Genomic DNA, 121,896 nt, shown 5'->3' with positions numbered 1-121,896 from the left:
CTAAATGCCTATCTTTCTCATAGTGATAATTCATTAAGCCATGAATAGTTTAATTCCCCTTAATGTACAATGCGGTGTGACAGATTCATTTTTAAAAGATGGCCATACCTATACATTTATCCCACCCCACATTCCCTTACAATGTAATGTGATTAACACTCTTCCCACTAGGAGGATGGATCTGTGTTTCCCACTCTTAAATGTGGGGAAGGGGGCTTATAACCAGGCTGGTCAGTGGTGTAGGGCGGCAGCAATGCTGTGTGATGTCCAAGGCAAGCTTCTAAAAGGAAATATGGCTTCCATCTGGATCTCTTTCTCTCTCTTTTTCCTCTCTGTCTCAATGCTCTCTTTTGGAACCCAGCCACTATGTTGTGAGGAAGCCAGGCCACATGAAGAGGCTCCATGTTAGTGTTCTGGCTGACAGTCCCAGTTAGGCTTCCAGCTGACACCAGTCACCAGCCTGACATCAGTTTTGAGATATGTGAGTGAAAGAGCCATCGGATGATTCTGGCTCTCAGCTTTTGGATCTTCCAGCTTAGGACACAGACATCATGAAGCAGAAACAACTTTTCCTTGCTGATCCTAAGTCGGAATTCTTGATCCACAGAAGCCATATACATAATAAACGATTACTGTTGTTTTAAACCACTAAGTTTGGGGGCAACTTATTTTGTAGTCAACTAATACATTTTTCTTGGCTCTGAAGTTATGAATCCCCTTTAAAATCAGCTCCTCTGGCTTCCCTACTCAGGTTAATGCTTCTCCAGGGTTCTTTCAGTGACTGAGCTTTTTTTAAACTCACCCTTATCTCTGCAGTTACATAGAATTAGTTGTCGGGTCCTATAGTTTTTCCTTTCTACAGTGTCTCTGCCATTTATCCTTGTCCTTGATACTTGCCTTTCTCCAGATTAAACTAAGGCCCAGCCCTAATTGTTCTTATACTCCTGCTCTAAAACTGTCAACTTTCACAAAAACACAACTTCCAATGGAATTTCAGATATCTATTCCAAATGTATATATTCTAAACATATATATATATATATATCTACAGAAGTAATGCTTCACTTGTTCATTGTAACAAGTTCAGATTTGTGATAACACAGATGTGTACCCAAAAAAGTAAATGTCTCACTCATCAGAGGTAATTACTGTTAACTTTTGAAATGTTAATTCCAGACATTTTTCTAAGTGCTAGAATGTGTGTATCCTAGGTATGTATGTCTATGTCTATATACATACATGTCACAAACATTTTTGCAAAAATAGGACCATAGCTCACATATTGTTCTGCAATTTAGTTTAGAGTTTTCTTTTAACCTAATGTTACTTCCTGGATATCTTTTTATGACAGCACATGCAGATCCACTTCATTCATTCAAAAAGTTGTATGGTATTGGACCATCATTTAAGGCTTTCAAAAGGATACTGATTATATAAGTTATAATATACAATTGGCTATCCATTTCCATGAGTTCCACATCAGCTGATTCAACCAACCACAAATGGAGAATATTTTAAAAATAAGAATCAATAATAAAAATAATGCAAGTTTTAAAACAATATAGTATAGCAATTATTAACATAGCATTTACATTGTGTTCATTATTGTAAGTAATCTACAGATGATTTAAAGTATATGGGAGGATGTGTGTGGATGATATGCAAATACTGCCATTTTATATAAGGTACTTGAACATCCCCCAACTTAGGTATCTGACGGGGTCCTTGAACCAGTCCCCTGTGAGAGGGATACCAAGGGACACCTGTATACATGCAATATGATACCATGCAATCATTAAAATAGACGAGGTAGATATTTAAAGTGTTGATACAAAAAGATGTTCAACATATTAACTAAAGAAGACAGAAGGTATAGTGTGATTCCATTTTTGTATATACGCAAAAAATATCTGGAAGTATATACACCACAGAAGTTATTTCTAGGAAGTACAAGAGTGTGTGAATAACTTTAATTTTTTTTTTCTTTGTTGTTTGAATTTTTTAAAAAGCTGTCAGAAGGGAGATTTTCCATTTTGAAAAGCATTGCATAAATGTTGTAAATGTTAGAAATGTGCTACATATAGATAAAAGGAAGAAGGAACAAGATGGGAGAAATGATGAGAAAGCAGTTAGAAATCTGCAGTTGGCACGAATTCACATCTGTTAACTGTGGGAACTAACTGCACATACATAATTAGACTTAAAATCGAATGGACTTTACAAATACACAAACCTTTTCCCAATGTTTAACACAGCAGAAATACACTTAAGTGCTCCTTGACAAACATGTGTAATAAACTAAAATTCTGGTTAAATTAACTCTAGTCTAATAAACTACCAAAACAATGAGATATTTGAAAAAATAACAATATTCAATTAAAAGATAAAAAGATTTCCTCGGCTTCTCATCATTTAAGGCTATTTCCCAAATTTGCTTGAACATCAAAATCACTCCAGGAAATAAAATGGAGATTTCGCAAAGAACTGAAAGTAGACCTACCATGCATTCAATCCAACAATCCCACTACTGGGTATCTATTCAAAGGAAAAGAAGTCATTCTATGAAAAAGACATCTGCACACATACATTTATTGTAGCAGAATTCACAATTGCAAACACATAAAACCGACCTAAGTGCCCATAAACCATGAGTGGATAAATAAAATATGGGATGTACTGAGTATATACGGAATACTACTCAGCCGTAAAAATAGTAAAATAATGTCTTTTGCAGTAACTTGGATGGAATTGGAGACCATTATTCTAAGTGAAGTAACTCAGAAATGAAAAACCAAAATACTGTATGTTGCCACTTACAAGTGGGAGCTAAGCTATGGGTACACAAAGATGTACAGAATGGTATAATGGACATTGGCGACTCAGAAGAGAGGACGGTGAAAGGTGGAAGAGGGATAAAAAACTACATATTGGGTACAAATGTACACTACTTAGGTCTGTGCACTAAAATTTCAGACCTCACCACTATGCAAGTCACTCATGTAACCAAAACCCACATGTAGCTCTAAAGTTATTGAAATTAATAAAAAACGAACCACCAACAAAATCACTCTAGATATTGTTTAATTTAAAAAAACAGATTAGAACTCTGTATTTTTAACAAGTTCTCAGGTGATTCTTCTGCTCAGAAAAGTTTAGAAAACATTGGCTTACAGAAATAAATACAAATCTTAGCATGGACTTAAAAAATCTCAATCGTTCCGGCCAGCATTTCCAACTTCTTGTGAGGTATAATGCTGCGTTGTTTCAGTTACTGGAGTATGCTGGATATCACCTGGGAGGGATTTTTTTTATTGCAATAAAATTCACATACCATAAAATTCATCTTGCTGAAGAATACAATTCAATGGTGTCTAGTATATTCACAAGGTCATATGGCCAGCACACTCTCTAAGTCCAGGACACTTCTTCATCTCCAAAAGGAAACCACTCTATAGCCACTAGGAGTCACTTTCTGTTTCCCCCCTCTTAGTCCGTTTTCTGTTGCTTATAACAGAATACCTGAAACTAGGTAATTTATTTAAAAAAAAAAAAAAAACAATTCATTTCTTGCAGCTATGGAGACTGAGAAGCCCAACGTTGAGGGGCTGCATCTGGTGAGAGCCTTCTTGCTGGTGGGCACTTTTTAGAGTCCTAACATGACAAGGTGGCTGAGCATGCTTGCTCAAATCTCTCTTCCTCTTCTCATAAAGCCACTATTCTTGGCTGGGCCCAGTGGCTCACATCTGTAATCCAAGCACTTTGGGAGACCGAGGTTGGATGATCACTGAAACCAGGAGTTCAAGATCTGCCTGGGCAACATAGGGAGACCCCATCTCTACAAAAAATAAAAAGCTGAGCCGGACATGGCGACATGCACTGGTAGTCCTGGCTACTTGGAAGGCTAAGAAAGAAGGATTACTTGAGCCCAGGAATTGGAGGCTGCAGTGAGCTCTGATCCCATCGCTGCCCTCCAGCCAGGATGACAGAGACCCTGTTTCTATAAATAAATAAATAGATAAATAAATAAAGCAAGCCACTAGTCTCACTCCCATGATAACCCATTAATCCACTAACTATTTAATCCATTATTGTATTAATCCATTCATGATGGGAGGGCCCTCATGATCCAATTGCCTCTGAAAGGCCCCATTTCTCAATACTGCCACTTTGACGTTAAGTTTCAACATGAGTTTTAGAGAAGACATTCAAACCACAGAAACCCCTGCCACAACACTACCAGCTCTGAAAACCACTAGTTTGGGATCTATGGATTTGCCTATTCTAGACATTTCATGTACGCGGAATCATATAATATGTTACCTTTCATGAGTGACTCCTTTTACTTCACATAATGCTGTCAAGGTTCATTCATGTTGTAGCGTGCATAGTATTTCATTTCTTTTTATGGTTAAGTATTATTCCATTGTATAAATATAACACATTTTTATTATCTATTCATTAGTTGATGGGTATTTAGGTTATTTCCACTTTTTAGCTATTATAAATAACTCTGCTGTGAGCATTCATGTCTGGGAAACTTTTAAAACTAAAGAATTCCCAGGTCTCACTCCACACCAACAGAATCAAAATATCTGGAGGGCAAGAATAGGTGGTGTTTGGACATTCTTTAAAATAATAATAATAAGCTTACCAAATGATTCTAACAAGCAGCCAAAGTTGAGAATCATTGAGCTAGATATCTTAAGGCAGTAGTCTAAAAATGTGATCCTTAAACCAGCAGTATTGGATAGGATTTGTTAGAAATACAAACTCCCAACCCCCACCCACGTTTGCTCAATCAGAATATCTGGGATATGAGCCCAGAAATCTGTTTAAACAAGTCCTCCAGGAAATTCTAATGCACACTCATTTGAGAGCCATTGGGCATCATATTAATATCTTAAAATTCCCCAATTTCTGAATATCAAAATAAATTTGGAGACTTCCATTTATAGAAAGATAGAGTAGATATTTCCCCCACCACACACACACACACACACACACACACACACACACACTATTCTTCCCACTAAGTACAGCTAAAAACTTTGAACTTTAAAAAATAGAACAAGCTGGGCATGGCAGCTCACCCCTGTAATCCCAGCACTTTGGAAGGCCAAGGTGAGAGGATCACTTGAGTCCGGGAGTTTGAGACCAGCCTGGGCAACACAGTGAGATCTCCTCTCTCCAAAAAAATCAGCTGGTTGTGATGGCACATGCCTGTAGTCCTAGCTATGTGGGAGGCTGAGGTAGGAGGATCGCTTGAGTCTCAGAGGTTGAGACTGCAGTGAGATGTGATCATGCCAATGCACGTCAGCCTAAAGAGGCAGAGTGAGAGCCTGTCTCAAAAAATAATAATAAAAACATAAGACATTGAAAAGTGAAAAAAAGGTGGCAAATGGGGTAGGAACCTTGGACCTATGGCACTGCATGGTAGTGATTTCTTTCAGTTTCCTTTTTGCCTCACATATCCCAGACTGAGTACTAGGGAAACTGGTAACTCCAAGTTCCAAAAGGTGTAGACAAAAAAGCCCCAAAGACACCCTGGTCTCTTTAGCTGGAGGCCAAGGAAAGGGGCAATCTAGCAAGAGTGGAAACTTTTAGGTAATAACCGCTCTACTCCAGCCAAACCCCACAGAAAATACTGTGACATAATGCATCCGTGCAAGTAAATTCCTACTGGGGTACCTAGACTTTCATCCCTAACAGGCTTAACAAGGTGCTCCAGGGCACCTTCTAGGGTGGTGGCAGAGGAGGCCTAGTGGAGAGTCAGGACTTCATCACACCCCGTAGAAAATAATCCACTGCATACTCCCATACCTGCCTTGTGTCAGTGACTCCAGATGAAAAGCTGTATTAAGGCATTGTAACCCCTCCCAGACAGTTAGGTATAAAGGAGACGTATGAGAAGCCAGAACTACCAATGCTTCCCAGCAGTAATGACCCCTTCAGCTTCCACAGGTATCAGTGGAGCCCAACTGGTGAGCCTGGACTTCTTCCATCTGTCAGTAAGAAGGCAGTGTCTCCCTTTTCCCTGCTAAAACGGTGCTATAGGAAACCAGCTAAAACCAAAGGTTTAAGAGCCAAAGTCTCTGACATAATATAAAAATGTCCAAGATTCAATAAAAACTTACTTGCTATGCAAAGAACCAGGAAGATCTCTAACAATGGAGAAAGATAATTAGTAGATGCCAACTATTGTCAATGACAGAGATGTTAGGATTAGTCAAAAAATATTTTAACGGGGTCATTATAAAAATGATTCTAGAAGGGCCAGGCATAGTGGCTCACGTCTGTAATACTAGCACTTTGAGAGGCTAAGGTGGGAGAATTGCTTGAGCCCAGGAGTTCAAAACCAGCCTGGGCAATATAGCGAGACTCTGTCTCTACAAAATGTTTTATTGAAAAATTAGCTGTTTTTTTATTGAAAACCAGGTGTAAGCCTGTTGTCCAAGATACTTGGGAGGCGGAAGTGGGAGGATTGCCTGAGCCCAGGAGTTCAAGGCTGCAGTGAGCCATGATCACATCAATGCACTCCAGCCTGGGTAACAGAGCAAGACCCTGTCTCTAAAATAAATAAATACATACATACAACATGGAATACCATGCAGTCATACAAAAGAGGAAGACCATGTCCTTCACAGCAACAAAGGTGGAGATGGAGGCTATTATCCTAAGTGAACTACTGCAGGAACAGAAAACCAAATAATGTGTGTTCTCACTTATAAGTGGGTACTAAACATTGAGAACACACGGACACAAATAAGGAAACAACAGACACTTTGGCCTACATGAGAGTGGAGGATGTAAGGAGGGAGGGGATTAAAAAAACTACCTATTGGGTACTATGCTCATTACCTGGGTGACAAAATAATCTGTACACCAAACTCCTGTGATACGCAATTTACCTATATAACAGACCTGCACATGTACCCCGAACCTAAATTAAAAGTTAAAATAATAGAAAAGATCAGAAAAGAAATGAAAGATGTAAAGAGAAAATGAAATTGAAATTTTAGAGTTGAGAAACACGAAAGAAATACAATCCACTAAGAATCCTAAATGTGTATGCACCGAACTGCAGAGTTGAAAAATTAGTGAGCCAAAAACTGATAGAATTGAAGGGAAATTAGGTCCGCAGCTGTAGCTGAGATCTGAACACCCCTTTCTCAGCAAGTGGCAGAATGATCATGCAGAGCATCAGCAAAGACGTAGAAGAGCCCGACAACACCACCAACCAAAAGAATCTTATCAACATTTATAGAATACTCTATCCAAAAACAGGGAAATGCACGTTCTTTTCAAGCACCCATGGAACATAATACCAAGATAGACTCTACTCTAGGCCATGAAACAAACCTCAACAAATTTAAAAGAATTAAAAGTGTTCAGAGTTTATTCTCTGCCACAATAAGATCTAACCAGAAATTAGTAGGAGAAAGATAACAGGAAAATTTCCAAACATTTGGAAACTACAGAACACATTTCTAAGTAATCCATGTATCAAAGAAGAAGTCTCAGGGAAATAAAAAATATATTGAACTAAATTAAAATGAAAATACCATATGGTATAATTTATAGGACCCCACTGAAGTAGAGTTAACGAGAAAATGTATTGTACTAAATGCTTACATTAGAACAAAGGATCAAATCGATAGTCTAAGCTTCCACCTTAAGGGTCTAGAGGAGGAAGGGCAAAACAAAGCCAGTAAGGAGAAGGAAAGAAATAACAAAGAGCAGAAATCAGGGAAATTGAAAATAGAAAAAAAGGTACAGAAAATCAATGGAACAAAAACTTGCTTCTTTGAAAAAGTATATAAAATTAACAAATCTCTAACAATACTGAAAAAGAAAAAAAAAAAGGGGGCTGGGTGCGGTGGCTCATGCCTATAATCCCAGCACTTTGGGAGGCCTAGGCAGGTGGATCAAGAGGTCAGGAGTTCAAGAACAGCCTGGCCAAGATGGTGAAACCTCATCTCTACGAAAAATACAAATATTTGCCAGTTGTGGTGGCGGGCGCCTGTAATCCCAGCTATTCAGGAGGTTGAAGCAGGAGAATTGCTTGAACCTGGGAGACAGAGGTTTCACTGAGCCAAGATTGCACCACTGCACTCTAGCCCGGGCAACAGAGCAAGAGTCCATCAAAGAGAGAGAGAGAAGAGAGAGAGAGAGAGAGAGAGAGAGAGAGAGAGAGAGAGAGAGAGAGAGAGAGAGAGAAGTAAAGAAAGAAAAAAAAAGAAAGCAGGAAAGAAAGAAAGAAAGAAAAAGAAAGAAAGAAAGGAAGGAAGGAAGGAAGGAAGGAAGGAAGGAAGGAAGGAAGGAAGGAAGGAAGGAAGGAAGGAAGGAAGGAAGGAAGGAGGTGGCACAAATTACTAACACCAGAAATGAAACAAGGTATTACTATTGACTCTGTAGCCATTAAAAGAACATAAAAGAATACTATAAACAACCGTACATGCATATATTTGGGAACTTAAAGTGGATCTATTATTTGAAAAGCACAAACTGCCAAAACTCAATCAATATAAAATAGAGATTTTGAATAGGACTGCAATTATGAATGAGATTGGATTTGTACTTTAAAATCTCCCTAAAAATACATCTCCTGGCCCAGTGGTCTCACTGGAGATGTTTACCAAGTGTTTAATGTACTTTAAAATCTCCCTAAAAATACATCTCCTGGCCCAGTGGTCTCACTGGAGATGTTTACCAAGTGTTTAATGAACTTTAAAATCTCCCTAAAAATACATCTCCTGGCCCAGTGGTCTCACTGGAGATGTTTACCAAGTGTTTAATGAACAATTCACACAAATTATCCACATATCTTCCAGAAAAGGGGAGGGGAATGCTTTTTCAACTCTGTTTATGAGGCCAACTTTTCCCTGATAGCAAAACCAGACAAAGTGCAAAAACAAATAATATCACTATAGACCAATATCCGTCATAACTTAGACACAAAAATATTAAAAAATATTGGCAAATAGAATTCAGCACTATGTGACAATTCTACACCATAACCAATGGAGTGTATTCCAGAGATGCAAAGCTGGTTCAGTATTTAAAAATCAATCAGTGTAATCAACCATAATTACTGTCTAAAGGAGAAAAACCATATGATTCTATTAAGCAATGAAAAAAAATATTTGACTAAATCCAACATCTATTCATGATTTTTTAAACCCTCAAAAATAGGAAGAGAGGATAATTTCCTCAACTTGATAAAGAGCATCAACAACAACAACAACAACAACAAAAACCAACCTTCCATGTTAGCTGTATGTTGTTCAGCTAACGTCTTTCCCCATCTTACTTAATGAGGAAAGAACAAATGATTTGTTTTACAAAGATGCAAAAGCAATTCAATGGAGGAATGATAATTTTTTCAACAAATGATAATAGTGTAATTAGATATCCATAGTCAAAAAAATTAATCTTGATCTAAACCTTATACCATATACATAAATTAACTCATGACCCCCAAAAACATGATTCATTTTTGAAAATTGAGAAATTGGACATCATCAAATTGAAAAACTTCTGCTTTGTGGAAGAACCCGTGAAAACATGACAGACTGGAAGAAAATATTCTCAAACTGCATATCTAACACAGTACTAAGTGTCTAGAATATGTAATGAATTTTTAAAACTCAACAGTAACAAAGTGAAAAATTCAATTAGAAAATGAGAAAACCAAATGAACAGACATTTCACTGGAGACAATATACAAATGGAAAATGAGCCAATAAAAAGATGTTTGTCTTGGCCTTTTCTTGTGCTGTTATAGCAGATTAGCTGAGATTGGGTGGTTTATAAAGAACAGAGATTTCTTTCTTTTTATTTTGCCTATTTTTCAATTGATAAATAATGATTATACAAATTTCTAGGGTACAGTTCTGGAGTTTGGGAAGTCAAAGTTTGAGGACGCTGTGTCTTGTGAGGCCTTTGTTGCTGCATCATCCCATGGTGGAAGGTGAAAGGGCAAGAAAACGTGTGAGAGAGAGAGGAGGGAAGGGGATCCAAACTCATCCTTTTATCAGGAATCCACTCCTATGACAGCTAACCTACTTTCATGGTAACTGCATTGATCCATTCATGAGGGCAGAGCTCTCATGGGCCTCATCACTTCTTAAAGGTCCCACCTCTCAGTACTGTTGCATTTAGGATGAACTTTTCCACACAAAAACTATAGGGGACACATGCAAGCCATAGAATTATTCAACATCATTAGGCAGTAGGAAAATGAAATTAAAACAGTAATGAAGTATCATTATAGTACAGTTATCGGAATAGCTAAAATCAAAAGAAAATAGTAACACCACCAAATGCTGGAGAAGATGTAGAGAAACTAGATCACTCATACATTGCTGATGGGAATGTAAAATGGTATAGCCCCTGAAAAACAGTTTGGAAATTTCTTTAAAACCAAACATATACTAATTATATGACCCATGATAAGTGCCATCCCTGGGCATTCATGCCAGAGAAATAAAAACTGACCTCCACACTAAAACCTGGCACTATCAGCCAGGCATGGTGGCTCATGCCTGTAATCTCAGCACTTTGGGAGGCCAAGGTGGGCAGATCACTTGAGGTCAGGAGTTCAAGACCAGCCTGGACAACATGGCAAGACCTTGTCTCTACTAAATTAGAAAAAATACAAAAATTAGCTGGGCATGGTGGCACATGTCTGTAATCCCAATTAGTCAGGAGGCTGAGGCAGCAAAATTGCTTGAACCTGGGAGGCAGAGGTTGCAGTGAGCCAAGATGGTGCCACTGCACTCCAGCCTGGGCAACAGATGAGACCCAGTCTCATAAACAAAACAAACAAGCAAATGAACAAACAAACAAAAACAACAATACAACCTGGCAATATTAAGTTGCAGTGCTCCAGACCAGGAAATGAGAATGGTGGTATGGGCCTGACCCTTTCTAGCGCTATTTCCACCTATTAAACTTTTACCAATCCCTAAAAGTATTTAAATATAAGCAATTTCATGTATTTTACCTAAATGCCTCTGTCGTGGTACCTTTTTAGTTTTACCGTGACTTTCAGTTATTCATGCACAGCTTTTGTCTCCCCTACTAGGCTGTGAGGTCCTCTATTTACTCTTTCTCTGTGTACTCCATCACATCATCTAGAACAGGGCTTTGCAGCCCCAGTTGGTGGGAGTGGCCAATTTCTAGTATCCAAGGTTCTGAGTCTGCAGTGTGCCTCAGAGCCATGGAGGATGCTTGTTTCAATGCAGAAACATGGGCCTCATTTCAGATCTAAAGTATCAAAACTTCTGTCTGTAGAATCCAAAAGTCTGCATTTAACAAACTCCTCAGCAGATTCAGGAAGAGGATCACACAGTGAGAGCCTCTGGCTAAGGCTGAAGCTTTCAGCTGAGAGCAAGGTCTTGTTAAAAATTACAGATGTCCAAGTTTTCTTATATCTTGTAGTATTCTTTTTGATACAGCATCAACATTGGCTATACATAAGAATCGCCTTGGGAACTTTAAAACACTTGCGTGCCCAGACCACGCGCCAGAACAACTAAATCGGAATCTCTGGGGGAGGGCAGCCCAGCGTATCAGTATTTTTTAAACTGCCTTAAACAATTCTATTGTACAGTTATAGTTGGGAAACCACAGTGAAAATAGAAAGAGTAGCAACATGATCAGAATTCACTCTAAAATAGCAAGAAAGCAGAGAGAAGCAAAGTGATCAGGCCAGGATGATACTTGTTGGTACTTGCTAGGCCTTTAAGTGTGGAGGTGGAGATGGAGTAGGCAGAGCTACTGCTACAGATGGAGCCCTGGATTATCACTACACTGTGGACGTTATGTGGCACTTTGCCTATTTTGTTTATTTTCTCTTGCCCTCCACACTAGAATGTGAACTCCACGAAGGCAGGAACTATCTTGTTCCCTGCCGTCTCCCCAACACACAGAGCTAATCAAGTATGTGTGGAATGAATCAAAAAGAATGAGTTACATTTGAGGACCACTGGCCTCAAAATTGCCTGGGTCACTCATTAAAACAACAGATGCCCTTCACTGTTGCACTGTTGCTCTTCTTTCTGCTCTGTCCAGTAGAACATACATTCTCCACTAATATTCCCTTTTCTTACTCATTAGGCCAGCCTTTATAATCATCCCAAATAAAACCCTTTCAAGCTAGTTACTAGGATGAGTGCATTCATTCGTTCAGCCATTCACCAAATATCTATTTGTAAATAAGTGCTAGACTCTGGAGAAACAGCATTCTAGTAGGGAACACATACAATAAACAAATGAACACACTAAGAAATATATAACTATAAACGATTATATGTTCTGTGAAAGAGAAGAATAGAGTGTACTGAAAGAATGAATAAAAGGAGACCTGAACAGACTGGAGAATCCGGGATGGCCTCTCTGAAGAAATAATAACATTTCAGCAGATTTGCAGAATGTGGGAGAGTTAATTCGTTGAAGAGGATGGGGGAAGAGCTTTCTGGGCAGAAGAAACAGGCTGTGTGAGTGTCTAGAGTCAGGAAAGAGTTTGGTGCTTTTGAACTGAAAGATGGGCGGAGTAGCTAGAACACAGTAATAAGCGGCAGAGTAGCTGGTGAGAAGGGCAGGACCAGTTCTGTAGGGCTTTGTAGGATAGAGAAAAGAGCTTGGATCTCTTCCTAAATGTGAAGGGAAGGTGTAAGTATGGGAATGATATGCTCTGACTGGTATAGCTGCTGTTTGGAGAGAAGACTGTAGCAGGGCAGGACTGGAAGCAAGGAGTCCAAAAGGGAGGCTCCTAGTGTACCTGACTGGAGGAGTGGAGATGGGGAGTAGTGGGTGGATTCAGAATGGTTTTTGCTGGAGAAATAAATCTTTTTCACTGCAGGTGGTGACAGTCTTACTTCAACCATTTCAGTTGGAAAGAAACAAGTATCTTGGGTTAAACCAGTGACACATAGATTCTTTCAAAGCATGATCTATACATTGGTGTGTTAACTTACTTTTTTGAGGTACAATTTAATTCATTTAAAGGCACAGTTCTTAAGTGTACAGTTTTGTGATCTTTGAAAAACATATACGTCCATATTACTATTATCCAAATAACTTGGAAAGTTCCCTTATACCCACCTTCTTCCTAACAATCCCTTCATAGACATCCCTGTTCTGAATAACCATTGGTTATTTTTGCCTGTTCTTGAACTTTATATAAATGGAATCATATTGTATACTTTCTTTTGTGTTTGGCTTTTTAAACTCACCATAATGATAAGATAAGATTCATCCAAAATTGTATATAATAGGAGTGTATTTCTTTCTATTGCTAAATAGGATTCCATTGTATGAATAATCACAATTTGTTTATCCATCTTTCTGTTAATGGACATTTAAATAGTTTCCCATTGGTTAACTTCCAGTCTGAACTATTTCATTAGTAGACTAGAATACAGTTTCAATGCACTTTTTTTGTGTGTGAGATGGATTCTCGCTCTGTCACCCAAGCTGAAGTGCAGTGGCGCAATCTCATGCGATTCTCCTGCATCAGCCTCCTGAGTAGTTGGGATTACAGGCACGTGCCACCACGCCCAGCTAATTTTTTGTATTTTTAGTAGAGACGGGGTTTTTGCCATGTTGACCAGGCTGGTCTTGAAGTCCTGATCTCAGGTGATTGACCCGCCTCAGTCTCCCAAAGTGCTGATATTACAGGTGTGAGCCACCATGCCTGGCCTCAATTCACTTTTTAGCCAGATCCTATCATTTTCTTCTTCAAATTTCCACCCATTATTACATGTTTCCCCTTTTATTCATCAATTCCCTTTCTTAAAAATTTTTAACGTTTTCTGTAGGAAATGTTCTCTTCTCTTTTTATCCAAAACCTGTTCTAGTTAACAACACATTTTCTGGGAGTCCTCATAGTCTTGCTCTAGGTATATCTATCTCTAGAAAACAGATGACAAAAGTTAGCTAGATTGTTACTAGAAAATGCATAACATGTTTTCTTTTGGAATGATGATTCTTAGATATGGTAGTAATACAGGTAAGTGATGACGGCTGTGTCCCGTTTGTAATTTTTTTTTTTTAATTTTTTATTGGATTATAGGTTTTGGGGTACATGAGCAGAGCATGCAAGACAGTTGCGTAGGTACACACATGGCAGTGTGCTTTGCTTTTCTTCTCCCCTTCACCCACATTTGGCATTTCTCCCCAGGCTATCCCTCCCCACCTCCCCCTCCCACTGGCCCTCCCCTTTTCCCCCCAATAGACCCCAGTGTTTAGTACTCCCCTTTCTGTGTCCATGTGTTCTCATTTTTCATCACCCACCTATGAGTGAGAATATGCGGTGTTTCATTTTCTGTTCTTGTGTCAGTTTGCTGAGGATGATGTTTTCCAGATTCATCCATGTCCCTACAAACGACACGAACTCATCATTTCTGATTGCTGCATAATATTCCATGGTGTATATGTGCCACATTTTTCCAATCCAGTCTATTATCAATGGGCATTTGGGTTGATTCCAGGTCTTTGCTATTGTAAACAGTGCTGCAATGAACATTCGTGTACATGTGTCCTTATAGTAGAACGATTTATAGTCTTTTGGATATATACCCAGTAATGGGATTGCTGGGTCAAATGGAATTTCTATTTCTAAGGCCTTGAGGAATCGCCACACTGTCTTCCACAATGGTTGAACTAATTTACACTCCCACCAACAGTGTAAAAGTGTTCCTTTTTCTCCACATCCTCTCCAGCATCTGTTGTCTCCAGATTTTTTAATGATCGCCATTCTAACTGGCGTGAGATGGTATCTCAATGTGGTTTTGATTTGCATCTCTCTGATGACCAGTGATGATGAGCATTTTTTCATATGATTGTTGGCCTCATATATGTCTTCTTTCGTAAAGTATCTGTTCATATCCTTTGCCCACTTTTGAATGGGCTTGTTTGTTTTTTTCCTGTAAATCTGCTTGAGTTGTTTGTAAATTCTGGATATCAGCCCTTTGTCAGATGGGTAGACTGCGAAAATATTTTCCCATTCTGTTGGTTGCCGATCCACTCTAGTGACTGTTTCTTTTGCCGTGCAGAAGCTGTGGAGTTTCATTAGGTCCCATTTGTCTATTTTGGCTTTTGTTGCCAATGCTCTTGGTGTTTTGTTCATGAAGTCCTTGCCTACTCCTATGTCCTGGATAGTTTTGCCTAGATTTCCTTTTAGGGTTTTTATGGTGCCAGGTCTTATGTTTAAGTCTTTAATCCATCTGGAGTTAATTTTAGTGTAAGGTGTCAGGAAGGGGTCCAGTTTCTGCTTTCTGCACATGGCTAGCCAGTTTTCCCAACACCATTTGTTAAACATGGAATCCTTGCCCCATTGCTTGTTTTTGTCAGGTTTATCAAAGATTGTATAGTTGTATGTATGTTGTGTTGCCTCCGGTGCCTCTGTTTTGTTCCACTGGTCTATATCTCTGTTTTGGTACCAGTACCATGCTGTTTTGATTACTGTAGCCTTGTAGTATAGTTTGAAATCCGGTAGTGTGATGCCCCCCGTTGTGTTCTTTTTGCTTAGAATTGACTTGGCTATGCGGGCTCTCTTTTGGTTCCATATGAAGTTCATGGTGGTTTTTTCCAGTTCTGTGAAGAAAGTCAATGGTAGCTTGATGGGGATAGCGTTGATTCTGTAAATTACTTTGGGCAGTATAGCCATTTTCACGATATTAATTCTTCCTAACCATGAACATGGAATGTTTCTCCATCTGTTTGTGTCCTCTCTGATTTCGTTGAGCAGTGGTTTGTAGTTCTCCTTGAAGAGGTCCCTTACGTTCCTTGTGAGTTGTATTCCAAGGTATTTTATTCTTTTTGTAGCAATTGCGAATGGCAGTTCACTCTTGATTTGGCTTTATTTAAGTCTGCTATTGGTGTAGACGAATGCTTGTGATTTTTGCACATTGATTTTATATCCTGAGACTTTGCTGAAGTTGTTTATCAGTTTCAGGAGTTTTTGGGCTGAGGCGATGGGGTCTTCTAGGTATACTATCATGTCGTCTGCAAATAGAGACAATTTGGCTTCCACCTTTCCTATTTGAATACCCTTTATTTCTTTTTCTTGCCTGATTGCTCTGGCTAGAACTTCCAGTACTATATTGAATAGGAGTGGTGAGAGAGGGCATCCTTGTCTAGTACCAGATTTCAAAGGGAATGCTTCCAGTTTTTGCCCATTCAGTATGATATTGGCTGTTGGTTTGTCATAAATAGCTTTTATTACTTTGAGATACGTTCCATCGATACCGAGTTTATTGAGGGTTTTTAGCATAAAGGGCTGTTGAATTTTGTCAAATGCCTTCTCTGCGTCAATTGAGATAATCATGTGGTTTTTGTTTTTGGTTCTGTTTATGTGGTGAATTACGTTGATAGACTTGCGTATGTTGAACCAGCCTTGCATCCCTGGGATGAATCCTACTTGATCATGATGAATAAGTTTTTTGATTTGCTGTTGCAATTGGCTTGCCAATATTTTATTGAAGATTTTTGCATCTATGTTCATCATGGATATTGGCCTGAAGTTTTCTTTTCTCGTTGGGTCTCTGCCGGGTTTTGGTATCAGGATGATGTTGGTCTCATAAAATGATTTGGGAAGGATTCCCTCTTTTTGGATTGTTTGAAATAGTTTTAGAAGGAATGGTACCAGCTCCTCCTTGTGTGTCTGGTAGAATTCGGCTGTGAACCCATCTGGACCTGGGCTTTTTTTGTGAGGTAGGCTCTTAATTGCTGCCTCAACTTCAGACCTTGTTATTGGTCTATTCACAGTTTCAGCTTCCTCCTGGTTTAGGCTTGGGAGGACACAGGAGTCCAGGAATTTATCCATTTCTTCCAGGTTTACTAGTTTATGTGCATATAGTTGTTTGTAATATTCTCTGATGATGGTTTGAATTTCTGTGGAATCTGTGGTGATTTCCCCTTTATCATTTTTTATTGCATCTATTTGGTTGTTCTCTCTTTTATTTTTAATCAATCTGGCTAGTGGTCTGTCTATTTTGTTGATCTTTTCAAAAAACCAGCTCTTGGATTTTTTGATTTTTTGAAGGGTTTTTCGTGTCTCAATCTCCTTCAGCTCAGCTCTGATCTTAGTAATTTCTTGTCTTCTGCTGGGTTTTGAGTTTTTTTGATCTTGCTCCTCTAGCTCTTTCAATTTTGACGATAGGGTGTCAATTTTGGATCTCTCCATTCTCCTCATATGGGCACTTATTGCTATATACTTTCCTCTAGAGACTGCTTTAAATGTGTCCCAGGGGTTCTGGCACGTTGTGTCTTCATTCTCATTGGTTTCGAAGAACTTCTTTATTTCTGCCTTCATTTCGTTGTTTACCCAGTCAACATTCAAGAGCCAGTTGTTCAGTTTCCATGAAGCTGTGCAGTTCTGGGTCGGTTTCTGAATTCTGAGTTCTAACTTGATTGCACTATGGTCTGAGAGGCTGTTTGTTATGATTTCAGTTGTTTTGCATTTGTTGAGCAGTGCTTTACTTCCAATTATGTGGTCAATTTTAGAGTAGGTGTGATGTGGTGCTGAGAAGAATGTGTATTCTATGGATTTGGGGTGGAGAGTTCTGTAAATGTCCACCAGGTTTGCTTGCTCCAGGTCTGAGTTCAAGCCCTGGGTATCCTTGTTGATTTTCTGTCTGGTTGATCTGTCTAGTATTGACAGTGGAGTGTTAAAGTCTCCCACTATTATTGTGTGGGAGTCTAAGTCCTTCTGTAAGTCATTAAGAACTTGCCTTATGTATCTGGGTGCTCCTGTGTTGGGTCCATATATGTTTAGGATCGTTAGCTCTTCTTGTTGTATCGATCCTTTTACCATTATGTATTGGCCTTCTTTGTCTCTTTTGATCTTTGTTGCTTTAAAGTCTATTTTATCAGAGATGAGAATTGCAACTCCTGCTTTTTTTTGCTTTCCATTAGCTTGGTAAATCTTCCTCCATCCCTTTATTTTGAGCCTTTGTGTATCCTTGCATGTGAGATGGGTTTCCTGGATACAGCACACTGATGGGTTTTGGATTTTTATCCAATTTGCCAGTCTGTGTCTTTTGATTGGTGCATTTAGTCCATTTACATTTAGGGTTAATATTGTTATGTGTGAATTTGATACTGCCATTTTGATTCTAAGTGGCTGTTTTGCCTGTTAGTTGTTGTAGATTCTTCATTATGTTGAAGCTCTTTAGCATTCAGTGTGATTTTGGAATGGCTGGTACTGATTGATCCTTTCTATGTGTAGTGCGTCTTTTAGGAGCTCTTGTAAAGCAGGCCTGGTGGTGACAAAATCTCTGAGTACTTGCTTGTTCGCAAAGGATTTTATTCTTCCTTCACTTCTGAAGCTCAGTTTGGCTGGATATGAAATTCTGGGTTGAAAGTTCTTTTCTTTAAGAATGTTGAATATTGGCCCCCACTCTCTTCTGGCTTGTAGTGTTTCTGCCGAGAGATCTGCTGTGAGTCTGATGGGCTTCCCTTTGTGGGTGACCCGACCTTTCTCTCTGGCTGCCCTTAGTATTCTCTCCTTTATTTCAACCCTGTTGAATCTGACGATTATGTGCCTTGGGGTTGCTCTTCTTGCGGAATATCTTTGTGGTGTTCTCTGTATTTCCTGCAATTGAGTGTTGGCTTGCCTTGCTAGGTGGGGGAAATTTTCCTGGATGATGTCCTGAAGAGTATTTTCCAGCTGGGATTCATTCTCTTCGTCCCCTTCTGGTACACCTATCAAACGTAGGTTAGGTCTTTTCACATAGTCCCACATTTCTTGGAGACTTTGTTCATTCCTTTTTGCGCTTTTTTCTCTGATCTTGGTTTCTCGTTTTATTTCATTGAGTTGGTCTTCGACTTCAGATATTCTTTCTTCTGCTTGGTCAATTCGGCTATTGAAACTTGCGTTTGCTTCGCGAAGTTCTCGTATTGTGTTTTTCAGCTCCTTTAATTCATTCATATTCCTCTCTAAGGTATCCATTCTTGTTATCATTTCCTCGAATCTTTTTTCAAATCTTTTTTCAAGGTTCTTAGTTTCTTTGCATTGATTTAATACATGATCTTTTAGCTCACAAAAGTTTCTCATTATCCATCTTCTGAAGTCTAATTCCGTCATTTCGTCACAGTCATTCTCCGTCCAGCTTTGTTCCCTTGCTGGTGAGGAGTCTTGGTCCTTTCTAGGAGGCGATGTGTTCTGGTTTCGGGTGTTTTCCTCCTTTTTGCGCTGGTTTCTTCCCATCTTTGTGGATTTGTCCGCTGGTCGTCTGCGTAGTTGCTGACTTTTCATTTGGGTCTCTGAGTGGACACCCAGAATGTTGATGATGAAGTATTTCTGTTGCTTGGTTTTCCTTCTACCAGTCTAGCCCCTTCGCTGTATGACTGTTGAGGTCCGCTCCAGACCCTGCTTGTCTGGGGTGCACCTCTAGTAGCCGTGGCACAGCGAGGGATGCTACCAGTTTCTTTTTCTGCTCTCTTTGTCCCAGGATGATGCCTGCCTAATGACAGTCTTTTGGATATAGAGGGGTCAGGGAGCTGCTTGAGGAGACAGTTTGTACTTTATAGGGGTTTAATTGCTGAGCTGTGCACTCTGTTGTTCATTCAGGGCTGTTAGGCTGCTATGTTTGATTCTGCTGCAACACAGCTCATTAAACAACCCTTTTTTTTTTCTCAAATGCTCTGTGTTGAGGGGTTTGGGCTTTATTTTTGGATGTCCGATCAGGTGTCCTGCCCAGCTCAAAGGCAGACTAGCCACTGTTTGGCTGCCGAGGCTCCGCCCTGCTGTTGTGTGATTCGCGCTGTTCCTGCCGGCTCTGCTGTGGTCTCCGCCATGCCCTGCGGTGGAGTCTCTTCGTTGTAGCGTGTTGCCTCAGCAACGGCAGGCTGCGTCAGCAGTGGGCGTGTATCTCAGTAGGGACGGGTTGCCTCGGCAACGGCTGGCTGCGTCAGCAGTGGGCGTGTATCTCAGTTGGGGCGGGTTGCCTCGGCAACGGCTGGCTGCCTCAGCAGTGGGCGTGTATATCAGTTGGGGCAGGTTGCCTCCGTAGTGGTGGACGCCCCTCCCCCACAGAGCGTCTCGGACCGTCTGCCCGGGATAGTTTGAAATCGCGGTTTTGTTCATCCCACTGGGTATCCCAAACGATCTGTCCCTGCAATCCCCTGGGCTGGGCTACTGTGCAAGTCTCATTCAGTCTCAAGTCCAGCCCTCTCAAGTCTCAGGTTGCCGGTTCAACAAGGCACCCGGACAAGCGCGCCCTGTGGGGATTGCTGGGTAGGGCCGGCCGCCGCCGCCCCGGCTGCCAGCTTCGCCAGGCAGACCTACTGCCTGGCGTCCCGTGTCTTTTTATACTTGGGAGTTTCCCCGTTCTGTGGGCAACAAAGATCAGTCTGGAAATGCAGCACTGACTCACCGTTTGCGAATTCAACGCGGGCTCCAATCCTGGGTTGTTCTCACAGCGCCATCTTGAGTCCCCTCTCTCCCGTTTGTAATTTTAATATCATATTGAATTGAGGTATTTCTCAAAACTGGTAAAATACATGTTAAAGCCCTACATTATCTAAAACAAAAAAAATTAATGAGAAAAGTGGCATTGTTTTGCATTTTTTGCAAATCTCTTCAATATCTAGAATAATAAAAAACAATCTGCTTCTGTGTTTAGTCAGTTGCCAATGTTGTTTGGTTGCAGTATGTGAAAGAGAATCAGGACTCACACAGATACAGAGTTGGAACAAAGAGGAGTATTTTATATCTTTTGAAGATAATTGTGGATATTCTTTGTTGATAAGCACCAAAACTCAATAAATGGTAGTTTCTTTTCCTTGTTAGTTTTACTGAAGTATAATTAACGTATTTTAAAAAACTACTAATACATATAAAGAGAATAATTTGATGTTTTGATATATATATACATATATATGCAATACATGAATGTAGATATATATAGTGGCTATGTAAAAAAGTACTCCAAAGTTACTGGCTTAAAACAATAAACATTTACTATTTCAGAGTTTCTGTGGGCCAGTAATCCAGCAGTGTCTTAATTGGGTGAGTGGTTTGGGCTCATGGTCTTACGAAGTTGCAGTCAGAACCACAGCTGGGGCTGCATCCAAAGGCATGACTGAGGATGGAGGATTTGCTTTAAAGATGGCTCTCTTGCATGGCTATGAGAAGAAATGGGAGTAGGTCTCAGTTTTTTGTCACATGGGCTTCTTCATTGCGCTGTTTGAGTGTTCTTATGCATGGCAGCTGTATTTCCCCAGAGTGAGTGATCCAACGTAGAATGCACTCACTATGCTGCAACGCCCTTTAGGATTTAATCTTGGATATGACATACTGTAAATTCTGTCATATTTTATTCATTAAAAATGAGTCACTAATACCAGCCTGTACTCAACAGGAGAAGAAGTAAACTATGGCTCTTGAAAGAAGGTATATCAAAGAATTTGTGGAGATATTTTTAAAACCACTTTATCCATGAAATCATTGCCACAATCTAGATAATGAATATATCCAGCATCCACCAAAGTTTTCTTATGACCATTTATAATCACTCCCTTCTGACCTCTCAGCTCCCCAACTGTTCCAGAAACCACTGATATACTTTGTGTAACTACAGATTCATTTGCACTTTCTTGAATTTTGTACAAATTGAATCAATAGATAAACTATTTCTTGTTTGTCTAATTTCACTCAGCATAATTATTTTGAGATTCATCTATATTGTTACATGTATTAAAAATTAATTCCTTTTTATTGACAAGTAATATTCAATTTTAAGGACATATAACAATTTAATTATCCAATCGCCTGTTGACGAACATTTGGGTAGTTTCCAGTTTGGAAATATTACAAAGAAATTTGCAAATAAATAAAGACTTCATGTCCAAGTTTTTAAGCATATGCTTTCAATATGAACATATGCTTTCATTTGTCTTGGGTAAATACTTAAGAGTGAATGATTAGGTCATATGGTAGGTGTATGTTTAAAAGAAACTGTAAAACTGTTTTCCAAACTAGTTATACTATTTGAAATTCCCACCAACAATGTATAAGAGTTTCAGCTGCCCTAAATCCTCACCAACATTTAGAATAATACATTTTTATAATTTTAGCCATTCTGATGAATGTGTTGTAGTATTCACTATTTTAATTTAAAGTTAATGATTATTTCAGTTAGTGAATAATGATATTGAGAAATTTTCATGTATTTATTTGTTATGCATATACATTCTTTGGTAAAGTGTCTGTTAAAATATTTTGCTCTTTAAGAAATTGGATTGGGGGCTTCAAGATGGCTGACTAGAGGTGCCTGGCAACTGCCTCCTCCACAAAGAAAGACGAAAACAGCAGTGGATAACCACATGTTAAATAGAGCTTCTAAGACAGAACACTGGAATTCAGCAGGCAAGGTACAAGGCCCCTCTGAGAAAGAGCCGGAGGCAACCAAGATAGGCTCAGAGCCAGGAGAAATTCCCTATTGTGGGAAAAAGGTAAGCAAGTTATCCTCAGGGGTACACATTCCCACCATAAATTCCTGCAATCCTAGCCATAGGAGTGTCTCTTGGCATTTGTGGGCCCTGATCCTAGTATAGGGAGCTGTCTAGAGTGGCAGGTGGTGCAGGTCTGCCCACAAAAATCTCAATCATGCATGCAAGTGCCAGCTGTGGCGAGTGGGGCCAGGTGATCCTCAGGCCCCCAGATGACATAAACAAGCACTGGTGGTGGCGGAAGCGGGGCATGCCTGTCCTCAGCCTCCAGGATGATGTGGGGACAGGCTGGTCTGTAGTGTAAGCCCTTCAGCTTTGTTTTTCTTTTCAAAATTGTTTTGGTTACTTTGAGTCCTTTGCATTTCCATATAAATTTTAAAACCAGCTTGTTAACTTCTATAAAAATGCATGGTAAGATTGTGTCTAGAGTTGCATTGAATATGCAGATCGATTTGGGGAAGAGTGACATCTTAACAGTATTGATTCTTCCAAGTGATGAACACTCTTCCTCTCTTTATTTAAGTCTTTTAAAATTTATCTCGGCAATGTTTTGTAGTTTTTGGTGTACAGCTCTTACATTTTTTTGGTCAAATTTATCGCTAAGTGTTTCATACTATTGATGCTACTATAAACAGTACTTTAAGTTTCAATTTCTGATTGTTCATTTCTAGTATAGAAAAACGTTGTATAGTGATCTTATACCCTGCAACTAAGCTAAAGTTAATTCTTAGTTTTACTAACTTCTTTGTAGATTACACTGGATTTTCTATCTCGTTTCTTCTGAAAATAAAGATAGCTTAATTTCTTCCTTTCTGATCTGGATGCTTTTTCTTTTCTTGCCTTAGTGCACTGGTCTGAATGTCCAGTACATTGTTAGAAGTGGTGAGAGCACATATTCTTGCTTTGTTCCTGATCTTAAGAGGAAAAATGGTCATTTTTCATCATTAAATATGATGGTATATGTAGGTTATTTCTAAGTGCCATTTATGTTTGGAAAGTTCTTTTTTATTCCTAGTTTGCTGAGAGCTTTTTTTTTTTTTTAATTGGGAATGGGTATAGTCTTTCCTTAAGTCTACTGAGGAAATTCTGTGTTTTTAGTTTTTTAATCAATTAATATGGTGAATTGAATTAATTTCTGAATGTTAAACCAACTTTGCCTCCCTGGCATAAACCACACTTGATATCAATGTATTCACTTTTTTAATATATCTTGTTGGATTTGATTTTCTGAGATTTTGTTAAGAAGTTTTGTGTCGAGGTTTATAAGGGATATTAGTTTGTAACCACAGACCCTTTTTTTCTTTGTAATTTCTTTTTATAGCTTTGGTGTCAGATAAATGTAGTCCTTAAATAATGACTTGAGAGGTATTCTATTGTCTCCAATTTTCTGGAAGAGTTTACATAGCATTACTATTATTTATATTTAAATGAGTAGTAGAATTCACCAGTGAAGTCATTTGGCTTGGTAGTTCTTAAAGTTTAGTTGCAATGTGGAATATGAAGTCATATCAATGAATGTTTTGCATTTATCTTTCCACTCAAACAACTGGACAAATGCTTTTCACTGAAACAACCACTATACTTCATTATTATATGGAAGGACTTTATGCATACTTCCCATTTCATAACCATGTAATATAAAAGGATTTAATAAAATTAATAATTTTTGCTCTTTCACCAAAGGCATTCTTAAATGAAACTGCTTTTTTTTCCCCTGAGTATGTGGTATTGAAGACTACAGTACAATGTGGTATTGAAGACTACAAACACCACCACAAATTCGTGGTTTAGTTACACTGTCTTGATTCATTCTAAGAACTGTCAGTTTCACTCACCATTGCTTTTGCACTACCTGTGCAAACTTCAACATTGTGAAAAAAGCGAATAATATTTTGATATTATATTAGTTTTGACCTTGTGGACCCCTTGAGAATGTCTCAAGAAATTGTATGGGTCCACAGACCACACTTTGGGAACAACTGCATTATAATATGAGGATAAGTATTCAAATGTTTAGCTTGGATTTAATATCCCAATTACATTCCATGGTGCCTGCACTGATGGTTCCTCAGTGAACAATATGAAAAATAAAAAAATGAGAAATTCAGTAAGAAGAATTTCTCTCTACTCAAAATAAGATCTTAAAGCAAGTAAATCACAACTGGAGAAATATAGGCCTTTAAAATTATATTAAGCCAGTTGAATCTGTTTCTCCCAATTGACTTACACCAGACTGCAATCATTTATCTTTGGTTAACAAAAATAAACTCTTAAGTTTCAAGAAACTAGCCTCAATTATTTGCATATCACCTCACCTCTTCCACCTCCAGTTTCCTTATCTGTAAAACTGTGTGTGGGAGGTGGTGGTGATCATAATAGAATCTACCTCATAATGCTACAGAAATAAAATGAGCTCCTGAATGTAAAACACATGAATGTTGAGTTAATATTAGCTATAATGCTAATGTTCCATCTCATTCCTTTTGTGATTGCCTTGAATGGATCAAAATTTACCCTGGTCATGCCATATATTCTGAGAGCTCTGGGAACTTTGGAAGATAGGAGTCACAGGGTTGGAGTAATATAATTTTGAAGGTGTTAAATTTTGCACCAGTTTCATTTCAGGTAATCACTCAGTAATTTAAAGTAGGTTAAAATGTTAATTAATAGAGATTTCTACAGGATTTCTATTGTATGGATGAATAAAATTAATTTATTTACTGAATTCATTAATTTACTTTTAATAAATTATTAATTTATTTATTAAAAGTAATTTATTCCTGGAGTACTTAAAATTGCTTAATTCTTTCAAGGAAGTACTTCTCACCATCACTCCTCACCACTGTATTCATACACACACATAGACACAGACACACACATACATCTTGTTTATATTAATTATTTGCCTAAAAATTTCATGATGACAAATTTAGGCTAGGTCTGACTGAACTGTCACAAAATCTGAAATATAATTGTTCAAAATCAGAAAAAAAGTTTTTGGAGGTATTGAAGGAGCTATGTACTTTCTAATAAATGCTGGTCCAGGCTTCAGCCAAGGCAGGGTGTCTCAACTTTGGCTCTTTTACATTGTGGACTGTGTAATTCTTTGTTGTGTGTGTATCTGGGGTAAGGGTGCTGTGCACTGTAGGAAGTTTAACAGCATCCCTGGCCTCTATCCATGTCACGACAACCAAAACATCCCTAGACATTGTCAAATATCACCCAGTGGGCAAAGTTGCCTCCAGTTGAGAATCACTGATCCAGGCTCTCAGGAAAGACCCTTCTGGCTGGACTGAACAGTACAGAAACAGAATTGTATAAGGAAGACGGTTTTTGTAGAAAATTTTACTTAAATATCTCTGTTGGAAAAGACAACAGCAATAATAACAGCAATCATTTACTAAGTGCTATTAGGCACTTTGCAAGCATTAATCCTCACAGCAACACTATAGATATAAATACTACCATTTTACAGATGAGTAAAACAATACTCAGAAAGGTTAAGTAACATGCCTAATAGAGGGACAGAGCTAGGATTAGTATCTGATCTAATTGACTTCTAAGCTCATCCTCTGAACTGTGTATTAATTTTGTTAGAAATGCAGTTTCCTCTGTGGGATGTTAATACTTAGTGTGCCTTGTATAATCCTGTCTGGTGACCCTATTGGGATAACTGAATAGAGCATACTTTTAGATGTTAGATGAGAAGTTGAATAGGAAGTGAATTCCTGACCCAGTACCTAGGATAGCCTTGGGATAAACTTAATTGACGTATTGCTTTGATGGGTTACAGAGACTACTGAGGTAAGATCAAAGAGACATTTGTATAAGGCCTTGAGGGACCAAATTAGCCATCTCATTGGTTCTAGAAGTCATGACAATAATTAGTCAAGGAGCCTTTTGAAGGTGCTGGTAGGACTTTCCTGGTACCTCTGATTATCTCCCTCAAGGGGGAATGACATCACCTTTGACTGAGCCCAGACCTGGCTGCTAAGTGCTCTGGTTGAGTTGAAGAGAAAATGTTTAGGGAAATGTTAACCGTGAACTCTAACCTCTAGGGCAGGGTTCTGCCAACTGCCTGTCACAACCCATTAGGGGTCATGAAATCAATTTAGGGGATCATGAACCACATTTTTTAACCCAATTTACACAACTCCTTTTATTTGACACATTCGTGGACCAGACCATTCTAAAGTTATGTGGATTACTAAAGATAGCATTTTTATGGCATCATTAATTATTATTTCTTGTGTTCTTTGTGTGTTTATATGGGTTATACTTTTTTCTTTCCTTTCCTTTTCTTTTCTTTTTTTTTTTTTTGAGACAAGGTCTTGCTCTGCCGCCTAGTCTAGAGTTCAGTGGCATGATTACAGCTCATTGCAGCCTCGACCACGTTCAAGCAATCCTCTCACCTCAGTCTTCCAAGTAGCTGGGACCACAGGTGTGCTCCTAGCCAATTTTTGTGTAGAGATGGGATTTCACCATGTTGCCCAGGCTGATCTGTAACTCCTGGGCTCAAGCGATCCACCTGCCTCGGCCTCCCAAAGTGCTGGGATTACAGGAATGAGCCACCACACTTAGCCTTTTTCTTTTCCTGATACATAATGCGTTACATATTTATAGGGTACATGTGAGTATTTGCTGCAGGCATAGAATGTGTAATGATCAAGTCAGGGTATTTGCGGTATGCATCACCTTAAGTACTTACCATTTTTATGTGTTGGTATCCATGGGTAGCATTTAAAAACAGAGAATACCAGAGTAGAAAGCATCACGGACCTCATACATTATAGGCAGGACCAGCTAAATAATTTGTGGGGCCCACTGCAAAATGGAAATATGGGACTCCTCAATTAAAAGGCAGAAAATACTGTTGCTTGAGGGACTCAAATATAAGGCTCTTTTCTTTCTTCTGCAGTCTCTCTCTTGACTTGACAGCCATATTGGACTTTTTTTTTTTTTTTTTTTTTTTGAGACAGGGTCTCACTCTGTCATCCAAGCTGGAAGACAGTGGCACAGTCAAGGCTCACTGCAGCCTCAAACTCCTGGGCTTCAGGAATCCTCCCAACTCAGCTTCCAGAGTAGCTGGGACTACAGGTGCACACCATGCCCAGCTAATTTTTTAATTTTTGGAGAGACAAGTTTCACCATGTTGCCCAGGCTGTTCTTGAACTCCAGAGCTCAAGTAATCTGCCCACCTTGGTTTCCCAAAGTGCTGGGATTACAAGCAAGACCCACTGCACCTGGCTGCCACACTGTTTTTTATTTGCTATTTATTACCACCCTAAGTTTAAAAATATAACTTAGATTATTAATATAGATTTTACCATTTATCTTTGTTTGACAGGGCCAGTTTAAAAACAAAAATAGAAAAGAACTTAATTTACATGCAGAATCACCAAAACTACACACTTTGTATTTTGTAGCTCTTACCAGAACAATGGAAATGCTGCACAAAATGAATTGAAGTGTTTTTATTTCACTTCCTGATACAACCACATACTAAAAATAGTCTCTGCCTTTGGTTTACTGATGAGTAAGGCAGGATGAAAGAGAAAGGGTTGCTGCATCTTTTCCCTTTTTTTCTGTGTCATCATTTTCAGCATAACTGGTTGGATAATATAGGAAAGTAACACAATAGGATATAATAGGGTTCCTTGGTTTTCATATTTCTTTTAATTCCATTGCATTGCATTCTTTCTGCCTGTGAAACAAGGTCTCATTCAAAAGGTAAGTGCCACCTGTTTGGTCTATCACTACCCTACTCCGCCTTAGATGTAGAGGGAACACATCTTCTTCTTCCTTAAGAGACTTGCTGAACTCCCAAGCATTTCCAGTTCACTGTGGTTGTGTTCTCCAGGGGCATCACAAACACTATATGTAAATGAGGCAACAAGAAACACACATTGTCCGCGTCTCCTCTGCCCACGTGCATGCTCCACTCTTGCATTTGACTTTATTTATGAAACACAAATTCAAAAATAAAATTATTAAAGATTCCTAGACAGTGGTAGCAGGACATTAAACCAACTATGGGGCTCTTCTGAGCACGGGACCCTGTGCTACTATAACAGGGCACACATCTAGGAAGCCAGCCCTGAGGATAATGTATTGTTTGTGAAAGTTTTACTTCAAGTGTGTGTGTGTGTGTGGGGTGGGGGGGTGTGTGGTATACGTGTACCGGGGTCGTTGTCAAAGTTTGGGAATCCTGCTTTAGAGGAAGGCCAGGCTTCTCCCTTTTCCTCTCCTACTAGGGGTTAGAGCTTTCTCTGGTAAGAGTAAAGCGATTTTAGTTAGAGCAGGACTGGGGCTGATCTATTCAGTGTGGTGCAAGTTCCCTCTGTTCTGTGTTCTCCCCTGCCCCTGCATCTTATGTAGCTGGTATGACCAGACAGCCCAGAGTGGTCTCCTGTTTACAAGTTTATTTGCCTTGACCTTGCCCAAAAAGGAAATCAGGGTGGGCCAAGGAGAAAAAAGCAGACCTGTCTTGTACCTGCTTAGGCTTTACTTCTAGTCTAAGCTCATTTAAGCTCAAGGGGCAAAAAGGGTCCTTTCACCTCATACGCAGAAAGCCAGTTTACCAGGGTAAGTAACCATTACTTTTAATGGCAAAAACCATGCTCACTTTTGCACCAACGTAATACTTAAGTGATTCAGCAATAAGTAGACTGTTTCCTGAGGCATCTTTGTGATTATATCCTACCCTTGGGAATCTGTTGGAATATGGGTAGCAAGATGGGCCTCAAGGATCCAGAGAACCTTAGCCGTACCTACCTTTTTCACTATTAACATAGTAGGCCTTGACACTAATTTTACTTTTTACATTGTAAATGTTCTCTAAGTTCCACAGAGAATTCAAGATAAAGAAAATTATACAGAAGAAAAGTAGAATTGTCTATTATGTAAAACTCCATCACAAACACTGTGAACATATTTTGTATGTTTTCTTCCACTCATTTTTCTAAGTGTATATGTTACAATTAAACACAATGGATCACATTGTCTATAGAAGTTTAATCTGGTTTATTTCACTTAGTATTATATTAAGAGATTGTTTCTTTCTCCTAGAGAGTGCTGCTGCACACGCACAGAAAAATTTGTCTCTTTCTCATGCACACTTGAGATGCATTGATATCATTAGTTAAGGTAAAGTTAAATCAGTTGTTTCTTGTAACTAAACAACATTTATTCTTTCCTTATTAGTTTCCCTTTCAGAGGAGATCCTTATTCCAAATTTACTCCTTGTTCCAGTAATTTGCACTCTCTGCCACAAGATAGTAAGAGTGAAAATGTTTTCTTGTAGCTAGAATCAGACTTCTACACCAAGTTCAACTCTTTATCAAAATAACACTTTCCTTTATTACATCTTTCTAAGTAACAAAACTTTAAATGTGATATTCATTATGTCTGTTAACCAAATATAAAACCTCAATTATTTGCATCTTTTTTTTCTAAGTAATGCAGCAGCCCTTTGTCCCTTTTTGCCTTTAAAACCTGACATACACAGAAAGACTTTCTCTCTCCCGACACTTACCTGAAGTTACCCTGGCCTCTAAAATATGTGCCATTTTGCTCCAGTTTCTGGCTTACTGCTTCCTATCTTTGACGCAGAGCCTTCTCTCCTCAGCTGTCCACTCTCCAATAGTGTTTTAGGGACAGTATTTTATTGATGAAGATAGGACTGTGGTTTAAAAACATTAAATAGTTGAATTACCATAGTAATTATAAAAAGTAACTACTCCTTTTCCACAGAATATAATTTTTAAAACACATTCATGCAGAATCTTCGAAACAGATACAGTAGACATCCTTCTGGGAATCCAATCAGCTGATTCCTAGCCTTCCCATGTTGGCTGATCCTGTGGTTCTTGAGCTGACCCTCCTCCCCTCATTGTCCTCTTCCTTCACTTCTAAGAATCAGTACCCGTTTTCTTCATGAGAGTGAACAGTAGTCAGAGAGGGATGGTCAGGTCCTGGTGATCTTCCATTACATCCAAACAAGGAAAGAGCATTTAGAGAAAATTTCTGAGGAAATACCTCTGTCGATGCACTGATCATAAATACCTCCTACAAGAGATAAAAAAAAATGACAGTGGCAACGAGCCAACAATCTTACAGCTCTCGTTGTCTTGAGTTTGCAGGGTATGAAAATCACAGAATGTCAAACTCTGGAAATCATTCCAGCCTTCATTTTGCAGACACAGAAAAAGACCCAGAAAGTAAAGAACTGATTTGAAAGTCACATATCTAATCAGAGGCAGATCTGGGGCTAAAAGCTCAAACTACCAGGTTCTGGTTTCAGCACTTTCAGCTCTGCCAAACTATCTAAAACGGGGAATTGCTTTACTTGTAAAATGATTTTAGGCTCTAATGAGCAGCAGTGTGCTGAATGGTAGACGAGCCAAAGGAGACTACTGCCACTTGCTGGTAGCATATGTAAATTGGTGACACTGTTGCTAAGGGAAAACTCATTTATTCATTTAATTCCACAAATATTTACTATCAGCCTGGCATGTGCAAACAATATGCTGGGTGCTATGGGGAAGGTGGGGGAGTCTCACCCTCATGGCGCTGATATTTTAGTAGGGAAGTCGTAAAAAAACGAACAACGAACTACTAAGAAAGTGCAAGTGCCTTGAGAGCAGTATAGACACAACTATGTGGGAGTTCAGGGAAAGGACAGTTTCATGCTTCTCACAGGGATCTGGGAAGAAGGGGATATGCAGAAAAATACTGGTGTATTTGGCTTCAAAGAACAAATAGTCTAAGATTTGTTGAACTGATGATAAGGCAGAGCACTCAATCCTAGATCTGGCTAAGCATTTAAAGCCTGAACTCTTTAATTTTAAGAAATAGGTGTATATCCACGGAACATGTTGACCTATGTAACAAGCCTGCACATCCTGCATATGTATCCTGGGACATAAAATAAAGTAAAATAAAATAAAATAAAAATAATTTAAAGATAAGGCCAGGTGCAGTGGTTCATGCCTGTAATCCCAGAAATTTGGAAGGCCAAAGCAGGCAGATCGCCTGAGGTCAGAAGTTCAAGACCAGCCTGGCCAACACAGCAAAACCCCATCTCTACCAAAAATACAAAAATTAGCTGGGTGTGGTGGTGGGTGCCTGTAATCTCAGCTACTCGAGAGGTTGAGGCAGGAGAATTGCTTGAACCCAGGAGGTGGAAGTTGCAGTGAGCCAAGATTGTGCCATTGCACTCCAGCCTGGGCAACAAGAGTGAAACTCTGTATCAAAAGAAAAAAAAGATAAAAAACAAATAAAATCTTCTAATAAGAAAAAAAGTTGTATGTATTTATGGGGTACATGTAATGTTTTGATACAGGCATACAATGTGTACTAATCACATGAGAGTAATTGGGACATCTAGCACCTCAGGGATTTATCATTTCTTTGTGTTAGGAATATTCCAATTCCGCTCTTAGTTATTTGAAAATATGTAATAAATTATTGTTGACTGTAGTCGCTCTGCTGTGCTATCAAATGCTATATCTTATCCATTATATCTATATTTTTTGACCCATTAACAATTCCCAGTCTAAAAACTAAACTCTTTTTTTTTTCTTTTTTGAGACGGAGTTTCACTCTTGTTACCCAGGCTGGAGTGCAATGGCGCGATCTCGGCTCACCGCAACCTCCGCCTCCTGGGTTCAGACAATTCTCCTGCCTCAGCCTCCTGAGTAGCTGGGATTACAGGCACGTGCCACCGTGCCCAGCTAATTTTTTGTATTTTTAGTATAGACGGGGTTTCACCATGTTGACCAGGATGGTCTCGATCTCTTGACCTCGTGATCCACCCGCCTCGCCTCCCAAAGTGCTGGGATTACAGGCGTAAGCCACCAGTCTAAAACCTAAACTCTTAAACATTATGCTGCACAGGCCCTTTGACTGGGTTGAGATTTATATTAGGAATATAAAACAGCATAGTCAATTGATATGTAGATGTAATTTCTTCATTTCATATATAGAACTCGTTAGAGTGAGGTGTTTAAGAGAGCTGGCTCTGCAGTCAGTCCGATCTGGCTCAAGTTCTAGCCGCCACTTGCTAGCTCTGTGATCTTGCATACTTTGGCCTGTCTACAACTTGGTTTCCTCAGATGTCAAATGGAGGCATATATTATACCAATTCTATAAGTTTTTGATGAAGATTATCTTCATAAAGACCCTATTTTCAAATAAGGTCATATTCTGAGAATGTGCCTTAGAATCAGGACTTCAATGTATCTTTTTATAGGGGAGGTGGAGGAGAACACGACTCAACCCATAATAACTGCTTGTTGTTGTTTTGGTTTGTTTTTTTAACTTCACCAGATTTCAGTCCCCTGGCCCTTCCATGTTGTTCTAGTCAATTAACCCTTTTCTGTCTTTAATTCTTTCCTGACCTAGACTAGACCTGTGATATATTATTCAATGACTCTCTATCCCCCTTATACTTCCATCCCACTTTCCAGAAAAACTCTAACCCTTGGTCAATTCAACTGCACCTGCCTTCTTTGTGCCTTCTTACTCTAGAGTTGCTGAGTGCTGCAAGAGGAAATCCTGCCACCCTGTGGATGGGTGCCAGCCACTACACATTCATGATGTCCAATTCCAACTCAGTCCTTGGACGCTGTCCAGGATCCTCCAGTGAAACAGAATCGATAGGAGGAGTGTGTGTGTGTGTGTGTGTGTGTGTGTGTGTGTGTGTGTGATAGAGAGAGAGAGAGAGAGAGAGAGAGATTTTAAATAATTGACTAAATACTGTAAATACTGTAGGGGCTGGAAAATCTAAATTCTGTAGGACAGGCCAATAGCCTGGAGATCCAGAGAACAGTTGAGACAAGTTTATACATAAAATTAATCACCATATCCCCTCATGCTCCACAAGAACTATTTAAAACCTTCTCTACTCTTCTTAACCTTCAGTCATAGTAAAAGGCCTTTGCTTCCTACTCTCTAGGGAAAATGGCCATTTTCAGTCAGGAAGTCGCTCAGCTTTCTGCCTTTATGCCACTAAAAACCTATCCACCTCAGCAGTGATCCTTACCTCCTTTCTTCCTTGCACAGAGGAAGGCGAGTCCCTCCTTCTAAGCCCAGTCTCCCTATCTGTACGCTGGGTTTAAATTACCACTGCGTTTTCAGAACCTATATGGTGTAAAAAAATATGGTGGTCCTTCCTTACACATATGTTGAATGACTGAATGAATCCCTTCCTAAGCCCTTTCTTTCATTCTCCACTCTTTTCCTCTATTCTCAACCTCTCCTTTTGCTCTGTAATATTTCTCTGTAGTATTTAAACAAACTCAAGTCTTCACTACAACAGAATTGGCAACCTTAACTATGTCTCTCTTTTGAAAAATAAAAATTGTATAAAGTTGTATATATTTAAGATGGTCAATGGGATTATTTGATATAGGTATACATTGTGAAGTGATTACCATAATCAAGCATATTAACATGCTCATTACCTCACATATTTACCCCTTCTTTTATATGTGGTGAGAACATTTAAGACTTATTCTCTTAGCAAATTTTAATGACAATACCTTTGTCGTTGTAGAGGCTGAGTCTTACTATGCTGCTCAGGGTGGACTTGAATTCCTAGACTCAAGGGATCCTTCCATGTCAGCTTCCCAGGTAGCTGGGATTATAGGCATGTGTCACCACATCCAGATTACAACTTATTATTATTAACTGTAGTCACCATGCTGTACATTAGATCCCCAGAACCTATTCATCTTATAACTTGGTAGTCTTTCAGCAACACCTCCCCATTTCTCCCACCCCCAGTCCCTGATAATTACTGTTCTATTCTGTTTTTATGAGTTTGACTTTTTAAAATTTCGCACATAAGTGAGATCATGCAGTATTTGCATTTCTGTGTTTGGCTTATTTAGGTTACTATAATGTCCTCTAGATCTACCTATGTTGTTTCAAATGCAGGATTTCTCCCCTTTTTGAGGTTGAATGCTTTTCCATTGTATATGTGCACCACATTTTTTTTATCCATTCATCCCTCAATGAGAACTTAAGTTGATTCCATATCTTGGGTATTGTGAATAGCGCTACAATGAACATTAATGTGCAGATACCTCTTTGAGATAATGACTTGATTTTCTTTGGCTATACACCCAGAAGTAAGATTGCTGGATCAAGGTACAAAGCGGTTTAGCTAACTACCAATCTCAAGAGAGGATTCCCATTACGTGGAGAATAGTAAAGATCACCACTATGCCAACCACCAGAAGCAGAAATCCATATACTTATGCCTACCATAAGATTCTGCATTCGGAAATGAACAAGAGGAAGGCCAGTCACTCAGAGGTATTGCACTTGAGGCTTGATTAAAAACAAGGATGAGACTTTGGGTTGTATCCTTCAGAAAGGGAATGAATGCCTTTAGGGTAATGCATGGAAGATAGTAATATTAGATTAGGGAACATTTTTGCAAGTAAGTAAATGGAAAGAAGGATGCACGTGGATGCTAGGAATTCCATGATGATGAAGGAAGAGGGAAGGGGTTAGACAATAGTGAACATCAGTGGTTTTGCATACCTTGTGTTTCATTTTCCCATATTCTGGTATAATAAATGCCACTGTGATGACAATTTGTGCACAACAAATTTTCAGTCATTTGGATTTCATTAGGATAGAGTCCTCAAAATTAGAATTGCTAGGTTAGGGCACACAAACTATTTCATCTATTTTATGGCTCTAAATACATATCTGAAAAGTGCTTCTCAAAAGAGTTAGACCAATTGACATCCCTACCAGTCACATAGGCAACTATTCCTATGTGTTTCGTCAACACTTCAGAAGTTCAATGCTCCACAAATATATTTTTCGACTTAAGAGTGTGTGGGCCAGCCTCTATGATGATCCTCTGCACAGATTAAAAATCTTTCCCCAAAGGTTTTCTCAATCCATGTGATACAATTGCACCCCCAAACAGGATCCTCCCCAAGTTTCCCTCTGATCAATTCTGCCACCTCCATTAGAGAGATTAACGCATTAATTTCTCTTCTTATGACAGTGATTTTCTAGCTGCCGTCCTGAGTATAATTTCACTTCTAGACCTTTCCTCTCTGGCATTTCATTCAATTCTGAACACCCTGAGATAGCAATTAAGACATCAAAATCTACTGCACTACAAGTGTGAGGCATCTCCGGATCCCAGTTAATAACATTGTGTTGTATACCTGAAAATTTCTAAGGAGTAGTTTTAAAAAATCTTCACCACAAAAAAATAAGTATGTGAGTTAATACATATATTAATTAGCTCGATTTAGCCATTCCACAATGTATACATATTTAAAAACATCATGATATATATCATAAATATATGCAATTTTTATTTGTCAGTTTAAATAAATGAATAAATAAATAACATCTTACTTGGCTAAATTAACTCCTAAATTGGAGTGTTTTGGGTTTTAGAAACATAAACAAAGGTTTTGCACCTGAAACACTCAATGATATATGTTTGTGCATGTCATTAGTGTAAAGCTCACAGTCTGCAGAGAAGGAAATGGTATCCCAAAAGGTTAAGGGTCTTGCCCAAGTGCACACAACGAGCTAGCCTAAGAGCTGAGACTGAAACTGAGATTTCCAGACTTGTGATGCCACTCGGTTCTCCCTATATATTATGTTACTGTCTCGCTTTGGCCTGCTTTACTCTAGACTGGGCAGATTAACTCACTCAGACCTGACTATTGGTCTTATTTTGGCTGGGCTTCAGGGACAATTTCCTTGAATCCAACTAAAAACTCGATCTTTGGTGGCTCCTAACTTGGTAGTTGCTGATTATCTGGTCCTCATATCCAGAAACATCCAGCTTTCTGCTTCTTTCTTTAGGCATCACAGCCTGGTTAAAACTAGTTACTCTCAAAGCAGACAGATCTTTCTCCCTGAAGACCCTTTCAGGTCAGGATCTTGAAAGCGCCCTTCTGTTTTGTCCTGTTTTCCTACCTCCAGCTTGCCCTTCAGGGCTTCCATCCTCTGCCGGGGTATAGTGTCAAAAAACTGCAGGTCTGGGGATGAATCCAGACTTAGAGCTGCCATTGAATAGTCTGGGTGGGGAGGGAAAGGAGAGGGACATTTTTACCAGCCTATTACTTTCTAGTCTAATACTGGAAACCCTAAGATCAGTGACTTTTAGATTTCTTTTGGCCACAGGCCTCTGTGGGAAACTGATGAAAATGATGGTCTCTCCCAAATTCACAGATGCACGAAACTACACTTACAATTTCAGGGCTTTCAAATATCATCTGAATCCCAGCCACGGTTTCTAGATAACTGTTGAGAATTTGATTACAGTGATTACTTCCTAGTCGTAAGCAGAGGTATTTTCCAATAATTATGGGGAGAATTTGAATGTTGCAGGTTACTTCCTTGTTTCAAACAAAACGTGTAAGTGTTGTGTCTGGAGTGGGAGGTGGGAAGATATTTTTTCATGGCAGATTTCTTCCTAGGCTCATTCGCACTTCCTAGGCTTCCTGAATGATTGTGGAGATGGTATCACAGCAGGCAGTTCCATACGGTATCTACTGTATCTCTCAGGCACAGGATACATTGCTTCTACGCTGTCAAAAATGGTTGCAGGCTCCAGGTCAGACTATAACATTCAGAGCAAAAAGCTGCTTACAATGACTTCCAGTTAGCTTTTAAGATTATAGCTGGAGTTAACTCACAGTTATGTTTGCCAAAATTAGCAGAGCAAGTTTGCCAACAAAGTCCTACACTGTAGCCTTGCCCCACTTGTTATGGTTAAATCCCTGAAAATCATTGTGGTAAAATAATTTATAGTTGAGGGACTTAGAATGCTGTAGATAAAGTAGAATCAGAAACCAAGGACTAGTTTTGAGTCTATAAAAGCTCTTAGAAACTGTTTCTGACTTTCACTAAAATGAAGTTAAAGACAGAATGTCACATTTTATACTCTTTTAAAATTAGAAATAGTCATACACAATTCTGTATAATTTCCATCTACCATCCTTCACTCATTAGAGCATTTTCAGGAATGATTTCTTCCTGTTTTGTCTTTACTGTGTCATTTATTTTAAAAGTTACCCTCATAATAATTTAATTGTATAGAAGTGTTATAAAGTAAAAAGCAAAAGTCTTGAATCTCATGCCACACTCAAAGATAACTATTATTAGTGGAAGGACACTTGGACTTTTTACATTTTAGCTTTTTTTGTGGGGGAGAAATCATTTGTCAGCCTGCTGGTTTTCACAGCTATGATTTTTGAGGCTGCTGGATTTTAAGGCTCCTGTGAAGCTGGGAAAAAGGGAATGGGGATGGTTGAAGTTAAAAAGCCATGAGCCGTGCTGCTCTTACTGAGACTCAGCGGCTTTTGTTTAATAAAAACCTTCTCGGATTGTTGCAAACCTTTGGTTAATTTCCAGAGTTCTCAAAAAGTTGATCGTGACAATTTCTGCCAGCATTTGAATTGCTTTTAAGGAGGAGCAAGTTTATGGAGGGTTTCACCCTATCATCCCAGGCTTTCCACCACTATCCAAGCCTTTTGTATTTCTCTCTCTAAAAAAATGTTCGCTTTCATTTTCTGCCAATTTCTGGCCCCTCTGCCATGAAAAAACAGGAAAGTTTGCAAAACTGAGATACAAGAAAATTATAGCTTTGGAGTCAGATCGATCCAGATGTGTATCCTATGTCCACCACTCACTCGGATTGTGATCATGGGCAGGTAGATGATATTCCTGACTTTCCAGCTCCTAACTGGTAAATGGTAGTAATAATACTCACCACAACCTGTCAGTGAAAATCAAAGGCCAGCTTTTGGTACAGGGCCTAGCAGATAGCAAAGGTCTAACATATGGTTTAAGTGTCTTAGTTGCATGTATCAAGTATCTTTGGGGACTGAATTGCAATATATGTATATATTATCTATACACTATTATATGTCTTATGTATATATACACTTTACATGTCAGTGTCAGCTTTGAGCACCCAAACTTTTAATACTTCCTCCACGTGAATTTAGAGAATTGCACGACTTGTAATGTACCCTTTCCTTCATGACTGAGATCATCTTCATAAATATTAATTATTCATACTAGTACTATTGCTAACTTATATGAATTCAATGTGTAATATTAATTTTTATCAATTATTACTTGTATGTCGTTAATTTTGACTTCTTATGCTTTTAGAGTATCGAATGTGATGGTCACAGTTCATTCCTTCACTATATGGTCCTAGACTGTGGTTTTGATAACTTTTCTGCCTCCTTTTTTTATCCACAGTCATTCTGGGAAGGATTTCAGTTGTTCATATTCTTTCCTTGCCCCACTGCCAGGGTCTACCTGACACTAATGACTAGCTCATTTCCTGAGTTTGCTTAGCATGCCTTTCTTCAACTGCCTTTGTGACCATATCTAGAACCTGGTCAAGTTGGAGGCATAGCAAACACTAACATTAGAGGGCTAAAGGAATTTGAACTTTTTCCTGAAGACAGCAGGTGAAATAAGGATATGTTCGTGGTGGGAAGAAAGATTGAAAGAGGAAGGATAAGGTTAGACTGTGTGGACAGTACATCACTCTGTCAGCAGTGGAGGATATATCAGGTGGTGAGATCCTCGGATGGAAGAGAGGAAGAACAAGTGGTGTAAGGGCAGCAATTAGCTTTTAATGGGCCTTAGAATTCAAACTTTAAGTTGCTATGCTTTGTTGAAGTATACTGGAGAGGGGAGTGGCATGGGCATATTTTTTTCTATGAATCACCTTACCTGGGATAAGGAGAATGAATTTAGCATTGGTGGGGATGGGGCTGACAACCTGGAAACAGGGACAGTAACAAAAAACTTGCAGTGACATAGGGGAACATAACGTGTATCCGAACCAAGTTAAGGCTGATGAGGATGAAGTGTGGGATGGATTTTTAAAACGATAAGAAGTGAAGTCTGTCTAAACTGTTTTTCCTGGGGGAACGGGATGCAGTTGACTCAGCTGTCCTCTGACTTTCTAGGTAGATGATGGTGACACCACTCAAGAGAGGGAACCAAGAAAGAAGAGAGGGATTTTTTTTCTTTTGAAAGAAAAGACAAATTCAACTTGGGACATTTTGAGTTTTTATATTTGAGTGTGCCATAGGCAGTTAGAGATATGATCAGAATTTGTTTGGTTAATGTCTAAGGGTTGGTCTTCAGCTTTTCAGAGTCATGAACACATTTTGCAAGAGCCAAGAGTTAAGCCAAACTTCCTAAGGATTGATTTACAAAGTAGAATGCCAATCCACTTTCAATGAGAGCTATAATGGTTAAGTTAGCAATATGGATTAGAAAGCAGAAAGTATTGTTAAAGGAAAGGGATCCCAGGACAGGTCTATTTTAATAGTAGTGGGGACATAAAGTCCTCAGGAGCCACAGGTGAGGCACAATTGATTTAATGTCTTTGTCTAGTAGCATAGTCAGACTTCCTCAGGGATAGTATCTGTTCTTTTTCTTCCTGTGCATGAATCATATATTTTTGGTGAAAATTAGATGTTTAAAACATCATAATGTGGTAACTCAGGGAATCAGCTTCTCTCTTTCTCCAGGGCTTATTGTTACTGCTTATTGTGGGTTGTAGGTTTGTTTGTTCTTTGGTCTGGTGACTTTTAGAAACATTTTTAAAGACTGTATTCTTTGTTGTGTGTGTTCACTGGAGCCTTTGTTCTGTTAGCTTAGGTGGTCCACAAATAATTGGACAGAGATTTCTTTACATACTAAGAGAGAAAAATAAAAATAGTAGATTGGCTCTGTGTTACAGCTCTGACCTAGCCTTCACTATATGCTTGCACAGAACTCAAATGTCAGCCGTAGGTGAAAGTTCAGGGTCTTCTCAGGTCTTCTTTAAGTATCCATCCATCCCTGGGCATGTGTGTGGGCTTACAGAGTCCTTAATGTACTCAGAAGGTTTACAAAGCCCTCATTCCCTTTTCTATCTTTTCCCCAGGCCTCTTACTTCCCAGGCTTTTTTGATCTGTCTACTGCTTACCCCATCTGTTATCCCTTGCACTAGATAGCTAAGAGTAGTATATTTGCCTTGAAATTAATTCATCAAACTCTTCTCAGAAGGCTGCTGCAGCCCTCAAAATGTTCCACGGCAGACAAAACAGAGGCAGGCCTCTGCACTGATCCCTTAGGGGGCCATGATGGGGTTTTCTACCTAAACTTAAATGATGCATTTAGTCTATTCTGCAACTGGCCATGGCTTTACACAAGTCTTTAATGTAGGCTGGTTGTCATTCCAGTATAATTTACTTGCAAAACAATAGCAGTCAGGAATTGGAGCATCCTGGATGGGAGACGAGGAATCCAGAGTTTGAATTGGTGTGAACTTTTTATGCTATTCACTGAATCGCCCCAAGATATCTACAGAAGCTTGTTCGACTGTTTATCAAAGGAGAGAGGTCAGCCATGCCTAATAGGGGCATCAAGGAAGGGCTCTTCTTGGAGGGAAGACCCTTAAGTTCACTGCTGGAGAATTTTCTAGTTGGGTCTGAGAAGGTTGAGGCCAGATGTGGGAGTGTCCTTTTACCATGTAGAAGGAATAACCAGAAAAAACATGGAAGCCTGAAGTGCCTTATATGCTTCATGGAGTGTAAGCAGTTGGCTGAAGCACTTTGCATGCATCCTCTCATGAGGCCATTACAACATTCCTAGGAAACAGACTATTGTTATCTCCATTTTACTGAGGAGGAAAGAGGCTGGAGGAGGTCAAGTAACTCCACCAGCTACCAAATGATAGTGGGAGATGGTAAAGGGCTACTCACAGAAAGTGCTGGACAATTATAGTCACTATTATCCACCATCCAACACTGCAGAACACAGCCTTCATTTTATCTTGGCCTCCATGTTGCCCACAGCGGGACATGAAGACAGCCTATCCTTTGTTAAGCCTATCCTCAGGGCCAAGTTTCCTCACCGCAGAAGGTTTTGTGGCCCTTTTCTGATGTACCTCTATTCCCAGTAGCTTTTTACATGCTTGAAGGTAGTTTTCCCAGTGGCTACAGCTGATCTACTTGTCTCCACATTCCCTACCTTGGGAGCAACACAACAGTACTTCCCTAGGTCCTGGGTGTTTGCCCTAAATGTTTGTGCTCATGATATGAGACTTAGTCACCCTCACTGCTGCAAGCCTTTCATGCTGCTTCCTTTCTATCCTCCTCACAAACTAATTCTGATAACAGAATTAGTTATCTGTGAGAATCTGCGGAGGCCTTCAGAATTCCAGAGCCATTCATGTTTCCACGGAAGTATTCTATTTCAGAAAGTTCCTACTCTCACTTGATCTAAACAAATCTGATTTGCTCATCTCCATTGCATTTGCCAAAGCCTTCCCTCCAACCTCTGCAACATCAGTGTATTTGCTGAGGCTTTCTTTTCTCTTGCTTTCCAGCAGTTTAAGAATTCTACAAGTTACTAAGCCCCTGCTGGCTTTCATTTTTCCAAGCATACATTCAACTGCCTTTAAGTGGTCTACTTCAATCAAGGAGATCATGTCCCATCTATGGTTTGTATAGACACAATTCCAAACCCTCCTCTGGGGCCCTAGCATCTTACTGGTAGAAACACCCGAGTTCGATTGCCTTTGCAGAGTGTATTAGTAAGGACTCAATTACAGAAGCAGAATTGGTAGGATATCTATATCATCTGTATCTATAGCTTACCTCTCTCTCTCTTTCTCCACGTATCTATCTATCTATCTATCTATATCTATCTATCTATCATCTATCTATCTATCTGTTTATTGCATGAAATTGGAAATTGTAGGGTCTGGCTTAACAAGTCTATATGGCAGGCAGTCAGGAAGGAAAAATCGTGGACAACCTGGAATTCATAGGCACATGTTGAAGCTGAAATCCATAGGTGGAATTTCTTCTCTCTTGGGGAAACCTCAATCTTGTTTTTAAGGCTTTCCAACAGATTAAATCAGGTCAACCCAAATTAACCAGGATAATCTCCCCCACCCAGAGTCAGCTGATTATAGCCTTTAATTATATTTAAAAACTCTCTTTACGGCAGCATTAAGTGTTTGATTAAATACCTGGAAACTGTAGACTACCTGAGGTGACACATCAGAAAAATCATCACAAATCACATGAGCCGAATTCCCAGAGAATTGTGCCCAAGTAGCTGGGACCAAGCTAAAATTCTTAATTTACCCACACAGTTTACCATGGACTTCCCGTAGAGTTGAAGGGAAGGGCTTCATTTTCTCCCCCAAAATTCAGAGTTTCTACGTCCTACCTTACAGACTAGCTTCTAAGATACTTCCTCTCCTGATGATTCCCAACAGATAATGCAGTCACACCGTAGGCAAATCATGCAAAGTTGGGTAGTTAGGATTCATCAATTATCTGTATCTATACAAAAATCTATATAACTACCTACATATTGTCCCTAAAAATTTTTAAATTTTTTTATTTGAAAATCTTGTGGGTACATAGTGGATGTATATATTTATAGGGTACATGAGACATTTTGATACAAGCATCCAATGCGTAATAACCACATCAGGGTAAATGGGGCATCCATTACCTCAAGCATTCATCATTTCTTTGTGTTACAGAAAATCCAATGATACTTTTAGTGATTTTGAAATGTACAATAAATTGTGTCGACGGTAGTCACCCTGCTGTGCTATCAAATACTAGACCTTATTCATTCTAACTATATTTTTGTACCCATGAACCACCTCCACTCCCTTGTGACTACCCTTCCCAGCCTGGGGAACCATCATTCTACTCTCCATCTCCATGAGTTCAATTGTTTTTAATTTTTAGCTCCCACAAATAAGTGAAAACATGCAAAGTTTGACTTTTCTATGCCTGGCTTATTTCACTTAACATAATGATTTTCAGTTCCATCCATGTTGTTGCAAATGAAAGTCTCATTCCTTTTATGGCTGAATAGTACTTCATTGTGTATATATACCACATTTTCTTCCTCCATTCATTTGTTGATGGACATGTAGGCTGCTTCCAAATCTTGGCTACTGCGAATAGTGCTGCAATAAACATGGGAGTGCAGATATCTGTTCAATATACTGATTTCCTTTCATTTGAGGATATACATAGAGGTGGGATTGGTGGACCCTATGGTAGTCCTATTTTTAGGTTTTTTTTTTAAGAAAACTCTAAACTATTCATCATAGTGGTTTTATTAATTTACATTTCCACCCACAGTGTACGAGGGCTTTTCCTCTTCTCCACATCCCCTTCAGCATTTGTTATTGCCTGCCTTTTGGATAAAACCCATTCTAACTGGAGTGAGATACCTCATTGCAGTTTTGATTTGCATTTCTCAATGATCAGTAATGTTGAGCACCTTTTCATATGCCTGTTTGCCATTTGTATATCTTCTTTTACAAAATATGTATTCAGATATTTTGTCCACTTACATATAGATTATTATATTTTTTCCTATTGAGTTGTTTGAGCTCTTTATATATTCTAGTTATTAATCTCTTGTCAGATGTGTAGTTTGCAAATATTTTCTCTTATTCTGCGGGCTGTCTCTTCACTTTGGTGATTGTTTCCTTTTCTGTGCAGAAGCTTTTAAACCTGATGTGATCTCATTTGTCCATATTTGCTTTGGTTGTCTGTGCTTGCAAGGTATTACTCAAGAAATCTTTGCCCAGTCCTATGTCCTGGAGAGTTTCCCTGATGTTTACTTGCAGTAGTTTCATAATTTGAGGTCTTAGATTTAAGTTTTTAATCAATTTTGATTTGATTTTTGTATATGGTGAGAGATGAGGGTCTAGTTTCATCCTTCTGCATATGAATATCTGGTTTTCCCAGCACCATTTATCGAAGAGACTCTGTTCCCTAGTGTATGTTCTTGGCACCTTTGTTAAAAACGAGTTCACTGTAGGTGTGTGGATTTGTTTCTGAGTTCTCTATTCTGTTCCATTGGTCTATATGTCTGCTTTTATGACAGTATTAAGCTGTTTTGATTACTACAGCTCTGTAATATTATTTGAGGTCAGGTAATGTGATGCAGCCAGTTTTGTTCTGTTTGCCCAGTATACTTTTGACTATTCTGGGTCTTTTGTGATTCCATATAAATGTTAGGATTATTTTTCTATTTCTGTGAAGAATGGCATTAGTATTTTGACACTGATTGTATCGAATTCTGTAGATTGCTTTGGTTAGTATGGACATTTTAACAATATTGATTCTTCTAATCTATGAACATGGAATATCTTTCTATTATTTTGTGTCCTCTTCAATTTCTTGCATCAGTGTTTTATAGTTTTCATTGTAGTGATCTTTCACTTTGGTTATATTTAACCCTAGGTATTTTATTTCACTTCTGGCAATTGTAAGTGGGATTACTTTCTTGATTTTTTTTTCCAGATTGTTGGCATATAGAAGTGATACTGAGTTTTGTATGTTGATTTCGTATTCTACAAATTTACTCAATTTATTTATCATTTCTAATAGTTTTCTTATGGAGTCTTTAGGTTTTTCCTGGCCACTTCTGCTGCAAACAGTAATGACAACATCCTCTTCATCTATAACTGCAGTGCTGCAGAATGGTCACAAGATAATAAAGGGGAGGGCGGGCTGCCCTTGGTCTGGGGCAGTGGCATGATTCTGACATCCACCTCCAAGTTTGCTGGCTATTTTGCTTTAACAGATGACTGCAAGTATCTGATTCTTTTCCATACAAAACCATAGCAATGTCTGAGTGTCAGGACCATGGCGAGGAGGTGTATGGCCCTGACCTTATGGCCTCTGAGGAGAAGGTCTTTGTGGCCGACAAATCTGGAGATGTGTACTCCTTTTCGGTTTTAGAGCCTCACAGATGTGGCAGACTTGACCTGGCACACCTGTCAATGTTGATAGAGGTGACTGTGAGTCCTGATAACTGCTTCATATTCCCTGCCAACTGGGATGAGAAGATCCAGGCCAGCTGGGCCAAGGCAACTCACAGTATTGAGTCCCCTTCTGTCTCGGGCACACAGATTTTGTGACCCACATCTCTGTGGTGCCCACTCAGCCCAAACTGTTTCTTGTTCTCCTCCATGGACTGCACTCTTAGGCTCTGGGAGTACAGAAGTGGCCATCAACTGCACTGCTGTCACCTGGCCAGTCTGCAAAGAGCAGATGGACCCTAGGGGCCCCCAGAGGGTTTTCATATCCAGGATCACGTTCTGCTGCCAGGTGAACTACATGGCGCTTCTGTGCAACTATATTCCTGTAATCTACATCTTCCAGCTTGATGATCTCAGACAGCTAACTTAGTGTACAGGCAGCATATGTCATTCCAGCACCAAGTGTGGGATGTGGCTTTAGAGGAGACCCAGGGGCTGTGGGTGCTGCAGGACCACCAGGAAGCCCCCCTGGTGCTCTGCAGGCCTGTGGGTGGCCACTGGCTGTCTGTTTCTGAATGCACTGTGTCAAAAAAGCAGTCTCCAGTGTTCTTCATGGGAACTGGGCCATGCTGGAAGGTTCTACCATCACAGATGCCAGCTTCAGCAGTCTCTACAAGGCCATATTTGATAACATGACCTTACAGCTGAAGAAGAAAGAGGAGAGACTTCTCCAGCAGCAGCTGGAGAAGTCCCCCACTTGGGCCAGAAACCAAAAGTTGAGGCCGGGTAAGGTAGCTTTGAGTTGCTGACTTTGACGGTTGGTAGTGCGTCTCACAACCCTGAAACAGCAAAAGCAGTTTTTACTTGTTCCCTCCTCATCCTGGCATCTCCCTTTAAGAAGGAAAATATGACATTAGTTAGGTCTGATCAGCTCAGCTCAGTGGATGGAATGGTCTCCTGGGCTATATAGCATTCTGTATCACTGAGCATAGGCTCTTGCCTGGTGTCTGTGCCCCCTTCTGGTTGAAGAGAAGCTGTGCAGAGCCTTAGCTGAAGTGAGAGACTATAGGGCAGAGTGGAAGTGCTGGAAACATTTTATCTTCATGTTGAAGGGAATGTATTAACCTGTAGCAGTGGCAGCTTTGATTTTTCTACGATACTTGTAATGCTGTTCACGCTGAACTTATCTTTCTCTAAGAAAGATGCATAGGCAGACATTTTTGCAGTGGCATGGAGGATGCTTTCATGTTGTTCCTGCCATCTCACCTTCCAGGTGGTATCCTGCTCTACAAGTAGCCACTTGCCACTTGAGCTATTGAAACTCAAATAGAATTAAGTGTTCATCCCTCCCCAGCTCCAGCCACACTTCATGTGCTCAGGAGCCATATAAGGTGAGTGGCTACTGCGTAGAAAGTGCAGAAACATGTTTCTCGTGTCACAGGGAGTTCTATCTGGCAGCAATGGTGCAGAAGGTGAACTTGTTTCAGCAAGTGTGAGGACATGTGCCCAGGCTAGAAACCCAGTTTTACAGGGAAATAGTCAAGAATATCATATTTATTACTTTGACTTGATCTTTGCACACACTGCAGTGCAGCAGCGGTGTCACTGAATTCCAATCACCTGTGGATAAAGATGAACTTTTGCAACCTTCTGGAAATGTTTAGCAGCAATATATGGAACTAGACTCAAAATATATTGAGCAAAACATTTGAGCACATGCACTCTTTGTGGCTGAAGTGTTCAGTCACAAACTGAACGCTTTTGGGAAGTGATTTGGGAAGAAAGCTTCTGTGATGGTTTGGCTTCTAGATACATCAGGTAATTTGTTCATTTTAGCTTCTACCTATTCTCCAGTTATTAAGTTTCAAACACAGGAATGACTGTACATGTTGGTGATAACTTGGGTGTAGGGTTTTGCTGGGGCCTTAGAAACAAAAGCTGTATCAAAAGCTGGAGTGCTTCAAGTTTTGCATAAGTGCGTTGTTTTCCTTAAAAAAGGCATTCTTTTTATTTTATTTTTATTTTTCCACAAATTTGGGGGATGCAGATGGTAGTTGGTTACATGAGTAAGTTTTTTAGGGTGATTTGTGAGACTTTGGTGCACTCATCACCCGAGCAGTGTACACTGCACCACATTTGTGGTCCTGTATCCCTTGCGTCCTCCTACTCTTCCCTCCAAGTCCCCGAAGTCCACTGTATTTTTCTTATACCTTTGTGTCCTCATAGCTTAGCTCCCACATATCAGTGAGAACATACAGTGTTTATTTTTCCATTCCTGAGTTAATTCACTTAGAATAATAGTCTCTAATCTCATCACTGCAAATGTCGTTACTTCATTCCTTTTTATGGCTGAGTGGTATTCCATTGTGTATGTATATATATACACCACAGTTTCATTATCCACTCGCTGATTGATGGGCATTTGGGTTGGTTCTATGAATTTGCAGTTGCGAGTTGTGCTGCTATAAACATGCGTGTGCAAGTCTCTTTTTCATATAATGCCTTATTTTCCTCCGGGTAGACACCCAGTAGTGGGATTGATGGTAGTTCTACTTTGAGCTCTTTAAGGAACCTCCACACTGGTTTTCATAGAGGCTGTACTAGTTTACATTCCCAGCAGTGGTGTAGAAGTGTTCCCTGATCACCACATCCATGCCAACATCTACTTTTTAAATTTTTTGATTATGGCCATTCTTGCAGAAGTAAGGTGGTATTGGATTGTGGTTTTGATTGGCATTTCCCTGATCACTAGTGATGTTGAGCATTTTTCGTATGTTTGCTGGCCATTTGTGTATCTTCTTTTGAGAATTGTCTATTCAAGTCCTTAGCCCACTTTTTGATTGCATTGGTTTTCTTTCTTACTGATTTGTTTGAGTTCAATGTAGATTCTTGATATTAGATTCCTTTGTCAGACGTATAGATTGTGAAGATTTTTTATAAACATTCTAGAAGATAACATTGGAAAAATCCTTCTAGACATTGACTTAGGCAATAATTTCATGACCAAGAACCGCAAAGCAAACACAATTAAAACAAAGGTAAGTAGTTGGTACTTAGTTAAACTAAAGAGCTTTTGCTCGGCAAAAGAAATAGTCAGCAGAGTAAATAGACAACCCACAGAGTGGGAAAAAAAGAAATTCTTAATAGTGCTGCAAAGACCTTCACAGCCTGTGAGAAGTAAGTCTGTTTTCTAAGGCACCCTTCTAGTAGTTTAGCAGCTGAGCAGATATGGAAAGAAACATGACTTCCTTAAAATATTTTAATTAATTAGGCTCCTAAAATGTAACCTGTGGATGTAGTTTGAATATACGTCCCCTTCGAATCTCATGTTGAATTGTAATCCCCAATGTTGGAGGTAGAGCTTGGTAGGTGTTTGGGTCATGGGGTAGATCCTTCATGACCTGGTGCTGTCATTGCAATAATGAATTCATTCTCATGAGATCCGGTTGTTTACAAGTGTATGGCGCCTACCCTTCCCCACAAATCTCTCTCTTGCTCCTGCCCTGGCCACGTGACATGCCTGCTCCCACTTCATCTTCCACCATGAATAAAAGCTGTCCGAGGCCTTCCCAGAAGCCAAGCAGATGCCAGCACCATGCTTCCTGTACAGCTTGCAGAACTGTGAGCCAATTAAACTGCTTTTCTTTATAAATTACCCAGTCTCAGATATTTCTTTATAGCAATGCAAGAACCACCTAATATTCCTGTGTTCATGAGAACACCAGCATAGAGATAAAGATAGGGTCATAGTAATAATAAACTCAAATCAGTGCTTTTCTGACTGAACCTGCTTTGATGAAGACCCGGATCTGCTCCCTAATGCCTCCTAAGTACTTTTGGGTGTACCTCACGGACTTCTCATATGTGCTCTGGAGAACAGTTCTCTTCAGCTCCAGCTTCCCCTCGCTGTGGTCATCCAAGTCTCTTGGTGCTGACAACAAGTGCTGTTGTACCAAAGACTGTGTCAAAGGCACAGTCCCCTGTGACTACAGTGGTCATTAGCACCTTGCTCCATAGCTGAAGAAACAAATACCAATATCTGTCATTGATCCCGTAATTTTAAGTACAAACGTAGAAAATGGGTACTTAGGATTGAAAGTTTTTGTTGCCTGCCTTTCTAAATGTCTTAGAAATTTGCTGGTCTGGGGCAGAAGTGGGGAAGACAGTATTGGGCAGGCACAGCAGAGCCATGGTGAGAATAGTCAGGTAGTCAGAGTATTCACAGATGAGTTTTATACATATAGAATCCTCCAGAGCCAATGGAATGACAACAGAAACAATTCTGAAGGCCAGGGAGGATCAAGAGCTTAATGTTTAGGACTGAGAAAACATGTGAATGTGGAATGGATTCAAGTTCATTATTTTAAGAAGTTTAGCCATGATAAGGTGGTAACACAGAATTCAGTAGTTTGGCAAGAAGCACTAATGTGCTAGGACTCAAGAATTCGGTTCTGAGTTTGTCTAAGCTCTTCTGTGCCTAAAATTTTACATATTTTATATGGCGTCTGTTCCAAGACTCCCCAGTACTAGACTTGATAGCAATGCTTCTCCACAAACGACCTGTAACAAAGAACCAGGCTTTTCTATTTTCAATCCAGTATAAACAAATAGTTCTATAAAGTACTTCAAAAATGACTTAGGAGAGTAACACCCATTTAGATGGCTACATTTTTTTTTTTTTTTTTTGAGACAGAGCCGGTGCCTCAGCCTCCTGAGAAGCTTTGATTATAGACACGTGCCACCATGCCTGACTAATTTTTGTAATTTTAGTAGAGATGGGATTTCACCATGTTGAACTCCTGGCCTCGAGTGATCTGCCCGTGTTGGCCTCCCAAAGTGCTGGGATTACAGGCATGAACCACCATGCCCAGCCTAGATGGCTACTATTTTTTTAAAGCCAGAAAATAACAAGTATTGATAAAGAGAAATTCGAACCCTGTGCTCTGTTGGCAGGATTGAAAAATGGGGCAACTGCTGTGGAAAACAGTATGAACATTTCTCGAAAAATTAATAATAGAATGACCATGTTATCCTACAATCCCAATTCTGGATGTATAGCCAAAATAATTAAAAGCAGGGTGTCTTAGTCTGTTTGTGCTGCTGTAACAAAATGCCTGAGACTGGGTAATCTATAAATAACAGAGCTTTATTTCTCATAGTTCTGGAGGCTAAGTTCAAGGAGGTGTCAGGATTTGATGTCTGATACAAAGGGCCTGGTCTCTACTTCTACCATGGCACCTTGTTGGTGTATCCTCTGGAAGGACAAATGCTGTGTCCTCACATGACGGTGAGGAATGTGGAAGAAGGAATGGTAGGAAGTGAATCAACTCTTCAAACTCTTTCACAAGGGCCCTAATCTCATTCACGAGGGTTCTATCCTTATGGCTTAATCACTCAAGGCCCCACCTATTAATGCTGTCACATTGGTGATTAAGTTAAGTTGGGAGGAGGCACGTTCAGACCATAGCACTGGGTCTTCAAGAAATATTTACACGTCCATGTTCATGGCAACACTAGTCACAGGAACCAAGAGGTATGAGCAATTTCTTTAAAAGATCACCAAGGATACTGTGGCAACAGTGTGGAAGTGTACAGTATCCATGGTTGTTCATGCCTGAATGTTTACAGGACAGGATCCAGGCTTGTTTACTCTAGTTAATGTTAGGGGAGATAAATTGCTGTGTATTCTTTTTAATTGAGGATCTGCTACCAATCCACCCAGGATAAGACTTTTTTTCATTTTGAGAGTTGTCCCTCCAGGTCCTTAGAGGTGACCCTTACTAGAAGCATTGGGATAGTATGCAAATGAGAACCTTACTGACAGGTCATGAGACCTTTATGTTCCCTTGCCTAGCTTTTAGAACTTTCCAAATTTGGGTTGTATCAGTGGGGTTGTCAGAATTCTGAAACAATGCCCAAGATTCCTGCCCCCACTCCTGGTATACATACCTTGTATAATGCCCTCCTCTTGCATGTGGACAGAAACCTGTGAATATATGAGATGTGACTCCAGTGATTGGGTCACTAATCAGTTGACTTTGAGTTAATCAAAAGGAGATTATCCTAGGTGGGCTTGACCTAACCAGAGTAGTCTTCAGAAGAAGATGAAGCTCAGAGAGACTTGTTTGTGCCGACCTAGAAGGGAGCAGACAGCCCTGCTGCGAATGTCTATGGAGGCAATGTGGCAAGGAACTGTGGGTGACCTCCAGGAGCTGAAAGTGACCCTCGGCTTACAGCCAGCAAGAAAACAGGGACCTCAGTCCTAAAACCACAAGGAAATGAATTTTGTCAACAACCAGTGAGTTTTGAAGGGGACACAACCTTAAATGAAAATTGCAGCCTTGACCAGCAACTTGACTTCAGCCTGGGTTAGACCCAGGACACAGGGCCCAGCTAACCTGTTCTCAGACTCCTGACCCTTGTTCTTCTTATCCTTGTTACATCACTTTCCCTATTAAGGCCCTAGTTCAAAACTGATAACCGTAATCCAAAACATTTATGGTGCTTTGCAATAATAGAGTCAATTTTCATAAATCTCTCCTAGGATCTATGGAAACCAGAAGTCTTTCAATCCTAGAAGTTGTTGGAAAGTGGTCAAGCGGTAAGGAAATAATTTTCCCCCCTAGAGTAGCACTTACTTCCCCACACCAGCCTTGGGATGTTAGTGGCCCCACATAATTTACAGAGACCTGGAGAAATTATTCTTGTTCAGGCATCATTGTTCTTCAGCTTCACCCAGGGCTACAGAGGTTTTAGCAGTCACTTCCATGTTATTCTAATAACTTGATACAGACATTAAGGGACACAAACAACTCTAAGCCATTCATGTCCCAAATCACACTCTGCCTTGTCTATGGAAATCTAGCAGAAACACTCGAGATCACCTTGGATTTATCTCAAATTCTTAAAACTTCACCAGACAGATGAAGGCTTTTTTTCCCTGCTGATCGGCAGCAATGGGTAACTAGTGATAACCTACTCTAGGTAATCTCACCACCCTAAGAACCACAGCCTTCTTTTCAGCACTGTAATGCATCTTGTGTTCATGGATTCTGTGTTGTTTGGGCCATTATATATATGTTTTGTCAGCCTTCTTTGTTACTTTCACAATTGAAGAAATGCATGAACTTGAGCTTTGGAAATGCCAAAGCAGTTCTTTAACGTAAATCACCGATTTCCACCAAATCATGTCTAAAAAATCTTCAAGTTATTTTATAATGTAGTGTGCTTCTCTCCTGATACACACTTGCATCCCATTTATGCTGGGAAAAATGTCTGGTACTAGCTGGAGGCTTCTCCAAGCCTCTCCTGCTCACTGGATGCTGAGAGTCCTGAGGCAAGGCTACCATGACTTAGATGTTGAGATTTCATAGAAGACGCCTAGGAGGATGTAAGAAGTTCTGGGATTTGTTTCCTTCCTTCCTCACCCCCATCTGCTGAAGTGAACTTACGAGATGCACTTCAGATGTGCATGGAGCCCAGTTACATATTTAGTGCCAGTCTGCTGCTGGCCACAGGGTGCCAGGAATTTATAGAGGCATCCTCCTGCAGTCCTGGGTTGGGCCATACCATACCTACCATGACCCTCTGCTCCTTTTGTCACCCAAGTCAGTGTGACCCAACACAAAAGCTACATGAAGCATTCCTGGCCTTAGTGTGAATGATTCTGGGGGTCAGGAGTCAAGACAATGAGGCTTTCTATTTTATAGTATTCTATTTTCTATTATGTTTTGAAATGGTCTTGAGAAAGAACAAGTTTGAAATGTCTATTGTTGCTTGTAGCTGCCCTGCCTCACAGCTTTGGCAGAAGCAGAAGTTGATGATTATATGTCCAAAGAGTGCTCTAACCTAGAAGCAGTAACAGTGGACAGCAGTCTCCACATTGCTCATCCTAGTCCTTTCTGGATACTGGAATCCCAACTTTGAACTCCAACCAGCCTTGAGACTTTCTGATGCCAAGTGCCTATCTTCCTAGATATTTTCCCTTTAGGATGTCAGACTCATCAAAAACAGTTTCTAGCAAGGACAGGACTGAGGAATGTGTTGACAGTAGGGAAATAAGAAGTGGAGACAAGGTTTGACCCCAATTCTAGTGGAACTTGGTGTTAGGTAAGTTCTACAGTCTAAATATTTGTGTCCCTCTAAATCCATATGTTGAAATCCCAACCCCCAATGTGATGGTATGAAGAGGTGGGGTCCTTGGGAGGTGTTTGTGTTGGGTCATGAGAGTGGAGCCCCCATGAATGCTATTAGAGTCTTACAAGAAGAGACATGAAAAAGCTTTCTTTTTTTCTCTCTCCGCCATGTGACAATTCAGCAAGAAGGTGAAGGCAGCCATCTATGAACCAGGAGGAGGTCTCTCACCAGAGGACGACCATGCTGGTACTCTAATCTGGGACTTCCAGCCTCCAGAACTGTGAGAAATGCTTGTTGTTTAAACCTCTCAGTCTATGGTAATTTGTTATAGCAGCCTCAGCTGACTAAGACAATAAGGACCTAAGTCATGGATTTACATGCAGGAACATGAGAGAGAGGCCCTGTTGTGGACATCAGGGATAAACCTGGGGCTTTGTCCTAGAAACAAAGTGTGATCCCGATCTCTGGGACCAGAAGAGGATCTGCCACAGGGTGTAATCAACAAGAATAGGGCAGAAATCCATGAAGTGAAAGCCAGGCATCTTGGCCATTAGCCTTGGCTCTCCCACTCAGAAGTTGTATGGCTTTGTGTGCAGCATTATGAGTCTTAGTTAGTTCACTTGTAAAATAAAGAAATTCACTTACGTCAGTGGGTTTCAGCCTCTAGAGCCCTGACCTACTACAGGGCCATGCCTCTCAAACTTTAATGTTTGCATGAATCACTGGGAGATCTTGTCAAAATGCAGGTCTTGGTTCAGGAGGTCTGCGGTGGGGCCCTCAGAGTCTGCATTTCTCACATGCTTCTAGATGACTATGTTCTGCTGGTCTCTGAACCACACTTTGAGTAGCAGGCAAGCATAGAGGACCACGGAAGTGGCTCGGGTGCCTCTCTGCTGGTGGGGATGGAAGGTTAGAAGTCATCACCCCCTCCTCAGCTTAAGTAGGAGTAGCTTGCCTTTCATTTGTTTTACATTTTAGAGCTTCACCTAAGATTTTATTTGAAAAATAAAAAGAGCTTAAAAGCAATGGATTATAGCACTTTGTCAGGGAGGGGGTAATATTTTAAATTTTATTATTGAGAATTTCAAATATACACCAAATTCAAAAGTATAACAAACTCCCATGTATGCACTACCCAACTTTGATAAGCACATGTACATTTCCCTTTATATCCACCTGATAAGAACTTAAAAAAAAAAAAACAAAAAGAAGCATGCAGATTATCTTTGCACTTTGAAATGCTGGGATTCAAAATTCTTCCCACTACAAAGAAAGCCTGGCTCCAGAGCCTCACTGGCAGGGCTGAACTTACAAGTGGGGACTAAATGGGCCTGGTTTAGGGAGTTATCGGGAAGCAGGGACAGGAAATAGCACAAATCATTCCAAGGCCTTCTCTCTGGCAGGAGAAAAGTTGAAGTCACAGGAAGGAACGGAGTGGGGGCAGGAATGTGGCCAAGCTCTTCTCCTTAAGTTTTCCTCCTGGAGGAATTTGTGAGGAGAGAGAGCAACAAGACGCTTGCTTCAGTGGCTGCAGGAAGCCAAAGGTTCAGGCACACACAGACAGAACTGGGGACCAGCAGAGGAAGGCTGTGAGCTTTAGGACGCCTCACCACTGATTTCAGCTGGAGTAAGTCAGACAATGGCTATCATTTCCAAAACCAGAAAATAATGCCGCCGGGTAGAGTTCCCCTTATTTTCTGTTTTTGTTTTATTTATTTTTTTCTCTCTCTCTCTTTTTTTCATTGAGATGGAGTCTCACTCTGTTGCCCAGGCTGGAGTGCAGTGGTGAGACCTCGGCTCACTGCAACCTCCGCCTCCTGGGTTCAAGCAATTATCCTGCCTCACCTCCCCCCAGTAGCTGGGATTATAGGTATGCACCACCACACCTGACTAATTTTTGTATTTTTAGTAGAGACGGGTTTCACTGTGTTGGCCAGGCTGGTCTCGAACTCCTGACTTTGTGATCCACCCACCTTGGCCTCCCAAAGTGCTGGGATTACCAGCATGAGCCACCGTGCCTGGTCCTTTCTCTTCTTTTTCTTAAACCTTCTGTGTCTGCTACCCCTTCCCTTCTCTGCAACTGAGAGCTGGCAGGTAACAAATAAGTGAACAAGGTGCAGATGAGGCTGGATAAACGTCAGTTGTTTTCACACTGGAGCCTTCACAGTGGCACTTCTGCTTTGCATATGCCCACAGCCGATTCCATGTGTGCAGCCCTCCCTATGTACCAGACACTTGTATAAGCATGGCTGTACTTGATCGCCATGGCAGGCTGCAGGGTGGATGCCTCTTTGATGTCTCCAAGATGCAGTGTGAACAGCTACAAGTAAAACTAAAAGGTAATAAAAATAATAAAGACTAGAACTGTTTTACTGACCACTTCCATGTGTCAAGCACTGCTCTGCGCTGAATAGTGTGATCCCAAAGTCAATGTCCACCTGCAACCTCAGAATATGACCTTACTTGAAAATAGTCTTTAAAATGTAATTAGTTACATTTAAATGAGGTCATACTGGATTAGGGTGGGCCCTGAATCTAATGTGACTGCCGTTCTCATAAGAACAAAGACACAGAGACACGCAGGAGAGAAGGCCGTGTGATGATGGAAGCAGCAATGGGAGTGATGCCTATAAGCCAAGGATCACTGATGACTGCTGGCAGCCACCAGAAGCTGGGAAGAGAGAGTGTGAGTGGCCTGCCCAATGTCACCCAGCTCATAATCTGAAGAGCCAGGATTTGAGCCCACCTGGTTTCTCCCTTCAAAGCCTGCCTGAACTGCAGGACGCCTAGCTTAAAGCATGGGGTCGACTGTGTCTCAGTGTTTACTGGTGTCCCGAGAAGGACCTTGTGCCTTTTCTGGGTATCTGGGTCTCCAGTCTTGTTTGCAAATCTGTGCTGTAGTGTGTGTAGGAATCAAAAGTGCATAACCACCTCACAGGCACTAATTTGCTTAAGATCAAGCACCTTGTATAACTTTTAAAAACCCATTTATCTTATTCTTATGATTTGTTCAACTACAGAAGGCTAATTTTGTCAAAGCCATTGGGTGAAATGCTCTTTTTCCCAGCTCATCTGGCTTGCACTAATAGGAATAGTGTCATCTCTTGGTCACTCCCTGTAACTACATCTGAAGACCTTTGGGAGGGTATAGCTAAGACTTTCAGCAAGAGACACAGCCACCACTGCACCTCAGGCTTTGATAAGGGAAAGAGAAGAAAGGCTATGAGGCCAGGAAGGGAGTAAGGCTGCAGAGCCTCAGCTTTAACCATTTTGCTGTGATTCCCCGGATAATATGATCTGATATTTTATTACATTTGACATTGGACCTGCAGTGATTCCTAAGTGGCATGAATGTGGAGAATTGCTGTCACCTGGAAATGTCATAGAAAGTTCGAAACTAGGAAGTGAAAGAGAGATGAGTCTGCCAGTTTCAAATGTTGACAGGCACTGGGAACATTGCTTCCCCCTCATGCACTGCTGCGCAGCACATGGGGCAGAGAGGGAGGCAGGTGCAGAGGGGCGCAGTGACATGCCCATGTTCATAGAGCTGGTGAGCCAGGAGCCAAACCCCCAAGCCACCTTTTGAGCTCCCAGGCTGGTCTCTACCCTTGCACTTTCATGGGCAAACGCCTACAGAAGAGGGAAGTGGGAAAAGGAGTATGAGAAACACAGCAGAGGGTCTGGGGTGAGGCTTCTCATCACATCTGAGCAAAAACTGCTTTAACCAGTGCTCAGATTTGCCATGGTATTCACATGGAAAGACCTTTAGAAAAGACATTCCAGAACAATCTCATTCAGTACACTTCTAGAGTATAAGTGGAAGCACTTTCCACCCATGATGTCTGGTGTGTGCACTGTGGTTCTTGCTGCATGTCCCCTGACATTTTTTTTTTTCTTTTGAGACGAGTTTTGCTCTTATTGCCCAGGCTGGAGTGCAGTAGCATGATCTTGGCTCACTGCAACCTCTGCTTCTCAGGTTCAAGTGATTCTCCTGTCTCAGCCCACAGAATAGCTGGAATTACAGTCGCCCATCACCACGCTAGGCTAATTTTTGTATTTTTAATAGAGACCGGGTTTCACCATGTTGGCCAGGCTGGTTTTGAACTCCTCACCTCGTGATCCACCTGCCTTGGCCTCCCAAAGTGCTGGGATTACAGGCGTGAGCCACCGCACCTGGCTGACATTTATTTTTAACATTCATAATTTGAAAAAAGAAATCTTTGAGTGCTGGTCTCTGGGAACTGGGAAGGCCATCTTGTAGCTCCACTGGTCTGGGCAATCCAGTTTTTCTGAGTTAACCTTTGCCCTCCAGATAATGACAGCACCCATAACCCATACTACTTCCTGGGTAAGGGAGTTGCATTCCTGCTGTCTGAGCCTGCATGCACACCTTGGCTCCTACTCAGCACTCACCTGTTCCTGCAAGCTCCTCCTTTAACTGCCCACAGAGAATCTGTGCCTGGGGTCCACTGCAGTGTCAGATGTAAAAAGGGACCAGGGAGTAGGCCAGGAGTCCATTGTCAGGGTGTCCTGAAGGCCTTTACTGGAGCACAGAGCTCTTCTGAATTTCTGAGTGCTGGAGGTATGTGGCATGAATTGGTGTGTGTTTGTGTGGGTAGGGGAAAAAGGAAGATTTGGTTAACGAGAGGACCCCTGATAACTGTGGGAGAGGGTGTTGTGAGTGGAAAAGCAGCTGCGGTTGTTACAGATGGACTCTGGTGGACAGGGAGAGGGAGTGTGCTGTCATGATGGCCACAGAGGGAGCCTGCTGAGAAAGGGCCGGTGGCAGAGCTTGGGTCAATCCAGCCTCAGGGGACCTGGGGGACTGCGCTGCAGAACTGGGAGAGGGCTCGAGGTTCAGCCTGGTTTCTAGGTGACTGAGTGGAACAGATGGCAATAGTGACTGTTGTGTGTGCCACCATCAGCATGGCAATGAGAGGAGAGCTCATGGGGTACAGCATGCAGCAAGACTGTCTCCCAGTCTCAGGGTCCACGGAGCAAACCCTTAGAAGTTCCAGCCTGTTGGTCCCACTGAATCTCTGAGGGTTTGGTCACCCTGCTTGTAAGACTCAATGTCTGCTCTCCATGAGGTCATATTTGGAATGTTGTGGCAAGTGACCAAGCCCCCTTGGCTGCTGTCTGGGATCCTGTTTGCACCTCCGATCCTCTTCCTTGGGGGATCTGAGAATGTGAGACGATGTAGGCTTGGGCCCGGGGGCAGGCATTCATGTGTTTGTGGCATCCAATGTACCCACAAGGCCAGGACATCTGTGTCCAAACAGAAGGCTCCAGGGTCAGAGCCAAAAGCCCAGCCCAAGGGCAATGTGGGTGAGCCTATTGGGTGGGAGAGGAATGCCCTGATTGTTCTCTAAAGCATGAGGTCAGGAGGGAGAATGAAGAAGTCTGATGTTCTCCACTGGGCAGGCAGTTGAGGAATGTGGCTGGATCAGTCCTGGATGACCTGATCATTCACTGGAGATCCCCACTCTGAACCACCTAACAGGGAAATAATTGAAGGCTAGGATTGCTTGGGAACTAATAGGGTGTGGCTACTTTTGTGAACTTTTAATATCACAGTGGTGGGGCAAGGGCTGTAGGGGATTGAAAGAAAGGCCAATAGAGTAGCTCATCTGTGGAAGATGCCTGGTATAGTTTGGATGTTTGTCTTCTCCAAATCTCATGTTGAAATGTGATCCCCAGTGCTGGATGTGGGACCTGGTGGGAAGTGTTTGCGCCATGGTGGAAGATCCTTCATGAAGGGCTTGATACTGTCTTCACCGTAATAAGTGAGTTCTCACTCTATTAGTTCATGTGAGAGCTAATTGTTTAAAAGAACCTGACAATTATCTTGCTCCCTCTCTTGCCATGTGACATGCCTGCTTCCCCATCACCTTCTACCACAAGTAAAATCTTCCTGAGGCCTCACCAGAAGCTGAGCAGATGCTGGTGCCATGCTTGTACAGTCTTCAGAACCATGAGCCAAATAAGCCTCTTTTCTTTACAAATTACCCAGCCTCAAGTACTTCATTATCGCAATGCAAAACAGACTAACACAAGGCCCAGTGGTGAAACAGTAACACATCAGCAAATATGTTGCAGAAAAAAAAGTCCTGACCCAGAGGCAAAACACACTACCAGGGTAGATTCAGGACAGTTTTTTCATTTTCAAACTAGCTGCATAAAATAGGTGTGTCTGGCAGTGCTGCTGAGAAAAATCCAGATACAGAAATTGACAGCTGCCCCTGTTCAACTTAATACTGGATCGAAGACGAGGAGTAATTCTCTGCTTCATACATGTCCTATTATTCTCTGTTACAGCAGTACCTTCAAAAGATAGAAACATACTGGAACCTTCTGTGTCCTGCTGCTGCTCTTATCCCTGAGCTGGAGAGGATTGCTGCCCATTTGCTCTTGGCTTCACAGAATAAAGTACTACCTTCTACTCTTCTCTAGAATTAATAGCTGCCCTCTATTTTGTTATTAAATATTCTCTTGGCTGTCCTGCTTCCTTTATGGGTTTTGGGTTACATATTGTGTGATGAATGCTCTCTCTTCTTCAAGTTGTGGAAAATGCAAGTGAGTGCCCTGCCATGTGTGACTAGGTAGGTCAAGAAGGACAAGAAAACACTCCCCCAACCCTGCCCCTGCTTTGACCTCATTGCTGGGACTTGGGTGTATTGCTGCACCTTCATATGCCATGGGGGCTGGTCTGAAGCTTGGGTCCACAAGAGCTGACCCGGTTCTGGACTAGACCTTGAGTCTGACTCTGCAGGGGCTGGCCAGGTGCTGGAATGGTCTTGACACCTGGATGGGTCCACTGGGATGTACCTGGAGCCCCAGTCCAAAGGGATTGGCCTTGTGTTAGAACAGGCCTAGTGCCTGAAACTACTGACATGGGCCTATAGCCTGAAATCACAGGGACTGGCCTGGGCCTGGATCTGCATTGGTGGTCTTGGAACCTCAGTCCATGAAGTCTGGTCTGGTACTACGATCTTCTTGGGTAGTCCTGGACTCTGAATCCTCTACAGCCTTGGGATATGGGGGGAATGGACTGGAACATGGGACCATCCTGGTTTAGGGACCAGCATAAAGCCTGGGTCTGCAGCGGCTGGATCTGGACTCTAAGATTGCCAGCACTGGCTTGGTGCCTGGAGCCACTGGGGCTGGTCTGGAGGCTGGGACCGTGAGGACCAGCCTGAAGCCTATGTCCAGTGGTGCCTGCCTGGAAGCTGGGTATGCAGGTGCTAGACTGGAGGCTAGGTCTGTGAGGGCTGGCCTAAGTCCTGGGATCTTAGAGTCTGGCTTGGGGCTTAGGCACACAGGAGCAGTCTTGAAGCCTGGTTTCATGGGGGCTGGTCCAATGCTGGTCTCTACTGGGACAGGTATGGACACTGCTTCTGCTTGAGCAGAACTGGACTCTAGGTCCACTGGAGCGTAAGGCCATAGGGACCGGTCTGGAGTGTGATGCTGCAGGGACTGACTCATCACTAGATGGGGCTGGAGTCTGTGTTTACAGATGCACACCAGGTGTGTGAGGCCAGGGGTACTGACTTGGCACTGAGGCCAGCCTGAAGCCTAGAGTCACAGGGGCTACCTTGGTACTGGGTGGGCCTGGATCTTGTATCTTCAGGGGCTGGCCTAGAAGCTGGGTCTGTGGGTACTGGCCTGATGATTAACACTGGGGGCCACGGCCTGGTACTTAGGAGGTCCTAAAGTCTAGGGCCGTGGGGACCAGCTTGGTGCTGTGCTGGTCCAGAGCCCAGGACTTCTAGGGCCAGTCTGGAGCCTGGGGCCAGTGGGGTTGGCATGATGTTGGGGCAGGCCTGGAACCTGGGGCTGCAGAATTCTACCTGGCACTGGGCAGGCTGGGAGGCTCAGTCTACGGTTATTGGCCTGAAACATGAGCCCACAGAGGCTGGCCTGGTTCTGGGCAGGCCTGGAACCTATATCCATGTGGTTGTAGGGCTGTGGGTGTCAGTCTGATGCTGAGGTGAGTCTGGAGTCTTGGACCATCAGGGTCTTTCTGGCACTACCTTCTACTGAGGGCAGGCCCAGTGTTAAGGTCCAAGGCAAAGTCCAGTGCTCACTTTACTCTCCTTCTTCCTCTTTCCCTCGTCTCATGTGTTTCCTGCAGATGCCTGTTGAAAGGACAGGCGACACTCTAAGCTCTCTTCATGACCTATAGGTGCCCTAATCCATTCCCGTGAGCCCCTCCCCACAGTAATCCCTGAAGTCCAATGAACACAATTCTGGCCCACCGCTCAGGGCACTCCTGTCCTCCTCTTTGCAGATCTCCCCTTGATGCCCCAGCATTGCTCCCTCCCAAGGAGGTTCTTGAGTCCCTCCTTGCCCATCTCCTCCATCAGATGATTATTTTTTGCAGCTCTATTGCCTGTTTTCTCTGCGGGAGAGGAAGGGCAATCAGGTTTCATCCATGGCAACCATGGATTACAGCAGGACCCTTCTAACTGTTCTTCCTGCTTCATGCTTCGGCCCCTTCCAGCCTATTCATAACCAAGCAGCGAGAGGTATCCCTGGAAGGCTCCAAACCCTTCACAGACTTCACACATCATGGACAGTAAAAGCCAAAGAACTTTCACTGCCCTATAAGGCCTCACATGTCTACTACCTGCACGTCTATTACCTCTCTGATTACATTTCCTGTTCTTGCTCTCACTTCCTCTGCTCCAACCACTAAGTTTTCCCTTGAAGACATCAGGCATACTCTTGCCACGCAATCTTCACACAGGCCACAGGCTGCTCCCTTTCCCTGGATAACTCCTGAAATAGCTGCCTGGCTAACTCCAACATCTTCCTCAATATTTGTTCGACTGTTGCCCTCCAATAAAGCCTACTCTGACCATCCTAATGGAAAATGCCAGCCAATGCCCCTCCCCAGCACTGTGGATCCCCCTTGCCTTGCTAAATTTTTCCATAGCATTTATTGCTTCCTAATGTATCATGTATTTTGTTATTTTTTTAGTTTTGTTTTCTCCCTTACTCTCCTTTTGTAAGAAAATTATCTCCACGGGGCCAAGATACTTGCATCTTTTATTCACTGATTAATTACAAGTGCCAAGAAGTGTCTGCCTCATAGTCAGTGCTAAACAAATATTCATTAAATGAATGAATAAATGTAATACATACAGCAGAATGATTGGCATCGTTAGGTAAGCAATGAATAAGTGATAGGAATGATGTTCAAATCATTCCGTGCTAAATTATAATTACGAACCATAATTGTGAACATGTTAGGGATGGCAAGTCCTTCTCTTTTATATCACAATATAACTTATAATATAATATTTTATATCATAATGCAAAAGAGAAGGGCTTGTCATCCCTAAAATGTTACATACCCACATGAACACATGAACACACACACACACACACACACACACACACGTACACATGATCCCTACTGAGGAGTAACTATTGACCACCTACTATGTGGTTAGTCCTTATGTTAAGCACCATGAACACAAGGGTAAGAGCTGGATTTTTTGGTTGCACAGCCTGTGTTTCAGGCACCCGTCCTCCCAGGTAATCCCACAGAAGAGCCCCTGTACCCTTCGAGTACATGCAGAACCCAAGCCCCCAAGCCACTTTCTCCAGGCCATCCTAATGACACCCTCAGCCTCGATGGAAGGAGCCACAATGTTCCCACCCACCACCTCTTACTGGCCACAGGAACCTGCCCGCCCACCCAATGCACGCCCATCGGCTGGACAGTGGTAGAGGCAGGTCCTGAGGGGCATATGCTCAGAGAGAGGAACCCTGGCTCTCTTAAGGGCTGCTCACTAATAATTGGGTCCCCTAACACAGAGGCTGAGGAGGTGAATACCTGAGGAGACGCGGTGAGTGTTCTTGACCAAAAAGACCTTGTGCTTCATCTATCACAAGCAGTGCCGAGGCCAATCAGGACCATGCTCAGGCTTCCGAGACAGGCTTTGGCCTTCTTCCAGAGGAAGGCAGACCCCACACAGCGGCAGGGCCCACAGCAGCAGGGGCTCCCACAAGGTATTCCTCTGTGTGTCCCCATACCTCCTACCCCAGAAGACTCCCAATATGGGCTCTCCTCACCCCGGGAAAGGAGCTGTGGATACTTAAGCAGGCACTGCCCATGGAGGTGGCTCCATCTTGTGTGTGTGTGTGCACAGGACCGGGGGATGTGTCCCGAGTCCCCAACAAGCCCCTGAGAACTAGGCTTGCATCGACCTAAGCTCCAAATTCTCTTGTCAGTCCAAGTGGGAAGTTATTGACAGAGAAGGCTATGGGGGCTGTACCTCCCTCTCCACCCTCCCACTCACCTGCATTTCCCTGCCCCCAAGTTTTCCCACGTGCTTCCTGCAGTAGATTTCTTTTGATATTTACAATAGGCATGAAACCCCCTAATTTGAGGGTGAATTTGGCCATGTATCCAAAAAGGGCATGCATTTGAAGCCAAATGGATGAGTCATAGATCTGTTGCCCATAGGAGGTCGTGAGCCACATTTAACGTATTCTTCTTTGTATCCTAAAATCCCAGCACTGAGTGGACGTTCGAGGGAGATGTGTGACTGCGTTTGCATTTGGCGGATGTGAGTCCATAACATGTGAGAAGGTTTGCGGGAGTGGATCGCATCCCTGCTCTGAATTATATTAATTCTACTTTTTGTTGAATGCTTGCATGTGCCAGGCTCCAAGCTAATGGTCATTCATTTCATTTAATTCTCATGAAAATTCCAGTGGTGGAAGTCCTTGTGTTGTCATGCTCATTTTATAGCTGAGTCAGGGAGACACAGATAGGAAAGGTGGACGTTCAGGTCCAGCAGCCATTTGTTATCCTCTAAGCTCCCCACCTCTGGAGGCACCTCCTGCCACCAAGAGTAGAATCACGATGTCTTCAAGAGGATGGCATATGACAGCTTCTTCTTTGGTCAGTAGTATTCTGTCAGCAGGTACCTGCTTTCCTGGTGCTAGAGTCTCCCTGTAGCTTCTCTGCTAGCTGAGTTTGAACCCCTGTTGAGGTGGCTAAGTCTTAGCAAAGTTTATTCAGAGAAAACTGTTTCTTAGCTTTTGGCTGAAATTTCTCACTGCAGCATTCATTCACTATTAGCTCTATTTGTGCCAACGGAGACACATGGAAGGCTCTTCAACAAGTCTTCACGTGCCTGAGTGGTGGTTGCTTCCATTGCCCTCCCTCTTGCTTTTGTAATATGATGTAACAAACAAGTTTGACCCATTTAAAAAATTGTCTGGTTTTCTTGATTTCTGTTTTTATAATCATGGAAAATGACACATTTTCCCAGGCATTCTGTCAATTTACCTAAGTTGTGGGATAGGCAGTTGCAGCATTATGGTTCGGAGATCAGATTCTGCAGGCAGACTGCCTGAGGTTAGATCCCCAAATATCACCTACCAGCTATGCCTGTTGAGAAAAACAGCAACAACAACACTAGTTGTTGATTGAGATGCACTATGGGGCTAGACTTAAATTCCTGATATCTTTCAGTACTCTGGTGAGATGTTTAAGAATCTACAGATGCTACTGCTCATTATGTTGATGATAATGATGAAGTTATCTAATAATAGTGGTAATTTAAGGACTCTTCATATGGAGATATAATGACAGCAACAGCATTTACATTCTAACCTATGCAAGGCACTCACAGTTCTAAGCAGTTAATATGTATGTGTCCATTAACTCTCACTGCAGAAATCATGCAGAAATTGTTAACTATCTTTGTTTGACAGAGGAAAACAGGGTCAGAGAGGTTAAGAGTTGCATGCAGGCTTACACAGATGGTACATGTAGGAATTGAAACCCAAGCAGTCTGGATCCAGACTCAGTGCTCTTAACTATGACCCCCTAATGCCTGTGGTGTGAGGCCACTGTGCCATACAGAGAAAAGGTGGTGCCAGGATGTGAACCTGGGCACTCTGCCTCCAGAATCCTGCATAGGTGATTATTACGCTCTTCTGTGATCTGTATCTCAAATCCAGGTCATTCTATTCCTAGAGGTACGTGGTCGTCTACCATATTTTCCTCTCGTAGGGCTTATTTGTAATGGGTGTTTGCTTTTGAGATTAATAATATAAACTGTAGTTTGCTAATCCCATAGGTGACACCGCGTTGAAAACTGCAGGGATTTGTGACAAATGTCTCTAGTGATTACGGCTTTATTCATGAGTTGATCTACATCAGTAGCAATGTTGTCACTGACAATGTGGCTCTGAAAGTTGGACAAAAAGTTACTACAGTTGTGAAAGAAGATAAACCATCTCATGGATTGAAAGCTAGCAAAGTAAGATTTGCATTAGTTTGGGGATAATCTCTTATCCTTGTGGGTTTTCAATTTTGCTTTACTTATATTAATCTAGCCTCTCTAATGTGATCTGTAGAGTAGATGTACAGTGAAATTTGAAATCCTACTCTCCTGACTGTGCGGGTTCTCTTATTCTCATATCAATAGTCATTTATGTGGCTAAGAGTAAAAATTGTTGAGGTCAGGAGTTCAAGACCAGCTTGGCCAACATGGCAAAACACCGTCTCTACTAAAAATACAAAAATTAGCCGGGCATGCTGGTGGGTGCCTGTAATCCCAGCTACTTGGGAGGCTAAGGCAGAAGAATCGCTTTAACCCAGGAGATGAAGGTTGCAGTGAGCCAAGATCGCACCACTGCACTCCAGCCTGGGCAACAAGAGTGAAATATCTCTAAAAAAAAAAAAAAAAAGGAAAAAAGAAAGGAAAAAAAATTGTATATTTGTTCTTCCACTATTTAAACAATATAGTTAACATTGATAATTACTGGACTATATAATCCTGTACTTCCTTTTTCAGGTTAAAAAAAAACCCACCATTTTCTAATATTATGCATTCATAGACATAGAATTGCTATTTCTCAAACCATGTGCATTTTAAACTTTTTTTAAAATAAAGCTTTATTAAGGTATAATTTACATACCATAAAATTTTCTCATTTTAAGGGTATTGTTCATTGACTTTTTGGTAGATTTACAGAGTCATGTAACCATCATCACAGTCCAGATATTTACCATTTTGATGGGTATTATCAAATTATCTTTTGGCTGAATTGTACTATGATACTCTTAGCAGCAGGCTGCAAGACTGCCTGTTTGCCAGTATTAGCCAGGAGAGGAATATGATCAACCTGAAATCTTTGCCGATGTTAGTAGAAAAAGCAGTCTCATAATTTTATCTGGAATTTCTTTAAGTCTTGATGAGATCACTGCAACTTTTATTTTCTTAGAACTATTTATATGTTAGGGGCATTACAGTTACTTTTATGTTAGGAAAATTAACACTTTATTAGGAAAATTAGTATATAAATACAGTTATTTCCACAGTAGTCTTTTAGCTTTGTTTCATGCTGTTCAATTTTTTGTATTAAATATGTCCATTTTGTCTTTCTGGCTTTTGGGTTGAGTAAGAATTCTTATTCCAATTCATAATTTACATCAGTATTCATTTAGACTTTCCTATGGAAGTTATTATTTATTTAGATCTAAACTTCCATTCTGCCTGTAATTGATTGAGGTGCACAAACTGAGAGAGGGATCTATGTCTAGTTTTTAATCCACTTTGTCCCTGTTGTACCAAAATGCCTTCTATTATACAATACATTCTCACAAGCTTTTTAATCTATCTGCACTATTGTGTTGGATACTATTTGTGAGGGAAAATAAACAGAATTGGGAGAGTGGGAGTTTGACATGGAACGTGGGGCAAGGTTTAGTCTGCGTATGATTGTGTACTAGTTTGGAGCCAGGGAAGAGAGAGGTCAGAGGTCACTATGGATCATCTACTTGAATGCTGACAGAAGTGGTATTGGATAGACAGATAGGAGCCTGGTGCTTCATTCCTCAATGAAAGTGAGTGAGAAGGAAGTAACCATGAGAGTGGTACAGGTATTGACAGCTGGAAGATGCCAATTGAGAAACGAATACCAATAAAGTAGGTATTAAAAAAACATGAAAGCTGATTTACAGCTCAATGGCTCATTTCCATCAAAAACCTTTGAACAAGAAGTTTCACTCTTAGAAGTTTATCCCACAGAAATAAAATCAAGCAAGTAAGCAATGTATTTGGATAAAAGCTAAATGCTCAACAATGTGAAATTAGATCTATAAATTATGGCACATTCATTCTTTGAGATGATGTATTTCCCTTTCGATAGTCTTTTGTTCTATAAAAATGTTTGTGATCACTATATGTTATTTGAATACTATATACAATGTTAAATTTTGCTTTTATAACAAGGTGTATATACTTTTACGTGGAAAAAAAAACCACCTAGAGCAGGGTAAATATGAAAATGTGGTCAATGGTTGTGTTTAGATTATGCATTGTGCTTATATTTTTTTCTACTTTTTCTGAAATGAATATGTATATTTTTATTATTATAAATGACCAAATAAGGACTATCATACTTCCAATAAGCAAAAAGATTTGTATGCCTCCTTATCATAGATAAATTAAAGCCCTAATTTGACTTGATATTTTTAGAGTCTTTTCCCAGTTGAGGTTATTTTTACAACTTTGTCTCATGTTTGCTCTGCAGGCCTGGAATTTGAATGCTATGGTTTCATTTCTTCTTCCTTTTAATTGTGTCGTTTTTCCTTTCTTTCTGTCTGCTCTTGCCCAAAACCCACATTTGCCAGGTTAAATCTTTCTCTTCTTTCACAACCCAGCTCAAATCTGACTTCCTCCTAGAAAAAATCTTCTTTTCTCTAAGTCTGAAATTTTCTCCCTTCAGGGAATCCAATTTTTTAACTTGTTTTATATCCTTTATCACAGCTTATTTAAAACTTGTAATTTTTCTCTTTTATTCTCATTACATCATGAAGTCCTACAGGGCAAGAATAGTTACAATTATTACTATTATTTTTTTTTTAGATAGAGTCTTACTCTGTCCCTCAGCTTGGAGTGCAGTGGCTTGATCTTGGCTCACTGCAACTTCGGCTTCCCGGGTTCAAGTGATTCTTGTGCCTCAGTCTTCTGAGTAGCTGGGATTACAGGCACCTGCCACCACGCCTGGCTAATTTTATTCTTAGTAGAGATGGGGTTTCACCATGTTGGCCAGGCTGGTCTCAAACTCCTGACTTCTTGGCCTCCCAAAGTGCTGGGATTACAGGTGTGAGCCACTGTGCCCAGCCAATAGTTATTTTTTAAAATCTTTGAATCTAATGCTACGATTGCATTAAATTTGGGTGTGCAAATGACATTTTTGAATACATTTTAACAATATTTGTAGCAGGGCATTGTGTTTACCATCACCTCGTGTCTATCATCTATTGGTCATGTGAAATATATTCACTAATGTTGATGGTAGTTATTTAAAATATTTCTTGAACAACGTTTTAAGCATATAAGTTTCCATTTAAATTTTTTTGTTATATTTTAAATAACCGTTTACTTATCTTACAAGTGGATGCTATCCCTGATAATTTTGACAGCAATTCACCACCAAATTTCAGCAACAGAATTTTAATTGACTGTGTTACCTTTGTAAAGAAAGATGTTGTCTATATTAATAAAAACTATACTTTTTCCATGGACATTATTTCTGAAGGTATGATTTATATTTCTTTTATATATATATATATTATTGCACATTAGGTTTCGGGGTACATGTGCAAAACATGCAGGATTGTTGCATAGGTACATATACGGCAATGTGGTTTGCCACCTCCATACCCCCGTCACCTATATCTGGCATTTCTCACCATTATCCCTCTCCAACCTCCCTACCCCCTGCTGTCCCTCCCCTATTCCCCCCCAATAGACACCAGTGTGTGATGCTCCCCTCCCTGTGTCCATGTGTTCTCATTGTTCAACACCCGCCTATGAGTGAGAACATGCAGTGTTTGATTTTCTGTTCTTGTGTCAGTTTGCTGAGAATGATGCTTTCCAGATTCATCCACGTCCCTACAAAGGACACAAACTCATCGTTTTTTATGGCTGCATAGTATTCCATGGTGTATTTGTGCTACATTTTCCTTGTCCAGTCTGTTATTGATGGGCATTTGGGTCTTTGCTATTGCAAACAGTGCCGCTATGAACATACGTGTGCATGTGTCTTTATAATGGAATGATATATAATCCTCTGGGTATATACCCAGTAATGGTATTGATGGGTCAAATGGAATTTCTATTTCTGAGTCCTTGAGGAATCACCACACTGTCTTCCACAATGGTTGAACTCGTTTACACTCCCACCAACAGTGTATAAGTGTTCCTATTTCTTCACATCCTCTCCAGCATCTGTTGTCTCCAGATTTTTTAATGATCGCCATTCTAACTGGAGTGAGGTGGTATCTCAACGTGGTTTTGATTTGCATTTCTCTAATAATCAGTGATGATGAGCATTTTTTCATGTTTTTGACCTCATATATGTCTTCTTTTGAAATGTGTCTGTTCATGTCCTTTGCCCATTTTTGAATGGGTTTGTTTTTTCTTGTAAATCTGCTTTAGTTCTTTGTGGATTCTGGATATTAACTCTTTGCCAGATGGACAGATTGCAAAAACTTTTTTCCATTCTGTTGGTTGTCAGTTCACTCTAATGATTGTTTCTTTTGCCGTGCAGAAGCTCTGGAGTTTAGTTAGATGCCATTTGTCTATTTTGGCTTTTGTTGCCAATGCTTTTGGTATTTTAGTCATGAAGTCCTTGCCTATGCCTACATTCTGAATGGTTTTGACTAGGTTTTCTTCTAGGGTTTTTTGGTCTTAGCCTTATGTTTAAGTCTTTAATCTATCTGGAGTTAATTTTAGTATAAGGTGTCAGAAAGGGGTCCAGTTTCTGCTTTCTGCACACTGCTAGCCAGTTTTCCCAACACCATTTATTAAACAGGGAATCCTTTCCCCATTGCTTGTTTTTGTCAGGTTTGTCAAAGATTAGATGGTTGTAGATGTTTGGTGTTGTCTCTGAGGCCTCTGTTCTGTCCCATTGGTCTATATCTCTATTTGGTACCAGTACCATGCTGTTTTGATTACTGTAGCCTTGTAGTATAATTTGAAATCGGGTAGCATGATGCCTCCAGCTTTGTTCTTTTTGCTTAAAATTGTCTTGGCTATGAGGGCTCTCTTTTGGTTAAATATGAAGTTTAAGGTGTTTTTTTTCTGTTTCTGAACAGAGGGTCATATGTAGCTTGATGGGGATAGTGTTGAATCTATAAATTACTTTGGGCAGTATGGCCATTTTCACAATATTGATTCTTCCTAACCATGAGCATGGAATATTTTTCCATCTGTTTGTGTCCTCTCTTATTTCCTTGAGCAGTGGTTTGTAGTTCTCCTTGAAGAGGTTCTTTACATCCTTTGTTACTTGTATTCCTAGGTATTTTATTCTTTTTGTAGCAATTGTGATTGGCAGTTCATTCTTGATTTGGCTCTCTTTAAGTCTGTTATTTGTGTATAGGAATGCTTGTGATTTTTGCACATTGATTTTGTATTTTGAGACTTTGCTGAAGTTGTTTATGAGTTTCAGGAGATTTTGGTCTGAGATGGTGGGGTCCTCTAAATAGACAATCATGTCGTCTGCAAATAGAGACAATTTGACTTCCTCCTTTCCTAATTGAATACGCTTTATTTCTTTTTCTTGCCTGATTGCTCTGGCTATAACTTCCAACACTATATTGAATAGATGTGGTGAGAGAAGGCATCCTTGTCTAATGCCAGATTTCAAAGGGAATGCTTCCAGTTTTTGCCCATTCATTATGATATTGGCTGTGGGTTTGTCGTAAATAGCTTTTATCATTTTGAGACATGTTCCATTGATACCTAGTTTATTGAGAGTTTTTAGCATAAAGGACTGTTTAATTTTGTCAAAGGCCTTCTCTGCATCTATTGAGATAATCATGTGGTTTTTGTCTTTGGTTCTGTTTATGTGGTGGATTAAGTTTATAGACTTGCATATATTGAACCAGCCTTGTATTCCTGGGATGAAGCCTACTTAATCATGATGGATAAGCTTTTTGATGTGCTGTTGGAATTGGTTTGCCAGTATTTTATTGAAGATTTTTGCATCTGTGTTCATCATGGATATTGGCCTGAAGTTTTCTTTTTTTGTTGAGTATTTGCCAGGTTTTGGTTTTAGGATGACATTGGTTTCATAAAATGATTTGGGAAGGATTCCCTCTTTTTGGATTGTTTGGAATAGTTTCAGAAGAAGTGGTACCAGCTCCTCTTTGTATTTCTGGTAGAATTTGACTGTGAACCCATCTGTACCTGGGCTTTTTTTGGTTGGTAGGCTATTAATTGCTGCCTCAACTTCAGCTCTTGTTATCAGTCTATTCAGGGTTTCCACTTCTTCCTGGTTTAGGCTTGGGAGGGTGCAAGTATCCAGGAATTTATCCATTTCTTCTAGGTTTACTGGTTTGTGTGCATAGAGTTCTTTGTAGTAATCTCTGATGGTAGTTTGTATTTCTGTGGAATCGATGGTGATATCCCCTTTATCATTTTTTATTGCATCTATTTGATTCTTCTCTTGTTTCTTTTTTATAATCTGACTAGTGGTCTGTGTATTTTGTTGATATTTTAGAAAACAACTCCTGGGTTTATTGATTTTTTGAAGGTTTTTTTTTTGTGTCTCTATCTCCTTCAGTTCTGCTCTGATCTTAGTTATTTCTTGTCTTCTGCTGGCTTTTGAGTTTTTTTTTTTTTATCTTACTCCTCTCCTCTAGCTCCTTCAATTTTGACCATAAAGTGTCAATTTTAGATCTTCCCTTGCTTTTCATGTGGGCATTTATTGCTATAAATTTTCTTCTAGACACTGCTTTAAATGTGTCCCAGAAATTCTGGTACATTGTTCTTCATTCTCATTGGTTTCAAAGAACATCTTTATTTCTGCCTTCATTTCATTATTTATCCAGTCAACATTCAAGAGCGAGTCATTCAGTTTCCATGAAGTTGTGTGGTTCTGAGTGAGTTTCTTAATCCTGAGTTCTAATTTGATTGCACTTTGGTCTGAGAAGCTGTTCGCTGTGATTTCCATTCTTTTGTATTTGCTGAGGAGTGATTTATTTCCAATTATGTGGTCAGTTTTTGAGTAGGTGTGATGTGGTGCTGAGAAGAATATGTATTCTGTGGATTTGGGGTGGAGAGTTCTGTAGATGTCTATTAAGTGTGTTTGGTCCAGATCTGAGTTCAAGTCCTGGATATCCTTGTTAATTTTCTGTCTCATTGATCTGTCTAATATTGACAGTGGAGTGTTAAAGTCTCCCACTATTATTGTATGGGAGTCAAGTCTCTTTGTAAGTCATTAAGAACTTGCTCTATATACCTGGGTGCTCCTGTATTGGGTGTGTATATATTTAGGATCGTTAGCTCTTCTTGTTGCATTGGTCCTTTTACCATTATGTAATGCCCTTTTTTTGTCTCTTTTGATCTCTGTTGGTTTAAAGTCCATTTTATCAGAGACTAGGATTGCAACTCTTGCTTTTCTTTTCTCTCCATTTGCTTGGTAAATCTTCCTCCATCCCTTTATTTTGAGCCTATGGGGGTCCTTGTATGTGAGATGGGTTTCCTGGATACAGGACCGTGATGGTTTTTGACTTTGTATCTGATTTGCCAGTATGCGTCTTTGGATTGGGGCATTTAGCCCATTTACATTTAAGGTTAATATTGTTATGTGTGAATTTGATCTGGCTGTTTTGATGCTAGCTGGTTGTTTTGCCCATTAGTTGATGCAGTTTCTTCATTGTGTCAATGATTTTTACCACTTGGTATGTTTTTGGAGTGGCTGGTATTGGTTGTTCCTTTCTGTGTTTAGTGCTTCTTTCAGGAGCTCTTGTAAGGCAAGCCTGGTGGTGATGAAATCTCTCAGCAATTGCTTGTTCATAAAGGATTTTCTTTCTCCTTCACTTATGAAGCTTAGTTTGGCTGGATATGAAATTCTAGGTTGAAAGTTCTTTTCTTAAAGATGTTGAATATTGGCCCCCACTCTCTTCTGGCTTGTAGGGTTTCTGCTGAGAGATCTGCTGTGAGTGTGATGGGCTTCCCTTTGTGGATAAGCCAACGTTTCTTGCTGGCTTCCCTTAACATTTTTTCCTTCATTTCAACCCTGGTGAATCTGAAAATTATGTGCCTTGGGGTTGCTTTACTTGAGGAATATCTTTGTGGTGTTCTCTGTATTTCCTGGACTTGAATGGTGGCCTGGCTTGCTAGGTTGGGGAAGTTCTCCTGGATAAAATCCTGAAGAGTGTTTTCCAGTTTGGATTCATTCTTTCCATCACATTCAGGTACAACTATCAAACATAGATTAGGTCTTTTCACATAATCCCATATTTCTTGGTGGCTTTGTTCATTTCTTTTCCCTCTTTTCTCTCTATTCTTGCCTTCTCTTTTTACTTCATTAAGTTAATCTTCAATCTCTGATATCCTTTCTTCTGCTTGGTCAATTCGGCTATTGAAACTTCTGTATGATTCATGAAGTTCTCGTGTTGTGTTTTTCAGCTCCAGCAATACATTTATATTCTTCTCTAAGCTGTTTATTCTCATTAGCATTGCGTCAATCCATTTTTCAAGGTTTTTAGTTTCTTTGCATTGGGCTAGAACATGTTCTTTTAGCTCAGAGAAGTTTTTTATTACCTGCTTTCTGAAGTCTGTTTCTGTCAATTCATCAGACTCTTTCTCCATCCAGCTTGGTTCCTTTGCTGGTGATGAGTTGTGATCCCTTGGAGGAGGAGAGGTATTCTGGTTTTGGGTGTTTTCATCATTTTTTGCTGGTTTCTTCCTTTGTGGCTTTATCTACCGATGGTTTTTGCAGTTGGTGACTTTCTGATGGGGTCTCTGAGTGGACATCCTTTTTGCTGATGGTGAAGTTATTTCTTTCTATTTTTTAGTTTTTCTTCTAACAGTCAGTCCCCTCTGCTGTAGGACTCCTGACCCTGCTTGCTTGGGGATCACCTGCAGTGGCTACAGAACAGTAAGAGTTGTTGCCAGTTTCTTCTTCTGTTATCTTCGTCCCAGAAGATACCTGCCAGATGTCAGCCTGAGCTTTCCTTTTTGAGGTGATTCTTTGGATATACGGGCGTCCGGGAGCTGCTAGAGGAGACAATCTGTCCCTTATAGGAGCTCAAGTGCTGAGCTGTGAGATCTGTTGTTCTGTTCAGAGCTGCTGGGCAGGTATGTTTTTGTCTGCTGTAGCCGAACTCATAATCGCCTTTTTTCCCAGGTGCTCTGTCCTGGGAATTTGGGCTTTATTTATAAGTTCTTGACATGCTGCTGCCTTTTTTCAGAGCTTTCCTGCCCACCAAAGAGGTACCTTAGTTACAGTCTGCCAGCAGAGGTGTTGCTGAGCTGCTGTGGGCTCTGCTCAACTGCTGTGCAAACTTCCTTGTTTATAGAGGTATAGTTAGAACTGCCGAATGGTGGTCTGCCTCAGTAATGGCAGACTGCCTCGGTAATGGCGACTGCCTCGGTAATGGTGGACTGCCTCGGTAGTGGTGGACTGCCTCGGTAGTGGTGGACTGCCTCAGTAATAGTGGACACCCTTCCCCCAACAGAGCTGGACCATCCTTGGTCCAGCTGCGCTTGCTGTGAAACTCTCAATCTAGAGCGTTTCAAATTGCTAGTCTTTGTGGGGATGTGACCCACTGAGCCAGATTTCCTGGCTCCCTGTTTCATCCCCTTCTTTTCAGTTGAATGGGCAGCTCTGTCTCCCAGGTGTTCCAGGTGCCAGTTGAAACGGCTGCCCAGATTTGTGTGAGTTTTTGTGCAGAGACTCACTGCGCCAGCTGAAACAGTTGTGCTGGAAACTCATGATGCTTTTCAGTCAGGGAATCTCCTGGTCTGTGAGCAGTAATAACTCGTTTGGAAATGCGGTGAGCACTCACCCTCTGCATTGTTCTTGCTGGGAACTGCGCTCCAGAACTCTTCTTATTTGGCCATCTTGGATCCCTATTCAGGTATGATTTATATTTCTGAAAGCGTGTAATGCTCTTTTCTTGAGAGGATTTTGGTACTAGAACTACTTCTAGAATGTACTTGGCTCCAGTCAGTGGCTCTTCAATGGTGGACCTTTCGAACTGAAAATAGTGGACAATATAGGTATGAATAGGTCATATGTCTAAAAACTCATGCTACCACATATTATGCATTCATTTTTTGAATGCAGTCAGTACTTTTTCATTTGGGCATTTTTTCATTTATATAAGTATTTAATTTCAAATAAACTAAAAAATACTACAATTGTGTAGGATTACTACTTTTAAAGTATTTCAAATGCTTCAAAGTTAGGTTTCTGGAGATAGCCTTGTACTCTTCTTTGTGTATGTGTGTGTCCATTGTTGAATTCTATTTGTAGTTAGCAGATACGCTATAAGGTGTAACATATATAAGCTATATAACTCAGAGCTATACAATTGACCATTGCACAACAACACAGGGGTTAGGGATGCTGGCCTCCTGCACAGTTGAAAATCTGGATATAACTTGATGCCCCCAAATCTTAATTACTAATAGCCTACTGTTGACCAGAAGCTTTACCAATAACACAAATAACTGAATAACATATTCTGTATATGTATTATATACTGAATCCTTACAACAAAGTAAGCTAGTGAAAAGGCAGTGTTACTAAGAAAATCATAATGTAGAGAAAATACACTTACAGCATCGTACTATATTTCTCAAAATACTGCAAATTTATATTTTCTGTTTATGAGAGGAATCATCTGTTTGAAATGGTGGACAACTACAGCTGCAGACCTCAGTCTACTGTACAGATCAAGCAATTATATTTTTTTCTTGTAATATCATGGCTTTTCTGCTTGTTGGGAGCACTTCCAGCATCACTAGTCACACTTTGTATGGATCCCATTGTGTTATTCAAGGTTTATAATATTACACTAAACACAATGAAAAATATGCAGGATCATGGTCATGCAGATATCTTTTCGGCATACTGATTTCATTCCCTTAGGGTATATACGCAGAAGTAGGATTGCTGGATTATACGGTAATTCTATTTTTAATTTATTGGAGGACCCTCCATAGAATTTTCCATAATGGCTGTACCAGTTTACTTTCCCAACAATGATGGAAAAGTGTTCTTTTCTCTCCATATCCTTGCCAACATTAGTTATCTTTTGACATTTAAAAAAAAATATCCTTTCTAACTGGTGTGGGGTGACATCTCATTGTAGTTTTGATTTGTATTTCCTTGATGAATAGTGATGTTGAGCATCTTTTCATATACCTGTTGGATATTTGTATGTCTTTTTGTGAGAAATGTCTATTCAAGTCTTTTGTCCATTTTTATTGAGTTATTACTATTTTTTTGCTATTGAGTTATTTCAATTCCTTATGAATTTTGGATATTAACCGCATATCAGATATATGGTTTATAAATACTTTGTCCCGTTCCGTAGGTTGCCTTCTAACTTTACTGTTTTATTCTTTTGCTCTGCAGAAATTTGTAGTTTGATGTTTATTTTTGCTTAGTTGCTTGTGGTTCAGGGGAGGATACAGGGTCTCATTGGCTTGGGAATCTAGGGTTTACAACTTTGGTAACTGCATGGTCCTTGGTGGTCGTAAAGGCTGTTTGGGTTCTCAGTGGAGCTTCACGTTCAGTGGCAAGAGACTAGGGTAGGAGGTGGTGAGGTCCAGGACTGGTGGTGTACACATGCTCTGCTGCAGGCACATGCATGGCAGCAGGGTCTGACTGCAGGTACTCATGTGGTGGTGAGTGCTGGTGGCTTGCATGTGCACAGATACAGGATTTGGGACTGGTGGCATGCCTGTGCATGGTTGCAGGGACTTGTTGCTTGTGTAAGCATGGTAATGAGGGCAGGCACCGGCTGGTGGAGCCAGCTGCAAGTTCATGCATAGCTGCAGGCCAGTGCTGTTGCAGAGCATGTGTGCAGCTGCAGGAGCCATCTGTGGGCACAAGTATGATGGGTGCCCAGTGATGGAGGTTGGGTTGACCTGTGCACGTGCACAGCTGCACAGAACCAGAGCTGGCAGCATTCACGTACACTGCTGCAGGGGTTATCTGTGGATGTGAGCATGACAGTAAGGGCTGGAGACAGGGGTCAAGAGTCAGGGCTGGTTCTTGTGCATGCACAGCCATGGAGATCACAAATGGTGGCCAGTACATGCACAGTTCCATGGGTCTGCTATAGGCATGTGTAGGACTATGCAGCCTGGCAACAGGGGTTGGTCAGCTGTGTGTACATGCATAGCTGCAGGGACCACGAGAGCTTTTGGTGTTGTACCCTTGTTGCAGGAACCAGCTGCAGACATGAATGTGACGGTAGGGGCTGGCAACTGGAGTCAGGGCCAGCTGTGCATGAACACATACAACTACAGAGTCAGTCAGACACACATGTAGTAGCACAGGCCCAGGCTGATTGTGCATACATGCAAGGTGGATGTCTGGGGTCACTGAGCTGGAGTGCCCACAGCAGCAGCAGCTGGGGATGTTCCAGGAGTAGGGGGAAAAGAAGGGTGGTGACTCTGGCAGCTGGGGACTGCGAAGGCAAAAAGCTTCCCGGACCTCAAGGCAATGGTTGTCCACTGTAGCAATGCTCAGTTTCCTCAGCAGCAGAAGGCTTCAAGGGCTGTTAAGGTCTTCATTAAAGAAGGCCGCTGGAGTCCTGTGCAAAGCAGACTACTGGGCACCACAGTGGCTCCTCCCACATCTAGACACTGATAAGCCCTACCCATTTTCTTTGATCCTAACCATCTCTAGGCATCTAAACTGCCAGTTTCCCCAACATTCAGAGTGGGGTGAAACTGAAGCAGATCAGTCCCACGGAGTGTCATGGAATTTGTAGTTTGATGCCAGAGTGAGGAGGTGCAGAGTGATGTAGGTTAGAGCCAGAGTGAGGAGGTGCAGAGCCAGGTACAGTGTACTGAGAAAGCCAAATGCCCTGCAAGAGGAACTCACAAGCTAGGGAATACTCTCTGTGTCAGCTGAGGGATGGGATGATGCAGGTAAAATGAAACTGTCACTGTCCTTCCTACCTTTTTTTTTTTTTTTGAGATGGAGACTAGCTCTGTCACCCAGGCTCGAGTGCAATAGCATGATCTCAGTGCACTGCAACCTCTGCCTTCTGGGTTCAAGTGATTCTCCTGCCTCAGCCTCCCAAGTAGCTGGGATTACAACATACCTGGCTAATTTTTGTATGGTTAGTAGAGACAAGGTTTCACCATGTAGGTCAGGTTGGTCTTGAACTCCTGATCTTGTGATCTGCCTGCCTCGGCCTCCCAAAGTGCTGGGATTATAGGCATGAGCCACCGCGCCTGGCCCATCTTACTTTTTTGTGCAACTATTCTGTTTTTTTTCTTCAACTGTGCTGCTAGAGCTTCTTAAGTGGACTCTTGTGCTCTTTTGGAGCTATTTTTGTTCATGAATGGCTGCCCAGTTGTTGCTCTTTTTTGGAGGAAAAAAAGGCTGGGATCTCCTACTCTGCTGTCTTGCTGATGTCACTCATTCCTGCCAGTAACTGCAAAGTTCTTGGTGTGAGAAGTAGTAAGGATGGAAGTGCCAATTTGAGATGGGGAAAACTGAGAGGAGACACATTGGGTGCATAAGAAGAATAGCAACAACTCAGCTTTAGTCATGTTATATTTGTGTAGACTTGTAAGTAATTGAATCTGAGATTAGTTAGTGCTAGAGGTATACACATTTTGAAGTTATCCCCCAGATATTCTATAAAGTCACACCAAAGAAATGTATGTATATTAAAAGAGAAAAAGAGAAATGGCCCAAGACATGTGTCTTGTGTCATTTGTAATGTTGGGTAGTAAGGTAAGGAAATGTTTAACATTGTGGATGTTGCCAGTTTTCCAAAATGGTGCAACCATTTCCACTCCCACCTGCAGTGTTTGAGATTTCTAGTTCCTCCAGATTTTTGATGTTTATATCCTGCAACTCACTTTTAACTTATTGTAAGATTCCATTTGAAACTACTTGTTTATAAATGTAGTGTAATATACATATTTAAGAGTTCAGGGCAGGCGCAGTGGCTCATGCCTATAATCCCAGCACTTTAGGAGGCTGAGGTGGGTGGATCGCCTGAGGTCAGGAGTTCTAGAGCAGCCTGGTCAACATGGTGAAATCCCGTCTCTACTAAAAAAATATATATATACAATGTAACTCCAAGAGTCTCCCAGTGGGTCTCTTTAGGTTCAATCTTTACTTTCTTTAATTTCTCCCTTGAATGCTGTCAAATTAATGTTATTTAAAAGTAAAATAATCATCATATGCTCCATCTAATAAAATTTTTAGGGGGTCTCCAACGTCACCTTAGCTTTTTCTTTTTTTTTTTTTCACTTCTTGGCATTTTATTTTTTATTTTATTTTATTTTTTTAAATTTTTAATTGGATTTTAGGTTTTGGGGTACACGAGCAGAGCGTACAAGACAGTTGCGTAGGTACACACATGGCAGTGTGCTTTGCTTTCCTTTTTCCCTTCACCCACGTTTGGCATTTCTCCCCAGGCTATCCCTTCCCACCTCCCCCTCCCACTGGCCCTCCCCTTTTTCCCCCTATAGACCCCAGTGTTTAGTACTCCCCTTTTCTGTGTTGCGATAAACCACAGAGACATAGGTGAAACTACTGGAATATTTAATTCAGGTGCCCGTCATCCTCTATTTCTCTGAGACTCTGTAAGTTTGGAAGTTTCAGAAGATGTCCAGTGTGTTTGTATGTTTGTATTCATCTGGAAGAGAGAATTTGGTAATGAACAGAAAATTGTATTTGATATGGGTAAAGTATCTGGTGCAAAATAAATTTTTTGTAACAGCAAAAAAAAAAAAATATATATATATATATATATATATATATATATATATATATATATAAAATTAGATGGGTGTTGTGGCGGGTATCTGTAATCCCAGCTACTTGGTAGGCTGAGGCAAGAGAATCACTTGAACCCAGGAGGAGGAGGTTGCCATGAGGTGAGATTGCACCATTGCACTCCAGCCTGGGCAACAAGAGTGAAATTCCATCTCAAAAAAAAAAAAAAGTTTATCAACTGAACAAAACACCTAGGGAATTGATTTATTCTTACAGTGGCAATATTTCCTAGTATTAGGTTAGAGCCAGAGTGAGGAGGTGCAGAGCCAGTTACAGTGTACTATGATTTTACGTATTTTTTTCTACCACTAATACCATTCAACATTTATTTGGTGGTTACTAGGGCCAGGCATTATTCTATGAGCTCTAAATATACCAATTAATTATCACAATACTTCTATGTCATGAGGGCTATTATTCTGCTTCTCGTTTTGTGACATACAAGTATTGTGATAATTAATTGGTAATTAATTATCTGAGGAACAGAGAGATTAAGTTCCTTGACTAAGGATGCAAACTGAGTGACAGTGTCAAGACTTTAACACAGGTAGCCAGGTTCAAACTTTTGCTCTTACCTATGTACTTGACTGCCTCTCATTAAGGACTTGTGAACATGACCAATTGTTTAATAACTCCTGTGTTTCTCCCTTAGATTGTCTGTGATGAAAAGTTCACAAGTTTTCTCCATTTAACTTTGTTAAATCGGTAAAGGAGAATCAATGTCTAAAGGATTATCAACTTCCTTTCTGACAGATTTACAAGGTTTCTGTTTAAACATGTGCAAAATGTACCTTGGATCTACTAAAAGCTATTTTAGGGTATTACAATGTCCCAAAGTAATGTGTGACATTTAACATAACCTCAATTAATATATAATGACACTCAAATTTCTCATGGCTGCTTTAGGTTTTGTGCCTTATAAGGGGGACTGATGAGAAGTTGAGTATTACATGCAGCCAGGCACCTCAATCACCAAGCCATGCTCAGTGAAGCCCATGAGCTGTAAGCATGTGGATGAAGTAATTTGTTTCCATGTTGTACTTGTCATTAGTTTCTTTGAAACCTTCCTTTAGTGTTAATTTTTATGCCCAGAAGTCTGTTGGGTGTGCTGGGAAATCTAGAAAATATGAGAAAACATATTTGTCTCTTACCAAAAGTAGCCTGTTTTCTTATTGAAATGGCAGGACTCCAAAAAGAAATTAATTAGAAAATCATGTAGACCATGTACATAAGTAAGTTCTAAGTTATATAGTATATTTGGTATTTTAATGTTATTAGGATGCTCTGAGAACAATAGGAAGAAAAACTGTATGCCAGAAAACTCTGTATGTCAGAAAATTGTTGGGAAAGAATGAATGGAGTGGGTTGTGGGAATTGAGCTTTCCAGTAAATGCTGGGTATGATTTGGGTAGTGGAGCCTGAAAATGAGAAAGAAATTCATTTTGAACAAAGGTACAGATGAAATAGTGAGCTTGGAATGTGACAGAGGAAGCAGGGAGAAAATGATAGTCTACTTACTGCCACATTCCTTTCTCATTCAACCCCTTTCACTGTCTCAACGTAAACTACAGAGCTTTATGGACATTGTGTGTAGTATTCAGAGCTGAGCTTCTCAACAGAGACCTAGGCCCCATTCCCAGAGATTCTGATTTAATTGGTGTAAAATGCGATCTGGGTATAACTATTTTTACAAAGTACCCCTGGTGGTGCCAGTGTGCCAAACATCTTGGGAATCATTGATGGAGATGGAGTGACTTGAAGATTAGAGCCAGAGTGAGGAGGTTCAGGGCCAGTTAAAGTGTACTATGCTTTTACATAATCATTTCCACCATTTATAATTACAGGTCTGCATTACTAGTCTACATGGAAGAAATGGGGTGATAGATGATAGCATCCTTTTCACCTCGGATTCTCTGAAACCTCCTGGTGGATACATACCTCAAAGATACGATATTGTCAATGTGGTCATGGTCGAGGGCATTCAATCCTGCTATATTTGGAGAGCAGTTTCTATTACCCCAGTGCAAAGGTTGTAATAATAAAACACTTATTCTTGGTTCATCTTCTCTTCTGTGGGCAGTAAAGGTCCTAGTTTAATTGAAAAGCTTAGCTTAGTAAACCTAACAATATTTTACACACGACTTTTCTGGTAAATTTAAGATACTGGCTAGTTCACTTGGACCATGAAGCCACTTTAGTGAAGTGCCTTATCAATGATAAAGTGTGTTAAAACTGGCAAATGACTGTAGGTAGGGAATTCTTGGAAATGACACAACAATTAACCTTAATTCCTTGTTTTCTATTACCAGGAGTGAATTACAGGATGGCAGAGGCCTGGGGCAGCCCTGAAGGAACCATCAGAGGCAAAGAATTTAACTGAAGAAGCAGCAGAGCCAGCGTGTTAAAAGCATGATTTAAAGTTACAATGTGACTTCAATTTCGAGTCCCCCTTACACTGTTTTTATTTTTCCATAGCCTTTTTCATCTTATATCTACCTATATAATTTGTTATGCCAGGATGTATTTGGCTCTGTTTTTCTCCTTCATGCATCACAAAGCACTTAGAAAAGTGCCTGGCATATATTAAGGGCAGATTAAATGTTGTTAAATTCAATGAACGGGTGATCTGGCCAACACTAATGCTTAAGTGTGGGTAATTCATGACTTGTTTTCTGGGAATAAAATTGTTGAGCAGTCCATTAAGATTTCACTTGATAGCTTACCAAGCATGTCTCCAGATCTGGTACACACAGGCGTGAAAGTGGTTGAAGATCTACTTTTGGGAGAAGTGCACTCCAACTCCATACATGAATTAGGGGGCAAATCAGAGCCCTCTGAAGGAAGGGGAAGCTACTTACCCATGGTCTACAATGGTACTAAAATCCTACAAATACACCTGATGAAACATTTTCCTTTCTTCTTCAAACAGAGACTTAGCCAGATAACTGTAACCTAGGGGAAAGGATATATTCAGATCCTCAGGCCTCACTGGAAAGTGTCTGTGAGCTCCCTTCCAGTCCTGGGGTTCATAATTCTCCCATAATCTCCTGCTCAGTGAACAAACAAGGTCAAGCATCCAGTGGTTAGTTTTCCATTTTACAGGAACATAGTAGGCGTGAATATCCTGTAGATTTTAGGCTTTCACTGTGACAGCTCCAGGTCCCTGTGAAAGTCATCATTCAAAAGCAGACCCATAAGCTGTGGGAATTACAGAGAAGGCTACCTTTGGGTTTGAGAGATGCATGGGTCATGGGTTCTACCATCTCCCCATTTAATTTTCCGCTTTGGCTGATGTAGAGGAATGTTATTTGAGAGTAGCAGTGGATTATGGTAAGCCTTGTCAGGTGGTGATTCAATCATAGCTAGTGTTTCACAGACATCCTCACCGAAATGAGTGAATTACTTCTGCACCTGGGGTGCAGTGGTTGCACAAGTGAATGATTTTCTTTCATCCTTTTAAATAGCAAAGTCCAGAACATATTTGCTTTTCTAGGGCTGGTCAAGCAGTACTACACTTTGAATATTTGCATCATGGAAATGTCAACCTTGAGGCTTGTTGCCATAATTTCAAATGCAGGGTTCTTAATCACTTCACCCGCAGTGAAACAACATACTGGTCTTCCTAAGCGGTGAAGGAATCCCAGGAGCAGGAAAGTAGTAGGATGGGTTAAAAGTCTATTTACTACAGGTGAGAAAGAAATGCCATGAAAGCACAGGAACCCTTCAATTCTGCCAATATCTGCTTCGTATATTTTGATGGTCTGTTATTAGGAATGTAAATGTGTATATAATTGTCATATCTTCTTGCTGTACTAAACCATATATTTATATATAATGGTTTTGTCTCTCGAATCCTTTTTTGATTTAAAGTCTATTTTGTGTGATATTAGTATAATCACTCCTGCTCTCTTTTGTTTACTATTTTCATGTCATATAGTTTTCCATCGTTTCACTTTCAATCCATTTGTGTCTTTGGATCCAAAATGAGTCTCTTTTAGAAAGTAGACACACACACACACACACACACACACACACATATTCTATGCATCTGTATATATATATATATGTATATATATATACACACACACACATATAGTTTTCAACTTTTATTTTAGGTTTCAAGGGGTATGTGTTCAGGTATTTTACATGGGTAAATTGTGTGTCACAGAGGTTTGGTGCACAGCTAATTTTGTCACCCAGGTAATCAGCATAACTCCTCATAGGTAGGTTTTGATCATCACCCTGCTCCCATTATCTATCCTCAAATAAGCCCCAATGTCTATCATTTCCTTCTTTGCATCCATGTGTACTCAATGTTTAGCACCCGCTTATAAATGAGAGCACACAGTATTCGGTTTTCTGTTCCTGTATTAATTTGTTTAGGATAATGGCCTCCAGATCCATCCATGTTCCTGCAAAGGGCAATGATGCCATTCTTTTTATAGCTGTGTAGTATTCCATGGTGCCAATGTACCACATTTTCTTTTTCCAGTCTACCATTGATGGGCATTTAGGTTGATTCCATGTCTTTGCTATGGTGAATAGTGCTGGAGTGAACATACCCATACATGTGTCTTTATGGCAGAATGATTTATATTCCTTTGGGTACATAGCCGGTAATGGGATTGCTGGATCAAATGGCAGTTCTATTTTAAGTTCTTTGAGAAATCGTCAGACTGCTTTCCACAGTGGCTGAACTAATTTATATTCCCACCAGCAGTATATAAGCATTCTCTTCACTCTGCATCCTCACCAGCATCTGTTATTTTATTTTATTGATACAGTGTCTCACTCTGTCACCAGGCTGGAGTGCAGTGGCGCGATCTCGGCTCACTGTAACCTCCGTCTCCTGGGTTCAAGCAATTCTCCTGCCTCAGTCTCTCAAGTAGCTGGGATTAGAGGCATGCACCACCGTGCCTGGCTAATTTTTTGTATTTTTAGTAGAGACGAGGTTTCACCATGTTGACCAGGATGGTCTCGATCTCTTAACCTTGTGATCTGCCTGCCTTGGCCTCCCAAAGTGCTGGGATTACAGGCCTGAGCCACTGTGCCCAGCCCAGCATCTGTTATTTTTTGACTTTCTGATAATAGTCATTCTGACTGGTGTGAGATGGTATCTCATTGTGGTTTTAATTTGCATTTCCTTAATGATTAATAATATTGAGCATTTTTTTGTATGCTTCTTGGCCGCTTGTATGTCTTATTTTGTATCCTTTGCCCATTTTTCATAAGGTTGTTTGGCTTTTGCTTGTTGATTTGTTTAAGTTCCTTACAGATTCTGGATACTGGATCTTTTCGGATACATAGTTTGCAAATATTTTCTCCCATTATGTACGTTGTCTGTTTACTCTGTTGATAGTAGACAGAATATATTTGGATCATGTGTTTCTATCCAGCTTGCTAATCTCTGCCTTTTGATTGGAGAGCATAATCAATTTACATTTCAAGTAAGAATAAGGAAAGACTTCTGATATTTTGGCACTCGTTTTTAATATTCTTTATAGTTCTTTGGGGGGGCCTCATTGCTTGCATTACTGTCTTCTTTTGTGCTGATTCTTTTGTAGTGAGCAGTTGAAATTCTTTTCTCATTTCCTTTTGTACATATTGTAAAGTTACTTTCTTTGTTCTTACCGTGGGGAATACATTTAACATCCTAAAGTTACGACACTCTAATTTGAATTTATACCAGTTTGACCTCAATAACATATAAAAACTCTGTGTATTTACAACTTTGTTTTCACTCCTTTCCGTTGTTAATGTGACACTTACATCCTTACACATTGTATTCCCAAGAACATAAACTAATAATTCTTGTAAATTCATTCATTTCTTAAAGCTAAGTAGGAAACAAACTGTGGAGTTACAAACCAAAGTTACGATGATACAAGCTTTTAGACTACTAATTTAAAAAATGTATTAGTCTCTTAAGTCATGCACAATTCAAAAAGTAGAGTTAAAATTGTTACAATAATGCTATCTTTTATAATTGCCCATGTACTTATTGAGTTATGTTTTTTTTGTTTGTTTTCAGAAAAGGAAGTCTTCTTGTTACAGAAAACAGTTCTGAACAGCTAACACTGTAAAAAGGTGTAAAAATACAGGACAGGGACTCTGAGCTCTCTGAGGAATTTCCTGACACACACTCTGAACTAAGGTGGAGAGATCTCTGGAAGTCTGGGCCTCTGACTCTTGCCCTGGGCCTGGTCCCCCTCCTCTATCCCACGAGACCATGCTCCAGGGCTGACCAGAGACAAGCTCTCCCCAACCCTGGCTACAGCTCAGCCTCTCAAGGAGGACCTTGCATGATCTACAGTAGCTCATCCTGGAAGAGGGGGGCTGACCTGAGGTGGGGCCTGCAGGCAATGCTGGGAAGCCTCTCCAGGCCTGGAGCTGGAGTACCCCTCCTCAGCACTGCCAGCAGGTTTCCTCTTCATTCCACCCCAGCTCGAGGCCCCCAAGGGACTGGGCTCTGAGTGGGCTGTCCAAGAGGAGGGCCCTCCTCTGTCCCGGGCACAGGGCCATTCACCAGTTGCCAGTAGGGGCTCATTTCTCTGGGGGGCCAAAGGGTGGGGAAAAGGATGCTGAGCAACTTCAAAGCTCCTGCTGCAACTGTCCCTTCAGTGTGGACACCAGCTCCTCCAGCCCGTGTACCCTCTGGTGGTGGCTGGCTCTCATGCCTCTGTGGTGTGTTCAGCCTGTGCCTGGGCACTGCACAAGCCTCCACCTCCTGCTGCAGCTCCAGCTGCTGCTGTGCTTCCACCTCAAACTGGGCTGGGCTGTGGCTCTGCTCCAGTGCCACCACCTGTGCCTCCAGCTGCTGGATCTGCCTCTGGGCCTTGGCCAGCTTCAGCTCAGCCCCCGTGAGGGTCCAGTCCAGGCTGCCCTTCTCTGAGCTCAGCGGCACTGTGTCCTCATGGCTGTAAAGCTTCTTTCACTCTACCTTGTCTAGTGTCCTCCTGAGGGCCACAGGTCCTTCTTCAGGGCTGAGTGCTCCACCTCCCCCGCTTCTCAGCTTCCAGCTGAGCCAGGGTGCATTGCAGGTTGCCCAGGTGTTTCTGAAGCAGCCAATGCTTGTTCTGCAGCTTCTGGACTGTGTGTAGGGCCGCAGCCTTGCCCTCTTGCCACTGCCACAGCACCTTCTGAAACTGTTGTAGCTGGCCCTCCGCCTCTGCCTGCTGCAGCTTCAGGTCAGCCACCTTGCCTGGAAACGTCTGCACCTGCTTACCCAGGGAGGGGCTCTGCTTCCATTCCTCAGACAATGCCTGCCCAACAGTGTCCAGCCATTTCTGGAGCACTTGGGCGCTCATGTTCACAGGCAGTCAGAGCCTTCTGTAGATGCAGGTTCTCCTCCTGGGGGCTGTTGAGGCTGGCGCTGCTCTGGGCCAGGGCCTCTGTCAGGCCCGGCACCTTGACCCACCGGGCCCCCTCCCTTTCCTCCACCTGTGCCAGGGCCCGGTTCAGCCACTCCGCTGTCAGCTGCGGGGTCCCTGCCCTCACCTCGGTGTCTGCTACCTGTCTCTGCAGGGAGTCCACCCGATCTCGGCCTCGTGGTTTCTCAGGACCAGGCAGCTGCGCTGCAGTTCCCCCTCAAGCGAGGGCCGCTGCAGCTCCAGCTTGACGGTGTGGCTCTCGGGGCGTCCGGCACCTCCTTCAGGCACAGCTTGTCGCCCTCCAGCTTCGTCTCCTTGGCCTTCATTTTGCTAATCTTCTCCTGGCTGGCCCAGAGCTTGCTCTCGGTAGCTGCAGGCTTCTCTCCGGTGTGGCCCCCTGGTCCAGCATGGCCCGGAGCTCCAGCTCACTGCACTTCGCACTCCTCAGACAGCACCAGCTCTGCCTGGACCCTGTTCAGCAGCCTATCCACACTGCGCCGGGCTTCCTCACTCTCAGCCACTGCCTTCTCTAGCTGCCTGGCTCTCGAGGTTGCGATGTCCCTCTCGGCCTCCATCGCGGCCAGCTGGCGATTTAGGGTACTGGTCTGGGTCTGCAATTTGTCCGGTTCTCTCTGGGCACTCCGCAGCTACTGGAGGAATTCTTGGAGGGCCCCGAGCACTGCCTCTGGGACCAGGTGTGGAGGATCCCGGGAGGTGATAGGTCCTGGAGATGTTGGCCGGGACCCAGGGCTGCATTCTAAGGTGCTGGGGCTGCTGAGCCCTTCCCCACTTCCTCGGGTGGGGCGCGTCCCAAGCTGAGGAACCGGGGCATTGGTCGCGGGTCTGGGCTGGGCGTGAGATCAAGGCCGAGGCCCCAGCACAGAGAGGGCCGCCCAGCTAGGCCTCCACCGCGTGCCACTGCACTTTCACGCGGGCGAGCTCCGCCTCCAGGCCTTGTGCCCGGTCCTCAGCCGCGCTCAGTCACAGGCCTGGCTCACGGGTCCGGAACTCGCCTCCTTGTTCCTGCAGTTTCCGCTGGGGTACCTGGAGCTTCTCCCTCATCGTCTTCAGGCTGGCTTCGGCCTGCAGCAGCCTCTGCGGGAGGCCCAGGGTCTCCCGTCGGCTCTCCTTCTCTGCCCACTAGCCCAGCGCGAGGCGGCTCTGCAGCTCCGCCTGCTCCCGGCGCAGCCTGGTGTTCTCACTGTCCAGCATCTTCATCTGACGCCAGAGCTCCTGCAGCTCCCACTGAGCCTCCAGCTGTGAGCGCTGCACCTCCTGCAGCCCAGTCTGCAGCTCCCAGGCCTCCTTGCCCACAGCTGCCTGTGCCTCCTCTTGGAGTGCCAGCTTCTGCTCCTTATCCTCGTTGGCAAACTTTAGGCTGATGCGCTCTCTCTCTGCCTGCTTCGCCGCGACCCTCAGCTATTCATTGGAGCGCAGCAGAGCCTCATGCTTTTTGGTGCCCTAGCCCAGGCTGCGCTGCAGCTTGCCCGACCCTTGGCACTGCACCTCGCCGCCCTCCTGGCTCTCACGCAGCTTGCACTGGGCCTCCAGAATCTCCTGCCAAAGCCCGTCACTAGCATCCTCTAGCAGGCACAGCTGGGTCTGAAGCTCTTCTGCCTAGTGAAGATAGGAGTCCAGCTGCTTGCCCAGGTCTCGCCTGCTCTTGCAGCCTCCTCACCTCCTGGACGTGGGTCACAGCAGCCTCCTCCAGATGGGCCCGTACATCCCGCATCTCAGACATCAGAGCGTTCACTGTAGGAGTGCTCCGGTCCTACTCCTGCCGGCTCTGGGCATCTGGTTTCTGCTACTCCATCTCCAGAGGAAGGTGGCCAGGCTGTGCCATGTACCCATCAACTTCTCTGACAGTACCGCCTTCTCAGACTCCTTCAGAGATAAGGCCTGCTACTTCTTGCTCTAGGTCAGGAGGAGGCTCTCAGCTTGGACAGGGAGTCCTGCAGGGAGGCCTCCTCTGCCCTCAGCTTGATCATGGAGAGCTCAAGCTCCATGCAGCCAGCCTCAGCCACCTCGACCTTCTCGGCCTGCAGCATGTCTCGCTGCAGTGTGGTGCAGCTCAGTGCCTCCCACACTCCAACCAGCTCCTTGGCCAGGCCTGAGCGCTTCTCTTCCAGCTGCTCTAGCTGTTTATGGTGCGCTCAACCTCCTGGCGCACCCATGCACCATACTGCATCATGCGCTCCTGCTCTTCCTCCAGCCGCTCCAGCGCCACAGCTCTTTCTGGGCAGCCTGCAGCTTCTCCCACTCCTGCCGCAGCTCCTCAGACTGCTGCTGGGCCACCTGCAGACTGTGGACCAGGGTGCTCTTCTCCCTGCTCAGGAGCTCTTTGGCACTCTGCAGCCACTGTACCTTGTGCTGAGTGTCCTCATGGGTCTGCATGGCACCATTGGTCTTGTCACAGATGGTGCAGCTGCTCCTCTAGGGCCCGCTGCTCACCCTCGCTAAGCTGCTTCCCCAGGGTGCCCAGCAGGTCCTTGTCTCATAGCACCCCAAACGTGTCCTGGACCTGCAGCTGGCACTTGTGCAGGGCGGAGTGGATCAGGGTGAGCAAGGAGGAGTTTGACCTGGCCAGAGACTGGCCTCAGCAGGACTAATGGCTGCAGCCCAGTGAGGAACGCTGTGGTGGGGATGGGATCTGCTGTCCCCAGAGCTTCCACAGGCTGCCTTCAAATGCATCCACGGTGCACTTGGAGCCACTCAGCTGGACTCAGCTCTCAGTGTCCAACAGGATCGCCTGTGCCAGGTCCCTCAGGGTCTTCTGCAGCCCCTCTCCATCCGCCGTCTCCAGGGCCACCTGCTCCTGTCGCCGCAGGGATTCCAGGGCCTCAGGCTTCTTGGTGAGGGCCTTGTTAGCCTGATCCTTCTCCAGATTCTGCTTCTGAAGAGGCTTCACTGCCAGGGCCAGCTCTGTCACTCTGACACTGAGATTGTCCTTGTCCAGGTCACTTTGTATCTGCTGCTGGTATAAGTCCTTCTTGCAGAGCACCCTGTCCCTCAGCTGCTTCTCCAGCTGGGCCTGCAGCAGGGCCTGCTTCTCCAAGGTGGCTTTGGCCTAGCTCTCCGCCGGCCACAGGTTGGTGCTCAGTAGCAGGCCCGCCTACTGGACAGGGCATGATATCCCAGCTGGCCCCCTTCCTAGCTGCAGCAGGTCTCTCTCAGTGGACATCTTCACCATGCTGACCAGCCACTGGATCCCCACCACTGGCTTCAGAGGAGTAGCCCGTGACTGTGCTCATTGCAGAAGTAAGTGTTGAAGGAGTCCTCCTTGAGCCTCCATGCTGCCTCCCGCTGCTCCAGCTCCTTGTGGCTGCATATGTTCAATCACTGGTCACCTTTCGTATGTCCTCACTCAGAGCCTGGTTGGCTGAGCCTGCCTGGTCCAGCTGCTCTCAGAGCATGACATTCACCTGGGCCAGGCTGGCACTCCTCTGCTGCTCCTCTTCTAGCCAGATGAGGGCCCTCTCCAGGTACTGGCTGTGCTCTGTGCTCCTCAGCCCCTGCTGCTCCAGCTCTCTGGACCTCTCCAGCAGCTGCTGCTCCAGCTCCTTGCACCTCTTCTTGTACTGGAGAATCTTGGCCTGCAGCCACTGCACAAGCTGGGCCTGTCGCTGTTGACCCTCCTGGTAGGCCTGCAGGTTGTGCCTACAGCTGACTTTATTGACCCTCCTGGTAGGCCTGCAGGTTGTGCCTACAGCTGCCTTTATTGACCCTCCTGGTAGGCCTGCAGGTTGTGCCTACAGCTGCCTTTATTGACCCTCCTGGTAGGCCTGCAGGTTGTGCCTACAGCTGCCTTTATTGACCCTCCTGGTAGGCCTGCAGGTTGTGCCTACAGCTGCCTTTATTGACCCTCCTGGTAGGCCTGCAGGTTGTGCCTACAGCTGACTTTATTGACCCTCCTGGTAGGCCTGCAGGTTGTGCCTACAGCTGCCTTTATTGACCCTCCTGGTAGGCCTGCAGCTGCCTCCACAACTCCATGCTCTGCCCTACCAGTCCCCTGGGCTCCTGAATCTCCAGCTCCCCAGACTCCAGCACATAGTACATAATGGCAAGCTCATCACTTGGCTCGGCTCTGGGCTAGTAGGTCCTCCACATGGGACAGCTCCTGCTGTTGCATCAGCTGGTTCTCCTCCTGCAGAGATAGCAGTGGTACCATCTCTGTGGCCTGCAGTTGGACTGGGATCTCAGGCTGGGAGAGGTTGCGGGCAACAACCTCCCTAATGCAGGCAGGCAGGCTGATCGGCTCAATGTCCTGGGCCGGGTCCCATGTGACCAAGCACTTCTGGCACAGGACTTTGCTCACCAGTGTCTGGATAACTGTTTCCAGTGTCAACTGGGCCTCCTGTGTCCCCACCAGCCCCAAACTAATGCAGGGTAGGGGTGGCTCCAGCCCCCTTCTCCAGGACCCCAAGACTAGCTCAGTCAGCATGCCCCACAGCCAAGCTACTGTGCTGAGCACCAGGCAGATTAAGCTTAAATCCAGTGGTGCACCCATGTGACCACAGCAATGGGAAGAGCAGGATGGGGGCTAAGCAGGGAGGGGATGGGCAAGGACAGGAGAGGAGGGAAGCAGAGGCAGGGGGTAGCCGAGAGAAGAAGAAGGAAGAGGAAGGATGAAGGTGAGGGGAGGAGAAGGTAGAGAAAGGGAGGGAGGAGAGAGAAGAGGGAATGAGGAGGAAAGGAGTGGGGGGTATTGTTATTTCTTCGTACAGCTTTGCATTCCTATCTAGTATCCGTTCATTTCACTTTGCAGAACTCTCTTGAGCAGTTCTTGCAGGTCAGGTGTAGTGGTAACAAACTATTAGCTTTTGTTTATCTGGGAATGTCTTAATTTCTCCCTCACTTTTGAGGAACAGTGTTGCCAGATATTGTATTCTTGGTCAACATATTTTTAGTACTTTGAATATATCAGCCCACAGCCTTCTGGCATCTAAAGTTTCCAAAAAGAAATTAACAATCTTGCATGTTCATCACATGTACCCCAAAACCTAAAATGCAATAAAAAAGACTAATAAAAAAAAGAAAGAAATTAACTGACAGTTTCATTGAAGATCACTTGTATGTGATGAGTCATTTTTCTCTTGCTGCTTTCAAAATTTTTCTGTCTTTGTCTATTGAAAGGGTGCGGTGGCTCAAGCCTGTAATCCCAGCACTTTGGGAGGCCGAGGTGGGTGGATCACGAGGTCAAGAGGTCGAGACCATCCTGGTCACCATGGTGAAACCCCATCTCTACTAAAAATACAAAAAAATAGCTGGGCATGGTGGTGCACGCCTGTAATCCCAGCTACTTGGGAGGCTGAGGCCGAGAATTGCCTGAACCCAGGAGGCGGAGGTTGCGGTGAGCCGAGATCGCGCCACTGCACTCCAGCCTGGGTAACGAGCAAAACTCTGTCTCAAAAAAAAAAAAAAAAAAAGAAAGAAAGAAGGTTGCATAATAAGGTGCCCTGGTTTGGGTATCTTTCAGTTCATCTTATTTGGCACTCATTGAGATTCTTGGAGGTGTATATTCATGTCTTTCATAAAATTGGTAAGTTTTTAGCCATTATTTCTTCAGATATTTTATTTGCCCCTTTCTCTATCTCTTTTCCTTTTTGGACTTCCCCAGTGCATATGCTGATTGGCTTGGTGGTGTCCACAGGTCCCTTAGGATCTGTTCATCCTTCTTTCAATCTTTTATCTACCTGTTCCTCCGACTTGATAATTTTCATTGTCCTATCTTCAAGATTGCTGATTCTTTCTTTTGGCTGCTCAACTCTGCCTTTAAACTCCTCTGCTGAATTTTTTATTTTAGATTTTGTACTTTTCAATGCCACAGTTTATTTTTGGTTTCTTTCTTAGGCTTTCTATCTCTTTCTTGACATTTCCATTTTGTTCATACATGACTTTCTTGATTTTATCCACATCTTTCTTGAGCATTTTTAGGAGAGTTGCTTTACAGTCTTTGTCTAGTAGATCTGCTGTCATATACTAGATCATGGACTGTTTTTGCTGATTTATTTATTTTTTCCTTTGAATATGCCATATTTTCCTGTTTCTTTCTGTATGTTCCAGCCCTACAGGGTCCCATGAGTCCCTCTCTGCTAGTGTGGAGACAAGAAACTGTGGAAGTAAAAGACACAAGACACAGAGATAGAGAAAGAGAGTTTGGGCCCGGGAGTCCACTGCCAACCAAAGCACGGAGTCCAGCCATGGCCCCAGTGCCTGGATGCTCTGACTTAGTTACTGAGTACAAAGTGGGGAGAAGGGTGGGTAGGATGAGGTAATGGTGGTCAGTGATAGGGTCAGGTAAATCACGTGTCTTGGAGACAGGGACCCAAGACTTTGAAGAAGCCGAGGCAAGGAGAAAACCTAAGGCGTCAGCACTTTTTTCGTATTTGTCAAGAAATAACAAGGTCACTAAGATTTATGTTACTATTACTAATTCTTATCTTTTAAGAAAAAGAGGAACCAGATGTAGAAGCAGAACCTGAAAGTAGACATGGAATGTGACTGCTGAAGCACAGCACCACATAGAGACAATTAAGTCCCCGGATGTTTGTGGGTCTCCCTGACAGCCGTCGGGCTTACCACAAGAGCTTGGAAGAGCAGAGTTTTCTCCTCACTCCCCGGAGGAAGGAGACGTCTCGGCCATCTTGAACATCTCCTTCCCTAGCTGGCTAAGCTGCGGGCGCTTTCACAGCGCTGACATTGTTGCACAGCTGAGGTGTCCTCCAGCAGCCCTTATGCAGGCGTGACAAAGGGCTTAGAGCATCTTGCCTTAGGGTCACCTCTTTTCCAATGCCACTTCAGTCCCATACTTCTTGACCTGAGACTCATTAGTAAGATTAAAGATTATATGATTATATATATATATATGTATATACCTATGATTACATGTGAACAGCTATGTGATTATTTATTATTCTATATATAGGAATAACTATGTAACTATATCTCTAATTCTTTTCTAATTCTATGTTTATATGAGAACATGCTGAGGCTTCAGACCCTTGCCTCGGCTCTTGTGGGGTTCCCCCCCATCTTTCTATGCCTTATGATTTTTTGTTGAAAATTAGACCTTTGAATCTAATAATGTGAGAACTTTGGAAATCAGATTCTTCCCCTTCCTTGGTGTTTGCCGCTTTTTGTTATTGTTTTTATTTATTGTGGTTCTTTTTATTGCTGTAGGTTGTCTCTTTGCCAAAGACTAGCCTGAGGTGTAAACTTAAGATCTTCTCAGGTGTTTTCTAAGCCTGCAGCTTTCCCTGTGCGTGTGCAGTCACTTTCTAATTTCCTCTATATATGCACTTGTTTTTGAATGTCCTAGTCTTTAATCTGTGGCTTCCAAAAGGGAAAAGGGGAAAAATGAAGGAAGGCAAAGGAAAAGTGGTTCTGCCCCTTTAAATCTTGGGAAGTTGCTTCAGCCAGATGAGGACTTGCAACGGTGGAGAGAGGGGAAACAAAAGGCCACCCACATCTTTGTCTGCAAGTCTGTGATCAGGAGGAGCAATCAGCTCTCTGAGGACATATCTGCAATACTGGGAGGGCAAGTTCCCTTTTGCTCACCCTTGCTCCTGTTCGTTATGTGGAAACTGTTCCATTAACATGTGCACCGTGCTTGCCACAAGGCTGGGGCTGCTGGATGGGTAGCTGCTAGTGGACTAAGCTGAAATTGACCAAAATTAAACCCACTTTACCGTCAAACTTTCCCATGAAAATTGCAAGTCTCCAGTATATTCCAGAGTTCCAAAATAGCTATATTGGAGTCTGTCAGTGAAATTGTTGTCTCAGTGGGGAGACTGATTTTTAGTGCTTCCTACTCCACCACCTTCCCAGAATCTTCCTAACCTTAAATTTTAAACATGCACACTAAAAATTAATTTTTTCGAATTATTCAGCTGATCAATTCTCTTCCTGACAAAAGCCTTACCTGTGTTATCTTCCCTCAGCACTCTATCTCCGCAATTCTCATGTTGTTTTGAATTTTAGTATAAGCTCGTTATGAGTGCACAGAAAACTTTTCACCACCCCTTCTCCATATATTTCCTTCTCTCTGTCCTTCTTTTTATAAGTGCGAGTACAGACTCAGGAGTAAAACTATCTTGGCACAAATCTGCTCCACCAGGTGTGTGACCTTGGGCAAGTTTCTTTACCACTCTGAGCCCAAGTTTCCTCATCTTTATAAAGTGCGATAATATAAGTTTCTGTTTTAGGGTCATGATGAGTATTACATTATTTAGTATATGTAATGTGCTTAAAGCAGTACCTGACACAAGGTAAGTTCTCAATAAATGTGGTTTTTTTCACTCCTTCCTTGTCTGCTTAACTATCAATGCATATTGAGATTTTAAACCCCTTTTAATTACTATTTCCTTGCTGTTATTTCTTGACTTCCATTCTTTCCTTGTGAGTTTCTCATTCTTATTGCTAACATACATTTTTTTCAGTAATTCTGTCACCAAGAGTTGATGGATAGCAAAATGTTCAAGTTCTCCTGTGTTCCATGTATTCATAAGTTCTAGGCTCACAGGTTTCTTGTCATGCTTTGAAGACATTAATTGTGACACATATGGCAAATAAGGACTGAGTATCCATCCCAATCTCCTAATGTACCTTTCTGGACTTCACAGTCAGAAAAGTCCACATCTAATATTTCTCATATTACCCTGTAGTTGGAGGTTCTGAATATGAATGATATCCCACCAGTTAGGTACTCTTGGGTGAGATTGAAATGATAGATAGGAAGCAGCAGCCACCTTCCTGCTCCGTTGGGTCTTTCTGCTTGTTAATACAGTCATGCAGACTTTATATTTTCCTGCTGCAGTGTTCCTTTGTGTAGTCACTAGCTTCACGGTGTCAAAAGGTGGTTATGATATGACAGCAGCTTTCTGATCTCTGAATCACAGCTACAGTGTTGGGCTCCCAATTTCCTGCCATCTGAATTGAGTACAAGTGTTACCTACTTTGGTGAGCCAGTTCTGTTGTGGTATCCTGGGAGTGTTTTTTAGAAGTCCAACCTACATTCCTCTCTTTCAGCCTTTGAAATAATTTCATAAACACCTGGTCCATGGTTGAATTGAACTTCTGTTTAAAATAGCTACAGTGATTTCTGTTTCCTGCAACTGAACCCTTACTGATGCATCGTCTTCTGGCACCCATTTTTGTGGATATTTGGTGTCAATCCAGCTTTTTTTCTTTTTATGGGTAATTTGTCTTTCCTCTCTAGTGACTTTTAGGATATTTCCTTTGTCTTCAGTGTTGTTTAGTTTAACTGTAGGGGCCCAGCGGTATATTTTGTGTGTGTACATATCCTAATCACCATTTGAGGTTTATTTTTTTTTGCCATATTGGTACAAATCCAGACCCTGCACTGAGCACAGTGCAAAATCAGGAATCGAGTCTTTCATTGAGAGGGACTGAGATGTTTCACTTTGTTTCAATTCATGGTTTAAGCAGGGGACTCACTTTTAGTAGAGACGTGAGGTGGGTAGGTCATGATATTCTGATTTTTATTCATGTTGGAAACATTTTTCTACCTTCTAGATCCATACAGAACACCTAGTTCTGGCTCCTTACCACATGCAGTGCCTGCTTACATTTAGATCGCTCTCCTAGCTTCTCAGACCTGTTTCCCTTGCTAGCCTCCAAGGCAGTGAAGCTACAGGTCCCATTTACTGCTCTGCAATCCTTCTGCTTCTGGGTCTTAGAGATTTCCTATTTTACTTTTGAGAGTGGCTACTATTTTTAAAATATACTGTCCATTGTTATGGTGTGTTTGGAAAAGAAGGTAGGGAAGCAATGGGTTAGGGTAATGTTCTTTCACAGTTAATTCAAACTGACATCCTGGCCTGAAGTTGCTACCCATCACTGAATGATAAAAGGCACATCTCATTTCCTTTCATTTTTATTTCTTTTTTCTTTTTTCTTTTTTTTTTTGAGACAGAGTCTTGTTCTGTCACCCAGGCTGGAGTGCAGTGGCACGATCTCGGCTCACTGCAACCTCCGCCTCCTGGGTTCAAGCAATTCCCTGCCTCAGCCTCCTGAGTAGCTGAGATTACATGCACACACCACCATACCTGGCTAAATTTTGTATTTTTAGTAGAGACGGGGTTTCACTATCTTGGCTAGGCTGGTCTTGAACTCCTGACCTCATGATCCACCTGCCTCAGCCTCCCAAAGTGCTGGGATTACAGGCATGAGCCACCATGCCCCGCCTCACTTCCTCTTTTTTAAAAAAATTACTCCCGATAGTTGAAAACGGAAGTACAACTAAGCAATAGGAATATGAAAATATTTAATCCTGATTATGTATTCAAATGAATACAACATAAAAGATCAAAATAAACTTTTAACCTATCAAATTGAGAGACTGACAAACCTGTTGTGAGACTCAGGGATAGGTAAAGGGGAGTAGAAGGAAAGAATCAAGTTCTCTCTCCTAGGAAACGGAGTTAGCTCTAGCATTAAAATAGAGATGATCAGGAAGGAAACATGCATCTATAGCCATACCACCCTGAATGCACCCAATCTCATCAGATCTTGGAAGCTAAGCAGGGTTGGGCCTGGTTAGTACTTGGAAGGAAGACTGTCCAGGAATACCAGGTGCTGTAGGCTTTTTTGAAAAAAAAAGGAAACACTTTAGAGAAGTGATGGGTTAAATATTATATTATCTTGAAGAAAGAGAAATGCACCCAGCTTGAGGAAATGAAAGGCAGTAATGAATTTTTAAATCTATTTAATCAGAATTGCCACCATCATCTCAAAAAAACTCTCATCCTGACTGGAGTGAGTAGTGTAACTTGGTACTCCAACGCTGGAGAGTTTCAAAAGCCCTAAGCCATGCATACCCTTTTGTGCACGTTCTAGGAATATATATCAAGGAATTGATCATAATTGCGCCACAGCATTTATCCACAATGGCATTTGTCAGTATATCACTTATGAAAACAAGGAAAAATAACGACAGAAAGCAAACCAACCCCCACCCCCCAAATAAATGACAACAAAGGAAAACAACCAAGAGGGACTGGGGGATACATGATGAAACCTTCATACAAAAGAGTTGCTAGGTAGCTTTGGATGTAGGAAAATACATAACATGGTAAGACAAACAGGAAATAGTGGAATCTGATTTCAAAGTAGTATGTTTACAGTTTTATATACGTAAAAGATGCACACAAAGTGAAAATTTGTGCAAAACCCAGCAATTTACCTTGAAGGTGGGTTGGGTAGGAGTAGGATGGGATTTTGCATGCTCTTTCTATTTCCCATTTCTCAGTGTATTTGCTCTGGTGCCCCCGGAACTGCCCACTTGGCTGCTTTCTTGCCCTTTCCTGACTCAGTCGCTTAGGTCCCAATCAGTCTCTGGAGGTGGAATGGAGGGAAGACGGGTGGGCCTATCTCAGGGTAGCCCCAGCTGCTCCCACTGGGGAGCTCCATTTGGAGAAAGCTCTCAAGTCTACCCCTCATCCAAGCCTTGGATTTCTTTTCTGCCTCATGGACCCCACCCAGAAAGGACAGGGTCATCTTCCATCTTTGCTATTCCATTCCATCACTACTCCAACCCAATTCCCTGCCTCTCCAGGGAGGATTGGGAGCTCAGGAAAAGAGCTTCTGCTTGGGGTTCTATTTCAGATTTGGTTCCTGTCCTTGGTTTCTCTGTAAAATGGGGATAATGGTTAGGTGGTTTGGGGATTATGATGAGATTAGAATGCAAAGCACCTAGAATGCACCTGGTACATGGCAGGCTATCATCAGAGGTCCGTTCCCTTCACTTGGTTCCTTTTCCCCACAGTAACAAGGCTGCTCCAGGTGAGATCAGATGACAAACATTGAACAGACACCATCATATTCACTGCTTACAAGCATCCCAAAGGAGCCTTACTAAAAACTCGAGGTTGTACAGTTTGCCTGGCACCACACAGTAGGAAGTGGAAGAGCTGGGCTCAGGGCTTAGGGCTCAGGTCTCCTGGGCTCCCATTGGAGGAGAACTGGCTTTCCTGCCTTCCCTTCCTCTGTAGCAGGGATGGGTCCTCTCTCTTCAGGAGGTCTTGGAGCCAGGCTCTGGGAGGATCATCCCCCATCTTGGTTTGCCAAGTCGCTTCATCCCTGGAGTGGGAGTGGGACCATCAGGGACTGAAGAGGACCATCTAGACAAAGGGGAGGGAAGCTCAGGGCCTGGGGCCCATTTCTCCTGTGGTGGAAGATACCATAGGGTGTTGGCACCAGTGCTTTTGGAAGGGTCCTCCTTGTGAGAGTGCTCTGACCCCTGGGTAGCCCTTAGCAACAGGAGTGGCCCCAGGGCCCCTAAACCAGGCTGCACTCCTGAGTCTTTGCCACCTCCCTGTGTCCTCTGATGCCTCCCTCCTGGGGCCCTGTGGGCCTTCCTCTAACACTCCCCTCAGCCCTCCCTCTCCCACCTTCTACCTGCTTGCCAACCCCTACAGCAGTCACTAGGGAGCTCTCTCCTGTGGGAGTCACGAGGGAGGGAGGCTCCGATGGCACAGTTTGCCTCCAAGGTGAGGGAAGGGAAGCAGGTTTCCGGGACCAGGTCCTTTATCTTCTCCAAGATTCTGCAGTAACCTGGCTGGTAGGGAGGCAGTGGGAGGTGGCCTCAGGCAGGGAGGGGTCTCAGCACTACACAAAATGACCTGCGTGAAGTCTGCTTCATTTGACTTTACTCTAATCAACCCTCAGGATTCCACTGACAGGCACTTTTGATCACTAGACTCTAAAATGGAAGAGGACTTACATTTTGGGTCATTTGAACAGACATTGTAAACAGGACAAGCAGCCACCTCTCTAGGCCAGGCTATGCTGTTGCCTGCTTCTCATGGGGCAGTAGTCTGGGTCAAGTTGGGTCTCAGCACAGCCTCTGAACAGGAAACACCGTCCCTGCCACAGGCTCCCCAAGCCCTCCCTCTCGGAGGCTTCTCCCTGCCAGTTCCTGGCCATGGGAGCCGGTGACCTCACCACAGGGTGTCTCTCCACCCGGGGCCACTGCATCCCCCACCAGACACAGGAGGCCTCCAGTTAGGATTTTAGTGTATTAAATCAAGGATTTTTTCTTTTAACTTAGAGAAAACAAGACGTGACAACACCAGAAACAAGAACATCTCTCTGGCCAGCCTGTGCTGACCAGTACACAGTGAATCACACACAGAAAAGCATAAGTCATTCTGGTCGGTGTCTGCATTTGTAGAAGCTCTGCTGCCTGGAAAACAGACTGCAAATAAATAAAGTGCGTGGAGACCCTGTCACACAGCAAGGGCCCCCGAGAAGAGGAAGGGAGTGAGGTGGAGGAGCAGCAGGCGGGGCTACCACTTCAGGCAGCAGAAGTGAAAAAGCAGGAACAGGAGCAGATGCTGAGGGCTCAGCCCTGACCTTCCCCAACCACCCCTCTAGGCCAATACAGCCACAGCAGAAGCCACCGGGGGTGGGCAGACATGGACTTCTGTGCCCCTCTTATAGGGTGGGGCTTCCTGCAGTGGGAGGGGGATCTCTGAGGGCAGGGACCCCTGAGGCTCTGACATGCATTTCTCCCAGTAGGGAAGCAGCTTCCAGGGTCCCAAGCCGAGCCCCTTGCATGGGGAGGGCCTCAGGCACCCCCACACTCCCACGCATGCACTCAGAGAAGAGCTTTCCTCCACCCTTCCTCACTGGCCCAGGAAGAGGCTGGAGCTGGGGATCCAGTCACCCAGAGGGTGACACCAGGGTTTGAAAGTGCCACATCTGTGCATTATACACCAGGAGGCCCCTCATTCCTCTCTTCCAGCCCTGTGTCACTCTTGTCCCATGGAGGCTGCCCACAGAGATCTGTAGGGGGGAACCAGCAGGCTGACAGGCGCCCATGGGGGTCCAGGGTGGACAGAGTAGGGGTAGATGAGAGGGGCCAGCAGGGTCAGGGGTTCCCAGGAGACCTGGTACAAGGAGGCACACCATCAGGCCCTAGCTGTGGGAGACTGCAGGGGGCACGAGGCAGCCACCGTCCCCTCTTCTGGGGTCAAGCAGGTGGACAGCTTCATTCAGGACCTGGGTCCAGTGGGCAGCTGAGGAGGGTACATGGTAAGTGGCTGGGCCACTCTGTCCCTGGAGCTGGCCGACTGCTGCAGTTTTCAGTCCCAGGAACTGGGAACGTGGACCCTGGGGTACCGGTGTAAGAGATGCAGAAATGGGGATAGAGGGTGAGGGCAAGGGTCTCTTCCTGGCTCCCCTCTGGGCTGCTCCTGATCATTGTGGTACACCAGTTAGCAGCACACCAGGGGGCCCCCAGGACCAATCCAAGCTGTGAGGATGAGATTCTCCTGTGTGATCCTGAGGATGGTGGGTCGAGCTTCAGGAGAGAGAATTGGGGTCATGCCATGAGTCTCAGCCCAGGCCCACCCCTGGTTTATCTCTTCTCACCTCCTGGTTATGTCGTGTTTCCAGGAGCCACGACAACACCACCACCTCCACTTGGCCACCGAACTGGGAGGCTTGTGCCACTTCACTGCTGAGGAGCCCTTGGTGAAGCTCCAGGTGGGGTGGGGAGACTAGGTTCTGTGGGGAGAGCTTGGCTCCCCAGAGGTCCTGGGGCCCATCTCTCCTGTCTCCCATCTCAGCTGTCTGTCCTCCTGATCTTCCCTGTTACCTTCCATACTGCTCCAAGGAAAGCTAGATCCCCAGGTTCCCTCCCCCGGGCCCCTGTCTCCCTTGGTGCACTAGGAGCCCTATGCTTCCTCTCTGCTTCCCCCTCCCTCTTCCCACCATGCCAGGTCTTGGAGAAGACTGGGGAGGGGTGTGGGGGCCTGCAGGCCCAGGGGCACACTCAATTCCTCCTCCTCCTATCTTGGTGTCAAGGGCAAATCCCCCACCTCCCCAAAGCCTCAGTTTCCCCTGTCATTAGGAGGAGGAAATGCACTCCTTCAGTGTTGCTAGCAGATTTCAGTTCCCAGGGAACTCGGGCCTCCCTTCCCGAGCCAGGACGGGATCACCAGGCACCCCTGCCTCATGAGCCTTTGTCCGTGTTGTGCCTCTCCGAGGAAGACCCTTCCTCTCCTCCTGTTCAGGCCAGAGGTGCCCCCAGGCAAGGCCAGAGCATGGGCGGGTCATGGTCTACAAACACCAATGCCTGAAAGAGAAAGAAAGATAGATGGGGGCCTGAGTTGCCTAGCCACCAGAGAGGTCCTAGCTTCCCCCAGGAATGGTGTCCTCTGCAAGCCCCTCCTCCATCTGCTCTGCCCAGCCCAGGCTGAGAGCTGCTGTGTGCTCAGGCAGGTCTCCTTTTCCCAGATCACTTCAGTTACAGTGGGCTTCTTGAGGCCGTCTGGGGCCCGGAGGATGGGACTCTGGCCCTGGGAGGGCCTTGCTAGGGGCCTTAGGGAGCATGGGCTGACGTGGCAAAAGAGCAAGACTGTGGGGAAGGGGACAGTAGGAATGAATCTCTCCCACTCTTCCCTGTTTCCAAACGCAGAGCTTGGGGGGTGCCCTCAGGGAGGGGCGGGGGAGCACGAGGGACATCAGGACCAGGCACAGACCAGTCCTCTGGCCCCAAAGACAGGACAGGAGGCAGTACGGCCAAGGGCTGTGCAGGAGCTGCAGAGAGCCCCAAGGGCTGATGGCTGAGAAGAGAACAGATGTGGGGCTTGGCCTAGAAGAGAACCGACCTCCCTATGCCCACCAAATTGGGGGAGGAGAAGGGTGGGGCATCGTTGATTTTCTAGGCCCTTCCCTGGACCGCCACCCCCGGCCATTCCCCTCCATTCCCCAGTCAGGGGATACCCTCCAGGCCCATGCAGAAAGCGAGGCGGGCACTGGGGCCGGGGTGGGAGAGGGCCGCCCCTCATCCTATCCTAAAATCATGACTGGGGAGGACGTGAGAGCCTGCAGCTGCCTTTCCTTTCCCCAGCTGGGCTCCACAGCTCTTCGGGCTGGTTCGCCCCGTGCCTTGCATATTTGCCCCTGACCACCAAGGTGCCCCGCTAACTGGAGGGCAAAGCCACCGCTCCTCCCCCATTCCAACCTCTCGCCTCCTACCTTCCTGCTCCGGGCCTGGAAAGTCAAGTCGCAGCAACAGAATTCCCTCCTTCCGGCTTCCCCCTCTTTGGCCAATGTGAGGCAACAGGTCGGCCGAGCCCAGGTAGTTTCTGGAGCCCGATGGCAGGGGCCTGTTCAGTGCGTTTCTGCGCGATCTGGTACCCCTGGGCTGAAACCGGGGCTGGGCCCGGGGCCAGGGCCACGGCCAGGGCTAGGCGGTGGTGCCGGGGCGGCGGAGGTCTAGAGTCCAGGGGCCCGTGCTGCCCCGCCATCGCCCCCCGCCGCGTCCCAGCTGTCCCTCATGCCGGGGACCCGGCCGGGGGCGGACGGGGACAAGCGCGCCCCTCCAGCCAGGCCGCCGCCGCCGCTCACTCAATCCGCACCTGCAGGCGGACGTTGAGCATCACCGAAGCCACGATGTAAAAGTAGGGGAAGTTCATGCGCAGCCGCCAGGCCAGGTCGAAGAAGGTGAGCAACGTGCGCGTGAGCCCCTTGCAGAAGGCGCAGTACGAGCCGCGGGCCGCCGCCGAGCGCGACAGACGCACCGCCAGGCCAGACAGGGCCGCCGCCGCCGCCGCCGCCGACAGAGCCGCGGACGCCGCCATGGGCCCGGGCCCGGCGCAGGCCCAGACGACCGATTGACCCACAAGAGCGGGAGCCTCAGGGCGGCCGGACTGGAGCACTAGCGCGCCCCGCCGGCCGCAGGGTGCCCTATCCGCCCCGCCCTCTCCCCGCTCTCCGGCTTCCCAGACCGAGCCGAGCTCTGGTGGCCGCAGTCTCGGCCCCTCCTTCTCGAGCCCGCACAGCCCCGCCCCCTCCACACCCACTCACTAAAGGCCCCGCCCCCAATATAGCTCCACCCAGCGAAGCACGCCCCCAGCTGAAGCCTCAGAGAGGCGCCGCGACACCGCCTACTAGACACGCCCCCAGATTCGGCTCCGCCCACCGCTCCTCGTCCCGCCCACACAGCCCCGCCTCTTTCCGAGCGCCTCTGGAGGCAGGAGCGGATTGAAGGGTGGATGGAGCTGCCAGGGATCCTTTTGACAGTATATCCTAGGTGGAGCTGGAGTGGAGGAGGACAACCTGGAAGACAGATCTAGAGAATCTACATTAATCCCTTTCTCTTCTTAATCCATTGTTTGCCCTGTTGGCTGCACAAGGTTGTCTTGGGTTTTCCTTTGCTCTTGCTTATGGCCTTTTTGTTTTTCTGTTGCCAGTGTCCTTAAAAGCCCTTTCGTGGTTTCATTTATTAAACGTAAACCAACCCAAACCCAGTAGCGTTTTTTCCGGACAGTTTAATGAAGTAGGGGAAATGCTCACATTTCGTCATGGTCATGACTTTTGAAAAACAGTCTGCAAGAAGTAGATTCACCCGACCTCATCCCAGTTTTCACAAGAAATATTGACGTGGGTATTAAGAACTCTCAAAATACCTGTTTGCCGTCACACTTGATCATCTCTATGGTATCCCACGTAATTGTTTAAGGAACACAGCGGATTCATATACATCGATTGGGCAATTGTCCTACCTACATGGTCGAGTAAAAAAAAAAATCCAGTTCCAGAACCACTAGGTTATTGTGTGGACATCACGATTTTTCAACAACACAACACATCCATGCATGGTATACATGCATCGAAAAATGCCAGGGCAGGAGGCCGGGCGCAGTTTTTCTTTTCTTTCTTTTTTTCCCTCTGTCTTCCAGGCTCACAATCTCTGCTCATTCCAATCTCCGCCTCCCAGGTTCAAGTGATTCTCTTGCCTCAACCTCCTGAGTAGCTGGGACTACAGGTATGAGGCCAAGCCTGGCTAATTTTTGTATTTTTAGTAGAGACGGGGTTTCACCATGTTGGCCAGGCTGGTCTGGAACTCCTGACCTCAGGTGATCCAGTCGCCTTGGCCTCCCAAAGTGCTGGGATTATAGCTGTGAGTCACTGTGACCCGGCCAGACATGGTTTTTCCTGCCTGCAATCTCAGCACTTTGGGAGGCGGAGATGGGAGGATCACTTAAGGCTAGGCCTAGGCAACATAGCAAGATCCTTGTCTCTACAAAAAATACCTGTAGTCCCAGCTACTCAGGAGCCTGAGGTGGGAGGTTCACTTGAGCCCAGGAGTGTTTGATGTTACCGTGAGCTATGATCCTGCCACTGTATGATGGAGTGAGATGGAGTGAGACTGCCTCTACCACAAAAAGAAAAAAGCCGGGGCAGATATGTCAAATGGCTCTATACTGTTCTGGTTAAGACAATAGAAACATTTACACCTTTTACTCTGCTATATATGTACATATACCCAAATGTATGTCTATACATATTCCTTGTATAATACAATGAAAAAAATATTTGAAAAAGAAAGGGATGCAGAAATATAGACTTAAGCCACATAGAAACCCTTTGTTCCAGACTGAATTGAACCCCATTTATTTGCAGATTCTGTTGCTCCCAATCATTTCTGAAACCCCTCCTTGGCCTCATCTCATTTGTTTTTTAACATTTTGTTTGTAAATAATGATAGACTCACGGGAAATTTCAAAAATAGTACCAAAAAGGACCTTGTGCCTTTTATCCAGCTTCCCTCAACAGTGACATTTTTTGGTTGATGTAATGTAATATCAAAATCAAGAACTGAAATTGATGCATTACTGTTTACCAGACTACATACCTGATTTCGCTTGCAATATTTTTTAAACTTGCAGTAATGTGTGAGTGCGTGCACGTGTAGTCCTAACAATTTTACACCATGTAAAGATTTGTGTAACCACAACTACAATGAAGATACAAAAATATTCCATCACCCAACAAAACTCCTTTAGGTTACCTCTTTGCACTCACATTCAGCCACTCTGCACATACTATGTTAGATTTATTTCCTCCTCTTTGGAGTGACTGCTAGTGGTATTGTGAGTTTTATTACATGTTAAATATTTGGTTTCCATGTGTTCATTGTTAGTATGTAGAACTACAACTAATATTTTAATTACATTATTAATCTTGAGATAATTGTATATTGACATGCAATTTTGGGAAAAAAACGTGGAGAGATCCCATGTACCCTTTAACCAGTTGCACTGGTTAATATCTTTCAAAACTATAGTACAATATCATAACCAGGATATTGGTATTGACACAATTCATCTCTCCTATACAGAAGTCCCTCGTGCTGCCCTTTTTTGACCAAGTCCACTTCCATCCCACTCTCCCTCCTTAATGATTGGCAACCCCACTAATGTGTTGTCTATTTCTACAGTTTTGTCATTTCAAGAATGTTAAACAAATGGAATCATATGACATTGTAACCTTTGGGAATTGACTTTTTTCACTCAATACCATTCTCTAGAGAGTCATCCAAGTTGTTGGGGGCTTGAAGTGTCAACAGTTCTTAATTTCTTTTTGCTGCTGATTAGTATTCCTTAGTATGGTTGTACCACAGTTTAACCATTCACCCAGTTTTGGCTATTAGAAATAAAGCTGCTATGAATATTGATTTACAGCTATTGTGTGAAGACAGATGTCCATTTCTCTGGGTTAAATGTCTAAGTGTAATTGCTGGGTCATAAGGTGAATGTTAGGTTTTATAAGATTCTGCCAAACTATTTCTCAAGTGGCTCTAGGATTTTATATTTCCACCAGCAATTTATAAGTATGTTGATTCTCTACATCCTCATCAGGATTTGGTATTACCACTATTTTTTATTTTAAACATTTTGATAGGCATATAGTGATATCTGATTAGGCAAATACCAATAATGAAGGTAAAATATCATTTTATGTGCTCATTTTCTGTCTGTATATCCTTATTGGTATTGCCATTTTCTAGTTGGATGGTTTCCTACTGTTATATCTTGAGACTTCTTTATATTTTCTACATATGAGTCCTTTATCAGATATGTGGCCTGAAAAGATTTTCCTCCCGGCCTGTAGATTGTCTTTTCATTCTGTTATCAAGGACATTATCTGAGCAAAAGATTTAAATTTTGATGAAACACAGTTTATTAGTCCTTTTTATTTATGGATCATGGTTTTGGTATCATATGTAAGAACACCTTACCAAGCCTTAGGTCCTAAAGATTTTTTTCCTGTGCTTTCTTTTTGAAGTTTTATATTTCACATTTAATTTGGTGGCCTGCTTTGAGTTAACTTTTGTGTAATATTTGAGGTTTAAGTCCAGGTTCAATTTTTATTAATGAATGTCTAATTATTAGAGCACAATTTGTTGGAAAGGGTATCCTTCCTCCACTGAATTTCATTCTCATCTTTGTCAAAAATCAGACTTGGATCTCTTTCTATGTTCTCTGTTCTGTTGTATTGGCCTATGTGTCTATTCTTTTTTTAGTACCACACTGTCTTTATTACTGTTGGGATATAGCATATATCAATATGGGAGTATTCATCCATTGTCATACTGCTATAAGGAAATACCTGAGACTGGATCATTTATAAAGAAGAGGTTTAATTGACTCATGGTTCTGTAAGCTGTCAAAGAAGCATAGCAGCTTTTGTTTCTGGGGAGGCCTCGGGAAGCTTACAATCATGGCAGAAGGCAAAGGGGGAGCAGGCACATCACATGGATGGAGCAGGAGAAAGAGAGCAGTTTGGGGGTGCCACACCCTTTTAAACAACAAGATCTCATGAAAACCCACTTACTATCATGAGAACAGCACCAAAGGGATGGTGCTAAACCATTCATGAGAAACTACCCCTGAGAAACCACCCCCATGATCCAATTACCTCCCACCAGACCCCACATCCAAGACTGGGGATTACAATTTTACATGAGTATTACAGGGGACACACATCCAGACCATATCAATGGGGTAGCATGACTTTTCTCTCTCTCTCTCTCTCTCTCTCTCTCTCTCTCTCTCTCTCTGTCTCTCTCTTTTTTTTAACATTTCTTTGGCTACTCTCGGGCTTGTGCCTGTCCATATACATTTTAGAATAAGCTTGTCTATGGGTACAAAAAGCCTTGCTGAAAATTGTGTTAAAATTACAGACCAGGGAGAGAGATCCAAGATGGCTGATTACTAGCAGCTCAGGATTGTAGCTCCCAGTGAAAGTGCAGAGAACAAGAGGACGCCACACTTTCAGACGAATTTTTGTTGCTCACAGACCAGGAAATTCCCAGCGGGAGGAGCCCCATGGGTCGCCAGCACAACTCTTGTGGCCGGCATGGCAGTTTCGCTGGTGCCCCGGCGCGGCGGTTCTTGGTGCAGAGTAAACGGGACTGGGTCCCGTTTTGGTCGACATTCGGAGCTCTGGGAAGGCAGAGTCACCTATTCTGCTGATTGAAAAAGGGATTCAAGAAGGAAGACAGACCAGAGATTCCCAGGCAGAAAAGCACCATGAATCTTAATGCCACTGTTTTAGCTGGCACAGTGGGTTGCTCAGATTCTGGTGCTGGGAATCAACAAGTTGGACGTCTACTCAGAGACCTAATTTGAAAGTCGGTAATTACAAAGATGACAGGTGGATAAATTTACAATGATGAGAAGAAACCAGTGTAAAAATGCTGAGAATACCCAAAATCAGAATGCTTCTCCCTCTACAGGGGATCACAGTTCCTCATCAACAAGGGAACAAGGCCTGAAGGAGAAGGAGTGCGTTCCATTAACAGAATTAGGCTTCAGAAGGTGGATAATAAGAAATTTCTGTGAGTTAAAAGAACATGTTCTAGCCCAATGTAAAGAAACTAAGAACCTTGAAAACAGGTTTGACGAAATCCTAATGAGAATAGACAATTTAGAGAATATAAGTGAATTACTGGAACTGAAGAATACAATACGAGAACACCTAGAAGTATGCACAGGTTTTAACAGTTGAATTGATCAAGCAGAAGAAAGGATATCAGAGGTCAAAGACCAACTCAATGAAATGAAACAAGAAGACAAGATTAGAGAAGAAAGAGTAAAAAGGAATGAGCAAACTCTCCAAGAAATATGGGACTATGTGAAAAGACCTAATCTACGTTTGATAGGTGTACCTGAATGTCATGAAGAGAATGAATCCAAGCTGAAAAATATTCTTCAGGATATTATTCAGGAAAACTTTCCTAACCTAGAAAGGCAGGGCAATACTCAACTCCAGGTAATACAGAGAACACCACAAAGATATTCCTCAAGTAGAGCAACCCCAAGACACATAATTGTTAGATTCACCAGGGTTGAAATAAAGGAGAAAATTCTAAGGGCAGCTAGAGAGAAAAGTCAGGTTACCCATAAAAAGAAGTCTATCAGACTCACAGCAGACCTCTCAGCAGAAACCCGACAAACTAGAAGAGAGTGGGGGGTCAATATTCAATATCCTCAAAGAAAAGAATTTTCAACCCAGAATTTCATATCCAGCCAAACTAAACGTCACAAATGAAGGAAAAATAAAATTTTTCACAAACAAGCAAGCACTCAAGAGATTTCATCACCACCAGACCTGCTTTACAAGAGCTTCTGAAAGAAGCACTGTACACAGAAAGGAACAACCAGTATCAGTCATCCCAAAAACTGACCAAAAGGTAAAGAGTATCTCCATAATGAAGAATCTATATCAACTAATGGGCAAAATAACCAGCTAGCATTAAATGACAATATTAAACTCACAAATATCAATATTAATCCTAAATTTAAATGCATTAAATGCCTCAATCAAAGACACAGACAGGCAAATTGAATAAAAAGTCAAAACCCATTGGTACACTGTATCCAGATCCATCTCATAAGCAAAGACACACAAAGACTTGAAATGAAGGGTTGGTGGAAGACTTACCAATCAAATGGAGAGCAAAAAAAAAAAAGAAAGAAAAAACAGGAGTTGTAACTTTCGTCTCTGACAAAATAGACTTTAATAGTAACAAAGACTAAAAGAAACAAAGAAGGACATTACATAATGGTAAAAGGATCAATGCAACAACAGGAGTCAATGATCATAAATATATATGCACCCAATATAAGAACACCCTGATATATAAGACAAGTTCTTAATGACTTATAAAGATACTTGGACTCCCGCACAATAATAGTGGGAGACTTTGACACCACATTGTTAATATTCGACAGATCAACGAGATAGAAAATTAACAGGGACATCTATGATTTGAACTCAGACCTGGAACAAGTAAATTCAGTGAATATTTATAGAATTCTTCACCCCAGTTCCACAGAAAATACATTTTTCCCAGTATCACATTACATCTATTTTGAAAGTGACCACATAATCGGAAGTAAATCACTCTTCAGCATTTGCATAGCATTTCACAGACTTAAATGAAATACTGGTTGGCTGTTTGTTATTTTCTTCCCTTATTCTTTCCTGTCTCCGCTGTTAAGCACAATTATCGGCATAAAAGAGGTTTTTAAGACTTATTTTTGGATTGCATTCCAGCCTGGGCAATAGAGCAAGACTCCTGTTCTCTCTCCCCCTTTCTCTTTCTTTCTTTGTAATAAAAAAAAATTACAGACCAATTTAGGGGAAAATTGACATCATTTCTGTGTTGATTCTTCAAATCAGTGAACACAGTATATTTCATTATTTATTTAGATATTCTTTATTTCATCAAAACTGTAGAATATTCAGCATTCAGATTCTATATATGTTTGTTAAATATACTCGTAAGTACTTATTGTCTTTGAAGCAATTTTATATGACTGCGTTTTCAATTTCAGTTTCCACATGCTTGTTCATTATTAGTATGTAGAAATATGATAATTTTTTTGTGTGTTCCTCTTGTTTCCTGCAACCTAGCTGAACTTTTTTCTTACTTTTTGTGAGACGAGAATAATGCAGTGTGGTCACAGAAGAATAGAAAATTCCAGGCAGCAGTTTCATATGACTAGCAGAAGGAAACTTGAAATAGCAGCAAAAGCTAGGGGCTTGTAAGACCCTGAAAAACCAGGGTATGGACCAAGCTGGCTAAGACCAACTGGACCCTATATTGTGCTGGATTTGACCTAGGTTTTACCTAGGACATCATTATACCCTTATGAACATAGTAAATCACACACCCACCAGCACCAGGACAGTTCCAGGAACAAACTTATTTGGTGTAAAAATTGGTGGTGCTACAGTTCCAAGAAATCTCCAACCTTTACTTGGAATCTTTGTGAATATTTCACCCCTTGATTAAAGAAACTCACAAAGGTAGAAGCACCAAATTTCCTTACATGACTCACTCTGAGTATGCCTACACTCCCCTTTCTTGAGTGTGTATTTTGCTTTGCAATAAATTACTGTAATTTCACTCTTTTCTGACTTGTTGCTGCATTCCTTCTCACAATGGTGTCAAGATTGTGCATACCAGCTGGGATGGAAGTCTAACTGGTGTTTGGGGACGTCCCCCAGCCTACCAGTATCACTTGGAGTCTTTTTGTCAATTCCTTTGAATTTTCTAACTAGACAACCATGTCATCTGCAAATTGGGACAGTTTTATCTTTTTCTTCCCAATCCTTATTTCCTTTCCTTGTGTTATTGCAGTGGGTAGAATTTCCAGTACTAGGTTGACAAAGAGTGGTGGAAAGCTAACATCACTGCCTTGTGGGGATCTTAGGGGGAAGCATTCAGTCTTTCACCATTAGGTATGATGTTAACTGTAGGGAGTTGTTTTTTTTTTTTTTTTTTTTTAAGGTTCTCACTTGTCTCTTTTTTTCTTTTATTTAAAAAATTTAGAATTGCAGTAAAATACACATAACATAAAATTGATCATGTTAGCTATTTTTAAGTGTTCAGTAGTATTAAGAACATCTGGCCTGGTGTGGTGGCTCACACCTGTAATCCCAGCACTTTGGGAGGCCAAGGCAGGCAGATCACCTGAGGTCAGGAGTTTGAGAACAGCCTGGCCAACATGGTGAAACCTTGTCTCTACTAAAAATACAAAAATCAGCTGGGTATGGTGGCAGGTGCCTGTAATCCCAGCTTTTCAATAGGTTGAGGCAGGAAAATTGCTTGAACCCAGAAGGTGGAGGTTGCAGTGAGTGGAGATCCCACCACTGCACTCCAGCCTGGGTGACAGAGCAAGACTCTGTCTCAAAAAAAAAAAAAAAAACATTCAAGTTGTTCTGCAACCAATCACTGTAGCTCTTTTTTCTTGCAAAACAGAAACTCTATATCCATTAAATTACAAATCCCCATTTCTTCCTGCCCTTAGACTCTGAAAACCGCCATTCAGCTATGTGTCTCAATGAATTTGACTATTCTAAGTACCTCATATAAGTGAAATCATACAATATTTGTCTTTTTGTAATTGGGTGATTCATACAAAATAAAATTTGGTGGAGTCTTTGGAAACATATTTTTTGTTTAAGAAGCATAAAACCACACTTGACAATGAATAAATCTTTGAAATCTCATAAAAATTTGAAGTGAGGTTCTTGTAGCATCGCATTGGATTATTTTTTTAATCCACTGTCAATCTCTGTCTTTTTATTCCTATTCTTATATCATTTACATTTAAAGTGAATATTGATATGCTAGGGCTTAAGTTTGCTATTTCATTATTTGCTTTCTGTTTGTTCCTTTTGTTTCTTATCCCTCTGTTTCTCTTTTCTTGCCTTCCTGTAGGATACTTGAACATTTATAAAAATTCTGTTTTGATTTATATATAATATTTTTAATATAGTTCTTTAAAAAGTTTTTTGTTGGCTACTCTATGTATTACAGTATGCATTACATATCACAGTCGAAACCACTTGAGTGGAGAAATTTTACTTCCATTTAGCTTTCTTTGCCCTCTTCTCATTTAAATATAAATAGCTTAAGCATTTCCTCTATGTACATTGAGCCTGCCTTAGCTAATGTTATAAGTTTTGCTTTAACCATCAAACATGATCTTAAAAACTCATGAGGAGAAAGTTATGCTGTTATGTTTACCCCCACTTTTACTCATTTCATTTTTCTTTCTTCCTTCCTGAAGTTCCAACCTTCTGTGTTATCCTTTCCTTTCTGTTTAGATAATTTCCTTTAGCCATTCTTTAAGGGCTGCTAATAACCAGTTCTCTTAGATTTTATTAATCTGAGAATGTCTTTATTTCCTCTTTATTCCTGAAGAATGTATTTGCTAGATATAGAATTAGTGGTTGACAATGGATGAGAAGTGGAGGACCTCCTAGTCTTGCCTGCATTGCAGTGCCTCCTTCAATTTCCTTGATGCCAGATAAGAGTGACAGCTGGATGAATGGAAAAGCTGAATGCCAACTAACTAGCTCTCCCTTGGATTTTCTCATCTCCCTCCTTGGTGATGATTTGCAGAGGAGGTCCTGCTCCCCCTAGACCTTGGTGCAACTCCAACAGAGTGCTGCTTGTTTCTATTGGGTAGGGGATTGAAGTGGAAGATCTGATTCCTGGTGCAGTCATCAGAGACATCAGATCACCACCACTTACTTCCACATGAGAAACAGGGGGCTGAAGATTACCTCCCCACTCAGCCCTACAGAAACTGCACAAAGGAGTGGGTCACTTTGACTGAGGTGAGGTTGGTTTGTCAAAAAGATGTTTTGTTCTGTTAAGCTACCATTTCCCCCAGTCCTTTGGCTAGGGGAAACATGCTTTTCTTGGAGCTTTTCTTTGTTGATAGTTCTTATTGCTAGCTTCTCCAGTGCCCAATCAGGGATATGTGAGGGGGAAAAAGAACATTCAGGGGGCCAATCACAGTGGCTCATGCATGTAATAACAGCACTTTGGGAGGCTGAGGTGAGTGGATCACTTGAGCCTAGGAGTTGGGCAAATTGCTTGAGCCTAGATGTTGAAGATCAGGCTGGGCAACATGGCAAAATCCCATTGCTATGAAAAATACAAAAATTATCTGGGCATGGTGGCTATGTTAGTTCTTTTTCATGCTGCTGATAAAGACATACCTGTGACTGGGAAATTTATAAAGGAAAGAGGTTTAATGGACTCACAGTTCCATGTGGCTGGGGAGGCCTCACAATCATGGCAGAGGCAAAAAGCATGTCTCATATGGTGGCAGGCAAGAGATAATGAGAGCCAAGCAAAAGGGGAAACCCCATATAAAACCACCAGATCTCATGAGACTTATTCACTACCATGAGAATATGATGAAGGAAAATGCCCCCATGATTCAATTATCTCCCACTGGGTTCCTCCCACAACATGTGGAAACTGTGAGAGCTACATATCAAGATGAGATTTGGGTGGGGACACAGCCAAACCATATCAGTGGCACATGTCTGTCGTCCCAGTTACTTGGGAGGCTGAGGTGGGAGGATCGCTTGAGCCCAGGAGGCGAGGTTGCAGTGACCCAAGATTGTGCCACTGCACTCTAGCCTGGGTGACAGAGTGAGATCTCATCTCAAAAACAACAACAACAACAAAAATACTCAGGTAACTTACTGCTACCATGTGTTTCCTCAAGTCCCAAGGTCCATAGGCTGTCCTTACTTCCAACCATTAAATGAAAAACTTCAGACATATGAAATTTAACAGAGTTTATTTGAGCAAAGAACGATTCATGAATTGAGCAGCACTCAGAACCAGAAAAGGTTCAGAGAGCTCTGCCCAGCAATGTGAACAGCAGGCTTTTAGTAGTCTGATCACTGACTCAAAGTAGAGAAATCACCTGATTGATATACAGCTAGGCATGTGTCTTATTTAAAGATGGGTTGATCAGAAGTCTCTAATTACATAACCAATCAGCTGGTTGGCTGTTTGCAATTGGCTGAGGCTTTTTTTTTTTTTAAGTCAGTTAGAAGAAATGTTTCTAAGTTAAGTTCCAGTTTGCTTATGTAAGAGCTCTGGTTACAGACACAACTTCAGGCTAATGGCATCCTGCTTATTTTGCTTTAACACACCTTCCAGAGTTTCCCTATGCTTGTGATATAATATACTTGTGGTATAACAATACAATTCAATGCAACCATATCAAGTTGATATTGTGATAAGTTCTGTCAAATTTGTACCTTCGTGTATCCACCACCACAATCAAGATACAGAACATTTTCATCACAACAGAAAGTTCTCTTGTGCTCTTCCTAATCAACACCTTTCCTCTACACCCAGGCCCGGGACACTTCTATCTATTTTCTGTCACTAATGATTGGATTTGTTTTCCTAGAGGTTCACATAAATTTGTTATCATTCACATCCAGGTTCATTCTGCCTGTGTGCAGTAAGTCAATCACTGTAATGACAGGTTTGCAAAAGAGAAAGAGTTTATTCATGAGGCAGCCAACTAAGGAGGTGGGAGAATAGGTCTCAAATCCACTTCCCCAAAGATAAGGCTTAGGGATATTTATGGGTTAGAAGTTAGGTGGCCTAAGGCATGGGGAAAGGTGATTGGCAGTGTGGAAAAAGTGAAGTAATCAATGACCTATGCAAGCATATTTGGAGATTATGACATTTCATAAGACATATATTCAGAAAATGTTAGTGTTAATATGATCAGTAGCTGGAGTTTTTGGCGTTCTGACACAGAAGTCAAAAAGGCCACCTCTCAGGCATTTTCACAGGCCCAATTACAGGGTCAGTGGTTTCAACTGGTTTACACTGGACAGGAGCTGCTCCAAGTTCCTGAAAAACAACTGAAGCAACCATTTCCATGGTGACTTTTAAAGGTTATCTACAAGGTAATCAGTGAAAGTTAAGTTTTAGCCTTCAGCATTGTGGCCTTCAGCTACAAGCCCTTCAGCTTCATGGAAAACAAAAGCAAAAAGCAAGCAATCACAAGCAAGTAGGGCAGGCTAAGTTTGGTGGACCTAATCAGATTAACCCCTTGGTTTCCAATGGAACCGTGCAGTATCAACTCATTTATGTCTGGCCTCTTCAACTAAGCATAACATTTATGAAACACATCCATGCTATTGCATGCAGGAATATTTAGTTACTTTTTATTGTTAAGGAGTATTCTGTTTAGAAAAACACCACAATTTGTTTACCCAAGTATTTGTTGTGGCAGGCAACCTTTAAGATTGCCCCCAGTGATCCCTACCTCCTGGTATTTCTCTCTTGAGCCATCTCTAGCATTCAAAGTGGGCTGTAATTAATGACTTTCTTCCAACTATAAGACATTCAATAGCAACACTTGGTAGTGAGTCTTCTTAATTTTAGCCATCCTAATGGGAGCATAGTGGTAATTTATTATTTTCTTTTGCATTTCCCTTATTACTAATGATGGTGAGTATCTTTTCATATTTCACCATTCATTATGTATTTTCTTAATAAATGTCCATTTAAATCTTTTATTCCCTTTAACAATTAGGTTGTTTGTGTATTGAGCTACAAGAGATCCTTATATATTTAAGATATAAAGCCTTTGTTGGATATACGTTTTGCAATTTTTTTTCAGTCTGTGGCTTGCCTTTTTATTTTTGCAATGTTATATTTCAAAGAAGGGAAGATTTTAACTTTGATGATATTTATCAGTGTTTTCTTTATGATTCATGTCTTTTGGTCCTGTCTAAAAAAACCTGCCTGTCCCAAAGTTACCAAAATCTTCTCCCATGTATTATTCTAGAAGTCTTATAGATTTTGCTTAGCATTCTGGACTGTTACCTATTTCAAAATAATGTTTGTGTATGGCATGAGAAAGAAGACAGTGTTCATCTCATTGTTTAAATATATATTTTTAAAAATCTAGGGCTGGGCGCGGTGGTCCACGCCTGTAGTCCCAGCAGTTTGGGAGGTCAAGGCGGGTGGATCATCTGAGGTCAGGAGTTTGATATCAGCCTGACCAACATGATGAAACCCCATCTCTACTAAAAATACAAAAATTAGCTGGGCATGGTGACATGTGCCTGTAATCCGAGCTACTCAGGAGGTTGAGGCAGGAGAATCACTTGCACCAAGGAGGCAGAGGTTGCATTGAGCCAAGATCGTGCCACTGCGCTCCAGTCTGGGAGACAGAGCAAAACTCCATCTCAAAAATAAATAAATAAATAAATAAATAAATAAATAAATAAATAAATAAATAAATAATCTAGTTATCTCAGTGCCATTTGTTGGGAAGACTTTCTTTTCCCTATTGAACAACTTTGTCTAGTCTTAAAGCAATACTGCACTATCTTGATTATTGCAATTTGAAGTCAGGCAGTGTAATTATTTCAACTTTGTTCTTGCATATCTGTTAAACTTATTCCTAAATATATTCTTCTCTGTGATGCTATTGTAAGTGGAATTGTTTTCTTAATTTTATGTTCCAATGTTACATTGTTAGTGAATAGAAATAAAGTTGCTTTTATACATTGATCTTCCTGATGGATTGACACTTTTATCATTATAAAACATCCTTTGCAGATGTGTTCATGTCCTTTGCAGGGACATGGATGAAGCTGGAAACCATTATTCTCAGCAAACTGACACAAGAACAGAAAACCCAACACCTCATGTTCTCACCCAAAGTGGGTGTTGAACAATGAGAACACATGGACACAGGGAGGGGAACATCACACACCAAGACCTGCTGGGGGATGGGGGAGCTAGAGGAGGGATAGTAGGGGGTGGGGGAATTGGGGAGGGATAACATTAGGAAAAATACCTAATGTAGATGATGGGGGGATGGATGCAACAAAGCACCATGGCATGTGTATACCTATGTAACAATCCTGTATGATCTAAACTTAAAGTATAGTAAAAACAATCATTTACGAATGTCCCTAGTGAAAAAGCTTTCTGTACTGGGTGAACCTCAAGTCAGTTCAGAAACAAGGAGTCTTGTGAGTGGGATCTTCCAAGGAGCTACCAAGTAGGACAAATGATGACAATTCTTTGGGAATTAAGCTTTGTAAGGGCTTCAGCTCTGTTCTGCAACTCTATCAGCTCTCAGGCTGCTGGACTTCGCAAACTTCAACATGACCTGTTAGTTTCTTAGGTTATAGCAGAGCTAGAGAGTGGAGAATGGAACTAGGGCAAGTTAAATGCCACAAAGCTTGCTCTTTTTATTGATTCAGCCGTGTTTTCTTGAATAAATATTTTCTGGCTAGCTATAAGCCTTTAGGTTATGTCTACAGTTCTGAAATGTTGATTGTAACCATTACTGCCATTATCCTTCTTGATATTTTGATACTTTGGAGGAGATAAATTTTGGTGGTTGTTACTCTGCCACTTTCACTGACATCACCCTCCTTGTTATGTTGAAAACTAGATATTCTAGATAATATATTGTAGTAACTCTGAATATTGATCTCCTGTGGACTTATTGCTGTTGTTGCTTGCTTATTTGCTTAGTGACTTGGCTAGACTATTTTATTGAAGTTGTTTCCCTTCCCAGCAGAAAGCCCCTGATGTTGTTCCTTTGAGGACATGGACTTGAGCATGTGCGCAGTCACCCTGAGATGACAGTGGTTTTAGTAGGGCTATCTTTGACTGTCTTTTTCTGTGATCACACCTGTTAGGCTCACTAATTGCCTTCTGATCGAGCTCTTGGTTTTCACAATGGCTTAGAGTATACATTGTTCTGTAGCCTGATCAATTTAAATTTCAGTTCCTTTGCAAATGTAGTTTTCACAGGAAGTCTTTGAGGTTTGTTCTGATCCCAGGAGGGATCTTCTTAACTAGTTCTTTCCCGGGTTCTCTTTGGTAAACCCAGCCCTAAATAACCATGACTCTTTTTTCTTTATAGATTTGCCTATTCTGGATTTTTTGTGCAAATAGAATCATACCATATGTTGTCCTTTGTGTCTGGCTTCTTTCACTTAGCATACTGTTTTCAAAGTTCATCCATGTTGCAGCATGTATCATTATTTCATTTCTTTTTATTGCTGAATAATATCTCATTGTATGGATATATCACATTTTATTAATCTATCCATAAGTTGATGTACTTATAGGTTGTTTCCACTTTTATATTATTGTGATTAATGACACTGTGATTATTATACAAGTTTTTGTGTTTACACATGTTTTACTTGTCATGGGTGTATACATATGAGTGGAATTTTGGGGTCATTTGGTAACTCTATGTTGAACTGTTTGGGGAACTATCAGACTGTTTTCCAAAGTGGCTGCTCCACCAGCAGTGTATGAGGATTCTAATTTTTCCACATCTTCACTGAAATTTTTTAATGTTACTTTACTTTAACCATTTTAGTGTTGTAAAGTGGTATTTCCTTGGTTTTAACTGGCATTTCCCTAAACCTGATGTTATGTGCAGGTTTTCTGTAGATAGTCTTCATCCAGTTGGTAAAGTTCCTTTTTACATATGGTTTGCTGAAAATTTTTTATCATGAATGAATGCTGTAATTTGCCAAATGTTTCAACTTCTATTGATATTGTTGGGGAGAACAAACTTTTCCTTTATCTTCTAGGTTCTGTTTTGGGGCCTGTGAATTAAACTGACAAAAGACAGACAAACAGGAGGAAAAGTTTACAAATTTTATTGATGTTAATATTCTAAATTTTACATGTGTGAGGGGTTCATAGAAAAGAAATGAAAAAGAGAAAAACAAAAGAAATGAAAAACGACAACAAAGAAAGAAATGAATAAAAAAGAGAAAGAGTTATCTGGGGACACAAAATGTGTGCGATGTTTAAATTTTATATGCATGGGGACTTCATAGAAAAGAAATGAAAAATTAAAAAACGAAAAACAAAAAGAAATCTGAAAAAGAGAAACAGTTCATTGGGGATGCAGAACACAGACAAGGACAATTTGGTGCAAAGGAGAGAAAGAACAAATGACTAAAGAGTCAGAGAAAGAAAAATTGGTGGAGTGATGCTCTTGAGAAGTTAAGATTTCAGATCTATTGTGCAAGTTAAAGATATGACCTTAGATAGGAGTGAGAGTATTCATCCATGTGAACTAGTGGCAAGTATACATATTCTGGTGTTAGTTTCCTTCCAAATTCATCTACCTGATGCACGTACAGAGAAAAGCATAGTCTTATGTTTGACCAGAGTTGTGTTTTTCTCAATTGTCTATGACCAAGAAAGAGAAAGGTCAGTAAATGAGATGGTCAGCAACCCGGTGATTACAATGATTAATATGAAATTTCATCCCTGTACGGAGAGGAGAGAGGACATCATAGCTTTCAGTAAATGTGGTAGAATCAATGAATGGGAATTTGCAGTGGGACTGAAAGAGTGTTAGAATCAGGACACTAAAATGAGTAAACTTAAAGCTGAAAGTGCTCAGAGATTGGGGTGTGTTAAATTTTTTTATACTGCTCCTAATATTTTATTTCTGGTTGTTCTCTCCATTTCCTAACATTATTTATCTTATAATCTACTGTATTTGTGGATTTGTATATTTCTATTTGTTGTGTGCTCTCAACATCTGTGGTTTTGGTTTTTTGTTTGTTGATTTTTGAGATGGAGTTTCACTCTTGTCGCTCAAGCTGGAGTGCAGTGGCATGATCTCAGCTCACTTCAACCTCCACCGGCCCAGTTCAAGTGATTCTCCTGCCTCAACCTCCCGAGTAACTGGGATTACAGATGCCTGCCACTGCTCCCACCTAGTTTTTGTATTTTTAGTAGAGACGGGGTTTCACCATCTTGGCCAGGCTGGTCTTGAACTCCTAACCTTGTGATCCACCGACCTCAGCCTCTCAAAGTACTGGGATTACAGGCCTGAGCCACCACACCCAGACACATCTGTGTGTTTTAAGGATATAATATTATTAGGTTCAGACACATTTAAAAGTAATTATACTTTTCTTATTTAGTCACCTATCCCTTGTTCCCTCCCATGCCTCAGCTGTTGATGTGACACAGATCTTCATTTCTGAGAGATCTGAATCATCCGCAGTACTGCCTATTTTTTTAATTGCTGTAGCTTTTCATTATCTTTTAGAATTGAACATAAAAGCACCAAGGGGGGAACCCAAGAAAATCCTGAATTGATTCCAAATATGAACCTCCCCCATTCCCTCTTTTATAATGTAGCTGCATCTGATTTTTCCTTAGTAATCAAAGTAAATCACCTCAGCCAGTAACATAATCCCCTTCTTGACTATTGTTTCTATGGCATGAAGTATTCAAAATGGCCAGGTGGGAGTTGTATCTTCCTACTCAGCAGAACCACTCATATGATCTCTGATGGAAACATTCCTCCTTGGGAACTGACACTTCCAAATCAGCAGAGCTCAAAGTGACAAGAAGAAACAAAAAAATCTGAGAGGTCCTAGTGAGAGAAGTAGCTCTTTCTTCCACCCCTTAATTTCTGGACACATGTATTCTATCGATAGGGGAAACAACATCGTATGATAGACTCCGTTTTAAAGAATATACAGCATCCTCTTAGATAGAACTCCATCCTTTCAAGGTGTTGTCCCCAGGGGGGTTCCTGAGTTTTCATTAAGTCTATCCACCTTTCAATTGTGCCAAGCACTTTTGGGTGATGGGTTATATGATAAGACCAA

General features: G+C 42.2%; 1 protein-coding gene, 1 non-coding gene and 2 pseudogenes across 2 annotated transcripts; 2 read left to right on the top strand and 2 right to left on the bottom strand.

The window, feature by feature from the left end:
• The first annotated feature begins 22,335 nt into the window (after window positions 1–22,335).
• LOC144581059 (tRNA (guanine-N(7)-)-methyltransferase non-catalytic subunit WDR4-like) lies at window positions 22,336–59,802 on the top strand (annotated as a pseudogene).
• Window positions 59,803–86,773: 26,971 nt separating this feature from the next.
• On the bottom strand, window positions 86,774–92,041 carry LOC100398716 (uncharacterized; annotated as a pseudogene).
• Window positions 92,042–98,086: 6,045 nt separating this feature from the next.
• On the top strand, window positions 98,087–98,205 carry LOC118150787 (5S ribosomal RNA). The gene has a single exon (XR_004738924.2). It is a non-coding gene; the product is annotated as a 5S ribosomal RNA (ribosomal RNA).
• Window positions 98,206–100,623: 2,418 nt separating this feature from the next.
• SMIM10L2A (small integral membrane protein 10 like 2A) lies at window positions 100,624–104,399 on the bottom strand. Its single transcript, XM_035288304.3, has 2 exons — window positions 103,606–104,399; window positions 100,624–102,700 (listed from the first exon to the last, which is right to left on the bottom strand). The coding sequence occupies exon 1, from the start codon at window positions 104,208–104,210 to the stop codon at window positions 103,974–103,976; it is 237 nt and encodes a 78-aa protein (XP_035144195.1). The 5' UTR covers window positions 104,211–104,399; the 3' UTR covers window positions 100,624–102,700; window positions 103,606–103,973.
• Window positions 104,400–121,896: the final 17,497 nt, after the last annotated feature.

The sequence above is a fragment of the Callithrix jacchus genome, chromosome X, assembly GCF_049354715.1.
Source record: "Callithrix jacchus isolate 240 chromosome X, calJac240_pri, whole genome shotgun sequence".
NCBI lineage: Eukaryota > Metazoa > Chordata > Mammalia > Primates > Cebidae > Callithrix > Callithrix jacchus.
The sequence above is the reverse complement of the archived record's forward strand: the minus strand, read 5'-3'. Positions and strand labels throughout refer to the sequence as shown.

Coding starts and splice junctions, on each gene's coding strand:
- SMIM10L2A (XM_035288304.3), bottom strand. CDS start 104,210: ATGGCGGCGTCCGCGGCTCTGTCGGCGGCGGCGGCGGCGGCGGCCCTG.